This window comes from Rhinolophus sinicus, linkage group LG15 (genome assembly GCF_036562045.2).
Source record: "Rhinolophus sinicus isolate RSC01 linkage group LG15, ASM3656204v1, whole genome shotgun sequence".
In the NCBI taxonomy this organism is placed as follows: Eukaryota; Metazoa; Chordata; class Mammalia; order Chiroptera; family Rhinolophidae; genus Rhinolophus; species Rhinolophus sinicus.
Genome location: NC_133764.1, coordinates 2,623,926 through 2,768,104, shown reverse-complemented (window position 1 = coordinate 2,768,104; position 144,179 = coordinate 2,623,926). Strand labels below are relative to the sequence as shown.

General features: G+C 43.9%; 3 protein-coding genes, 2 long non-coding RNA genes and 1 pseudogene across 13 annotated transcripts; 3 read left to right on the top strand and 3 right to left on the bottom strand.

Moving 5' to 3' along the window:
* The first annotated feature begins 21,049 nt into the window (after positions 1-21,049).
* ALDH3A1 (aldehyde dehydrogenase 3 family member A1) lies at positions 21,050-30,547 on the top strand. The gene is given in 12 exon segments (XM_019757385.2): positions 21,050-21,201; positions 23,875-23,929; positions 23,931-24,041; positions 25,648-25,879; positions 26,374-26,459; positions 26,708-26,916; positions 27,553-27,670; positions 28,166-28,307; positions 28,971-29,137; positions 29,585-29,684; positions 30,111-30,241; positions 30,338-30,547. Coding segments are annotated over 12 exon segments (1,431 nt in total). The 5' UTR covers positions 21,050-21,136; the 3' UTR covers positions 30,353-30,547.
* Positions 27,610-37,640, bottom strand: LOC141568901 (uncharacterized). Its single transcript, XR_012492196.1, has 4 exons — positions 37,503-37,640; positions 32,797-32,971; positions 31,393-31,555; positions 27,610-28,170 (listed from the first exon to the last, which is right to left on the bottom strand). It is a non-coding gene; the product is annotated as an uncharacterized LOC141568901 (long non-coding RNA).
* A 22,776-nt stretch (positions 37,641-60,416) lies between these two features.
* SLC47A2 (solute carrier family 47 member 2) lies at positions 60,417-84,904 on the top strand. Of its 6 annotated transcripts, XM_019757430.2 has the most exons (17): positions 60,417-60,634; positions 61,585-61,686; positions 61,949-62,017; positions 63,051-63,199; positions 64,581-64,623; positions 67,351-67,395; positions 67,648-67,745; positions 68,174-68,271; positions 69,367-69,480; positions 70,279-70,346; positions 71,314-71,422; positions 72,310-72,385; positions 72,797-72,866; positions 82,022-82,154; positions 82,233-82,327; positions 83,477-83,570; positions 84,627-84,904. In XM_019757430.2, exons 1-17 carry the CDS (start codon positions 60,512-60,514, stop codon positions 84,845-84,847), a joined length of 1,707 nt encoding a protein of 568 aa, XP_019612989.2. In that variant the 5' UTR covers positions 60,417-60,511; the 3' UTR covers positions 84,848-84,904. The 6 variants fall into 6 exon arrangements, with proteins under 6 accessions (XP_019612989.2, XP_019612992.2, XP_019612990.2 ...); XM_019757433.2 differs by lacking the exon at positions 61,949-62,017; XM_019757431.2 differs by lacking the exon at positions 67,351-67,395.
* Positions 84,905-87,720: 2,816 nt separating this feature from the next.
* ALDH3A2 (aldehyde dehydrogenase 3 family member A2) lies at positions 87,721-107,478 on the bottom strand. Of its 3 annotated transcripts, XM_019757402.2 has the most exons (11): positions 107,351-107,478; positions 107,042-107,202; positions 105,370-105,601; positions 104,541-104,626; positions 102,540-102,748; positions 101,247-101,364; positions 98,714-98,855; positions 96,969-97,135; positions 95,294-95,393; positions 91,998-92,233; positions 87,721-88,945 (listed from the first exon to the last, which is right to left on the bottom strand). In XM_019757402.2, the coding sequence occupies exons 2-11, from the start codon at positions 107,192-107,194 to the stop codon at positions 88,931-88,933; spliced, it is 1,458 nt and encodes a 485-aa protein (XP_019612961.2). In that variant the 5' UTR covers positions 107,195-107,202; positions 107,351-107,478; the 3' UTR covers positions 87,721-88,930. The 3 variants fall into 3 exon arrangements, with proteins under 3 accessions (XP_019612961.2, XP_074176294.1, XP_074176295.1); XM_074320194.1 differs by lacking the exon at positions 87,721-88,945 and adding an exon at positions 90,883-91,186 and having other exon boundaries at positions 91,999-92,233; positions 107,042-107,403; XM_074320193.1 differs by lacking the exon at positions 105,370-105,601 and having other exon boundaries at positions 107,042-107,399.
* Positions 107,479-107,872: 394 nt separating this feature from the next.
* LOC141568924 (uncharacterized) lies at positions 107,873-119,088 on the top strand. 2 transcript variants are annotated; one of them, XR_012492252.1, is made up of 4 exons: positions 107,873-108,011; positions 116,379-116,457; positions 117,198-117,292; positions 118,673-119,088. It is a non-coding gene; the product is annotated as an uncharacterized LOC141568924 (long non-coding RNA). The 2 variants fall into 2 exon arrangements; XR_012492253.1 differs by lacking the exon at positions 116,379-116,457 and having other exon boundaries at positions 107,875-108,011.
* Positions 119,089-120,477: 1,389 nt separating this feature from the next.
* LOC141568961 (sorting nexin-24 pseudogene) lies at positions 120,478-121,148 on the bottom strand (annotated as a pseudogene).
* Positions 121,149-144,179: the final 23,031 nt, after the last annotated feature.

Genomic DNA, 144,179 nt, shown 5'->3' with positions numbered 1-144,179 from the left:
CATTTCCAGATTTCTATCTTTGATGTCACTGATTCTTTCCTCCATCTGGTCAACTCTATTACGTAAGCTGGCTATTTTCATTCTTCATTTCTTTTATTGAGTTCTTAATCTCCAGAAATTCTACTTGGCTCTTTTTTAAAATTTCAATCTTTTTGGTAAAATGTTCATTTTGTTCTTTGATTGTGTTTCTGAGTTCATCAAACTGCCTGTCTGTGTTTTCTTGCACCTTGTTGAGTTTTTTCAGAACTGCAATCTTGAATTCTCTGTCATTTAAGTCACATATTTCCATGTTTTTTAGTTCATTTTCTGGAGACTTTTCATTTTTTTCCTGAGCTGTCTTGTTACCTTGGTTATTCATGGCAATTAATGATTTATTATTTCTCTTCCTAGACATTTACAGGAATGGGTCCTGTAACAGGTTGATAGAAATAAGTCTTTCTTTTGCTTTCCAGTAGGTGCTTGTAGAATGTTTTATTTTCTCTCCAACTGCAGCCTTTTATTCTCACTCACACTGTAGAGTTATATTTTCTCTGCACTATTCCGGCTTCTCACACAATGGGGGGATCCCCTGGAAGGCGGACTTCTCCTCTGTGAACAGTTCACCTGGGTCTCAGGGCACCGCCTCCGTGGGGGGATGTGGAGAGCTTCTGAAGTTCCAAAGCTCTTCCTGTACCAGATTCAGAGCCCCTGTGTTTCAGCAGCTCTGTTTACTCCTGCAGGGATCCGCCCAGATAGGTGGGGACAGGGGTGGGGTGGGTTGTGAGAGGTGGCACAGAGCAATGGCAGCAGCCACCATCATAGCCAGTCTGCTTCCACAGCTCCCTCCCCTTTGCTGGAACTAGTTGGGCTGCAAGTCTATGTCTGCGGACCATAGTTCTCAGAACTGCAAATGTTCTGTTCTTTTGATCTGATACTGCTACTGTTCCGTTTCTAGCACCGGGCATGTGGGGGCGGGCCTGGCTCTGGGATAGGGAGTGGGTGGCTAGTCTCAGTGCCTAAGGCTTCCGTTCTCTGCTCGGCAGTGAGCGCTTAAACCATTGTTTTCAGCCTTCTTCCCTCAGTCTTTGCTCCGAGGTCTCTGCCGTGAGTGTTGGGTTCAGCCGTGTTATATGCTGCCCCCTCAGCCCTGTGGGCCATAAGCGGAGCCCTAGCAGTCCGAGTTCTTCCCTCTCCCGCAGCTGCAGTAGATCCGGGATGCAGCGAGCTCGGAGCACTGAGCTATGTCTGCGTCCTGCACCCGCACATCCCCATTTCTGCACTTCTTCCTTCCCTCCTCCCCCACTTGTGCAATTTGCCTGCCTTTAGATGATTTCAGTAGGGCGCCTCTTAGTCTTGCCTGTCTGCTGTGCAGGGAGTCCTTTGTGGAGTTACAGTTGTTCAATTTCTTGTAAATTCCAGGGGAGATTTCAAGTGGCTCACTGTGGGGACAGAGTTCCAGAGAGTGGTTTCCAGGCTCTCGGCCTCACGTGGAAAGGTTCTGGCTCAGGTGGTAGATGGCCATCAGCTGTGACTAGTTAGCCATCAACTGTTACGGTTAGCCATTAGCCACTGATATAACTGCCGTGGCTACGTTGGTTGATTGGTTGGTTGGCAGAGAAGTGGATGGCAGATTGTGCGTCATGTGGAGCCTGCTTCCTGTTTCTCCAATCCAGCAGCCAGTGAGGCTATAGTGGTATGACTCCCCATCCATGGCTCTATGGGTGTTCCTTTTTGGCCTTGCCATATCCTGCATTCTTATGCAGGGAGTGGGACCAGAGACCCTGCAAGACAAGCAAGTCCAGGTTCTTGGCATCTCGAGCAAAGAGTTGAACAAGATACCTAGTGTCATGCAGGGTGTCATGCGGGGTCTCTTGTCCCGTTCCCCACATAAGAACGCAGGATAGGGTGAGGCCAAAAAGGAACTCCCACGGAGCCATAGGTAGGGGAGTCATACCACTATAGTCTTGTTGGCAGCTGGGTTGGAGACACAGGAAGCAGGAGCCACACTGTCTGCAACCTGCTGTCCACTTCTCTCTGCCAACCAACCTCACTTGCTAACTGCAATCTGCCGCTTGCTAGCTCAGCCTCCATCTTCTTGCTAGCCCCCATTTGCTGCTAGTGTAGCCACAGCAGTTATATTAGTGGCCAATGGCTCACTGATTACAGCTGACGGCCAACTAGCCACAGCTGATGGCCATCCAACCATGGTTGATGGCCATTTACTACCCAAGTGAGCACCTTTCCACATGAGGGCTAGAGCCTGGTTCCTGGCTCTGTCCCCACACCGAGATAAAGCAGTGAAAAAGCAGTTTGTTAGAAGAAAAAGTACACTTCAAAGAGGTAAAAATGGGCCCGAACAGAAAGCAGTGGCTCAAGGCCATTATTAGAAGAGAAAGTACACTCCAAAGGGTTTGGAGCTCCCTGAACAAAGACAAGGTTTGGAAAGGCATTGCTCGCAGGAGCCTGGGGGTCTTATCTGGGATGGGCTGTTCCTCTCCAGGTGTGGGACCACTTGATTGACACCTGTGATTGACAAGGGGCTATTACTTTATCTCTTCAGACTGCCACATGTTCTCTGCAGTTTGAAATTGTTAATTACAAGCTGATTGACCCTTCCCCCCTACACCTGAGCTGATAGTTTTGGCAGGCTCTGCAGCTTGAATCTATTTTGTTAGCTATTAAAGTTATTTCCTCTGGCTTTGTTTATGCTCTCCGCCTTAATCCCCTCCACTGTGGCCATATCCCTGACTGCCTATGGTTTTTCTATCTCAGTTTGGTCTAAATACTAGTTTAGAATTAAAATACTAGTCTCCAAGGGGGTGGGGAGGAACTCTAAGGGGAGAGGAAATACCACAGGGTACAGAGGCTGGGGAGGGCAAAAGTAAGACCAACCTAATATAACAACCAAGGCCTGGGGGTAGGGACAGGAAGGAGGAAGGTAAAGCATCTTAAAGCTCCTCTCTTAGGGCAGGAAAGGGCAGCTCACAGCGAATCAGTTGGTATTTTGCTTTTAAATAATTGTGAAAGAATGTGTGACTAGTTCTGGGAGCCGGGAGTGGGAAGGGGGCGGATGAAAGCCACGGGAAGGTAGAGAGAGCTTACAGAGTAACACGGAAAGGGGAAGAAGTCAGAACCATTTGAGAGGAAGAACAAGGTAAATAGTAACCATAAAGGAACAGAAATAATAATATCAAGTATTTCAGTCATTATACTAAACAAGAGAGACTGTCAGGTAGTAAGTATTAATAAAACAAAGCCCAGCTGTATGTTACCGACAAGAATGCATGCAGAGCAGCATGATCAATAAGGGCTGGAAATAATTAGGTGTGCTGACAGATGTAAACAAAAATAAGGCATGACAGGCAGTGTTAATACCTGATAAGGTGCAGTTTAAGGTTAAAACGTGATGTGAAGAAGAAAAACAGAAATTACAAAGATCAGTCCTAAACCTGTATGAATGAAGCAAAATGGTGGTTAAATACATGTAGGAAAGATGTGGAAAAAAATTGACCTTCATTGGTTGATGTGAGCTTTTGTCTATTAGCTTTTATCTGTTCCTGCATGTGAGGTGATTTCTGTGCTGTGATCAGGGGTTGAGTAAATTCCCCCTTTGGTCTCATCCTCCTGAGCAGGGAAGATATGAGATGATGTTGCTTTCTGGGTCTCATTCTCCCGAACAGGGGAGACATGGGACGAGGTTGCTCTCTGTCTGTTTCGCCCACATCAGCAGATGAAGTGAAGAAGTAGCTAAGTTATGTCAGGATGACGTGACAGGGACGTTGCCAAGCTTTGGAAGGCCTTGGGCCGATGGTCCCTGGCAAAAACAGCAGGTATTATTGTCATCAGCTGGATGTGCAAGGTTCTTGTCATTAACTGCCGAACACTCCCGGAGCTGGCTATTCCTTGAGGGGAGGCAGGAACACACACTTGGCTCTGGGGTGCATCTAAAGAGATATATAAGACAGACCTCAGGGGGCATATTGATACTGATTGATTGCTGTTTCAAGAGATTGCTATTCAAAAGATTTGCTGTTTCAGAATTGCTTTTCAGGATTGGACTGTTTCAGAGTAAGAGATCGGAACTTGCCTCATTGGACAGTAGAGACTTCTTTTGTTGGTGAATTGTCATCATTCTGACATCTTTGGGAACTTGAATGCAGCTTTCAGTATCAGAAGACTTCCTAACTTCCAACAACAACAACAGTAGCCAACAACGCCAACAGCAGCAGCATTCTTGGGAACTAGCAAGCAGCGGTGTGGGAGACGCCTGAGTTTCTCTCAGCTACAGACCTGGCAAGGTTTGGATTTATGACTTTTCCAGAGCTGTTCTCCCTGGTACGTGGTTTGGTGAGCTTTTGGCATCTACTGTAATAATTACTATCCTATAAAGCTTATTACTGCTTTTGGCTACTGCTTACTGATGTTATTTGTGTATTTAGCCAAGTGATTTTTGATCAATAGTAAACATGTGTTAGGATCTCTTACACTTGTACATATGTATGTATACTCCTTTGACATGACATTGTTATCAATGTATATAGTTTAGTCTTAACCACCTTTACTTTCTGTCATTAGCACATTCTATTAATTGCGTTTGTCTTTTGTTATTGCATATTGCTAAATAAATTGATTAGATATTGCTAAATAAATAAATTCATTAGCCCCACTCTAGCTTGTGTCCCTCCCCTTTCTTTCCTGTGCTCGTCATTACAATACACAAGGCAAAAGTACCGTGTTTCCCCAAAAATAAGACCTAGCCGGACAATCAGCTCTAATGCGTCTTTTGGAGCAAAAATTAATATAAGACCTGGTCTTATTTTAGTATAAGACCAGCTTATACTAAAATAAGACCAGATTAATATAATATAATATAATATAATATAATATAATATAATATAATACCGTGTCTTATTTTAATATAATATAGGACGCAGTCTAATATAATATAATATAATACAATATAGTATGGTATAATATAATATATTATAAGAATATAAGAATATAATATAAGATTATTATATAATATAAGACTGGGCCTTATATTAATTTTTGCTCCAAAAGACACATAAGAGCTGATTGTCTGGCTAGGTCTTATTTTCGGGGAAACACGGTAGTAGAATTGTAAGGAGAGATTTCAAGACACATCTCTCAGAATTAGACAGACCAAGTAAATAAAAAGGAATAATAGAGAGGAATAATCAGTAAATTTGATTTAATAGGTGGAGATTCTTACATTTATAAACAGAAAATATACATCTTATTATTCATATGTCCCTGGAATGTCTACAAAAATTAATGATATATTTAGCCACAAAGAAACCCTGAACCATGACGGAAAAGTAGAGAAAAAGGCCATATTTTTATCATAATCTGATCAAATTGGTAATAAATCATAAAGGTGTGGCTATTAACTACTTGGACATTAGGAAACACTTCTAGAAAACACTTAGGTTAAAGAGGACATCAAGAGGAAAATTAAATTAAGAACGATTCAGAAAGCAAAGAAAATAAGAATACTTCCTTACCAAACCTGTGGGACATAGCAAAACCGCAATCAGTGGAAAATGAAATGCCTTCAGTATTAAAATAGGAAGACAAAAATAAAAAGACCTACATACTCAGTTTAAAGACCAAAACAAAGTAGGAAGAAGGAATTGATAAAGACAACAGAAATTAATGAACTAGAAAGCCAAACCTACATTTACCTGCGTATTTACATTAGAAAGGGTAAGGAGGTCCTTGCAAACAACCACAAACAGGAAAACCTGAGCTCATCATGACTTGCACTTTCCTCGATAAAGGCAAAATGAGATATGGTAGTAAAAATATACAGGATTAGGAAAGAGAAAGGAGACATAATTTGAAATTCAGGAGAGATTAAAATAATTTTGAGGAAACTATATTCAACACTATGGCAACAAGTTTGAAACCCCGGAAGAAATGGATGAGGCAGAAAGGTATGAGCTTCCGAAAGGGGACACTGAAGTTAGATGCCCTGGGAGAAATCTGGCTCTATCATTGACTAGCCCTGTGAACTTGGGCCAATTCCTTAGCCTCTTCGTGCTTCAGTTTCCTCCTTTATAACATGGAGAGAATAATAGTTTCTTCCTTGAGGGTGGTTGTGAGGATTAAATGAGTTAATAAATGGAAATTGCACATGGTACAGTCTCAGTAAGTACAGGCTCAGTAAGTGCTGTTGTTGGTGTTTTTATTTTTTAATTTTTATTTATTTATTTATTTTTATTGGGGAATACTGGGAATAGTGTGTTTCTCCAGGGCCCATCAGCTCCAAGTCGTTGTCCTTCAATCTACTTGTGGAGAGCACAGCTCAGCTCCAAGTCCAGTCGCCATTTTCAATCTTAGTTGCAGGGGGCACAGCCCACCATCACATGCAGGAATGCAACCAGCAACCTTGTGTTGGGAGCTCGTGCTCTAACCAACTGAGCCATCCTGCTGCCCTGGTGTTTTTATTAAATGGTGTTGGGACAACAGGCTGTCCATCAGAAAGAAAGTAACCATGGACTTCCCTCTTATTTCATATGTAAAATAATTTCTGTATGGACTCAGAGTAAATAATAAAACAACAAAAATCTTACAAGAACATCTTAGAGAATTAGATGAATAACCTAGAATCAGGAACCTATTAATAGAAATAAAATCACCTGTAAGTGCCAGGAAGTTTGTGGAGCCTTTGTCAAAACGTAGACGGAGTCCCATCAACAAGGACTATTCTGGCCACATGCATATAAACTTTATTTATATTAAACAGCCACAAGAGTGACTACAATGGATTCACCTGTTCCCGCTGCCTTGGAGGGACCGTGTGCACACCCACTATCGAATGGGAACAGAAATGCAGAAACATGTTTGACAAGACCCTATTTTTAAAAACAATGACAACCCCTAATATGTCATGTACATTTTAACTTTACTGGGTATTAGATAAGCATTGAGAAAAACAAAGGGAAAACATACTAGAATTTGTATGGATGCTGATATTGAGGCAGAGGCAAGCTGAGCGTGAAAGAAAAGATTGCTCTAAAAATATTCATCACATTTATGCATGTTTGTGGAATTATATTTGTGTGTTATTGTGCAGAAATAAAACGGATTCTTGTCATTTTTGGAGTAAATAGTATACTTCATGTGTGATGGGGTGCGCTCAGTATGTTTGCTGTGATCCAGGATGAGGCTCCCCAAACCCGGTCAGGACTGGAATGCGGAGGCGGCGTCTGCGGGGGGGGGGGGGGGGGGGGGGGGAAGGAGGGGAAGGCGTGTCCTCCTCTGTGCCCAGCTGGCTTCCTTCCTGGAGGTGGGGTGCCCGAGGCGGGCTTTCGAGGGGAGCTCTGGGTTGCTGCCAGGCTGCCGGTGCCTAGCTCACCATGACTTGCACTTTGCTGCTGCCCTTTGTCCTGACTCAGGCCCTGGCTTCCTGGGTGTTTCCTGAGAGCCTGCATGACAGGACTGAAGGTCGAGGGATCAGGGTGAGAGCAGGGGACCTCTGCAGCATTCTGGGGAAAGTTTCCCTCTGCTTCCCACTGACTCCCCCAGCTGCAGACCTGCAGCTTCTCCGACCCCAAGCACTGTGACCAGCCGCAGAGACATGAAGAGAGCCCTGGAGCCCTTTCCTGCATTCCTCCTCCAGAAGGTGCAGCAGCAGCTGGGGAAGGCTCAGGAGCAGGGCCACTCTGCTCACGCATTCCCCTCTAAAGAGAGGTTCTGTAAACAGTACTTGACAGGCGGATTTTAAACAATGGTGTCAGTTTGTGGTTCATTGGTGGGCATTTAAGAGTTTTTGGCCAGGACCCCGCCTGCCAGCTGCAAGGATTGGAGGGGACCCAGGAGGGAGAAACCCGAGGTCAGAAATGATGTGCAGCTGGGTGAAGCCAAGATCAGCTTGCCCCACTGCATCCCTCCTCGTCCTCCCTCTACCCTCATCCTCCCTCTACCCTCATCATTCTCACCCCAGCCAAGCCCTGGCAGTCAGCCCTCTAGGTTAGCAAGCCCCACTATTGGTGCTTCATCCAGAAGTTTATACTATGTAAAGGACCCTCACCCAGTCGGAGGGCGCCACAGCTGGATCTCAGTGGGGCGGTGACATCTGTGAGTGCAAGGAGGGCATACTCCAGGCAATTGGAAGAGCAGATTGCAGAGGGAGCCATTGCAGGTAATAGAGGGAAGGCAGTGTGTGTGTGGATAGCACGGAAGAAAGAAATGCTGCTACCTGGAAGCTGAAGGGTCTATACATACGTAGGTCGCCAGAGGTACAGACCAATTCATATATATTAAATTAGGGAAGTAAGCATGTTTGGAGAATAAAATGTCTGCATGAGTAAATTTTGTAGTTAACCAAAGCTTACCTCTTTCAGTGGACTATTTTGGAGGGAATTTCACTTACCAATGTTGTTTAATACAAGTTGCCTCATTAGGATCTTACAACTGCTTGAGATTGTGGCACGACTATTTTAACTGATGGGGAAATCAGATCCAGAGAAGGTATCTTTCCCAGGTCACACAGCTAAAGAGCCATGAAGCTATAATTCATTTCACCCTACAAACTGCCTCCAAATGAGTTTTTAAAATAAACTTCTTACTTAAGAATTGTTTTAGATTTGCAGAAAAGTTGTAAAGATAGCCTACACTCGGATTCCCCTGTTGGTAATACCTTACATTAATATCTCAGTCTCCTCTTGGCTCAAACTTTCCTAGTTTTTGATGACCTTTTAGTTTTGAAGAGTTCTGGTATTTTGTAGACTGTCACTTAGTTTGGGTTTGTTTGATGTTTTTCTTATGATTAGACTGGGGTTATGGGTTTTGGGGAGTAAGACCACAGAGGTAAAGTGCCCTTTTCATCACATCACTTCCAGGAAACATGCTGTCACCATGACTTATGGCTAATGATGTTGACCTTGATCTCCTGGTGAGATTGTGTTCAGCAGGTTTCTCCACTATAGAGTGACTCCCTAACCTGTCCACACTGTCCTCTTTGGAAGGAAGTCACAGTACTCATCCCACATTTAAAGAGAGGCGTTATGTTCCACTTTCTTCCGGGGGGCATTACATCAATTACAGTGGTACCTCAGCTCTCGAACGTCTCTGTTGACGAACATTTCGGTTTACGAATGCCATAAATTTTATGGATCTATGGTATCATTAGATAGTAAATTTCATGCTAAATTTTCAGTTTTAGGGGTTGATTTTAAAAGTCTGGAACGAATTAATCCATTTTACATTACTTTCTATGGAGAAACCACGCCTCAGTTTTCGAACGTTTCAGAACTCGAGCGGTCTTCTGGAATGGATTATGTTAGAAAACTGAGGTACCACTGTATTTTGAATTCTTCTGTAAGGGAGATTTCAAGAGGATTTTCAATTCATTTTCCTATTTTCTTAGAGTGACAATACTAAATATAATATAAATATTTTAATAGTTTTATTGAGATATAATTCAACACTGTATTATTCACCTATTTAAGTGTATAGTTCAGTGTTTTAGTTCTTTTGTGCAACCATCACCACAATCTAATCATGAACATTTTTGGTCCCCCTGAAAGAAACCCTGTACCCATTAGCAGTCAGTCCCCACTCCCCCACCTCCAATCCCCTTCCTCAGCCCTAGGCTGCCCCTAATCTACTTTATGTCTATAAATTTACCTTTCCTAGATATTTCACATGAATGGAAGCATATAGTATGTAGCATTGTGTGATTAGATTTTTTTTACCTTAGCATACTGCTTATAAAATGTATTCATGTTGTAGTGTGTATCAGAACTTCATTCCTTTTTATGGCTGAACACTATTCCATTGTGTGGATATATCTCATTTTGTTTATCTGTTCATCAGTTGGTGGACATTTAGGGTGCTTCCAATTTTTGGCTGTTATGAATAATGCTGCTATAAATATTCACATGTAAAATTTGTATGGACGTCTGTTTTCATTTTTCTTGGTTAATATACCTAGAAGTAGAATTACTGAGTCATATGGGACCTCTATGTTTAACTCTTTGAGGAACTGCCAGGCTGTTTTCCAAAACAGCAACACTATTTTATATTCCCACCAGCAATGTAGGAAGGTTTCAATTTCTCAACATTTGTTATTGTCTGTCTTTAAAAAAAATATATATAGCCAAGGCCAGCCCAGTGGCTCAGGCGGTTGGAGCTCCATGCTCCTAACTCCGAAGGCTGCCGGTTCGATTCCCACATGGGCCAGTGGGCTCTCAACCACAAGGTTGCCGGTTTGATTCCTCGACTCCCGCAAGGGATGGTGGGCTCCACCCCCTGCAACTAAGATTGAACACGGCACCTTGAGCTGAGCTGCCACTGAGATGGCTCAGTTGGTTGGAGCGTGTCCTGTCTCAACCACAAGGTTGCCGGTTCGACTCCCGCAAGGGATGGTGGGCTGCACCCCCTGCAATTAGCAACGGCAACTGGACTTGGAGCTGAGCTGCGCCCTCCACAACTAAGATCAAAAGGACAACAACTTGACTTGGAAAAAAGTCCTGGAAGTACACACTATTCCCCAATAAAGTCCTGTTCCCCTTCCCCAATAATATATATATATATATAGCCAACCTAGTGGGTGTGAAGTGGTATTTTATTGTAGTTTTATTTTGTGTTTCCCTAACGACTAATGATGGCAAGCATCTTTTCATGTGTTTATTGGTTATTTGTTTATCTTCTTTGGAGGAATGTCTGTTCAAATCCTTTGCAATTTCTAAATGGAGTTATTTGTTTTTTTATTATTGAGTTATAATAATGTTTTATATATTTTGATACAAGTCCCTTATTAGATATATGATTTGCAAATACAGTCTTCCATTTTGTGTGTTTTCATTTCACTTTCTTGATGGTATAATTTGCAGCACAGAAGTTTTAATTTTGATGTAGTCCAATTATCTATCTTTTTCTTTTGTCATTTATGCTTTTGGTGTTGTATCTAAGAAATCAAGAACCTAATCCAAGAACATGAAGATTTACTCCTGTATTTTCGTGTAAAAGTTTTATAGTTTTAGCTCTTACATTTAAGCTGACAATCCATTTTGAGGTAATTTTGTATATAGTGTGAGGTAAGGGTCCAACTTCATTCTTTTGCATGTAGATATTCAGTCATTCCAGTACCATTTGTTGAAAAGATTATTGTTTCTTCATTGAATTATCTTGGCATTCTTGTCAAAAATCAATTGACCATAAATGTAAGGGTTTATTTCTGGAGTCTCAGTTCTATTCCATACATCTTATGTCTGTCTTTATGCCAGCATCACAGTCTTAATGATTGTAACTTTGTTGTAAGTTTTGAAAGTGAGCACTCCAGCTTTGTTTTTCTTTTCAAGATTGCTTTGGCTATCTGGGTCCCATGAATTTACATATGAATTTTAAGATCAGTTTTTCTATTCCTGCAAAAAAGCCTGGAATTGTAATAGGAATTGCATGAAATCTATAAATCAATTTGAGGGGTGTTAGAATCTTAACACTATTACATCTTCCAGTCCATGAATATGGGATCTCTTTCCATTTACTTAGATCTTTAATTTTTTCAACAATGTGTTGCAGTTTTCAGTGTACAAGTCTTGCTCTCCTTTTGTTAAACTTTGTTAAATTTATATTTAAATTTATTTCTTCTTTTCGATGTTATTGTAAATTAGATTGTTTCTTCTGATCAGCATCACTCCTCACTGCTCTTCACAGCAGGTCCACTCCCTCATCCTTCTTTTTTTCATTTACAGTGTCTAATCTGCCCAGGCCAGAGGTTCCCCAGGTTGGTTAGAACCATCTGGGTAATGAGATTCAGTACATTCAAAGGAGGGCTGAAGGGGCTCCACTCTGAGGAACAGGCATGGACTGTGCTGCTTCCTCTTGGATTGCTTTGGGATGCATCTTACTTCTCAGGGAGATAACATGAATTGGATAAGTGAGCCTGCACTTGGTGCCCATCAAGCACGGGTTCAAGTCCTGGTTTTGCCACCGATAAGCTGTGAGGGCCTGGAAAAAAGTTCTTAGGAGCCTTTCTTCCCCTTCTACAAAATGGGGTTAAAAACACTTGTAGAATTATGATCAAAGGTACCATGTCTTCAGTTACGGCATACAGTAAGTGTTCAATAAGTGGTGGCCATGATTATAAAGAGCCCCAGGCCTGACATGACACTTGCCATTATCTGATAACTTCATATTTGCCACTAAAACATTTTATTTGCCCCTTAGAACAATTTATTAGAAGGTTTTTTGCTGTCACCCTAGCTTCTTGGCTATTTGAAAAATGTGAACTGAATTCTGTGCCACGTACCAATATAAAATCTTACATTCACATCATTATCATGAATCTACCCTGCTTTATTTAATTACAAAATATAATTTTGTAAATTGGGTTGAATATTGAATTAGGTTTCTGGACCCAATCAACATGGTGGTGATGGTGGGGGGTGCACTCACATCAACAAACAACTCTCAGATATCAGCAGGGCATCCAAGATTCTAACACTGTCTACCTGGAGACAGCATCAGATCCCACAGGTTAAGGGTTCAGTCCTACCAGACTGCCCCTCCTTCCTACCCACACACACTTCAGATGCCAGAAGCAAACCCTGGCTCTTACCTGTGCTTCTGACCAGCCAGCTATAGATTGGAGGTTCCAATGATCCCCTCCAACTCAGAATGTAAGGTGTTACCTGTATTTCTGACTGACTGGCTATAAATCGGAGGTTCTCCCAACCCCCTCCTTTCGTTTGATTAATTTGCTAGAATGGCGCACAAAACTCAAGGAAACATATTACTTACTAGAAGACTGGTTTATTGTAAATGGACATAACTCAGGAACAGCCAGGTGAAAGAGATGCATTGGGCACAGCATGTGGTAAGGGGTGCGGAGCTTTCATGCCCTCTCCAGGCTCCATTCTCCCCACATCTCCATGTGCTCACCCACCCAGAAGGTCTCCGGAAAAGGCCGAAGAGCTGTCCCCCTGGGGTTTTATGGTGTTTTCATTACTTACTCATGATTGACTAAGCCACTGGCCATTGGTGATTGAACTCAACCTCCAGCCCCTCTCCTTTCCCCGGAGGTCAGGGGGTGGGAATGAAAGTTCCAACTCTCTAATCACATGGTTGGTTCTCCAGCAACCAGCCCCCATCCTTGGTTGGGGTCCAAAAGTCACCTCATTGACATAACAAAAGACAACTTTATGACTCTCAACATTTAGGAAATTCCAAGAATTTTAGGTGCTGTGAGCTAGGAACTGTGGATGAAGGCCAGATGTCTTATAAATCACAATATATTTACAAATGTATAACATGTAGCAGATGTTAAAGAGTAAATAACATGATTTTCTTACAGCAATTTCTTAAAGGAATAAAGACACAGATCAAACGGAACCCCTCCCAGTGAACTGTTATTAGTAACTGCTTACATCAGTGGTTCTCAAACTTCACCAGGACGCGTCAGAATCACCTGGAGGACTTGCTACAACACCGTTTGCTGGGCCTCATCCCAGAGATTCTGATTCAGAACAGGTGAGGCCTGGAAATCTACATCTCTAATAGATTTCTAGGTGATGCTGATACTGCTGGTCTGCAGGCCACATGTTGAGAACCACTGACTTAGTCTTATACTTTTTAAATAGGTGATGTTAAGGCCTGGGGTCATCAGATAGGTTCCCGTGAAGTGGCGTTTATCTTGATCATTTCACTGTGGTTTAGGGTCTGGTCCTCACAGGCTTTGTGGGCGCAGAAATTTGCCTGCATGGGCAGGATGAGAGCTGAGCTATTGTTTGGGACGGGGTAGACGTTTTCTGAGCTCGTAGAGATAAACCAACAATTTGTCAGTTTACAATAATGAGAATAACTGCTGAGTCAACCAAACCAGAGCCACTCTCCCTGTTTGCAAATGGCCGGGGAGGCCAGGGTATTGGAAGGTAGCTTGGTGGGTAAGGGGTGGGAACCAAGGCATGCTGTCAATGTGCACAAGCCTTGGCACCTCACCTGCAGTGGGGTGGGGGCCTTGCCAGGCTGTACCCTGCTTAGCCGGGACTCAGCTCTCCAGACCCGGGCTGTGAGGAGCTATAATGCAGGGTCTCTGGTACTGCTCCCCACACACGAATGCAGGATAGGGTGAGGCCAAAAAGGAACACCCACGGAGGCATAGATAGGGGAGTCATACCACTATATTCTCGCTGGTAGCTGGGTTGGAGACACAGGAAGCAGGAGCCACACGATCTGCAACCTGCCGTCCACTTCTCTGCCAACCAACCAACCAACCCCTAGTGTAGCCACAGCAGTTATATTAGTTAGTGGCTGTCATGCAGGGGACCCAGCTCGCTGCACCATCTGTCGTGCCGGAGACCCTGCTCGCTGCGCCATCTGCCGTGCAGGGAGGCCTGCGGGGTCTCTGCTCCCGCTCCCCATACAAGAACGCAGGATATGGTGAGGCCAAAAAGGAACACCCACGGAGCCATAGGTAGGGGAGTCATACCACTATATTCTCTCTGGCGGCACTATACTCTCACTGGAGGCTGGATTCACACTGTCCGCAACCAGCCATCCTAACTGCAATCCGCTCTTGCCAGCCCAGCCGCCATCTTCTTGCCAGCCCCCATTTTTCTCTTCTCCTCCTCTGCTAGCGTAGCCACAGCAGTTATATTGTGGCCAATGGCTCACTGGTTACAGCTGACGGCCAACTAGCCACAGCTGATGGCCATGCAATCACAGTTGGCCATTTACTACCTGAGCCAGCACCTGTCTATGTGAGGCCGAGAGCCTGGAAACTACTTTCTGGGGCTCTGCCCCCACAGTGGCTAATGGCTCTAATGGGTGAGTGGATGGTGGACTCGGTGTCAGATGTCCACAACTCTAGGAGCCCATGGCAGCAGCGGACCACCAAAAATGAAGGTGACTCCTGCCACGGCCAACAGGGTGGCATGCCATCCAGAGGCTCGAGAGGACCACCAATTCACTGAGGGGTCACTGTCGTGCGGGAGACCCTGCTTGCTGCGCCATTTGTCATGCAGGGAGGCCTGCGGGGTCTCTGCTCCCACTCCCCATACAAGAACGCAGGATATGGTGAGGCCAAAAAGGAACACCCACGGAGCCATAGGTAGGGGAGTCATACCACTATATTCTCTCTGGCGGCACTATACTCTCAATGGAGGCTAGATTCACACTGTCTGCAAACCGCCATCCACACTTGCCAGCCCAGCCACCATCTTCTTGCTAGCCCCCATTCTTTCTCTCATCTCTCCCTCTCTCTGCTAGCGTAGCCACAGCAGTTATATTAGTGGCCAATGGCTCACTGGTTACAGCTGATGGCCAACTAGCCACAGCTGATGGCCATGCAATCACAGTTGATGGCCATTTACTACCTGAGCCAGCACCTGTCTATGTGAGGCCGAGAGCCTGGAAACTACTTTCTGGGGCTCTGCCCCCACAGTCACATTTCTCCTAAGCAGATCGTGCCTCCTATTCCCAGCGCCTCTCCTCACGGGCTTCCCGAAACTGAGCGCTCATATGCACAAGCTGTTCCACCACCTTTCGGAGAGTGTCGGCCTGGGAATGACCCTGCTCGCTGCGCCATGTGTAATGCAGGGACTAGGCTCCTGCTCCTGGCAGGTGAACGCAGGAGATGTGGAGGCTGAAAAGGAGCAACCACCATACCCTGCTCACTGCAACTGCACCATGTGTCATGCAGGGTCTCTGCTCCCGCTCCCCGCACAAGAACGCAGGATATGGTGAGGCCAAAAAGGAACAACAACGGAGCCATAGATAGGGGAGTCACACCACTATATTCTCGATGGCGGCTTGTCGAGACACAAAAGCAAACATCTTCCAGTACCCCAACAAGAGGTCTTACTGCACCCCAGTCTCACTGGCCACTGGGCGAGACACAGGATCCCCACGATCTGCTATCTGCCATCCACGTTTGCTAACCCCACTTGCTAGCCACCATCTGCTTGCTAACCGCTCTTGCTAGCTGCAATCTGCCATCTGCTTCTCTGCCAACCAACCCAAAAACCCCCTTGCCAGTGTAGCCACGGCACTTACATTCGTGGCCAATGGCTCACTGGTTACAGCTGATGGCCAACTAGTCACAGCTGATGGCCATCCAATCACAGTTGATGGCCATCTACTACCCAAGCCAGCACTTTTCCACGTGAGGTCAAGAGCCTGGAAACTGCTCTCTGGGACTCTGTCCCCACAGGGGCTCTGCGAATGTTGGCCTCTGGAATGCTCCTTGTCCCGGCCCACAGCCCCTTCTGGTTATGTGGTCCTCCACAGAAGTGCTTCATTAAGTTTCCATGTATTAGGATAGCCTGCCAGGCCTGTACCCAGAGAGAATTCCATGTTGGTTGGAGGTTTGGTTGTTCCTGAATGTTCCATCACATGCTTACGGTCTGGTCCTTGTACCCTCACAAGAGATACTTTGTTTGAGTTTATGTGTTCAACTTGCAGTTTGAAGTTTCTGGAGGGCATCTTAGGATCTTGTCATAGGCTTTATTTCAAGATTCTAATTCCAAGTGGCTTTTTACATCACCACGAAGGACATCTCTGATCCTTGGATATGCAGCCTCAGCCCAGTGAGGTATCAAAGCCCCCTTCTGAGGGTTTGTTCACATCCTACCGGTGACTTCAGCTTCATGTCAGACCACCTGGACTGTCCAGCCCTGGCTGCCTCAGCTCAGAAAAAAGGTCAGAACCATCTCCTCCACAGTCTTTGCACAAAGTGTTCCTGTATGTCCCGTATGTCCAAGCCTCTCCTTCGTCCCTCTCTCTAACAGAAAGGAGAGAAATAATCCCACAGACTTACTGCTTCATTTTTTCCCTTCTGCTCTTTAAAAGAAAGTGGTTTACCTTTCCCAGCATCTATTTCTAACCTAAGCATTCCTTGAAATTTAAGCAAAGTAATTTTTAAGCCAATTTTTTCATTCATTCAAAATTTTTTTGTTAGTTTTAGGTGAATTTGCTGAAAATCATTTTACTAAATGATTGATAATTTCTCTCAGTCTTAGCTTAGACCCTGCCCAGCCCCATCTGTGGGATGAGTTGGTATGCTGACCTGTTTCCATTATCTTCTGAGGTCTTCTTATGTGCCAGGCACTGTGCTAAGTGCTGGGATTTTGTGTATTGAACAATACATGAAAATTCCAGTCTGCAGGGGGACAAGAAGCAAAGAAAAATAATCAACAAATAAGCACACAAACAAATACATGATTGCAATTTGTGACTGGTCCCCGGAAATAAAGAAGGTATTATTGGGAGGATGGGCTCAGAGAAGCTGACATTAAAACAGGAATAAGAGTTAACATGGTGCAGAGTAGATGGGGAAGTGTTCCAGGGAAGGAAGAGTATGTACAAAGGCCCTGCAGTAGGAAATCGCCTGGTACATTCAAGGGATGCCAGTAAATTGGAATGCAGTGAAAATGTTGGGTGATGAAGCGATCAGGAGTCAGACCACGCAGGGTCTTTAAGACCATGGGAGGTTTTTTCTTAAGAGCAGTAGGAAGACACTGAAGGATGTTAATGGGGGAGAGATAGGCTCAGGTCTTCATTGCCCAGTGGTCCCTCTGGCAGCTTTTTGGAGAAGGTGTCATGAGGAGGTGAACATAGACTGAGAGAGAGCAGACAGTCAGCAATGACAGGAGCCCCAGAGAGAGAGGTGATAACCAGGGGTAGGATGAAACATTGGGGATGGAATGCTAGGGCTTGCAAAGATTAAAATCTAAAAAGCATGTATCTGCAACAGTTTCCATAACAATTCAAACTGTGTCAGAACTGAAACTGAACCAAAATCATCATCATCATCATCATCATCATCACCTAAAGATTTTGTACTCCATAGACATAAACAAGTTGCAAGGCCCCTTGCTCCACACTACCAGGACTTAAAAGCTGCTACTTGTAGCAATAGCAAAAACCCAACATTTACACAAAGCTTTCTGTATGACAGACACTGTTCTAATGGCTTTACATAGCCATTGCTGCCTGTGTTTGTTTTCTCCAGTTGCTTCCACGGTTCTCCTCAGGGAGGTCAGCTTCATGCTGAAAGATGAAGGAAGAAATGAGATGGATGAAGGTGCCTTAGCAGCAGTGAAAACTGCAGAGGAGTCTCATGGAAAGGAAAGGGGTTGGAGCCAAGGACCAGAGGAGCTCAGGGGGCTAGTTTTTCAACTTCTTTGCACTATAGCATTTTTCAGATGAGGAAGCTGAGATCCAGAGAAATTAAATAACTTGTCTAAGAACACACAGCTGGTTGTGTTCAGCAGTTGAGTGAAGATCTCCAGGGAATTGAAGAGGGAGCTGAAAATCAGACCTGGGCAGGGTTGGGGCCAGGGCAGTTAGGCGCCAGCAAGCTCCTGAGAGGCCCATCTCTCCAGAGTGCTGCTGTCGTGATGAATCATCTCCTTCAGCCTGGGACTTGCATCCTGCCTTCTACGCAGCCAAGAAATTCCCAGCAGAGTCTGGGTGGCCTAACGGGGGCCCATGCTCACCCTGGCTAGTCTGCAGCACAGCGCCCTGTTCACCACCTCACTGAGCCTACAAGCAGAGGGGAAGGGTCATCTCCAAAGATAATCAGGTGACACGGATGTAGGATTCTGATGTCTGGTGACCGGGGTTTGTGACCTCAGGCACCAAAGAATAAGAATGAGGACCCGGAGAGGTAAATTGAAGTAGTATATAGTTTTATTGAGAAGCGAAATGCACAAGAGTATAGCTCTCTGAGGGGAGATACTAGAGAAAGGGGGGATCTGAGCGGAATGCCCCCCAGACTAAGCTAAGCCGGAGGCTATATGTCTTTGGGTCTGTAATCTCTAAGTTATTTACCAGGAGCCGGTGGGCTCCTTCCCATTCCCCTTTCTTCACCTGGGCTGGTATCTTGGCTGACTCTGCAGTCTGATGCGATAGCCCCTCCCATCTAGTTCCCTTTTTTACATTTTTTTTTCTGTGAGTTACTATTCGCTTTGGCCTTGCAGCCTTCCTCCGTGCGTCCCTGACTGCCCACGATTTTCCCATCTAACTTTGAGATTGTCTGGGCCTTGGTGCCCTCCACTGCGGTCCTGTCCCTAACTCTCCTATGACTTTCTTATCTCACTATCACCAGAAAAGCTGGGGGTCAGGTGTTCCAGGTTGACACAAGAGGCCTGGTCCACCCACCTTCTCCTCCCCATCTCAGAGGATGCCCCAGATTCTGCCCACCACCCAGCCCAGGCACCCCAGGTACCATATCCTGCCAATGTTGTCTCCTGCTATTCTGGTATGTTTCCCACTCTGTTGGCCTAGATTGGGGTCTTGTAATTTCTTTCCTCCATTACTGGAAGCTGCAGATTTCAGAGTGGACCTTATTAAGACTGTGCCCTATTAAGAGGGATTCCTGGGGAAAAAAACATCTCAGACATATGATAAACTCCTTCATGCTCCCCCACACCCACACCCTGGCCCAACCCACGGGCATCCATGAGCCCCACCCATCCATCTTCCGGAGTCTCATCCATCCCCTCATCTCCTGCTGCAATAATGTACATGTCACAACTTACTAATCACTGTGGTGAACGCATGACTTTGTTCTCTGCCTCTGTGCCTTTGTTTTTGCTATTCCAAGCCCTCCTTCTGTTCCTTGTCTAAATACCTCTCATTACAAATGAGAAACAGAAACTCATAGACACAGACAATAGTTTAGTGGTTACCAGCGGGTGAGGGGTGGGTGGGAGATGAGGGTAAGGGGGATCAAATATATGGTGATGGAAGGAGAACTGACTCTGGGTGGTGAACACACAATGGGATTTATAGATGATGTAATACAGAATTGTACACCTGAAATCTATGTAATTTTACTAACAATTGTCACCCCAATAAATTTTAAAAATAAATTAAAAATAAATAAATAAATACCTCTCATCCAGCTCAGATGCTGTTTTCCTCCCGTGGGACCCTTATCTGAGTCCCTGTAGCATCTTGTGCATATTCCAATCACTACAGTTTTCATATTATTTTGAAAATTTCTGTTTATTCCATCATTAAACAAATACTTATTGAGCACCTACTATGTGCCAGACACTGTTCCGGATGCTAAGGCTTACAGCGGGGACAAATCAAATTTTAGTTGGGTTGGGAGGGACAGGTAACAGACAAAATAAGTAGACAAACAGCATGTCAGAGGGTGATAACTGCTCTGAAGGAAGAGGACACAGAATGATGTTGAGAGGTTGGTGCTATTTACCTCAGATTTGAGTAGAGCTACATGGGTGGATATATGGGGAAGGGCATTCCAGCTGGAGGGAGGGGGAGGACAAGAACACATCTTCAGGAGCCTGTAGGCCATCATGGAGAACTTGTGTTTCCCTCCTAGTAAAATGGGAAGTTAAGAGCATCCAAATGCTGACTACAGAACAGCCTGCAGTGGGTGAAGGAGGAAGAGACCAAGAGCCCATGATAGCGGGGGAGGTGTGAGACGTGACAGACTGTGTTTTTTCACATCTGCCTTCACCCCCACTGCATGGCACAAATCAGATGCCCAGCAAACATCTGGTAATAGCAGAAGGAGGGACTTCCAGATTAATTCCTCCCCTAGCATGTCTGGTTTCCTGGGTGACCACACAGAGGGAGATCCCTGCCAGTTATTACTGGTTCTTGGCCTTCTTCTCTGCTATCCAACAAGACAGCAGATCCGAGTATCAGTGGAGAAAGCCCCGTGGCCTGCAGCTCCCAGGGTTGAAGTTCTCTGCCTCAGTGGGGACCTGGCACCGGTGCACATGGCAGAGAGGTGAGAACATACCAGTGCAGTGGTGCATATTCAGGAAGCTGCGTGCACACTCACCATAACTTGTACCTCACCCTGCCAATCTTATGTAACTGGAAAAATCGTGAGAACAGCATCTGGCAATTGCACTTTGGAAATCTGGAAGAAGTCCACACCAGCCTGACTCAATCAGCAGCCCCTACGCCCAGGATAAACACATGCATGAACTCTTTTTGAAGATTGGATGTGAGCCCCACCCAGGCCTCAAAGATACATTGTTGTATTTTAGAAGAGAACAAAATCAGACAACCCCAGGCCTAATCCCCAAAGCTGGCGCTCATAGGGAGGAGCTGCACCCCACATCTGAATACTGTTTTGGTCTTGTTATACAATCTTCCTGGGCAGGACTGCCAGGTCTGACTGGGTGGGGAGAAGGGTCCTTAAATGCATTCCCTCTCAGCTGATATTCATTCCAGGAGCCCCAGTCGCAAGAATAAGCTGAATCAAAGGTAATCCTCTTCCTCCCAGTTCTTTTTTCTCTTAGGTCAGAATATCTAGCTGGAGCCTACACGATGAGTGGGGCCCATCTCTGTGGCTGGTCCTCTCCACCCCCCACTTGCAGTGTTTTCTGAGACTCTTCGGGTTGGGTGTCCTGAGTGTCCAAAGCCCACGTCTGGCAGCTCTGCCACCCCCAGCATTGGGAGATGGAATTCCTGGGGATCAGAGCAGCAGGGGGTGGCAAGGAAATGTGTGAGAAACCCTAATTCACTCCCACAGAAGGCAGCAGAACCCAGTAGTTAAAAGTGTGAGCAGAGGACAGTGGGTTCAAATCCTGACTTTTCCACTTGCTAACTGTGAGACCAAAGACAGCATTTAATGTCTCTTGGCCTCACTTTCCTCATTTATAAAGTGTGTACTCCTAACGGTTCCTTCTTACGGAGGTTTTGAGAATCAAAGGGGATATTGAAGGGGGAACCGTCCACAGAGAAGCCTGGTGGCAAAGTCTGCACAGGTGAGGCGGTCAGGACCCAGGGAGACAGGAAGGTGGACTTCAGCTGCCCCACTGGGGTGCCAGGTGCATTATTAGATGATTTCCGGCTCCACTAATGTTTGTAATAACTGTGAGGTAGCACTATTATAAATGCTGTCCATAGAGGAGGCCCAGGGAGGCTCCTTCTCAGAGACCATGAGTGCTGGAGTTGGGGTGCCAGCCCACCCCATCTCACTCACACCAGACTCTTCTACCATCAGCGTTGGGTGGCAGATGGCCAGAGGTGCTGCCCTGGTTTGACCACACAAGGCTAGGGAGGGATGCAGGACCTTCCTGAAGGACTGTGCGGCTGGGGTCATGATCAGCAGGAGCACATGATCCATGGAAGGCTGGGCCAGGGCTCCCAGTGAGAAGGGTCCCTCCAGCCCACTGGCAACTCTGGGGAGGGGTGCATGGCACCTCCAGGATAGGGGCACCCTGCATGCCAGCAGGGACCCCCTCCTTGTGCAAAAAGCCTTGGGTGGGGGTCAGTACTGTGGAGTGGAGAGGCAGTGGAAGGAATCAAACCATCAGTGTAATTTTAATAGTTTTTCATTTCTTAAAATATGTATGCATTTTTTGGCATGCACTGTATGTGCACATATATATGTATATACACACGGCTATTTCCATTTTTTAAAAAAATTGTATATACCATATACAATAATATATACCATGTATTATATATACCATATATACATATATTTACATACATATATAATATATACCATATATGTAATATATGGTGTATAGGTATACATATATTATATATGGTATATATAATTTCTTGCAAAATGGAAATAGCCTTATTGTGGTGGGTTGTTTTTTTTTTTTTCGTCCTTGTCTTCTGATGCTAGAAGTTATGCAATGTCTGAAAGTGGGTGGACTATCTCTGGGAGGACAGTAAGGAATTGCTGAGGGAGATTAGAGGCTTTTCTCTGTACTCCCTTTTTTAAAATCTTTTACATTTTTTACCATGAGTATGTATTACCTATTACTGATTACTTTTAGTCAAAAAGTTAGCAAATATCTTAAAAAGATACAAGCTCATTGCACAAAAGTCAAAACTACAGAAGATGAAAACAATGATCACCACTAATTCCACCCTACAATCGTTACCATGTGGGGCTGCCCATCTGGCCCTTTCTTGCACGTGCATACACACATACACAGCTGGCACAGAGAGAGTGCCCTTTCTAAAGGTGCTGAAACACTTGCTCTGTCTCTCTCCTAAATACTGCACATTCACCCACCACATAGTTGCAGAGTAGTTTATTTAAATTGTCTCCTGCTGATCAACGTTTAGGATGTTTCCAGTATTTCTCTGTTATAAACAAAATTGATGAACTTTCTTATTCATGAATGTTTAGAAATGTTGTAATTTCTGTAAGCTCCTGAATGTGGACCTACAATGTCAGAGTAACATGTTTTAAAGGATTTTTTGCTAAATGTAGCCAAATGACTCCCAGGAAGAGCCATCCCAATCTGCCAGTATGGTTTCTTGGAATCCCCTCCCACTTTTGTGTGGGTATCTGAAGCTCTGTGAAACCGTTGCTGGCATTTGCACTGTGTCTCACAGGTGTTGCAGGCACACACTGGTTTAAAGACCAAGCCTAGTTCCGTCTGCCAAGCAACCAGTGCTTCTGAGAATAATTGCTTAGTCAGAAGGTGGTGCGGATTATTTTTACACTGGGTTTTCTTTAATCAGCTTGGGCGTGGGATCACAATATAATCTGGGAAGTGGACTGGCTGGGTGTGCACAGCCCCTGGAGTGTTTGCCTGGAAGTGTAACCAGCTTTGCAAGCAAATAGAGGCAGGATAGCCCCAGCGCACTGCCAAGAACCCACCCTCAGCAACTATACTTAGGGTCGCCTGTCACTGCTTCCTAGCCCTCACTGCAGATGAGTTTGTCATCCACTCAGGGAGTTATCCAGAGGGCCAGAGGGTCCAGACATCTGGGTTAGGGAGCTGAGAAGCCAAAAGAATGCCATTTTCCAAGCGCTCCCGGGGATATCTTCCTCTTCCTATAAAATGAAGCTTTGAAGGAGCAGTGAAGATGCTGTCCCCTCGACCCCCAGGTCCCAGTGATAGGACGGGGAGCCAGAGCACAGCCCGTCCTCCTTCCCTGCTCCAAGGTACTGTCTCTTCCCAGGCACCATGAGCAAAATCAGCGAAATCGTGCAGCGGGCCAGAGCCGCCTTCAACTCAGGCAGGACTCGCTCCCTGCAGTTCCGGATCCAGCAGCTGGAGGGGCTGCGGCGCATGATCAAGGAGCGCGAGAAGGACATCGCGGGCGCGCTGGCAGCGGACCTCCACAGGGTGCGATTCCACACACACACACACACACACACAGACACACACACACACAGACACACACAGACACACACACACACAGACACACACACACACAGACACACACACAGCACAACACACACACACACACACACACCTTAAGGGGCAGCACTGCCCTCCCAGCTAGGAGCCACCGCTGCCCGTGGACAGAGCGCGGGAGGTGGGGGGCAAGGATGGGACAGGAATAGGAACAGTCGCTACTTGCCTGTAGCACATCTGCTGTGCCCCTGAAGCTCTGTGCCCAGCTCTTTACAGGGAACTGCACTTAGTCTTCAAAACCCTCTGCAAATGTCAGGACCCTTTTGTAGAGGAGGAAAGTGCGGCTCAAACCATCAGATGCTGAGATGAGGCAGACTGGCCTCTCTTTCCGCCCCATTCGGAGCCCCAGGTCTCCGTCCTCCATGGCAGGAACCCGCAGCTCCTTTCCTCCATCTTTCTGCCATTCCCTCCTGGCTTCACTTGCTTCTCCTTCCGGCCTGGAGCATAATGTCACCCGTTTCAACCATCTTCTGCGGACACGACTTACCGAACTTCCGGTCTCATTCCTCCAGCCCTCGGCCCCACCCAGGGCCACCTGGTTCTCTATACCAGGGAATAGCACAGCTTGACGCCCCACAGGACACCTGCTCTGCATGGCATCTTTCTTCCCGCCCCCCCTCCATCCCTTACCCTAAGCAAAATCAGACATCTCCAAATTTTCAAGCCCTTTACGTTGATGCCCCCAAGACATCAGGGACCTGCTTCCACTTTTCCATCTCACCTTGGAGCAGGGCAGAGGGCCCTTTGCTGCTGTATTTTTTAATCTCTCAAGATTTCTCATATTAAAACAATAAACTAAGACAATGAGAAAACACACTGTTGATTTCAAAATTGTTTGGCTCTTCACAATCAAATTTCATGGAAGAGCTGTATATTCTGCTGTCTGCACTGCCTCCCCACCCCTCCAAGAGGATCCCAGCACCTACTCCCTCCCTTCCCTGGCTGAATTTCTCCTGGGTTTTCTCCTAACTCTTTGGCAGCCTCTTTCTTGTATCCACTTCTTGAAGGTGGTCTTAGGGCTCTTTCAAGGATTCAAGTGTCATTTTAATCTGTAAGTGTTCCGGGCACTCACTGGATTGACTCCCCTCCACTCATCAATGACCTTCAAATCACTGCCCAGGTCTGAGATACCTGTAGGCACTTTAAACTCAACACCTTCAAACCTGCCTGGATCGCCAGTACTGCAGAAAGGGGCCCTAGCAGACCCACTACCCCAATGGCTGCTCCTCAGCTCTGTACTCCATGTGTCTTCTCTGGCCCTGCCCCCTGGGAGCCCATGGTGAATGTCTCCTGTTACCCTGGCAGCTGAACATGCCCAGCTCTGTTCAACATGCCCACCCAACAGCCCTAGGAGGTACAGATTATGCTCCTATTTTGCAGACTGGAAGACTGAGGTTAGGAAAGGGTAGGCAGGTTCATTCAGGGTCACAAAGCTAGGGAGCAGTAAGCCAAGACCCACACACACGGCCAGCCCCGGTGATTCCTTGCTCATAGCTCTGGGACCGGTAAGCTCACAGGAGCCCTCTCACCATAGAACGAATGGAATGCGTACCAAGAGGAGATAGTGTACAGCCTGGAGGAGGTTGAGTATGCGATCAAGAATCTTCCGGAGTGGATTTTGGATGAGCCCACAGAGAAGACTGCCCAGACCCAGCAGGATGAATGCTACATCCACTCAGAGCCCCTGGGTGTAGCCCTTATCATTGGCACCTGGAACTACCCCTTCACCCTCACCATCCAGCCCATGGTGGGAGCCATTGCTGCAGGTACCATGGGCCCCCTTCTGGGAGGAGAATCACGAAGGATCACAGTGCCCTACTGGGGAGTGAGGCCAGGGGAGCTCGGGCCTTTGAGAAAGTAGGTCCTGGGGTCAAGTAGTGGTCTGTCTTTCACAGGAGACTGCAGGAACTAAACTATTTAGCAAGGCTTCCTGGGGCCCGAGGCTGAGCCAGGCTCAGATGTCTATGTAGCGCCCCTCCCTGGCCATGTGTGGGGGCTGGACAGCCCTCAGCTAAGATGTGTCAGGGTTTTCTTGCCAGTCAGTCCGCTCTGCTTGGGCCCAGAATGTTTCTCTCCCCTTCTCCTTCTCTCTCCTCCCTCATTTCATCAACTGCATGGGGCAGGTGGTGTGGCTCCTGTGGCATGTGCCCATAGCTCTTCTGTCCACTCTTCGGAGGACACAGAAGATGGAGGGAGCCTCCAGGCTTGGTCACTGGGAGCGCAGAGCATTGGGCACACCCTGACTTCCTGTGCTCTGCAGGGAATGCAGTGGTTGTCAAGCCCTCGGAGGTGAGCGAGAACATGGCAAACTTGCTGGCCACCATCATCCCTCAGTACCTGGACAAGGTGAGCTGCTCTCCACGGCACAAGGAGAACTGTGTTGGGGCCAGGTCTCTGGGGTTGAGAGACAGTGATTTCTTGCAGCACGGGGCCAAGGCATGGGTGGAGGTGAGGACAGATGGCCTCTCCCACTGGGGTGAACAGATCCCTTGAGTCATGGTCAAGAGAGGGGGTCTACTTGGTGGTGGCTGCCCAGACATGGTGAGGAGGGTCTGTGGTATTTTCTGAGCTTTTCCTCTCTCCTCACATGGAAGGATCTGTACCCAGTGATTAATGGGGGTGTCTCCGAGACCACGGAACTGCTCAAGGAAAGATTTGACTACATCCTGTACACCGGGAGCACTGGTGTTGGGAAGATTATAATGACTGCCGCGGCCAAGCACCTGACCCCCGTCACACTGGAGCTGGGGGGAAAGAGCCCTTGCTATGTGGACAAAGACTGTGATCTGGACATTGCTTGCAGGTGAGGAGGCTTGGTGTTCCTGCGCTGGAGTGGTCCACTAGCTGCCTTCCAACTCATGTGGACCGCAGTTCCACTCTGAGTGACATAGACACTGTCCCTGTCCTCATAGTGCCTGAAGTCCTGGGCAGGAGTTTCAGGGAGGGGGTGGAGTAGGGGGTACCATGTTCACAGAAGAGGTATGGGCAGTCCAGGAAGGCTTCCTGCAGAGGAGAGGTCAAGCCAGAGCTCTCCCCAACTTCCATATCTCATGTGCATGGCCTTCTGGGGTGTGGGGACCCCCAGCAGTGGTGACACCTGGCTGTGCAGGACTCAAGGGCATGAATGGAGGGCACAAAGGCTACCCACCCCAGCAACTCCCTACCAGTCAGTGATGAGGTGTAGGTGTGTGGTGCCACAGGCCCCTGTGAACATGTTCAGGGACACAGGACTGCTCAGTCTGTTATCTAGAAGCCAGTGGGCCACTTAGGGAGCCCGCTGGAAAGCTCACAACCTCTGGTTTCTGCTGACCAGAGAGAGAGCTCTCCTCCAGCACTCAGCCCCTTGTGCCTTGATCTTGAGCTGATGGAAAAAGGTGCTTCTTTTAGGGAGCCTCCCATGTCTTGAAGAATGCTAGAGTCTAATCTGGGATTTTCACAGACGCATCGCCTGGGGGAAATTCATGAACTCTGGCCAGACCTGCGTGGCCCCCGACTATATCCTCTGTGATCCCTCCATCCAGAACCAAATTGTGGAGAAGCTCAAAAAGTCCGTGAAAGTGAGTGTTGGCCCACGGTGGGTGAGTGAAAGGCTGCAATGTAGAGAGATGGGTGTGGACTTGAGAAAACACTGGACTTTTTTTTCTGATCATGGAAGTCATTCACACTCACTGTAAATAATTTGGAAAAGATTAAAAAGCATAAAGAAGGAAAAATGCTCCACCCAGAATCCCACCACCCAAAGACAGTCACTGCTAGCTTGTTGGTATGTTCCCTTCCACTTTCTGTGAACATACACAGTTGTTCCTGATGTGATGTCCAGACATCTGTGCAAATATTTCTTTCAAGCATAGCTGTCTCACAGCACTTCATATGCCATGAAAATTGTGGAGCGCCTCAGATGTTTTGGCAGCCAAGTAGTTCTTGGTGTCACTGTGCCATCATCCACTGCACTGGCTGGGTGGAGCCCATGTGCTGTCCCAGGCCAGGGTCGCCGGTGACCTCGAAGCTTTTGGCTGTGTCCTTACCTAAAGGCTGTCACCTCTTCTCCACAGGAGTTCTATGGGGAAGATGTCAAGAAGTCTCGTGACTATGGAAGAATCGTTAGCTCCCGCCACTTCCAGAGGGTGATGGGCCTGATAGAGGGCCAGAAAGTCGCCTATGGAGGAACTGGGGACGCGGCCACCCGATACATAGGTGTGTGTGCTCACCCTTTGGAAAAGCACCACCTGCCCACCTGCTGGGTAACCAGGTCCCCAAAAGTTGGCTGCAAGTGAGCACAGATACTTGAAGAGCAGACAACCCTGTGGAGGGTAGAAATTGCTTTCACCAGTGGGCCTGGGGTGGGCTTTGGGGCTCTCAGTGGGCAGGGGCTGGGCACAGCTCCTGGGAAGCCCCACCCGAGCCCAGAAGCTCCTCTCCCCACAAGGCCCAGAGAGCAGCTTCATTGCCCCACCCCTGCAGTGTCAGCAGGGAATTCAGACAGCAGAGGCCACAAGAGCTCCAGGTGTGCAGAGCTGGAGGGGTTCCCCATGCCTAGGCTTGAGGGTCACTAGATGGGGCCCAACTTGCCCTCCAACTTGCCAGGAGACTAAAGGGCTCTGGCAGGGGCTCAGGTAGCCAGACGGGTGCAGTGCCTGCCCCCTTGAGGTGTAGACCCAGGGCACCTTCCCATACAACTTAGTCTATCGTTCTCCCCAAAGTCTTCCAGGATGAAGCTCGGGCAGGTGGGGGCTTCATCCCTGCCCCTCTCTAAGCCTCGGCAGGCTTATCCAAAAAGGAGTTGAAGGAGGAAGCCTAGACTTGCCAGGCAGGCAGAGGTCTCAGTGCAGGCTGACTCTGACTTGTTTCTTGCCTCAGCGCCCACCATCCTCACAGACGTGGACCCCGAGTCCCAGGTGATGCAGGAGGAGATCTTTGGGCCCATAATGCCCATTGTGTGTGTGCGCAGCCTGGAGGAGGCCATCCAGTTCATCAACCAGCGTGAGAAGCCCCTGGCTCTCTACGTGTTCTCCCAAAATGACAAGGTGGGCCTGGGGTGCCCTCTTCCCAGGGTTCTGGAGCTCCTGGGCACTCATGCAAATAGGACCCTAGGGTCCACAGACCTCATCTCAAATCCCAGCCTTCTCACTCATTGCTGTGTGACCTTGGACCAGTCACTTAACCTTTCTGAGCCCCTTTCTTCTCAGCTCTGAAATCAGGACAGTAGCATCCATCCCAGAGCATTGAATGAGATGATCATTGACATAGTGCCTTGTGTGCAGTCATGGGAACTGTTGCTATTACTGTTTCCCCACCTAATACTTGATATGTGGAGAGAGTGGGAGACCCCAATAGAGGCTTGGGGGGAGCAAACCATGACTGGGGCTCTGCCTCTACCAGCTCACATCCTTGAGGCCTCCAGATGCACCCAGAGGAGGGCTTGGGATGTCCTGGGGCAGGAGACTGAGGCCGGGGAATGGGTGCTGTTGCAGGTGATTAAGAAGATGATTGCAGAGACCTCAAGTGGTGGGGTGACAGCCAATGATGTCATAATCCATTTGTCCGTGCACTCTCTGCCCTTTGGGGGCGTAGGTGAGTCTGGGGCAGAGCTCACTGCCTACCTGCTCCCTGCAGGTGTCCTTTCTACCCCTGGACTGGGAATTCAGGAGGGGCCAGAACAACCCTAGGCCTCAGGCTCCCACTAACCTCTCCTGTGTGGGCCTCTGGCCTCTGCCAGCACATCTATCAGCCACACTAAACCTTGAGACCCTGGAGGACCCTGGTGTCCTGGGCCTGTTTCATGGAGGCCCTGAGAGAGGCAATACCAGCTAGAGTCCACACAGCTGTCTAATAGCATAGCTGGGATTAAACTTGTCTTGGGCACTTTCTCTGTTGTCCCCAGAATGGACACCAGGGGAGGGGGATGACCTAGGGATCGGCCAACCCTGGGAGGGTCAGTTGTAGGCATGGTCTGGGGGTCGCAGGGCCCCCTGGACCTGAGCGTCTCCTCCCCCACAGGAAACAGCGGCATGGGAAGCTACCATGGCAAACACAGCTTCCACACCTTCTCCCACCGCCGCGCTTGCCTGGTGAGGTCTCTGCTGAAGGAGGACCCCCTCAAAGGCAGATACCCACCAAGCATGGCTAAGGTGAGATGTGGTAGGGGTGCTGTTAGGAAGACCAGGCTGCTGGGAGACTGGTCCTGCACAGGACAAGGTACTCACTGCCCTGTGTTTTCCTCACAGATGATGCGTCACTAAAGCTGCTGCACCTGGCCTCCTTGTGCTCTGCCCTCGCTCTGCTCTCCAGTCCCTTGGAGAATTGCTCCTAAAGCCCCCCTTTTGCTACTCTGTGGATCAGTGCACACCTCCACACCCATTTGTCCCTAGGCCTCACTTCCCCAAATCCCGACCCCCTTACTGGACATGGAAGACAAATAAAATTTTCCAAGTGAATGAATGAGTACGCGTGCATGCTTCTTTTGCAGCCCTGCACCCACCCATCTTCTCCAGTTCTAGCCCATGCCCCCACGCCCATTGTTCTGACAAGCAGTGAAGAGCTACTCAAAGACACACCTTAGCCCCCACCCCCTGACCCAGGCCTCTTGGCAAGAGGCACTGGTGTCCAGGAGGTGTTTGTGTTCCATCTAGACTTTGGGACGGCAGCTCCGTTTTGGGTACTGCTCCTGGGGCAGAAGGACAGGAAGCCAGGTTAACCTCAGGATCCACAGTGCCCAAAAGCTTTTTGCCAGGCAGCATCTGGGTCCAGGAGTCTGGCCTTAGGAATCTGAGGAACTGGGACAGGGTCCATTGATGACAGTCTGAAGTAGGACTTTGGTCAGAGCAGGAGCCAAAAATCAGCCCAACCTGGCCAACAGGTGAGTGGGGACAGGTGGGGAGAGGCCTGCTAAAGCTGGCAGGCCTGCCAAGTCCATCAGCAGAAACTCCTTCCCCACAGCTGATATGACAACTATGGCTGGCCAATCTTTGGAATGAGTGTGATGGCACTCACAGGAGATTTCACTGTGAAGCACAGCTGACCCCATGCTGCCATCACAAGGTGTGCCAGGCCCTGCCTCAGGACCCTAGCCATCCATTCCTCCCACAACTGCACCAAGTGTCCATGCTCACAGCAAAGGCCAACCCTCCACTTGGCCAGGACCCCTGCCTCTCTCAGAGAGGGGAAAGGGGGGGGGAGAAGAGGAGGAAAAGGGAGGGGGGGGAACGGAGGCGGAAGAAGGGGAAAAATAATAAAATAAAGGAAAGGATCTTTCTCCCCTCCTTTTACTTAGAGCACTTACTTTAGAAAATTTTCATTGCACGTTCTTCCTCGGTCTCTTCCAAATCTTGTTAGAAGCTAAATAAGCCTCTAGCCAGCTTTAAAAGACAGGAATGTCTTTCTCAGGGACCTGGGAGCCATCTCTTTGACAGGCAAACATCAAGGCAGACAGGGACTCCTATTGCCTATGGGAGGGTAGGACCAGTTGGTGATGCCTTTTTGTAGAATTAGTTCCTTTGGTAAAGTTATAAGCTTGTTTTTCCTCTGGATAATGCCCATTAGCTAACACAGATAGTCTCCCTGATTACCAGGTAAAGTTAGGATGAACTATGTGTGACCAACGGTGTTGTCCTCTTACTGGAGGAATAGTTAGCATTTATCGTGAGAACATGCGTACTGCCTGGCTGTATATACAGGGGTGAAATTTCTTTCTGTCTTTGTAATCTCTTAGCAGATTGCCTCTGATGTACACCACATTCTGTTTGCATGCCTAGTCAGCAATAAAAGTATTTTCTTTCTCTACTCTTTGATAGAGAGGTTTTCTGGTTTGGAAGATTTGAGTTTTAATTATATTCCCCCAACACTACCCTCTGTGGCCTGCCACTGCACGTAGAAGAAATCCTCAAGTCCACAAATTGCCCTGCAAGGCACTGTATGATCTGAGCTCTGCCTTATTCTCTGACATCAGCTGGTACCTCAAAGCCCCCACTCAACACATATAGCCACCCACAAGCCTTTCCCTTCCTCGGGGTTTGGAACCCTCTCCTAGATTTTTTCATCACAACTTCTCATCACACCTGTCTCAGCTCAAACCCTGTCTGCCCAATCCTTTCCCCATTCACTGTGTATCACTTACCTGCTTTGTTTGCTCCAAAAGGCTTATTATAATCTGTCCTTATCTTGTTGATTTGTTTATGTTTATTGCCTCTCCCCATGAAAATACAAGCACTGACTTTTGTCTGATGTATTCACTCTTAACCCTTAGAGGCTAGAACCATGACTAGCACATAGTAGGTGCTCAACAGACATTTAAGTAAATGAATGTAAGTGGCATCATTGGTGTTTTGTTGCTCTGAATCTCCCCCAGCCCCATTCTGCCATCTTTTTATCTGAAATAACCTTATTTTAGATGAATACAAGCTCACAGAGGCAGGGCCAATTGTGGGGTAAAGCAGCCCAGAAGTTTAAACCATAGTAACAACAAAGACAATATCCTGATCAAAGACAGCATGTCCACAGTCATCGCTCTGATCAATGAAAGCAGAGCCACCCCCAGGCCAGAAGTGAAAGGAAGAAGAAAGCACTGGCTGGCCCCCACCTCCTTCTCTCCTTCACCCCGACCTGCCAGCAACCCTGTAGTAAGGGTTGTAAACCCATTTACAGATTAGAAAACTGAAGTTCGGGAAGTAATGTCACTTGGACTCACTGTGCCAGGTACAGGTGCTGAGTCTCTGGAGCATCTCTGTCTTCCTGACACCACAGATCATGACACTTCCAGTAACATTTGAGTGGCTCCTCAAAACCTTTGCGTGAGGAGCTGTTGAGAGAACTGGAAATCCTCACTTGTAGAAGAGCTGGCTCAGGGTTTCCAAAGACCTGATCTGAGTTTTTCCAGAAGGAAAAATTAGAGCACAGGGGTAAAAATCATACTCATCTCTCTTTTTCCTTCCCCTTCCTTTTCGTTGCATCCTTCTCCTCTTCCTTCTTCTCCTTTTTCTATTTACAATGATTATAACACAATCTACAATATAACCTGTTTTATTCATACTGTCCCAAAGCTGGCCTGTTCCGGACTAATACTATTTCCAAACTAGATTTGAACTCAAAAGAAAACAATTGAAAAAACAACTTGATCTTGCCCCAACACAGCACTGTCATTCAATCTCCTGTTTTTCCTTTCTATTTTTTTAATTTGATAAAGGAATGGGCTGAAAAAAATTTGCACAATTATGAGTCAAATTTTCTAAACAATTGCTATTGTCCAAAACATAAATGGCCAAGACTCGTCAAAGTCACGTGTTACCAAGAGAAAGCAGGTGACATTTCTGAGTTGCTCATCCATCCACATCTGAACAGAGTACATGAAAGGGCACTGGATGACCCAGTAGCTACAACCTTAGTAAATCATTGTTCGGTTGCATTTTCCAGTTCTTTCTAGAGTTTAGATTCTCAGATAAAAACAACAACCACAAAAAAAAAAAGAAACAAAAAACAATAAAGAAAAACCCAACACAATCTGCTGTAGTCAGTCTTTTCCAAATTATAAACTTTGGTTGTTGCTATAAAACAGAAGGGAAGATTTTTCAACTCATTTGTTCATTCAACAAATATTTATTGAGTGGGCTGTTCCAGATACTGGGGATGATGGTGGAAGAAACAGCAGGCCTTGGGTGTCCACCTTAGCAGAGGAAAGGAGGGCTGGAGGTTACACAGCAGATCACTTTCACTCACATCCCATTGGCCAGGACTACTCACAGTTAAAAGGCTGCTGGGAAATGTGGAAGAACATTGTGACTTTTTGAGCAGCAAATGTCGCTGTCACATGGACAGAGACAGAAAATAAACATATCGTATGAATAAACAGACAAAAACCTACCTGAAAAAAGGGCAGGGTAAGCAGATAGTGAAGAAGCTACTGGCATTTAGAGATGACCAGTTGAGAAGTTGACTGAGGGAAAGGTTCATCATGCAAGTCCTGCTACAGGCCTTCGACAGCTAACTTGGACCTGCAGTGACTCTTGTCCCTCTGTCCCCCAGGCTGGGCCTGCTGCCATTCCAGGCCTCCTCTGACCATCTCCAGAGCCCTGCACACCACCATCAGGATTCCACTCTTGATCCCTGGTCATCTCTAAAGGTAAGATGATGGGAAATCCACCATCTCACACTCCAGAAGTATGGACAGAGGGCAGAGGCTAGCTGTGGACTCCCAACCCCAGCTCTGCCTCTGCGGTTCTCTTGGCTCTGCCTCTTCTTGAGGGCATGCATTGCCTTCAGGCCAACAGCAGGATGGCCCATTTTCCGACTCTCCTACTTTCCCAGAATTTCTCTGGAGTCACCTTGACTTGCTTGAACTGACCACATGGATTTGGTGAGTGTGGCAGTGGCATTATTGCCCAAGCAGAGTTCACCCCTCCTTCCTTGCTAACAGATTCCCCATTTTGTTTGAACACTCACCTCCAGGAAAGGTGACTTTGTCCCCAGCTCAGAGATAAGTCCCAAATAGTCTAAATCAATAGGTCCTTAACTCTGGTGACACCCTAGAATATTATAATAATTTTGGGAACTTAAAAAAACACTAATGCCCAGGATATTGAGCTTAACATTTAAAAAAAATAGATTTTATTTCTTATGACAGTTTTAGGTTCAAAATTGAGTTGAAAGTACAGAGATTTACCAAATACCTCCTACCCCACCCTGCACATGCACAGCCCCCCCCCCCACTATCCACATCCCTCCTCAGAGTGGGATATTTGTCACAATCGATGAACTTACATTGATACATCATCATGATAGCATAAATATACATCATAAATCCTGAGTTTTTGACTCTATGTTCCAAGGTGGAGCCTGGACATTAATCACTTTTTTTAAAGTTCTCCAAGTGATTTTAATATACTGTGAGGGTTGAGAGCCCCTGACATAAGCCAATAATGCAGTGTGTTTTCCTGACCAACGATTAGTTAAGGATGAGCGTGTGACCTAGTTGTGGGCAATAGAGTCTGAGGGGAAGTCTACTCAGGAACTCTGAGAAAGGTTTCTTCCAGATGAAAACAGAAGCACAAGAAGGGATGACTCCTCTTCTTAGAGGACAGTGTGTCTAGACGTGACACTTGGCATAGTGCAGACACCTTGTGACCACAAGGACAGCCCGCCTGAGGATAAGCAGTCCTACTGAGGACAGTACGGCAGAAAGATGCAACTTGGCTCCTCGAAGATGTGACTAAGCTACTGGAGCTACCCTATCTTTGGACTCTGTTATATGTGAAAATAAATTGTACCCCCTTCCACCTTTTTAAAAACCATTTTGAAGTGTTTTCAGTTATTTACATTTGAACGCATCCTAATAGATGGAGGGCATCAACCATTTTTCCCAGGACAGACTCAATCTCCTCCCCTTCCCTCAGCTGGTATCTGTCTCTCCTCCTCTTGCCTCTTGGTCCACTCCTGTTCCAGGGTCTTCCAAGCAGGGCCGGTTTGTTCCCTTACCTGAGACACTGCTCATGCTTCCCAGCAGTTATTCCACTCTGGTGTCCCCTCCCTAGTCCCGCAAGCAAATGTCAGCTAGGCCTCCTGATTCTAAACACCCATGTACATCGATGTGCTCATGCCTGAGTACTCTGAATCAATGGGAAACGGCAGAGGCAGGAGCCTCTGGTGTTGGCCCAGCTTTGCCTTTTGTTTGCTCTAGGACTGTATCAGCCAGGTCAGAACAGGAAATGAAAACCACTGTAGATATTTCCAACAGAAAGAGAATCACAAAGGGAATTAGGTCTCTACAAAATCAGGGAAGGGCTGAGCATCCAAGAATGACTCCCAGGATGAATGATAACTGCCTACCAGGAGAGTTACCCCACCCCCCAGCCCCTTTTGCTTGAGGAATCAAAGCCCACCTCTGTTACTCACTGTCGTGGACTGCGAAGTGAAACTGCCACAGTGACTACCACTTGACCCTGACAAAAGTGGTGACTAGACACATGATGTCTGGTGCAGAAAGCTCTACGTGTCCATGCCCTTATTTATCAACCCAACCAGTCAAATCTTAACAAGTGTGTCTAACAGACAGAACTTAATGCTCACCTAGAACCTTGGCTGCAAATCTTAGAAATCTAGTTTTTAGCTTTCTGGCCACTGCTACATAGAAAGCTACTACTGTGTTTCCCCCCAAAAAAGACCTAGCTGGACAATCAGCTCTAATGCATCTTTTGGAGCAAAAATTAATATAAGACCTGGTATTGTATTGTATTGTATTGTATTGTATTGTATTGTATTGTATTGCATTGCATTGCATTGCATTGCATTGCATTGCATTGCATTGCATTGCATTGCATTGCATTACATTATATTATATAAGACCCAGTCTTATAGTATAGTAAAATAAGACAGGGTCTTACATTAATTTTTGCTCCAAAAAACGCGTTAGAGCTGACAGTCCAGCTAGGTCTTATTTTGGGGGAAACACATTATCAGGGAGTGGGAATGAATGCTGAGCCAGTTGACCTCAGGCAACACTGTGAACTTAGGGCTAATTGCTCAGCCTCTTTGAGCCTTTCTTTGATCACTCAATAGTTACAGTATCAACGCATACCTCCCAGGATTAGTGTGAGGATTAAATGAGATAATGCACATAAAGCACTTGGCATAGCGATTTATCAAGGGCTAATTAATGATACTTCCTTCTAGCTCTTTGATTCTCTAAGCCTGAGTTAGATCTCTTACTCTGAAATAAGTCCCAGAGATCACTTGTTTGGTGGAGAGTTTGCAGAAAGTTTAGAGCGAATGGCCTTGAGAGGGTAGCCCACTTATGGCCACCGACAACCCACGCCCTCTCTCAGCTCCAGCCTCCCTGGCCATGCTGTCCTCTGGGCTCCTTGTGGGCTGTTCAGCCATGCCAGCAACTGTTTGACTCTCCAGCCAGGGTGTTTGTTATATAAGCTGAATCTTTTACTTTGTTTATACAAAATTTTGAAAACAGCAACTGGGTGTGGCCATGCTGCATAACTCCTAAAGACAACAGAGATTGTTTGGGCAGGCAAAGCAGCCACAGGCAGAGCAGCTGCGTAGGCTCACAGTCAGGTCTAGCAGGGCAGGAAGCCACTGGCAGTCTCTCGGGCAGCGCACTCCAGAACCCCGAGTGCCTGGAGGAAGCCACGTACTCTGGGATGTACAGCTTCCAACCATGCTCACTACAGGACTGGGCCCTCTGCCTCTGCTTCCCTGCCTGACAGTGAAGTTCTCTGCTGTTCTCTGATGGCAGCACTTCACTCTGCCAGACACTGAGTGAGCTGGGAGCTTACTCTAGGCTTCTGTCAACACTTTGGACAGGCCTCAGCCTCTTAGCAAAACAGGAAGAGAGGGAGGCACAGCAGGCTGGGAGGGCAGGGAGGGCAGGGGTCTGTCGGAAGCTGTTCTCACCTGTGTGGCTTGACCCAGGCTTCTAAATCAAGAGATGGGGAGCAAATTCATATCCTTTGTTCCCTCACATGAGAATGGTGCCTTGTAGTTGCCAAGCTTCCAAAATACCTGCCTTGCCCGTCCTGGGAACGCTGCTCAGTCCTGGTCACAGAGAACTGCAATCACAGAACATCTTCCCTTTGAACCAGGGCCAGACGTGAGCACATAAGTCCTCATGTGACTTTCTGGGAAATAAATGTTTGTGCTAGTAACTATTGTGCTTGAGAAAGACAATGGCCCTTTGTTCCCAAAAGCCTGTCTGCCTGGGAGGAGTTTACAGGGTTGGGAACTGGTAGAAACATGAATAACACCTTTTCTATCTTGGGAAGGTAAAGGGGTGAGACCAGAGACCTAGTCCCCGCTAGATGCCCTGGCGGGAGGAGTGACTGAGCCTTCTTGAGCATTCCAATGCTGAGTTTTTTTTTCAGAGAACAGTTGCTAGACAGAGAGAAAAAAAGTTTTCTTATTTCTGCTCCAAACCTGTGCTCAGTATGATGTATGTTGGAGAGACAACTGCAGAGCACACATGCTATTACTCCTCTATCCCACGCCCACGCAGACATTGGGAGTTGATCACAGCACTCTTTTCTGCTGAATGGTCTGAGGTTCACAGTACAGCAGTGCAAGGAAACACACCCAATGGTGCAGAACGTACAGGCTGGAGAAAAGCTCTTTGCCACCCCAGATGTAGTAGAAAGAACATGTAGTTTGGAGGTGATACAAACCAGCCTCATATTATTTGGGCAAGAACTTTATTTCTCTGATTTGGTTCTCTCATTTGTAAAATGGAGATTAGCATATCTACCTACCTGAAAAGATCCGTACTAGAGCTAATGAGATAATGTGTCTAATGCTGCTGATCCAGTTAGCACATAATGGACAGACACCTCTACCTACATATACCATTACATCAACACATACACTCCACACAAACATATTCTACAGAAAATCTGCAGGGATCAAAATGCCACAAGCCAAGCTCAAGTTTTCTTGAGTCGTGTTCTTCTACTCATATTCCTTCTCTTTCTTCTCCTTCAAAAAGATTTGTTATGCAACAAAATTTGTTATGCAGATTATTTAACTTACTTAAGAAAAGAAATGCAAGAATTTTGCAGTGTTCATTAACATAAAGGTAAAGTCTGGGTGATTTATAAATTAGTTTCATCTAGTTTATATCTCTAAAACATCAGGAGTAAAGGACCAGAATTTAAGGAAGGAAGAAAGAGAAGAAACCCTAACATCTGTTAAGTGTTTTCTGTGTTCCTTGTACTTCCATATATGTTAATTCATTTATTTCTGTATCAATACTTTCTGTGAGGTTTTATTATTATTTTTTATTTTAATTGTGGTAAAATACACATAATATAAAATTAATCATCTTAAACATTTTAAAGCTCAGTAGTGTTAATTACGAGTATATTCACATTGTTACGCAATCAATCTCCAGAACTCTTTTATGTTGCAAAACTGAAATTCTGTGTTCATTAAACAACTCCCCATACCCCCTCTCCCTAGCTGTTTACAACCATCATTCTACTTTCTGTCTCTATGAATTTGACTACTGTAGGGCCCTCATACAAGTGAGATCATACAGTGTTTGTCTTTTTCTGATGGCTTCTTTCATTTAACATAATGTTTTCAATGTTCAGAATGTTCACATGTTGTGTGGTACATGTCAGAATTTCCTTCTTTTTAAGGATGAATACTACATTCACTGGATGTACAATTAAGTTCGCAAACTTGTTGCAATGATGTTGCTAAACTTTTTTGATATCAGAGGGATTATTCATTATGAATTTGTACCAACTGGACAAACAGTTCACCAAGTTTACTATTTGGAAGTGCTGAAAAGGCTGCGTGAAAAAGTTAGACGACCTGAACTTTTTGCCAACAATTCATGGCTCTTGCATCACGACAATGCACCAGCTCCCACAGCACTGTCTGTGAGGGAGTTTTCAGCCAGTAAACAAATAACTGTATTGGAACACCCTCCCTACTCACCTGATCTGGCCCCCAATGGCTTCTTTCTTTATCAGAAGATAAAGGAAATATTGAAAGGAAGACATTTGGTTGCTATTCAGGACATCAAGGGTAATACGATGACAGCTCTGATGGCCATTCCAGAAAGAGTTTCAAAATTGCTTTGAAAGGTGAACTAAGTGCTGGTGTCAGTGCATAGCTTCCCAAGGGGAGTACTTTGAAGGTGACCACAGTGATATTCAGCAATGAGGTATGTAGCACTTTTTCTAGCATGAGTTCATGAACTTAATTATCAGGCCTCGTATATACCATATTTTGTTTATCCTTTCATCCACCAATGGACACTTGGGTTGCTTCCACCTTTTGGCTATTGTGAGTAATGCTGCTATCAACATTGTGTACAAATATCTGTTTGAGTCCCTGTTTTCAACTCTTTTGGGTATATATGCAGAAATGGAATTGCTGGGTCATATCCTATCTATGTCACATTTCATTACAAAGGAAGAACAAGCTAAAGAAAGTAAGTGACTTGCCCCAAGGTCAACATAGTAAGAAAGTGGCAGAATCAGAATGTAACCCAAATTTAGTTTAACTGAGCTTAAATGACATATTCCCTTTCTCCTGTTAAAAGGTATATTAAGAATTAATTATCATAGTTTATTTGAGCAAAAGTCTATTCAAATCAGGCAGTACCAAACCAGAAGTGATAGGAGCACTCCACTGACAGGAGCTAGAAGAAAGACTTATAGAGAAGAGGCAGAAGCAAAGGAAGGAAATTATTTGATTGACTATAGCTTAAGCCTTTGCCTTATTTGGAAGTATCTCATTGGCTGTTTTAATTGGTGTTCTCAGGTTTTTATTTCTTAACCTTAAGACATTAATAGGTTTAGGTTTTGGTTTGCTTCAGTAGGCTGCTAAGGTATTAGAACCACCTCAGTCTAATGGCCTCCTTGTTTAATCAATTTAACACTCCCTTGAGCAAACGCTGTGTTCAACAAACTGCCTTATGAAAGGTGTCCATGTAGGCCAGCACGGTGGCTCAGGTGGTTGGAGCGCCGTGTTTCCTAACGCTGAGGTCGCCGGTTTGATTCCCACATGGGTCAGTGAGCTGCGCCCTCTACAGCTAAGATTGTGAACAACAGCTCTCCTTGGTGACCAACAGCCTCAGCGAGGGGGAACACAAGGCTCAAAATACCAGCATGGGCCAGGGAGCTGTGTCCTACACAACTAGACTGAGAAACAACGGCTTGAACCAGAGTGGGGTGGGGAGGCAGAAGAAGGTGGGGAAAAGGGGGTTACACGTATGAGGAATAGTGGGGATGTCCTCTCTTCTCCCAGGCTGGCAAAGGGTCTTGCTAGGGGTCTGGAAGCATTCTTCACCCTTCATGTTAGGCAGCCTCTCTCCTTAGCAAACAAGACCCATGTGCTTAGCAAGACCCATGTGAAGAACAGTAGGGCCAGGGTTTGCTCACTGCAGTAATATGAAGACACAGAGACTGGGGGTAGGGAGAGAGCTGGAAGTATAGACCACCTAACAGGCCACATAGTCAGGGGTCATGAGGTTGCAAGGAACAGACCTCCACTCAGATCATCTCAAGTAAAAAATGAAGATGTAAGGATATAGCATCATCTCATAGGAAAAAGGAAGTAGTGCTAGGCCACATAATGACAAGAAATGGAAAGACGATGAAAAAAGCAATAACTGAATGAATGATACCGTGGCCCTTCTCTCAGGGGGCTATAGGGTCTCCCATCTCTGCCTCTCACTGGGGTCTGCCCTTCTCTTTTCTCCTTCCAAATTGGCTGCCTCTGATATCTCATTTCTCCTGTTCCTGTTTAGTTTGGGATTTCATACAGTTTTGCCTAGGCCTGGCATGCTCCAGGTTCCCCAAGTCTACAAGAAACTATAGTCTCCATCCCCGCCTGCCTTCTTCTCACTGACCTCTGTCCTAAGCCCACACGCGAAGTGCGGGTAGAGAGAATCTGATTGGTTTAGCCAGTGATGGAGAGGTGATCACGAGGCACACAGGACCACCTTTTCTGCGTGCTGTGGATGGGGCCTGCCCGGCCTTCTGGTCCTGACCCTGGTCAGCTCCTCAAGGCGGGGTTCAAGGGGAGTGGGACGGGTCCACGTATTACCCCTAGCTGGCCACCCCAACCAGGCTGGTGGCTCCAGGAAGCGTGTCTAACCCATCCGGGCACCCCTGGGCCTCAGTAATCCAGGCCATCTATGCACAAGTTTGGTCTGAATTATGGTTTGTTTTAAAATAAAGGTGGGTGAATTCCTATCCTGCAGGCATCTGGAGCTAGGGCTCTGGCTTCCTGTTTGCCTGAGCACCTAAGTCAGGTACACGGGTTCAGCCTTGCCTTGACCTCAGAAAGCCCGTTGTTTCAGGCCAGGCACTCCCCACCTGCTGATGGACAATGATTCTCAGCCTTGGGCGCCCAAACCCTCAGCCCCTGCTCCCTGGATGGCACCTATGGGTGGCTAGACAGACCCTGTTTATCAAGGCTGAGGAAGTTCCCGAGGGCTGCCCCTAGAGGCATTAGCAGGTGCCTCCTGTCCGTGAGCTCCCCCAGGATAGCCTTCAAGGATGCTAGGATCTCCCAGCCCACCATGTGCCTTCCAAATCCTCCAATGGGGAGGGGGGCTGGCAAAGTTGGGGCTGGGCAGGCTATAGTCCTGACAAGCCCCTGAAGCTTGGAAGGGCCATCTCAGGGAAAATATGGTCAGTAGGGAGAACCAACAGTAGGTCAGGCTCAGGAGGCCCCTGCCATATGGGAGAGGACTAGGAGAGGCTGAGTCTGGACATGCATCTATTAATTTAAGAAGTAACCGTTGAGCATGATGCCATTGAACACTTCACCTTTGCCAAGAGAACTAATTCGGGTTGGCTATGGCAGCAATATATATTCACCCAGCCCCCAGGGTGAATGTGTCCAGGCCAGTGGTTCTCAATCCCAGCTGCACTTGGGGAAATTTCCTGGGGAGGTCTAAAAGAATCCTGTGGTGCTAAAACTCAAGATAGTTGTTATCTTTCGTGGGAGATAGTGAGCGGGAGAAGACACCGGGGGACTTAGAGGAGGCTAGTAAAATTCTATTTCTTGACCTAGCTGCTGGTTATTTAGATGCATTTAATTCATTAAAATTCATGGAGTTGTACACTTATATGTGTGCTTTTCTGTATGAGTATTGTACTTCAATAAGAAGTTAAAGCAATAGCTGTCTGGGCCCACCCCAGATTAATTAAATCAGAACATCTCGGGTGGGACCTGTGTAGTGAGTTTTTTTTTTTGAAAGCTTTCTAGGTGAGTATAAAGTGAAGTCAAGTTACAACTGCTGGTTCAACCTACATTTAGTAATCCCATCCCTCCAGAGATGGACTTAAGCACGGGTGTGTCTGATATTAGAGGAAGTTGGCTGAGGAACTTCTGGGAAAGTTATCTTGTTCCTGAAAGGGGTCCAGACAGAGATTTAAGTATGGATGTTGTCATGGGGGGATGAGATGCTCAGGGCTGCTGCAGCCATCTTGTAGTCCTGAAGGAAAAGCCCAGGGAGCAGAGATGGCTGACTGACCCAGAGCCCAGACATTGTTGAGCTGCTAAGTTCCCAATACTGGTTGATCATTAGAAATACCCAGGGAATGCTTTAAAAATGTAGATGACCAGGCCATACTCCAGAAATTAAAAACAAAAAAAATCTTCCCAGATGATTCTCATATGCAGCCTACTTTATTGAGGTAGAATCATCCTAGGCGTGAATCTCTGATTTTCTGCACCAGTATAATATATAAAGCCTACATTTCCCAGTATATTCTGTTACTTGGATTTTGATTCTGTCCCCACCTACACTGCATATTTTTATGGAGGGCATACCTCCCACAACAATTGCACACTGTGGTCCCCCTCCCACTTCCTGCCCAGGACTCCCTTGGCAATCAAGTCCTTGAATACAGGCCAAATGGGCTGATAACATAACTCAGGGTGCGTCATGGGAGGGAAGGCTGCCCAGACTCTGGTCATCACAAGCTTTGGGCAATGAAGGTTTTCCTCCCCTTTTCCTAGACTCTTTTAAAGTGTAGGTTTTGTTATTATTCAGGTATGGCAAGGCAAATAGATCAGGAGACGACTGCCATTGAAAAGACAATTTCTTACACAAAGTTTCCAAGAAAAGGGAACACACCATACTGATATAGAATATTTTCTTTGTGCTGGGATCATGTCGCGTGAAATCGAAGAACGGAAACACGGACCAAGGAAAGGCAAAGAATTGTAAAAGAGGATAGTTTATTAAAAGAGTAAAGAGTCACAGCTCTCAGAACGAGAGGGGTCCCGACCGGGTTGCCCAGTGACTGAGGCAAAAGTTCTTATTTTTATACCTTCCCTTGCCTGCTTCGGGAAGGGGGTTGGCTCCTTCTAATGGAATTCTATCAGGTTTGTCCTGTTTGCCCACCCTAAAGGGATTAAGGAACGCATCCCTATCTATCAGATCGGCTGCTTTGTCTGGCCAAAGGGATTTATGAGATAATTTATTAACCTCAAGGCTCATTCTCATATCTTTGTCTTGGAGACATTCCCGAACCTGAAGTTTCGGGATATGGCTGCCTTTTGTTTATTTCACCAGGGACTTCCCTGTTTACCTAACAACATGCTAACTAACCTGTCTCAATCCCCCCTCTGGAGACATAACTCTAACTGCCAGTAGGGAAGAGTGACACAAGTTAGTTCTAAGATATTATGTAGAGGAACTACAGCATATCCAGCCTTTTATGTCGTTTTCTAGAAAAGAGCTCTCATCAGTGAAGAGCATCCAATCTGTGTTGTCTAGGGCTGTTTCTTGTAGATCTGCTCTAGCAGTGTAGGTTTGCATTAAAACTCGTTGGCAGTTAATTCTTCCTTTGTCTCTGGGAGGAATGTGGCAGGATTAAGGGTGGAACAGGTTCGTATTTAGATTGCAGGACCTTTTAATAAGAGGGCCTGATACCACAGGAGGCGACCATCAGAGAGCTAGCGACTATTATCAACATTTAAAAGCCCTTGAATGTGGTATGGGGCAAAAATGGTTAAGTCTTGCCCCATTGTGAGCTTGGTGGCTTTAGGAACTAGGAGAGCAGCTGCAGCTACGGCCTGGAGGCAAGCTGGCCAGCCACGTGCTACAAGGTCCAGTTCCTTACTTAGATAGCCTACTGGTTGTTGTGAGGGTCCCCTGGGTTATGTTAGGACTCCCAAAACCATTTCCTTTCTCTCTGTTATATATAAATGAAAGGATTTTCCTGCAGGAAGGCTTAAGGCTGGGGCACTTAACAGTGCTCGTTTTAAAACAAGCCTTTTAAAAGGCTAAAAGCTTGTTCTGCCTCTGAGCTCCAAAGTAACAGATGAGTATTTGCGGTTTGAGTATCTTTAATTAATTGTAGAGGGGACTGGCCATTTGTCTGTATCCCGGGATCCAAAGGTGGCAGTAATCGATACGGTAAGGCCTAGGAAGCCCCTTGTTTCAGGGTCTTAGGGGATATGTGGAGATGGGACAAAATTCTGTCTTCCCCTAGATCCCTAGTTCCTTCAGAGATAATTAGCCCAAGGTATTTGACAGAAGTCTGACACCTTTGGGTCTTGGCCTTGGAAACCTTGTAACCCTTAGAGGCTAGAAAATTTCAAAGGGCAGTAGTGCCTTGGCTGATGAGCTCTTCAGATGGAGCACACAATAAAAGATCATCAACATATTATAAAAGAGTACAGCTATTATAGGAAAAATCTAACAGGTCCTTAGAGAGGGCCTGTCCAAAGAGGTGCAGGCTATCTCTAAATGCCTGAGGGAGGACCGTCCAGGAGAGCTGTGAAATCTGGCTTTCAGGGTCCTCAAAGGCAAAGTCATATTGTAAGTCAGGGTGCACAGGTATACAGAAAAAGGCATCCTTTAAATCTAACACCATGAACCATTTAGCTATTTCAGGTATTTGGGCTAGGAGTGTGTAAGGATTTGGAACTATCGGGTATATAGGAATAACTGCCTCATTGATGACCCGGAGGTCTTGAACCAATCTCCATTCTCCATTTGGTTTGGGAACACCTAAGATGGGGGTGTTGTGAGGACTATTGCATTCTCTAAGGATTCCTTGTCGTTTGAGACTCTTAATGATAGGGATTAGTCCTTTCCGTGCCTCAGGTTTTAGAGGGTATTGTTTCTAGCAAGGAAATAGAGTGGGGTCCTTCAGATGAATGAGGGCTGGAGTGGCCATTAAGGTGCGGCCAATTGTCCCTTGTGATGTCCAAACACCACAGGGTTGATGTTGGTTTCTATTACTGGGAGGCAGCTAGAAATACTTCCAAGGCCTAGGAGAACAATAATTCCCACCACTGTCACAATGTCTCTTCCTAATAGTGGAGTAGGGCTTTCTGACATAATTAAGAATGAATGGGAGAACATTAGGTAGCCTGATGTGCAATAATTGGATTGTCCGTGACTCCATAGGACAGTCAACATGTTGATTGGAGAGAGTTCCTTATATTTTTGAAGTGACTGTTGAACTTCTTAAGTTAACATAAGAAATAACAGAATTGAGGTTAGAATCTAAAGCAATGGGCAGCAGTTAAGGCCAGGGCTTTGAGGTCTTTTGATAAAACTTTTCTAGAGTCCTTTTTTAGTTTAATTTGTTTATTTTACATTTTCTTTAAGGTATAGACCAATGATAAGGAACAGGCTTATTAAAATGAGACCAAATCTGGGGGCTGTCTTTATCTTTACAACCAAGCAGTTTTCAGAGGAAAAAGGTCCAGAGTGAGCAGTTGAGACAGAATAAATGGCTTCTAAATCAATTAGGAAATTAATAGCCTTACCTGTCACGTGAGGGTCACCCCTAGTTTCACCCGTGATGAAAATAACTTGGGAGCTCCAGGGAACTTCAGGCCCAACAGTCATCTCAGCTATTTGTGGGGAAGGAGTTGGTCCCTGTTCCCTTCAGAACAAGGGGGCAACCCCTCCTCCAGTGCCCTTTAGTTTGTACAGGGGGCATGGCTGCTTTGGAGGACTAGGACATTTCTTATTCCAGTGGTCTGGGCTTCCACATCCAAAGCAAGCTACTTTATCTGGCATTTTCTCTCGGGGCTTTTGGGGAGACTTGAGGTGGCTTCAACCCTGGGTTGTCTATAACTGTGGCTAAAAGTCTGGCCTGTCTCATCCTCTGGTCTTACTGTTTCCTTATTCCTCCTTTTCCTGTCTTGGTTGTTAAAGATATTTAAACAAATTCCTGGCCTTCTCTAGGATCTAAGCCTCTTAATCAGGGAAGCAACAGGGGGCTAGAACCATTAGAATTCCTCGCTAGTTCGGAGAAAACATCAGGCTAAGCTTCCTTATATTGGCCTATACCTGATACCGAGGAAGGCACATGCACTCTAACAGTTCTAAAATATAGACGTTTACTTATATATTATCAAAATTTAATTTTTGAGTAACCAAGGACCTGACTGAGAAAATATAAAACATAGAAAATTATTTTGGTGATGTATATAATCTTTGCTTTTTTTTTTTCCTTTAGGCAGGAAACTTTCATATCAGTAGCAGACCAATAGTCGAACTTTATCTTAGTAGAGAGAGAAAACAACTCTTATTTTGTACCAGCTTACTTTTGAGATTTAAATTTACTTAATTACATTTAGCTTAATTATATATAAAACTCTCAAAACTTCTCACAAACCTTTTACAACATTTCCAGTCCCTCTTAGTTGTCTCTTTTCCCGCATTCAGAAATAACCATTTTTAGGACAAAAACTTTCTTTCAGTACCTTCAAAAATGCATTCCTATACCTATACCTTCTTTGAAAACACATACCATTTTTTTCCATATTAGAATCCATAACCTTCAGAACCTTAATTTTTACTGACAACTAAAAGCAAGCAATTAGCACTTCCACTGGCAAATCCAGGAATATATTTGGCAACCTTCAAAAGCATAGGCTTTTGTCATAAAATATAAGATATATTTAACAGATCTTAATTTCTCTTAACATTCCTGTGACAAGAAGCCAGAAATAGATTGTCGTGCGGGGCCCTCCGCACTGAGCCACTTGTCACGCGGGGGACCCTGCTTGGTCTCTGGTCCCGCTCCCCACATAAGAACGCAGGACATGGTGAGGCCAAAAAGGAACACCCACGGAGCCATAGGTAGGGGAGTCATACTACTATATTCTCACTGGCGGCATCCGCCTCTCTGCACTCCGCCACTTGCTAGCTCAGCCACCGTCTTCTTGCTAGCCCCTATTTTCTGCTAGCGTAGCCACAGCAGTTATATTAGTGGCCAATGGCTCACTGGTTACAGCTGACAGCCCACTAGCCACAGCTGATGGCCATCCAATCACAGTTGATGGCTATTTACTACCTGAGCCAGCACCTTTCTATGTGAGGCCGAGAGCCTGGAAACTTTCTGGGGCTCTGTCCCCACAGTGTGTCATGCAGATGACCCTGCTCGCTGTGCCATTTGTCGTGCGGGGTGGCCTGCGGGGTCTCTGGTCCCGCTCCCCACATAAGAACGCAGGATATGGTGAGGCCAAAAAGGAACACCCACGGAACCATCGGTAGGGGAGTCTGTGGGGGCGGAGCCCCAGAGAGTAGTTTCCAGGCTCTCAGCCTCACATAGACAGGTGCTGGCTCAGGTGGTAAATGGCCAATTGTGATTGCATGGCCATCAGCTGTGGCTAGTTGGCCGTCAGCTGTAACCAGTGAGCCATTGGCCACTAATATAACTGCTGTGGCTACGAGGGGGAGAAGGGAGAGGAAAGAGAAGAATGGGGGCTAGCAAGAAGATGGTGGCTGGGCTGGCAAGCGTGGATGGCGGTTTGCGGACAGTGTGGATCCAGCCTCCAGTGAGAGTATAGTGCCGCCAGAGAGAATATAGTGGTATGACTCCCCTACCTATGGCTCCGTGGGTGTTCCTTTTTGGCCTCACCATATCCTGCGTTCTTGTGTGGGGAGTGGGAGCAGAGACCCTGCCTGTCACCCCGCACGACAAATGGTGCAGCGAGCAGGGTCTCCCGCACGACAGAGTCATACCACTATATTCTCACTGGAGGCTGGAGTCACATGACCTGCAACCTCTTAGTTTCTCTCTTAGTTTGTCCCTCTTAGTTTGTCTCTTTTCAGTCCGCTTCTCTGCCTGCCAACCAACCGACTCACCCTCTACTCCCAACTCCCCAACCAGTGCAGCCACTACAGTCATATCAGTGGCTAATTGGCTAACCTGTTACAGCTAATAGTCAATTAGCCACAGCTGACGGCCATCTACTACCCGAGCCAGCACCTTTCTATGTGAGGCGGAGAGCCTGGAAGCTACTCTCTGGGACTCTGTCCCCACAGGGTGGTCCCTGCAGGACTTAGAACCAGAGCAGCAGAGTAAGGGGAAAGGGTCTGGCTTGAGAATTAGCTGCTTGGATTTTAAAAGTGCCACTTTTTTCATTCAGTTACCTCAGCTTCAGGCATTCTTGTTTATAAGTGGATTAGGAGATGGGTGGAGCTCCTTTTTTTTCCTGAACTATCTATTTAGTTCCTTTTTTTTATGTCCCCAATGAGGGTTTCTAGAAACCTGGCACATCTGGCCATCCCTTTTACAAAATAAATCTAACTGTAAGATAGTTTTATAGTTGTTACTTCCCTCAGGAGACCAGGTTTTCCTATCTTCTGAGATTTGAGGCCAAATCTCAGAACAAAAAACCAGGTGCCAGTTTTTCAGTCTGAAGTTCAAATTTATCCCAATGTTTCAAGATGCAATTCAGGGGGGTCAAGGCGCGTGAGGGCTGATTGCCCATGTGGAAGGGAGCCATAACAGAAAGGTGTCCCTTCACTATTCATCTCCTACAACTTGGTCTAGGGCGTCCCCTAGAAATGTGGGCCACGGACATCTCACGACCAATTCTGGGGTGAGTGGGGAGACACGACATGCCAGGGTTAGTCATGCTTACCTGAGCAGCCTGGCTGGTGGGCGCTTACCCAAATCTGTGTATGTCCCCGCCTGAAGGTCTGGCATCGGCCCACAGGCCGATAAAGGCTGTGGCCGATAATGAGGTGCTTTAAAGTGGAGGGATATGTGGCTTGACTTTGGGCATCCTGAAAATTGATGGCACGATCTAAGTAATGGTGGCCTTCTAAATAAAGGTAGTAAAGGAGAGAGTACATACTTAAAGCTTGTAGGGAAGGCATCCAGCCTAGGTAAGAGGGAGTGGAAGGAGGCCCTGAAGCCAAACATGTGAAGGAGGACAGAAAGAGATATCTAACTCCCCAAAAGGCTTCTGACAAAGCTGCTTCCTTAAAGAAAAGCAAGTCTGGAATATGTCGGTCCTCCTTAAAAACTTTGCCTGGTGGTGGCCAGGCTGCGGGCTGCGGCCTGGTGTTCCGGAGCCCTGCTCTTGAGGTCTCTCCCCCTCAGCTACAGCTCTGAGCTGGGGGTAGAGGCAGGCAGCAAAGAAGTGCAGGCTGAGATCCCCAGAGGAGTACTATGAGATCGTGGAAGAAAAGAGGGGATGAAAAATCAAGTCTCAAGAGACATTATGCTGTACAAACACAGACCTCACTGGTGCTTGGATTTGTCTTGAGCCCGGCAGGTCCTAAATGACCTGTTCCAACCGGGTTATCCTGTCACAGGAGTTTTTAAGCGGCGGACACCCTAATGGTCAATTTAACTGTCCAACTTGTGCCTGCAAAGGATGGCAAGAAAAAGAGGTATAGGAAAGTGAGTGAGAGATTTTAGGGTCCCCTAAAAGGGGCTTACCTCCTGGCTGGCTTGTCAAAATAAGTTACCGGAGAGTGTTGAGGAGATCTCACAGGAAGGGGACCCCGGATTAACGTCTCAAGAGCTGGGGAGAGATAGTGACAGGATGGAAAGAGCAGCATGGTTGGAGGAGACATCCCACTGGCACCTTATGGGTGGTCAGGCTGGGAAGGGACCAGAGAGTCCTTTGGGACCCACCACAGAGTGGCCACCAACAGGGTCCCTTAGTTGTCTGCAAAGGCCCACAGTCCTGGCCACGCACCAGCATTCAGCTTCCTCTCAGAAAGGGAAAAAGGCAGCAGAGGAATAGGAGAAAGTAGCAGAGAGGGAGCGGGAGAGCCTCCAAACGGCACCCTTCCGGGCAGTTGGGCTGGAGAAAGACCCAGGGAGCCTTTGGAAACTTGCCGTAGAGTAGCCATGGCCAAAGTTCCTCAGTTGCTATCTAGGGTAATTCATGCCAACCTCGCTCCATTCTCAGCCTCCCCTCCTTACAAGAGAAAATGGTCAGACTGGGGACAACATTCCCCCAGCTCACTGCCAGAGGGGATTGACCAGAGCCCTTCCACGAAGCCTTTACCTCTGTGGCTTAAGGTCGGCAGCTGTGCTACTCGCTTTTAAATGGCTGATGGAGGCCCAATATTTGTGTGACAGGAGAAAGAGACAAAAAACGACGAAGGCCCATAAGCAGGCAATTAGAAAGGCACAGATAATATTTACCTCATCTTCAACCCTGTGACGAGCCTCCAAGTGATGTAGAATATTTTCTTTGTGCTGGGATCGTGTCCCGTGAAACCAAAGAATGGAAGCACGGACCAAGGAGAGGTGAGGAGTTGTAAAAGAGGATAATGTATTAAAAGTAAAAAGTCGCAGCTCTCAGAACAAGAGGGGTCCCGACCGGGTTGCCCAGTGACTGAGGCAAAAGTTTTTACTTTTATACCTTCCCTTGCCTGCTTCGGGAAGGGTGTTGGCACCTTTTAATGGAATTCTATCAGGTTTGTCCTGTTTGCCCCCCTAAAGGGATTAACGAACCCATCCTTATCTATCAGGTCTGCTCCTTTGTCTGGCCAAAGGGGATTTATGAGATATTTATTAACCTTAAGGCTCATTCTCATATCTCTGTCCTAGAGTAAAGGAGACATTCCAGAACATGGAGTTTCAGGATAGGGCCGCCTTTTGTTTATTTCACCAGGGACTTCCCTGTTTACCTAAGAACATACTAACTAACCTGTCTCAATACCACGGAGCAGCCACATGGGGAAGCACCAGGGTCGGCCAGGCGGAGAAATGTGGGCAAGAAGCTTTACTGTACTTTCCAGAGAAGGAACAGATGAGGCAGGTTAATCAGGTTTAAGATTGAACCCTGGGTGGTTGGTTTACATATGAAAGGTGCAGAGTTGTTCTCTATTATTTGCAGGCAGAATTGTTTGTATCTCTAGAAATTAGCTAGTCTTGGGAGCGGCAGTCCTTTCAGAGTCAGCAAGGCCCCCAAATGTCAAAGTGTCAAAAATACAGAATAAAATGACAAAATTAATACTGACTGCCTCTCTTTCATAAAGTGAAGAATGGGTTGGAATGACACCAGTCTGGGAGAGGGGAGGCCAGAGACACAGAGGCCCTGTGTGAAGAGGCAGCAATGGGGACGGAAGGTCAGGATGAAGGGGAGGAGGTTTCTAAGGTCAGAGTCACTATTTTCTGATCTCGCAGCACATTTTCTCATGTTGAAATCCAGAAATCAGCAGGCTTGCTCTCTCTCTCTCTCTCTCTCTCTCTCTCTCTCTCTCTCTCTCTTCTCTTAAGTTGTAGTACTTTCTGGCAACTTGCAACCTTTACCCCCCAACACTTAGGGCAAAGCTGAGGAACTTTGCCTTCTAGCTAAGGAGTGAATCATTTCTTTTGTCATCTGAGATCTGACAGTTAAATTCCCGAACTTGTTGCAACAATGTTGCTAAACTATTTTGATATCAGAGGGATTATTCATTATAAATGTGTACCAACTGGACAAACAGTTAACCCAGTTTGCTATTTGGAAGTGCTGGAAAGGCTGCATGAAAAAGTTAGATGACCTGAAGTTTTCGCCAACAATGCATGCCTCTTGCATCACGACAATGCACCAGCTCACACAGCACTGTCTGTGAGGGTGTTTTTAGCCAGTAAACAAATAAGTGTATTGGAACACCCTCCCCACTCACCTGATCTGGCCCCAATCACCTGATTCTTTACCCAAAGATGAAGGAAACATTGAAAAGAAGACATTTGGATGACATTCAGGACATCAAGGGTACTGTGTTTCCCAGAAAATAAGACCTAGCCGGACAATCAGCTCTAATGCATCTTTTGGAGCAAAAATTAATATAAGACCAGTCTTATTTTACTATATACCAGGTATATAATATAATATAATATAATATAATATAATGTAATATAGTGTAATATAGTGTAATATAGTGTAATATAGTGTAATATAGTGTAATATAGTGTAATATAGTATAATATAATATAATATAATATAATATAATATAATATAATATAATATAATATAATATAAATATAATACTGGGTCTTATATTAATTTTTGCTCCAAAAGGCACATTAGAGCTGGTTGTCCGACTAGGTCTTATTTTCGGGGAAGCGGTAATACGAAGACAGCTCTGATGGCCATTCCAGAAAAAGAGTTCCAAAATTGCTTTGAAGGATGGACTAAGCACTGGCGTGGGTGCATAGCTTTCCAAGAGGAGTACTTAGAAGGTGACTATAGTGATATTCAGCAATGAGGTATGTAGCACTTTTTCTAGAATGAGTTTGCGAACTTAACTGTCAGACCTCGTGATGTGAAAATCCCTACATTGCCTTGTGGCTGGAATGGTTATGTGGAAGAATGCCTTGGAAGCCCTGCTCCTGACTGTGGCCCAGGCCTGCGCAGAGCTGGTGCTCAGAGAGTTCTGGCTTCAGTGCCATCTCCTCATGGGAATCCAGAGGAAGCTGATGCTGGTATCGCCCTTTCCCTCCCTCCCGTTCTGGTGCCTTGGTACACCTCCGGGTGTGGGTGCTGGAGTCAGCCCTGGCTTCTATACATCCTTGAAATTTGCATCGAAGGGGGATAGAGGAGACAGGCCCTGGTGGGAAGACACATGGTGGGGAGCCAGAGGGAGGTCTGGGGACTTGAGCACCCTGCCACCACCTCCACCACAGCCTCCTGGCTGTCCCCCTTCAGGTCCCTCAGGATACCAAAGGTTTGATGACCCTTCTTCCATCAGAGGGCGTGCTCCCCACCAACCTCCTCCTCCCCCTTCTTCAGAACACAGGGTCCTGTCCTCAGGAAGATGCCTTCTCTTCACCCAACACAGCTTCTCAGAACAGTCCCTTCTATGTAGGAGGTGTTACCAGTCCAAAGCTGTATGCCTGATGCTTTGAAAGGCCAAAACTCAAAACATCAGTTTGGAGTAAGGAAAAGTTTATTGATCAAGAAGGCACCAGCTGAGAAGATGGGAGTGGTGCCTCAAATTCATCTTAAGAAAGTACAGAGTTTAGGCTTCTTTTATGTCAAGGGGAAGGGGAAATGGGAGGGGCGAGGGGTGATTGACAACTGAAGACATCTGGGTGCCAGCAGGGGTCCGAGGAAGATTGTGCTGTCTGTTGACCCTAATTGATATGAGTCCTGTCATGAGGTTCCAGCAAATCTTTGATAAACAGTATGCTTCCCTTATCTCCTCAGGAGAGGTACTTTCTGGTAAGGGGCTGTTCAAGCTGCAAGCAGAATTCCTCTAATGATTAACATGTCCATATGCAAGAAGCTATTAACCCGAAGACCATAGGAACAGACTTGAATAAGATGGAGTCAGAAAGGCAGAGCATTTCACTCTGTTCTGGAGGTACTCAAGAAAAAAATGTGCTTGTCAATGAATGTAGGTTCACAGGACACCTTGTGGGGCTTGTCTCACCAAGGCAGGAAAAAACCCAACTCCCCAGTCTGTTTGGTTACATTAAAAAATGATGGAGATTTTTAAACAAAGAGGATACAGGTGAGTAAGAGGCAAAGGAGAAACCTGGATTCACCACCACCGCCGCCACAACTGAGGACTGCAATACTGGGGAAGGAAGGGGTGAGCCTGTCCTGGGGGAAGGGAAATGAAAGGCCCTCTTTACACTCCTTTCCTTCTTTCCTGCTTGCCTCCTGGAAGCCCAGTGCCAACCCAGGGCTGGTCTCTCCCCTCAATCCTCTCCCTCCAAGGAATTGCTTGCGTTGGCAGTCAGAGGACTCCAGGCTCCACGCTCAGAATCCCACAGTGGCACCCCAGTGGCAGGAGCATCCAAACACCTGGGCTGGCTTTCTGGGTGCCTCCTGCCAGGGCAGTGCCTCCCTCCTTGCGACATCACCCTGTGTTCTCTCCTGGTCCTTGGTTCTCGGTTAGCTGGCCTGCCATACCCCATCCACTTTCTCTCCATCCTTCAGGGCTCCCAGCACACCTGCTGGTCCCGGGGGCATCAAGAAGACCTGGGTTTGAATCAAATTCAGAGTTGCTGGAAATCACTAATCTACCTTCTGTCTTTATGGGTTTTCCTATTCTGGACATTTCATATAAGTAGAATCATATAATATGTGGCCTTTTGTGACTGACTCCTTTCACTTAGCGTAATATTTTCAATACTTCATTCCTCTTTGTGTTCTAATAAGATTCCATTGTTGAATATATCACACTTTGTTCATCTTTTTATCAGTTGATGGACACTTTGGTTGTCTCCACTCTTTGGTTCCTGTGAATAATGCTGTCTCTCCAATCTTAAACTGAATGTGCAAGAGGGAGGAGATTTTTCTTAAAAACCTCAAGAAATGCTACTCATCATTATAATGTTGTCTGCTATTTTTAATAGACTTTATTTTTTAGAGTAGTTTTTAGTTTATAGAAAAATTATACAGAAAGTATAGAGAGTTCCCATATACCTCCTTACTCCCCACTCCCTTGATTCCCCTGTTATTAACCTCTTGCATGAGGGTGGTACATGTGTTATAATGGATGAACTAATATTGATACATATTACTAACTAATGTCCATCCTGTACATTTGGGTTCACTCTGGTGTTGTACATTCTATAGGTTTTGACAAATGTATAATGACATGTATCTACCCTTGTAGAACCATGGGAGTAATTTCATTGCCTTAAAGATCCTCCGTGCTCCACCAACTCATCCCTTCGTCCCCCTAAATCTCTGACAACTACTGATCTTTTTGCTGCCTCCAAAGTTTTGCCTTTTCCAGAAGGTCATACAGTTGGAACCATGTAGTATTAGCCTTTTCAAATTGGGTTCTTTCATTTAGCAAACTAAATTTTAGGCTCCTCCATGTCTTTTTATGGCTTCATAGTTCATTTTTTTTAGTGCTGAATAATATTCATTTCTAATTCTTATGAACTTTTCCCCCAGCCAGAAATGGCCCCACCATCTTCTGGACTTTAGGAGCTCTTGCACTTGGCAGGTACCACTGCTGAGGCTTTGCAAACTGGCACTATCCCTCCCCACTCTGCAGGGCTGGGGTGCCTTGATATCCTGTCAGGATTGAGCCCCAGGAATTTCTGTGGGGAAGGTGCCCAGTGAAGCCTTGCAAGGAGGGAGTGAGGAAAGCAGGAATGGGTGAGGGATGGAGGGAAGAGGCATTGGGGTGGAGACAGAGTGGGAAGCAGTTGCCAAATCTAAAAGGCAGTAGTTGGGGGGTGGAGGTGCAGGGTGATCGAAGGCATTTTGCTGATGTCGGTCATTGCTCAGCAGAAGGTCTTGGGCCAGGCAAGAGGCAGACAGCTTGGTCCTGCCCAGCTGTCTTTTGCCCCAAAGATGTATGTAGAGCTGGGGGACCAGAAGGCCAGAGTCCTCATCCTCCCCAGTGGAAAAGGAAGAGTCAGAAACAGGGACATTGGCCTCCTGGCCTTGGGGTGCATGGCTCAGGGAGGTCAAAGGGAAAATACAATGGCTTCAGGCTAATGAAGTGTAACAGATGAAGTATACAGAGTTAACATATTAATAAGTACAGGTTAACAGAGTTCCCCCCACCCCGCACCCCAACAGTGCCTGGCCGGACCACAGGCAATCAGTTACCTGAGGGCAGGGCCCAAGGACCACTCCCACCCCCCACTGGGACTTGTCCTAGTGCTGCAGGACTTGCAACTGGAGACTACATCTTCTTGGGTTGGCTCTGTGCTAGCACTGGCTGCAGCTGCTCTGTGGCAAGTGGGAAGTCTGAGGTACCCTTGAGATTGCTGGGCCACTGAATTTGCCTAGGCCAGTGGCTTCTGGCCCAGTTCCCTGTTTCTTTACCCCACATTTACTGAGCTCTGCCACGTGCTTCAAATGCCTCGTAGCACAGTGAGGCTGACAGGTGTGGAGAACCAGCTACCCAGGGAGACTCCCGCTTTTTGGTTGGAAACCTCCTTAATCCCAGGGTGTGTTGGGGCACTTGCAATGACTCTCTGCTCCCCTTCCCCCCGTACCCTTCCTCTTACTTTTCCCAGGACTTTGTAGCTTTGGGTCCTTCTTCCCTGGGAGGGTCTTCGGCAAGCTTCAGCCCCCTGCCACTAGGGCGAGAGACTTTATCTGTCATTCCTTTGTTCAGAGCCAAGGCATGGGGTGTGGGGTGGACAGGAAAGAGAATGGAGGTGGGGAAGAAGTAGGGAAAGCCAGTGCGTCTGTGGTGGGCCGTAGAAACTATTCCTCCCAGCACGAATGGGAGCTGTGTCCTCTCTTGTGAAACCTGGGCCAGCCTGAGGTTACCAACAGAAGGAGGCAGAAGTGCTCTCTAACTTTCCAGGCTGGGTCTGGACATGGACGTAGAATTCACTTGTGCTCCTGGAATGTTTCCTTTTCAGGCCAACGCCACACTAGGAGAAGTCCAAGTTGCACAGAGAGGTCCTATGGAAGGAGATTTAAGTGTACCATGTGACAGTCTCAGCGGAGCACCCAGCTGACAGCAGGCACCCACTGGCAGCCATCACAGACCAATCAGCTGAACCTCCAGGTGCCCTCACTGCATACCTGCCATGTGGGAGAAGTGGGTTTCCCATGACAGAGAACACTGAGGCTCAGGTCCCCAGAGTGAAGGAAGGTCTTTGGTCACCCTTTCGGAAGAGAAAGCCAAACCTGCTGAGAACTGGCCACCGACGAGAAGGACACGGAAAAAGGCATTGGAGGAGTGACATCATAAATTCTGGCAATGACCTTGTAACTAGAGTGTTGTAGCTTTTAATCTGTATTCCTCCCTTTCTATGTCATATACTGTGAGAAAGATGTTAGGAAAATTTGCCTTCATTGGCTGATGTTAGCTTTGGTCTGATAGCTTTTTGTTCCCTCACATGAGAGACTACATGTGAGGTGGTGGTTAGCTTTTGGTTTGCTTTTTGTTCCTTCCCATGAGGAACTGCTTGTGAGGTGATGATTAGCTTTTGGTTAAGAAAATTCTCCCTCATCTCATTCCCGGCAGGGGAGATATGAGGTGATGAAGAGTCTTTCTGTCTGTTTTGCCTGCATCAGCAGATGAGGTAGAGAAGTAACTAAGTTACATCAGAATGACATGACAGGTAAGTTGTCAGGCTTTGGAAGGCCTTGGGCCGATGGTCCCAGGCAAGAACAGTAGAGATTGTTTGTCCAAATAAACTGGTCCTCCAGCCAGATAAAAATATTTCTATCATAGTAACTGCTGAACCCTCCCGGAACTAGCCATTCCCTGAGGGGGACGCAGGAACAAGGAGCTTGGCTCGAAGGTATACCTGAAAAAATATATATGACAGACCTCAGTTGGCAGTGCAATTTCGTCATTTGTCATTGGTGATTCTTCATCATTCTAACATTTTGGAAACTTGTACACAACATGCATCTTACAACATCAGGAGATGCCCTGACTTCCAGGCGCGGACCTGGTGAGGTCTGGCTGGTTCCCAACCTCTCCAGTGTTGTTCCCCGTGGTTAGCCTTAATGAGAACTTGTTGGCATTTTGGAGACTTATATACAGCTTGTAGCATCAGGAGACACCCTAACTTCCAGCAAAAACAACAGCAGCAACAACGGCAACAGTAACAGCATTCTTGAGAACTTGTTAGCATTTTAAAATCTTGTATGCAGCTTGCAATATCAGGAGATGCCCTAACTTCCAGCAACAACAACAACAACAACAATGGCAACAGCAGCAGTATTCTTGGGAACTTGTTAGCATTTTGGAAACTTGTATGCAGTTTGGAGCTTGCAGCATCAGGAGACACCACAGTTTTCCAGCCACAGATCTGTCAAGGTTTTGATTCCTGACCTTTCCACTGTTGTTTTCTTTTCCCCACAGTTTGGTGAGCTTTTGGCATCTACTGTAATAGTTGCTATCCTATAAAATTTATTACTGCTTTTAGATATTCCCTATTGATGTCATTTGTGTATTTAGCCAAGTGATTTTTGATCAATAGTAAACATATGTTGAGATCTCTTAAACTTGTATGTATATATACTCCTTTGACATGACATTGTTATTAATGTATATAATTTATTCTTAACCGCCTTTACTTTCTGTCATTAACATATTCTTTTAAGTGCCTTTGTCTTTTGCTATTGTATATTGCTAAATAAATTGGTTGGATATTGCTGAATAAATTAATTAGTCCCTCTCTAGCGTATGCTCCTCTTTCTTTCCCCCCACTCATCATTACATATCCTAATAATAATTACAGTGGTAATAAAATGTCTTCTCTTTCCTCTTTGTTAGTGGTAAATTGGCTATTTAGTGCACAGGTTGTAGGATATTCCAATAAGCGCTCGACAGAATGAGGGAATATACATCACCCAGATAACCCAGATGGTAAAACCAGTGAAGCATTTTGGAATTCCCTGTAAAGAAAGGAGGTTGTATGTGAATGTGGGGAGGGGCATGTATGCAAGGCAACCACAGGATGGGTTGGAGGGCATATCTCCTGTTTGTTTTTGTCCTGAACCCTCCCTTCCTGCAGCTCTGGGGGCTGTACCTTGGGATCTGCTGGCCACTCTCTTACTGCAGAGGTGGGTGTGGGAACCCAGCTGTGCATTTGGCAGGGACTAGGGCCCAGCGCTCCCATGGCCAGATGTCCTGTCTGCAAATCCTGCTGGCCCCCTTCTTCTCGTGGCTGCACCCGTACTTCAAAGCCTGATGCAGGACTGGGCCAAGTGAGGTAGTAGTTATGAGCTTCCCATGGTTTGCCCTGCCTTGCCTGTCCTTGGTGGGTCACAGGCCACTCCTGTGTGGAAGAAAAAAGAGGGTAGACCAGATGCGACAGAGAGGAACCTGGTGGGATGCCCAGTAACAGCTCTGCTGGGCAAAATAGATGGCAAGAAGGGTGGGCTGCTTGCCCAAGCGGGGCCACCTGGCTCTAAGGGATGCTACTGAAAGGGATGGTGGGCAAAGGGAGGGCTAGGAGACTCTTCTCAGGCATCCTACCCTGTTTCCCCAAAAATAAGACCTAGCCAGACAATCAGCTCTAATGTGTCTTTTGGAGCAAAAATTAATATGAGACCTGGCATTATATTATATTATATTAATTATATTATATTATATTATATTATATTATATTATATTATATTATATTATATTATTATATTATATTATTATTGTATTATATACCAAATCTTATAGTAAAATAAGACCAGGTGGTCTTATATTAATTTTTGCTCCAAAAGACACATTAGAGCTGATTGTTCAGCTAGGTCTTATTTTCGGGGAAACATGGTAAGTCCTGACCCCAGCCTCTGTCCCCTCCCACCTCACCCCTCCCAGCACAGGGTTCTGGAGGCAGCCCACCTACATGGAACCCAGGCTCTGCTGCCTGGCTCTATGAGTCTCCATTTCTTCATCTGTGAAGTGAGAGTCATCTGGGCACAATCATCCCAAGGTGTAAGATACCCAGCACCCCAGCAGCCCCATCCCTTGGCCTAGCACACCTTCTCACTGCCCCTAACCTTCTCTTCCTGGGGTTTCACTGCTGACGCTTGGGGAGAACAGACACGAGGCACCCACAAGGCTCAGCCTGGGTGACTCGTAGGTGTCTAAGGCTCTGTTTTGTCCTTCCCTGGGGCCAGGGCCAGTAGGCTGGCCAGGGAAACAGGGCACATCCCACAGGTTGCTGAGGCGGACACTCCTCCCTCTCCTTACTCATTAGTCAGGCTGCAAGGTGACTTCAGGCTGGCGGGTCAAGGCTGGGAGTGCTCAGGCGTGTAAGGTAGTCAGCAAGTGCTCTGGGCTTGGAATGGACAGCCTCCAGGACACATTTTCCCTGAACCAAAGGGGCTGCTGCCCTGCCCTCCGCAGGCTGGTCCCCGTTGGCTTTAGGGCTGAGGCGTGGAAGCTCTTTGTCCTGTCAGGACCCCTGGTAAGGAGGTGGGGGGGGGCAGTGAGTCTGGGAGCTAAATGCTATTCAGGTGTGACACGGGGTTTGCCAGGGTCTGCTCACAACCTTCCCCAGGAACTGCCCGTGTTGACCATTGACCATGTCCAGGCTGCACCAGAGGCTGCCGACCAGAGCAGGTGACAGCAGGATGGCTGTCCCTGGACAGTGCCAGGGTGCAGTGGGGCCTGGCCCTGCTCAGCCGGGACGAGTGTGTCCTCCTTCAGAAACCAGGGGAATGCTGTGTTAAAAGATCCCACAATGACAAGTGAGATTCATTGATCCAGGAGCCTGCAGGTCTCCCCAAAGAGGCGTTTACAGGGGAAGAAGGGGCCCTCTGCCCATTTTATTTCTAGTGCGAAAATGGCTTTAGATAAATTTTTTCTGACCATAAAAACTAACAAATATGCACTCCCTGTAAAAGTTTCAGACAAAACGGAAAGTTATAAAGAAGAAAGAAATGCATCTCTAATCCCATCCCCTAGACATAGCGATTACTAAGATATTGGTGGACTTTATTCCACCTCTGTTTTGTTTGGATATGGCCTTACCAAGTGATTATAATAACAACATCAACAGCAATATCGAATGCTCTCCTGTGTTAAGCTCTGAGAGGTCTGTGCTAGATGCCTCTCGTGCACTTCTGCACTTTCAGGCAAGGAAACCGGAATGAGGGTCAGTGAAGCTGCTGACGGCACAATAGGAGTAGCACTCAGGTCTCCTGACTTCCAGCCCTGGCTGCTATGTCAGCCTTAGACACATGCTTGTTTCTCCGCATGTGGGCAATTGGCCCCATGACTGTGAATGTTTTTTTTGCAGGTCGCTGTTGTGCATGTAGGACTGGGCTGTCATGGGTGGGAGCTTCGGGGTTGATGGGGGCTGGCAGGCTGAGGCAGGGCTGAGTGACGCCCCTGACCCTGGCCGCCACCCTTCAGGTCCTGTTCCAGGCGCTATCCTTCATGATCTATGTCGTGAGCTCAGTGTTCTGTGGGCATCTGGGCAAAGTGGAGCTGGCATCGGTGACCCTATCGGTGGCCGTGAGTATAGCAGGGACTGTGCCGGGATGGTCTCTCTTGGGCTTCTCCCCCAGGCTTTCAAGGAGAAGACATAACATGACAGCTACATTCACAGCTGTGACCTGATGGGACACAGCACATGCGGGCCGGGCCCAGCCTAGAGGGGGGTCTGTGGCTCAGCTGCACATCACAGCTGTTGCTGGGTGGTGTTACCCCAGAGGCAGGGTCCCCTCCTAGGTCCCCACCTGACAAGCCTCATGTTTTCTCCTGTGTGTGACCCCAGTTTGTCAATGTCTGTGGAGTTTCTGTAGGAGTCGGCTTTTCCTCAGCATGTGACACCTTGATGTCCCAGGTAGGTGGGCCTCCTGGAGCTGGGCAGGGGCAGAGCTGATCCCTCAGCTGCTGCAGAAATGGTAGGGGGTGGAGGCCCCCCAAAGACGCCTCAGTGCCCCCTGGAGCTGGGAGCCTGTCAGGCAGACATTGGGGGAGGGGGCACATGCCCCCTCTTCCCTGATGTTTCCTAGGACCTTGTGCTGTCAGGGAATGAGACACTCCCTTTGAGTGTGGGCAGAAGCCAAGAGAGCCATGGAGAGAAATGGGTGGAGTTAGTTCCCTGCCCTGGAGTGTCAAGTGTTGAGGGTGCACAGATGGGAGCCCCCTGCCTTCACAGCCCAGTGGGGACTCAGGTGCCCCTGGAGTTTGGGATTCATGGTGGACCTAGGAACCTGGGCTCAGACCTGGCTGCCACTTACCAGCAGGGTGACTTGACAAATGCTCTCAGAGCTCCCTTGCCTCAGCTGTGATGTAGGGACATGATGCTTTCCTCATTAGACACTTTTGAAGAACTGGGGACAATGGGTAGACAGAGGCTTGTGCTGGGTACATTGCTGCTATTATAATTTTGTGAGCAGGTTGAGCCCCTGCAGAGTGAGCTGCCCCAGGCTATACCTAGGGCTGCCAAATGTCCCTTTCCTATCTAGTTGTTTAAAGTGCATTCAAACACCAGAGGCCATTTTTGGATTCAATTGGTCTTTCAGATTATTTTTGTGGTGTGGTTAGCTTTACAGTGCATTTTGTAACTATCTCCTAAATAGGAAGGACAAAGAAGCAGAAGGTAAGTAATAGCTACTTCCACATGTAAAAAAAAAAAAAAAAAAGTGATGATCTACTCTTTATAATGTGAACCAAAGACATTACCTCACTTGATTTCCATTGGTGATTTTAATCACATTAGTATGATACCAAAGCATACCAAAGTTATTCTGAGGCACTGGCTGGTGCCCATTGCCATCCCACAGCACTAGCACCGCTAGCAGGTTGATGCACTGGATGAGCTCACCTAGCAGACAGGGATGGTGCTGAGCATAGTTGTTGCTGTTTTGCAGAGCTTTGGCAGCTGCAACAAGAAGCACATGGGGGTCATCCTGCAGAGGGGGACGCTCATACTGCTTCTCTGCTGCTTCCCCTGCTGGGCGCTCTTCCTCAACACTCAGCAGATCCTGCTGCTCTTCAGGCAGGACCCGGATGTTGCCAGGTAGCACTTGGCTCCTGCTGGGAAGCCTGGGAGGGAACCCCCAAAGAAGCCCCGCCCCAGGCCCCATGCTTCTCTGGATCACAAGAGCAGCTTCTCCAGGGATGGTTCTGGGTTAGCTATTGGAATTCTCTGGCACAATGTGCTGCTCCAGTTGTGACCAGCAGGGAGCAGACAAAATGGCCAGTTTTGATTTACATAGGAGGAAAGAAAAATAGGGATTTGCATGTTATTTGCATTTGTGTCCCTGCACTAGTTGGAGCTTCACAGATACTTTTTTTTTTTTTTATTGGGAAGGGGAACAGGATTTTATTGGGGAACAGTGTGTACTTCCAGGACTTTTTCCCAAGTCAAGTTGTTGTCCCTTCAATCTTAGTTGTGGAAAGTGCTGTTCAGCTTCAAGTTGTTGTCCTTTCAGTCTTAGCTGTGGAGGGCTCAGGCAGCTCAGCTCCATGTCCAGTTGCCGTTGCTAGTTGCAGGGGGCATAGCCCACCATCCCTTGCGGGAGTCGAACTGGCAACCTTGTGGTTGAGAGGATGCGCTCCAACCAACTGAGCCATCCGGGAGCTCAGCAGCAGCTCAGCTCAAGGTGCCATGTTCAATCTTAGTTGCAGGGGCCGGAGCCCACCATCCCTTGTGGGACTCGAGGAGTTGAACCGGCAACCTTGTGGTTGAGAATCGGCACCTTCGGAGTTAGGAGCATGGAGCTCTAACCGCCTGAGCCATCGGGCCGGCCTCCTTCACAGATACTTTTGAAGAAATGAAATGTGCACTACCCCACATTCCAAAAAGGAGGAAGAGGACTGAACTAATTTCTGATGAATTGCAGTTCATTATTTTTAGAAACATCCCCTCAGGGGAATACCGTGTTCATTTTATATTATGATTTTATATTATGTGCACTTCATTTTGTTATTTCTTTTTTTTTTTTTTTTTTTTTTAAGTGTATTTTTCTGGGACCCATCAGATTCAAGTCAAGTAGTTGTTTCAATCTAGTTGTGGAGGGCGCAGCTCACAGCGGCCCATGTGGAGATCGAACCAGCAACCTTGTTGTTAAGAGCACTGCGCTCTAATCAACCAAGCTAACCGGCTGCCCCCATTTTGTTATTTCTTGATAAGATAGAACTTTTCTCCTCCTTGCAAACCACATGTTACTCCGAATTTAAGTTCCCTAGTCATGAGACTAGTGGTTGGGTCCTTGGGCTCCTCCTGGCATATTTCCGGCATGTGGTGGCAGCACCACCCTCGATTGCTAAAGTTTTACTTGTCTTGATGGAGATTTGCAGGGCCTGGGAAAGCCTCTCCTCAAACTCGGGGTGCCCAGGATGTCCCCAGTCGAGAAAGCATAGGTTGGTCAGCTCCAGAGCTTCTGGTTTTCTTGCAGGCTAACCCAGGAATACGTGCTGATTTTCATGCCAGCACTTCCGGTAAGTCCCACTGTCTGCTGAGCCCAGAGGAGGGTGGAGTTCCACTTTCCCAAATTCTGGCTTTTTGCCTTTCCATGTTTCTGCTGTGAAGTCCATCAGCTCGCAGTGGCTTCCCGCTGTGCCACGAGGATGGCTGACAGGCAGGAGAGGATGACCCTTCCAGTCAGTGCAGATTGAATTTCTAAAAATTAACAGAACATATTTTGTGAGTAGAAAACCACTTATTGAAGAAATTATAGAATCCGGGGGAAGAAAAATTTCAAATCACTTATAATCCTACCACCCAGAAAGAACATAGGTTAATATCTCTTTTCAGGATTATTTCTATTCATGGGTGTGTGATTTCAAACATACACCTACATACATATGGTTTGAAATGAGGCCAATGTATGTATATTGTATTATAATCTGCTTTTTCCTTTTCAAATGTGTCATTAATTTCTTGATATGATTAAATAGCAATTTCCATTTTCCCATTTCCGCAATACCCATTTCAAAGGCTATATAGTATCCCAGAGTGTCATAATTTATTAACCAAGTCCTATATGTTATGTGTTTAGGTTGTTTCCAATATTCACTATTATAAACAAGATTTGATTAACATTCTTACAGAAAAACTTTGTGAACATCTGTAATGATTTCCTTAAAATGGATTATTGTAATTGGAGTTACTCCTCAATGGTTTTTGATACCAATTTGTACTGATTCTAATCCCACTGGCAACACTCATCAGCACAGAGTAGTATTATCAATTTTTTTCCTGTTAGAAAGAAATTGTTTTAACATGCATTTTATTGCCAATGAAGTTGAATATTTTTTCATGTATTTACTGATCATTTGTTTTGCTTCTGTGAATTGTTTATACCCTTTGCTTATTTTAGTGAGTTAATCTTTTTCTAATTATAGTAACTCTTGTTACTATAGTATCTTGATACTATACTATACTAATAGTAGCTTTATCCTTTGTCATATATGTTGCAAACATGTTTTTCAGTTTGTCACTTTCTTTTTCTTATTTTGATATTTTTTACTTAAATAATTTTTAATGTATACATAACAGATCCATAAATCTTATCCTTTATGATATCTGTCTTTGCTGAGCTTAAAAACACTTAACCCACATCAAGATTGTATAAACGTTCGCCTATATTTTCTTTGAACCCTTTTATGGTTTCCATTTTTACATGTAAAATTTTAATCTAACAAACTTTTTCTAAGATGCATCATTGACTATTCCCTTCTTTCTTTTCTCCATGAATTTACTAAGTACTAAATAAGCAGTGTGTCCAGTCTGGTCAGTTTCTGAGATTTCTGGCCTGACCCAGCAGTCTGTATGTCTACTCTGGAATCCACTGCTACACTATTTGATTTGTTGAAGCTTAGTGACACGTGTTACTTATTCCCTGGCAGTTCTGTATCAGGGATGGCCTTGCCAGCTGGAGTCTATCCTCCTATCTCTGGCATGCAGCACCACTTTACCCTCCAGCTACCAGGGGGCGAAGTTCTTGAGAAGGGAGCTGGGAAGGGGATGAGTCGGCGAATTCAGGGTGCCTTAAAGCGTGCCGAAGTCTGGCAGGCCACACACTGAAAGGCCAGTACCATGACCTCTTTGGGGCCCTGCCAGCACCAGATTTCTTCTGTATCATGGAAAGTACCTGAAAAGGCTGGTGTTCTCCCGAGTGCCCATGCTTTAGCTCTTTAGACCAAGGTGATGCTATCTTGTCAAACAGGGCCGTTAGGGCTGGGTCAGGGGAAAACATCCTATAAAGTTATCACTGTGGTAACTCCTTATCAAATAAAGCAAGTCCCTCCCACAAAATGCACTTGCAAGATTTCATTACCAATGAAATAATAATAATGCTTATATAATGCTTACTTAACACTTGGAATGTTTAAATGCACCAAATACTGTTTTGTAAGCACTTTGTATACATATGTGTATATAAAGTATACACATATTATTATCCCCATTATAGATGAGGAAACAGGAAAGAGAGGTTATGTAGATTGCTCAAAATCACACACCACAAGAGGCAGAACCAATATTTGAACCCAGGCAGTGTAGTTCCAGTTTCATGCTCTTAGTAATCACTACACTGCACTACGTGGAGAGCTAATGGAAAGGATAGGGCAGGAAGGCACAGGCCCTGGGCCAGCCTTTGACAGAGGACAGAAGGAGCAGGGGCAGTGCCCCCAATACACACACACACACACACACACACACACACACACACACACACACAGTGACATGCATGGCCCTGTCCTCCAGAGACAGGGAAGGCCCTGCCCCCCTCCGTGGGGCCTTAAACTTGATCAGCAGAGGCTGCTGGTGGCCAGCATTGCTCAGTTGCCACCACTCCCTCAGTCCAAGGCCACTCCTTCCAGATTCTTTAGAAGCCAGAACCAAGCCCTGGAGTAGTTGCAAACTGTGGATTTGGGCTCTGGTGTATCCTCTGTGCACAAGTCCCTGAGTGGCCTTCCTAGGCTGGTGGCAGCCAGAAGACTTGCCAGGCACTCTGCCTCTTTCACAAGCCTGCTGAAGCGTGCTCTCCCTCAGAGCCCACCTGTAGGGTTCCAGACATACTTTGGTGAAATTGATTGCCCCAAACTCATATATCTAAGAAACCTTGTTAATGTTTGGTGTTTTTGTTTGTTTGTTTGTTTTTATTTTTTGGGTTTTTTTTTATAGTTGTTTATTTGTATGTATATGTGTTTTATTTTATACAGGTGATTTTTTTTTACAGCCTGCTGGCAAAATATTTGCAAAATCAGGTACAGGTCCCTGGCTAGAGGGGTGGTCCCTCCCCCAGCACACTGTCCTATTCCAGTGGGAAGAGGCACCTGGGCCTTTTTCCCGCTCTGCACCATCTGTGAACCTGCCGAGCCATGTCCTGCTCTCTGGTACAGGGCACAGTGAGGAGCTGCATGTCCCAGCCTCCTTCCAACCCCTAGATGTGCCCAGGCTTGTTCACACCCCTTTGGTCTTGCCCACCCCATAGCAAGGCCAGTTTTCATTTATTTCAGGAAATCATCTGGCCTCAAGTCCTCAGTGGCGTCGTGGGCAACTGTGTCAATGGCTTGGCCAACTACATCCTGGTTTCTGTGCTGAACCTGGGGGTCAGGTGAGGCTGGTGGGCTTTGGAGGTCTGATTAGGGAGCACTGCCCACCAAGTGCCCCACCCCTGACTGGGGCAGTCATCATCCCTGCCTCACCCATGAAAAAATTTGTGGAGGCTGCCTGTGTCGTCCAGAAGGGGCTTCATGGGGATTTTGTGGGAACTCCCCACCAACAAGACAAGGAATGGAGCCACTCCCCACCGCTGCCCTTGCCTGCCAGGAGAGGCTGAGAGTGAGGACCTGGCAGGATAGTGTAGTAATGGTGCCAGCGGCACAGGTGGCTCCTGGCTGAGGAGGCCAATTCTAGGTTGGGGATGCTGGGTGAGCCATGCCTATGCCTCCTCCGCCCTGTGCTGGCTTCAGCAGGGGAGACCCTCCTCCCCAGGGTCAGAGGTAGCCATCGGCCCCATTCCTGCTCTCTCTCTTTTCCCAGGGGCTCTGCTTACGCCAACACCATCTCCCAGTTCGTGCAGACCATCTTCCTCTTTTTCTACATTGTGCTGAAGAAGCTGCACCTGGAGACATGGGCAGGTGGGGAGGGCTGCCCTGCCTTTAGGGGCTGAGCGTGCGAGCAGCAGGCAGGCCCCAGCATGGGCATAGGGTGTTCCTTTGGAAGGCAGAGGGCCTAGTTGGAGCCCCATTGGAGGAGCTCCATCCTGGTCCTGCTTCCATTTCCCTTCAGGGCCCTCCTCCCCCTGCCCCATCCCTCAGCACCCTCACCCCCAAAGGCCCCAGGTTCCCCTATGCCATGTGTCACAGTGCAGAGCTCTGCTGGGGACTGGCCCAGGGAGCTTTCTGTGGGTTCCTTGATCTCAGGACAGTGATTACAGTAATAATAGTAACACAGGTAAATCCTAGGTTTCAGGAGTGAGCCAGCCGAGTGCTAGACATTCCTGACCTCAAACTGCACAGCGCCTTATTGTTCCCACTTTATTTACATGGAGGAAATTAAGACAGACAGAGATTAAGTAATTTTCCCAAAATGCCCAGGGTGATACATGGTGGAAGCTGGACTGAAACCTCCGCCTGTCAACTCCCAGGCTTTGGGTTCTGAGCTTTTCTGCCTCCTAAAACCTAACTCGGTAGCCTGGGGGCTCCATTTCCAGGTGGTTCAGAAACATCTCTGGGGGCCCAGCGCCTCATTTTGGGGGCAGGGGAGTGCTGTGTGGCTGTACACCCCTCCAAGTCTGCATAGCCATATCTGCCTTGCAAATCCTTTTGCATCATTGATCTCATGCCATCTTCCCAACAACCATTCTGGGGAGGAAGGACAAAGATAAGGATTCAAATTTTCACTTGAGGAAACAGAGCCCAGAAAGGGGAGGGTAGTTGCCCAAGATCCTGTAGTGTCACAGGCAGAGTGGGAACACCTGCCCGTGCCTGAGGCTCCTATCCTGAGCTGCTCCATGGTGCTGGCCAAGTGAGCTGGTGCTCTGTCCGTGCATCACCCTCCCACCCCCCCACCAGCACTGGACCAGCTGGCATGCCCTGTGCAAAATGTCAAGTGCCTGGACCTGCTCAGCTGAGCCCAGGAGTCGGCAGAGCCAAAGACCATCAGGGGCCCCTGGCAGTGGGCAGGCACACACAGGTGGGCCACTGCTCAGCTCTCAGTGCTTCTGTTCCTAGGCTGGTCCAGCCAGTGCCTGCAGGATTGGGGCTCCTTCTTCCAGCTGGCCATCCCCAGCATGCTCATGATATGCATTGAGTGGTGGGCCTATGAGATCTGGAGTTTCCTCTCGGGTACGTGGAAGAGCAGGGTGGGGGAAACATGTCAGTTGCTCACCCAGTTCAGAAGCCCCCTCCCCAAATGGATAGTTCACCAGCCTGGCCCAGGCTAGGTCAGTTGCTCACTCATCTCCCCACCAGGCTGTGAGCTCTCTGAAGGCAGGCCTAGGCCTTTTGTGTCTGGATCTCAGTACTGCCCAGCATAGGCCTGGCACTGCATGGTCACCCTGGTGGAGGTGATTGAGTCAGTGAAGAACTGAGAGGTTGAGTGGGTTGGTGCATGAGTGTGAGCAGGCATGGCAGGTGTGAGGCTCTCACCTGACATAGTGTGTGCTCATCGGAGCACTCAGTGCAGAGCCCAAACAGCCTGAGAATCAGAAGGTCAGTGCTGGAGTTGCCCTGAGGGACCTAGTCCAGTTTCTGCCCCCCTCCCATCTACAGATAGGAAAATCAAGGCCCAAGAATAAGAGAGACTATCCAGAGTCACACCATGGCAGAGCTAAGACCTGAACTTGGGTTTCCTGATCTTGGTCCAGTCTCTTTTACCTCCCTCACCATGCCTCATACTCCGAGGAGTTCAACTTGAAAGACAGACCATACTGGGTAACAGCCTGCAGGAAATTCCAAATTCTAAAATAACAATTGAGCAGGATTTTCCTGGAAAGCTGAAGGCCAAGTAAGAACATTTTTTTGCTGTGAATCTGCCCTTTGAAATTATTTACTCCTTGGCCTCCAAAGCAGAGAGGCATTCTGTTAGCCCAGGGTCCCCTAGCTGACCCCAGGGCAGGGCGCTCACTGTGTGCTCTCCCATAGGCCTGATCAGCATGCTGGACCTCTCTGCCCAAGCCATCATCTACGAGGTGGCCACCGTCACCTACTTGGTGAGGCTTCTCTGGGGTGCCTTTATCACACCCTCCATCCCTGCCCTGCTCCCCTGTTGGCCTGGGGGTGTTGTAGGAGAGGGGAATGCTATCACCTCAAAAGCCATCTCTGTCTCCTGAGGGCCACTCCCAGACTTCCCATGCCCAGCAGGTTCAGGCCCTGCCAGACTCACACACAGGTAGCCCACAGACACTCCACTGGGAGTAATATTGAACTCACATGATGTTAGAATTTTTTCTGAATTGACACCATAAAAATTGGGAGATTTCACATCATAATCTGGATTTTTGCATTTTTTTGAAAAATGGGACATTCCATTTAGCAGTGGGCCCATGTTCCTGCACACCCCAGTAGGAGAAAGCTGGGTGAAAGCATACCCTGGTGGAGGGGCATATTGCTCTCCTCCAACATGGTCCCCAGTGCCCTCCTCTCCTCTGAGACATGGGTTGTCCCCTGTCACTCATGTGCCAGGCTCCTGGGGGCATGCAGTCTGTGATCCCAGGTTTAAGCAAAAGATTCACAAAAACCTACACTTATAGAACTAATTTATAAGGTGATTCGTAGTTTTACAAATGGTTTCCACTGAATATCTTTTTCTTACAGGGAGCTTTGCTGGTATTCTTAGGCCACATTCACCTCTATAAAATTGATTTACTCATGAGTTTTTGGGAACACAGTGATTTTGGTTGCAAGGCCAGTCTGCCAGTTATGTTGGATGGAGTGGTGGGGGCAGGACTGGTGGCTCCATCTCCCAACCTCAGATGTCACTGCCTATTGTCAGCAACCGTGAAATGCCCTCTCTCCTCCTGCTCCCTCCCTGGGATCCATCCTATTTTTTTGCTCTCCCCCATCCTGGCCCAGGTTGGAGGGTTGGAGTGCTGCTCCTCTGCTTCTTCCTGGCTCAGCAGCCACCCCATCCCAGGGGCAGGAGGGTGTCTCCAATGACCATCTTATCACTGATCCCAGATTCCCATGGGGCTCAGTATCGCGGTCTGTGTCCGAGTGGGGACAGCCCTGGGAGCTTCAGATACTGTTCAAGCTAAGCGATCGGCCATGTCCGGCGTGCTCTGCACAGGTGGGTGGAGTCCTCTCCTGTGGGAGTGGGAACTTGGAAAGCAGGAAGTCAAGGGCCTGGGCCAGGGAAAGTCCTGGCACTTTGGAGGGAGGGTTGGCCTTGGGAGTGGACAGATTTACCTCCCAAACCTGTTATACCTGCCATCTGGCCCAGAGCAGCCCCTGCTGATGAGTTAATGGGGGCCCCCTACTTTCCTCCTCCCCCCAGCAGCAAACATCTCTCTTGCCTGCCATGCCCCTTCTCCACTCCTTCCCTGCTGCTGGGGTTCCTGGGCCCTTCCAGGAACAGCTCAGCGGTTTCCATTACTCACCTTTGTGTGACCCTGTGAAGGCCTTTCCTCCCCAGGTTTCTCCCTCCAGCCGTCCAGGTCCTCTGTAAGCTCGCCCTCCCAGCATCCCCAGGAGCTTGGGACCTGCCCATCCCACTCCTCAGAAAGAACACTCTTGTGTCCTCTGTCATGGTTCTACTTTCTGAGGCGAACAGATTCAGATCAGTGCCTCTGTGGAAAGCAATGGTTCATAGGCTTCAGACTGCATTGGAATCCTCTGGAGGCCGTGTCAAAACACAGATTGCTGGGCCTCACCAGGCAGAGTTTCTGATTCAGTAGGTCGGAGATGGGCATCTAAGAATCTGCATTTCTAACAAGTTGCCAGGTGATGTCAATGCTGCTGGCCCAGGAACCCCACTTTGAGAAACTTAGGAGGAAGGACGTTTTATATGTTGTCATTCCTACTGGACTGCAAAAGGGTGTCTTAATCCAAATGAATGGCTCTAATGCAGGGGACTTTAGCCTCCTGGGTGAAGGGGCTGCACTGACTTGTGCTGGCCTAAGCTGGGCTCCTCTATGGATTGGGTCCAGCCAAATGCTCTTCCTTTTTCTCTTCCAGTTGGCATCTCAATGGTTATGAGCACCCTGTTGAGCATCCTGAAAAATAAATTGGGGCATATTTTTACCAATGATGAGTAGGTAACCAGTTTTCCTTCCTGACTTCTGGGAAATGTTCAGAGTGGCTTGTAGTTGGTCCTCAGAGATGTGGCTCAGTGCTGGGTCCAAAGGGAGCAGGACTAGCCCCGGCTTTGCCCTCACTGAGAGGCCAACATCTATGCTTGCTCCCCAGGTTGTGGCCTCCTTGCTTTTTCAGAGACAAGATGCTAATCAAAGGGCAGTTCAAAATTGGGAGCTCTTCTGGAATTTAAGAAGACCTATAGCCACGTAGAAACTCAGGGCAGGGGTGTCAGGTTCATGTGGCTCATGTATGTTAGGTTCCCAACATTTTGGGGAGGTGCTGTAATAGAAGGCATATAACTGGGTCTCTAAGAATATAGTCATGTCTTGGTGCTCCAAACAAATGTTCTTTCCTGTTTCTTCTGCAGAGACGTCATTGCCCTGGTGAACAAGGTCTTGCCGATTTACGTTGTCTTTCATCTGTTTGAGGCCATGTGTGTGAGTACCACTGATAGGCCTGTGCTACCTGAGGCCTCATAGGGCTGTGAGGATGAACTCATCAGTACATGGAAAGGGCTAACTGTACAGTAAATGTCCAAAGTATTTGCTCATATCAGTTCTATTATTATTATTCAAAACAATGACTCCCCTTGCCTTCTGTAATTCCAATGTGCCAAAAGATGAATGCAGATTAGCCAAAAGCTGAAAAATCACACCAAGTGTGAACTCACAAATCCTTTTCCTTCCTTGTTGCTTATGAGCTAGGGCCACAGGCATGGGCCCATGCCCCTGACTGGCCAGGAACTCAACAGTAACTACACCGTGTCGCCAGTGCAAAGGGACATTCTGAAAGGGAGTGAATCAACCCCACTCCCTGAATTTTCTGCTCCTTTAACCACTAAAGGACAGGTCCCCTTCAGTGCAGGTTTGAATTGCCATATTTTGCCGTTGTATAGTGCATACTTTTTTGCCCAAATTTGTGAGGGAAAAATAAGGGTGTGCATTATACGTGGGTAGTGCTAATTCTGTGTCTATATAAATGTTTTTAATTATTTTATTTATGCTTATGAGTTAAAAGTGTAATAATAAATAGATAGATAGATAGATAGATAGATGCTAAAATTGCTTTATAATAAAAAAATAAGTACCTAAATATAAACAGATAAAAATTTGAACTAAAAAATTGAAACGAAAGGTTTTTCTCCCCTGAAAGTTTGGGCCAAAAACATGGATGTGCATTATACACTGCAAAATACATTACGTAAATTTTAAAAAGTATGACATAAAAAAATAAAACACTAAAGTCTTGTTTTATAGACTTGAAAGAATTTGAAATCTTGTTTTCTCCTTTACATCTGGAGGGAGTTAAGTGAGTTCTTCAGGAATGCATCCCTTGCATAAAATCCAACAGCTCTGCCTAGGAGTATGTGTGCATGATTGGCCACACACAACACCTCCACTCTAGGCTGTTCCTTGCCTGGGGAAAAACCCCTGCACAATAATTATCAATGCATGGAAAAAAAAAAAAGAAGAACCCATTGAGAGAAATTATACTTATGTAATTATATTTATGGAGGATTTTCCCAAAGAACTATCCAGTTCGCTACATATTCTAGGATTTACCTTTGAATCTAGTTGGACATTCAGAAAGCAACATACTTGGAGCATGTGCTCTTAGCCTCAGCACAACTGCCTCCTCTGGGTTGTGTTTTGTCATCATATACAAAGCTTTTATTATGGAACATTAAAATAGATTATCTTATGGAATCTATTACTGTTTTTGTCCCAGGATATTGTTAGGACACTATTCATATTTTTCTTCTGACTACTGACACTAGTTGGGAATAGCTGTTCTCAAAGAATTAAACATGCCTCCCCTCCAATGGGCAGGACTTCTCTGCTCACTTTGGCTACCAAAGAACTTGGAAGCAAATTGACAACTAGCAATTGTAAGGGACCTTATAGCTTGTGTATCTGCCTTCTGACATCTTTCCTCCTGGCTACATTTGTATTATTCTTAATATATGTTTTCCATGGACCTTGTTTTTTAATACTTTTATTAAGTTATAATTTACGTACCATAAAATTCATGCATTTTAAGTGCATAATCTAATCATTTCCAATAAATTTAGAGTTGTGCAACTGTCACTGCAATCTAGTTTTAGAATCTTTCCATCACCCCCCAAAATTTTCTGGAGCCTGTTTCGCAGTCAATCTCTGCTCCCATAGTCAGCCCCAGGTAATCCACTGATTTGCTTTCTGTCTGTGTGAACTTTGCCTTTTCTGAATATTTTGTATACATGGAATCATATGTAGTCTTTTGTGACTTAGGATGTTTTTGAGGTTCATCCATGTTGTACCATTTTTCAGGACTTCATTTCTTTTTATGGCCAAATAATATTCCATTGTGTGGATATAACACATTTTATTTATCCATTCATCAGTTGATGGACATTTGGGTTGTTTCTGATTTTGGCTATTATGACTAAGGCTGCTAGGAACATTCTTGCACCAGTCTTTGTGTGGATGTATGTTTTCATTTCCCTTGGTAGAGGCCTAGGTGTTGAATTGTTGGGCTGAATGATAAGTTTATATTTAACTTTCTAAGAAGCTGCCAAATTGTTTCCCAAAGTGGTTGTACCATTTTGCATTCCCACCACCAGTGCATGAGGATTCCAGTTTCTCTACTTCCTTGCCAATTCTTGGCATTGTTTGTCTTTAAAAAAAAGTTAGTCAACTTTTTAAAAAATTGAACAGAAAATAGAGTTCCTATTGTTAAAAAAAAAAAATTTAACTGAGTAAATTTGAAGATCTAATTGGCTTTATTAAGTGATTCATGAATTGAGCCGCATCCCATCTGACAACTAGAAGGGCGCTCTGAAGATTTGTACAAAATGGAAGGTTTTTATAGGAAACAGAGTGGGGCAAGGGAGCTAGGAACGAAAGAAAAGACAGTTATTTCTGGGCCCCGACATCTTTTCTTTGGGAGAAGAGACCTGGAAGTGTTCTTATCACGCAGATTGCCTCTTCTTTCTATGGGGGATAGAGAGGGCCCATGTGACTGATTACCTTACTTGTGCTTGACCAGAAAATTCCAAATTGGTTGATTAAAAGTAGGCTTCTGGAAGAGATTGAAACTGAAATTAGGTCATATGTTAAATCTAGGTTTGGTATCATGGGCACGAGTGATGCCATTTTGGGCCTGTGATATTCTCTTTAAGTCCATAACCCTCTCCCTCCTCTTAATTTCCTTTACTATTTACATTTTGTATTAGTGTGGCATATTTGTTAAATTAATGAAATAATACGGACACATTATTATTAACCAAAATCCACAGTTCATATTAGCGTTCACTCTTGGTGTTGTATATTCTATGGGTTTTGACAAATGTATGACACGTATCCAACATTATATATATGAATAATTTCACGGTCATAAAAATCCTCTGTGTACCACCTGTTCATTCCTTCCCTTCTCCTTGTGTACCTCCTCCCCCAACCCCTGGCAATCACTGATCTTTTTATTGTCTCTATAGTTTTGCCTCTTCCAGATGTCATATAGTTGAAATTATACAGTATGTAGCCTTTTCAGATTGGCTTCTTTCACTTAGTAATAATCATTTAAAGCTCCTCCTTGCCTTTTCAGAGCTTGACGGCTCATTTCTTTTTAGCATTAATACTTCATTGTCTAGATGTACCACAGTTTATCCACTCATCTACTGAAGGACATCTCAGTTGCTTCCAGGCTTTGGCAATTATAAAGCTATAAACATTCTTGTGCAGGTTTTTGTGTAGACATAGTTTTCAACTCTTTCTGTAAATACCTGGGAGGATGATTGCTGTGTAGTATGCTACTATTATGTTTAGCTGTGTAAGAAATTGCCCAGCCGTCTTTCAAAGTGTCTGTACCATTTTGCATTCCCATCAGCAGTGAGAGTTCTTATTGTTCCACATCCTCATCAGAGTTTGAGACTTTAGCTCTTCTAATAGGTGTGTAGAGGTATCTCACTGATTAATTCGCAAATCCCTGAGGACAAATGATGTAAAGCATCTTTTCGTATACTTATTTGTCATCAATATATCTTCTCTGATGAGGTGTCTATTCAGATCTTTTGTCCATTTTAAAATTGGGTTGTTTTTTAAATTATTGTTTTAAGAGTTTTTGTGTATTTTGGATACCAGTCCTTTATCAGATATGTGTTTCTCAAATATTTTTCACAGTCTATGGCCTGTCTTTTCATTTTCCTAACCATGTCTTTCACAGAGCAAATGTTTTTAATTTTAATGAAGTCCAACTTACCAAGTTTTTGTTGTTTTCTTTCATGGATCATGCTTTTGGTATCACATCTAAAAAGTCATCACCAAATCTAAAGTGACCAAAATTTTTCTCCTATATTATCTACTGGGAGTGTTACAGTTTTTCATTTTACATTTAGGTGTATGACCCATTTTACTTTTTGTGAAAGGTGTAAGATCTATGTCTATACAGACGGTCCCTAAGTTACGATGGTTCAACTTAATGATTTTTTAATTTTACAATGGTGTGAAAGCCATCTGCACAATAAATTGCATGAGCTATCCAACACTTTATTATAAAATAGGCTTTGTGTTAGGTGATTTTGCCCAGTTCTAGGTTAATGTAAGTGTTCTGAGGATGTTTAAGGGAGGCTAGGCTAAGCTATAACGTTTGGTAGGTTAGGTGTATTAAGTGCATTTTTGACTTTTGATATTTTTAATGTGTGATGAGTTTATTGAGACATAACCCCATCATAAGTCAAGGGGCATCTGTATTTATTCCTTTTTGTTTTTCAATTGGGGAATATTAGGAAACAGTGTGTTTTCCCAGGATGTCAAGTCGTTTTTCAGTCTAGTTGTGGAGGGTGCAGCTCAGCTCCAAGTCAAGACGTTGTTTTCAATCTAGTTGTGGAAGGCGCAGCTCACTGGCCCATATGGGACTTGAATCAGTAACCTTGGTGTTACAAGCACCTCACTTCAACCTCTGAGCCAACCTACCGTGCATCAGGGGCTCAACTCCAAGCTCCAGCCATTGTTTCCAATCTAGTTTTGGAGAGTGAAGTTCACTGGCCCACGTGGGAATTGAACCGGCAACCTTGTTGTTAAGAGATCACGCTCTAACCAACTGAGCCATCCAGCCGCCCCTGTATTTAATCTTTATGCATGCAGATGTCTAGTTGTCCCAGCACAATTTCTAGAAAAAAACTTCTTTCTTTATTGAATTTCCTTTGCTCCTTTGTCAAAGATCAGTTGACTATTTGTGTGGGTCTATTTGTGAGCTCTCTATTCTGTTCCATTGATCTATTTTTCTATTCTTTCACCAATATAACATTGTCTTGATTACTGTAGCTTTATAATTAAGTCTTGAAGTTGGATAGTGTCAGTCTTCTGATATTATTCTCCTTTAATATTGTGTTGGCTATTTTGGGTCTTTTGCCTTTCCACACTAACTTTAGAATCAGTTTGTCAATATCCACAAAATAACTTTCTGGGATTGTTTCTCATTTTTATTATAGCCATTCTAGTGGGTCTGTGCTGATATCTCATTGTGGTTTAGAGCGCATTTCTCTATGACTAATGACTAATGTTGAGCCCCTTTTTGTGTGTTTATTATCAATTTGTACATCTTCTTCAGTGAAATGTCTATTCAAGACTTTAGGCCATTTGAAAAATTGGGTTGTTTGTTGTATTAGCTTGCTAAGACTGCTGTAACAAAGTACCAAAAACTGAATGACATAAAAATAATGTAATTTGTTGTCTCACAGTTCTGGAGATCAGAAGTCCCAAGTCAAGGCATCAGATGGATGGTGCTTCCTCTGAAGGCACTAGGGAAGGATCTGTTCCAGGCCTGTCTCCTGGCTTTTGGTATCCTCAGGAGTTCTTTGACTTGTATATGGCTATCTTCTCCCTGCGTGTCTTTACATTGTCTTCCTTCTGTATATGTTTGTTTCTGTGTTCAAATTTCCCCTTTTTATAAGGACACCAGTTATTCTGGGTTAGGGCCCACCCTGATGATTTCATTTCAACTTGATCAATCTGCAAAGACCCTATTTTCAATTAAGGTCACATTCACAGGTACTGGGAACTGGGACTTTAACATCTTTTTGGGGACACAGTGTAACCCTTACCTTCTTATTACTGAGTTGCAAGAATTCTTTATATGTTCAACATACAAGTCCTTTATCAGATACATAATTTGCAAGCCCAGCCTGTGACTTGCAATGAAAACATTTTCTTACTGATATCTTCTGAGCTGCAAAAGTTTGCACTTGTAATGTAGTCCAGCTTCTCAATTTCTTTTCTTTTATGGCTCACACTTTCCCCCCCCCCTTTTTTTTTAAAAAAGATTTTATTGGGGAAGGGGAACAGGACTTTATTGGGGAACAGTGTGTACTTCCAGGACTTTTTTCCAAGTCAAGTTGTTGTCCTTTCAATCTTAGTTGTGGAGGGCGCAGCTCAGCTCCAGGACCAGTTGCCTTTGCTAGTTTCAGGGGGCGCAGCCCACCATCCCTTGCGGAAGTCCAACTGGCAACCTTGTGGTTGAGAGCCCGCACTCCAACCAACTGAGCCATCAGGGAGCTCAGTGGCAGCTCAGCTCAAGGTGCTGTGTTCAATCTTAGTTGCAGGGGGCGCTGCCCACCATGCCTTGTGGGACTCCAGGAGTTGAACCACAACCTTGTGGTTAAGAGCCCATTGGTCCATGTGGGAATCGAACTGTCAGCCTTCGGAGTTAGGAGCACGGAGCTCCAACCGCCTAAGCCACCGGGCCGGCCCTTTTTTCCCTTTTAATTAATTCAGTTTATTTCCTTGTTACAGGTCTATTCACCTTCTATTTCTTATTGAGTTAATTTTACTAGTTTGTATCTTTCTAGGAGTTTATTCATTTCAACTGTCTAAAATTCTTTATCATGAAGTTGCTCATAATATTCCCTTATAATTCTTTTCTTTATGGTCAGTAGTAATATCCCTTATTTTATTCTTGATTTTGGTAATTTGTGTCTTCACTTTCCTATTTTCTTGGTCTTATTTTACCACTGTCAAATCTTTGGTGAGTGTTTGTTAGATTTATGGATCTTATCAAAGAACTAGAATTTTTGGTTTCAATGATTTTCTCTGTTGTTTTTCTCTTGTCCATTTCAATGATTTCTACTCTAATTATCATTATTCTCATCCTTCAGCTTTATTTATTAATAGGTATAGTTTCTCTTCTTTACTAGTTTCTTAGAATAGAATATTAGGCTATTGATTTGAAACTTTCTTCTTTTCTGATCTAGGCATTTAAAACTATACATTTCCTTCTAAGTACTTACAGCTTTAGCTGCATCTAATACATTTTATATGTTGTTTTTCTTTTCATTCAGATTCAAAATATTTAAAAATTTTTCTTGTGAACTATTCTTTGACCAATGGATTTAGAAGTGTGTTGTTTAATTTCCAAATATTTAGGGTGTTCCCAGATTTCCTTCTGCTAGACATCTCTAATTTAATTCTGTTCTTGTCAGAGAACATAATTTGTATAAATTCAATCTTTTTAAATGCATTGAGACCTGTTTTGTGGCCTAGCATAAGTTCCATCCTGGAGAATGTTGTGTGTGATCTTTCCTAAGCACTGTTGTTTTGTTTAGTAACTTGCCTGGACTATTTCTGTGAATCCGGACTCCTCCACAACCTACAGCTGCTATCTCTGCTTAGTCTTGTTTTTCGTTTGTCTGTTTTCTTGTTTATTTTTAAGCTTAGCTTCTTAGGGGGTTACTCCTATGTCTGCATAGCTCTGTGTTCAGCCAAATATTGGTTAGAGATTGTGTTCAGATACCTCTGACCTTTGGTAAGGCTTCCATTTTCTGCTGAAGGATCTGAGTATGGGCTGGGGGCACATTCAAAGTTCAGGTCGGCCCAGTTTTTACTTCCTTTTGGGTCCTCTTGTGTCTCTTCTGTCCATGCACATGTTCTACTGTCCAGGATGTGTGGGGTGACTTGGGCCTGCTCCAGTCTCTGCTATACATATGCACAGCCTTCCATCACTTGGGATATATGGAGAACTTACCAAGCCCTCCCAACCTCCCCTGGCTGTGTCACCTCATGGTGCTCTCTGTTGAGTCCCTATCTAGTCCACCAGTCCACTGCTTCTTTCAAACAGGCCGACAACTTCAGGTTAGTTGGGTTATTGGCCCTTCCTATGTGCCTGCTGCTGAAATTATCACTGTGACTCACCGTGCTCTAAAGGGCCTCTCAATCTTATCACTACTGACATTTGGGACAGGACAATTCTTTGTTGTAGGAGGGCTGTCCTGTGCATTGTAGGGTCTTCAGCAGCATTCCTGGCCTCTACCCACTAGATGCCAGTAGCATCCCCCAGTTTTGACCACCAAAACCATCTCCAAACGTTGCTAAATGCCCACTGAGGACAAAGCTGCCCCCGGGTTGAGAAATACTGGTCCAGAGTGAAATACTTGTCCACATCACTCATAATTTGGAAGAAGTCTCTTTTTAACCAAAAAAGATCATTGTCTATCTCATGATATATGAGAAATGTGTGCACCATATTTCAAAGTTCAAGAGACTCACATCTCCTATCTCTAGTGCATCACCTCTTTGCTCAAATGAATAAAAACAAACCACAAAATACTCCACATCCTTCACCTTAACAAAATAAAAATAACTAAAAATCTGTTTATCAACAGTGTGGACCAAGCATGAGCTGTGCCTGTGGTTCTTTAGTTCATTACATCTGGGATCAAGTTGGGAGGATGAGACTAGTAACATAAAGCAAAGCATTAGTACTTTCTCCAGACGGGGCAAGGACTGCCTGTCTCACATGGAACAAGACAACACCTTTGCTTGCCAAGTGTGGTAGGCAGAATAATGGCCCCCAAACATATCACATCCTAATCCCAGACCTGTGAATGATATGTGGCAAAAAGGGGATTTTGCAGAGGTGATTAAGGATCTTGAGTTGGGGAGACGATCCTGGGTTATCCAGATGGCCCAATATAATCACAAGGGTCCTTATGAGTGAGAGAGGAAGGCAGAGAGTCAGAGAAGATGTGATGACAGAAACAGAGGTTGGAGTGGTGCCATCATCGTCTGGGGGTTGGGAGCCAAGGAATGCAGGCAGCTTCCAGAAGCTGGAAAAGGAAAGGGGACAGATTCTCCTCTGGGGCCTCCAAACGGAACCAGCACTAACATTAGTGCAATGAGACCCATTTTGGACTTCTAATCTCCAGAACTATAAAATAATAAATGTGTCTTGTTTTAAGCCCCTAAATTTGCGGTAATAGGAGCAATAGGAAACCAACACATCACATCTCCATACAAAGTTAGTCCAATCTCCCAGACCCGCTGGTGGTTAGTCACAATTTTACCCGTACTTTCTAGTGAGGCAATAATGGGGTAGAGGTGATAGCTGGGGCTCTGGAGTCATGTTCGAAATGCAGCTCCCTTTGTGCAACACTGGGCAAGTGACTTCACCTCTTCAGCTCAGTCTCTTCACGGAAGAAAGGGGGATAAGAGCACCATCCTCTTGTTGTGAGAGTTCAGTGAGGCTGTGCGATGTAAATGCTTAGAAAAGGGGATGTTGCGTGAGGCCCACCATCAGTCTCTTCATAACTAAGCTCCCACCCCTTCTGCCTCCCTCCCAGTGTGTCTATGGTGGAGTCCTGAGAGGAACCGGCCGGCAAGCCTTTGGAGCCATTGTGAATGCAATCATGTATTATGTCATCGGCTTGCCACTGGGCATTGTTCTGACCTTCGTGGTCAGAATGAGAATCATGGGTATGTGGTGTGAGGAAGAGTCGAAAGAGGCCTGAGTGGTCCTTGGACACTTGCCCCATTGTCACTTGTCTCCTGCAGGCCTCTGGCTGAGCATGCTAGTCTGTGCCATGCTGGCAGCTGCTGCCTTTATTGCTTACACCTCCCAGATAAACTGGAAGCTGGCTGCAGAGGAGGTGAGTGAATCAGCCACCCCTGCCCTGGGACACTGTCACTTGCCCAACTAGGTGGAGTGACTGCTCACCAGAAATGCCCAGAGCACATCAGGCCTCAGCAGCAATGACCTGTGGGGTCACAGAGAGGCCACCTCAGCCTCAACATCAGCTCCTGTCATTGTAATTAGACCCCAGATAGTACCAGTAAAAGCAGCACACTCTCTAATTACAAAGATGAACACACACCAAAAACCTTCCTGAGCCAGCCCCAGCTGCTGAAAACCAAAGAAAACAAAGAGCTCAGTCAAACTAGTCTGAACCCACATAAGCTCCCAAGTGTGTGTCGTGACTTTGGAAGAGATAATAAATTACTCTGTTCACCATGCTCTTGGAAAACTCTTTAAGCAGGGCAGGCCAGCATCTGCTTCTCAGACACAGAGGCACAGCTCAACCTGAAGGTAGAGAACAGAAGGGGGTGTTGTTCTCTTAATGACCCGGATTCCTCGCAGGGTATGGTTTTGCCCTCACATGGAGAGCAAGACATCTTGGCACCTAAGACAATGGATAAATACAGATTTAAAACAATACCACTTTAAAGCTCCTTCCTCCCTGCCCCCTCCTGCCTCCCCCTCCACCCGCTCCACCCAGAGTATGAGTATATGAATGTGTACTGCTTTAGCTTGCAATATTTTAAAGGCAGGCCATGGATGAGGCCTGTTGCATCACAACCTCTTGTCAGGGAGCTTCCCAGGTGTAATCTGAACTGCACCCCCTCCCCACCCCTCAGTAGTTAGAGGGCAGGGAGAGACCAAAAGAAGAGCAAGGGAACTTACTTATGAGGTGGCTGCAAGACGGGTAGATCTCCACACCCGCCCGCCAGAATCTTAAAAGTTTATTTAGAGGCCTTAACTGGGGTCAGTCACATACACGGTCTAGAGGATCTCATCACCACATTTCTCTCTCAAGGCCATGTCCTTGGGCAGCTTCTAGAGCAGGGAAGCCAAGCGGAACACACATTTCAAGCACAGGGGAAGGAATAGGCGCCTCCCATTTCGGGTCCAGCTCCTGGGTCAAACCAGCAGTCACACATCTTTTTGGTGACCTTCCCCACCAAGGCCAGTGGTGAACGGGAGGGCTGGCAGGCTGACACAAGTGAACTCTGTTCTTTAGGCTCAGAAACAGGCGGGGCTGCCGCAGCAGAGCACTGAGAGCCCAGCAAGCATGGCCCCCAGACCCAGCCCTGAGAAAGCAGTTGTATCTTCAGGTAACGCTGTCAAGGTGCTTCTGCTGCATCCACACAAATGCCAGGGCACATCGCTCCTGGCTGCCCTGTGCACCTCTGGCGATCTGGAACCATGCAAGCCCAAAGTGCCTTTCTTCCTCTCAGCATGAAAACGTCCTTAGCGCAAGGAAGACATGAATATACTTCATGTCCTTGGCCCTGTGAGGCAGCAAGCTGTAGCCCCATTCTAAGATGAGGAAGCAAGGCTGAGAGCTAGGTCTCTTCTCCACTGTCCTAGGACTGGAAAAGGCAAGAGATAAGATCCAAGCATGGACCCATCAGACTGTAGAGTGCGTTCTCACCACCTAACTCCAGACTAGGGCAGAAAGCCACATCCTGCCCACAGCTATTGGTCCAGGAAGGTCTGGCTGGCTTGACTAACTGGCATGGCCGGGTGGTAGTGGTCGGGGGGAGGTGGAAAATGAACCCCCTCTACCTACCTCTCTGCACCCCATCAGACAGACAGGCACCTCTGGCTTACATCCAATATCTATGTGATGAAGTGATAGCCCCACTTCAAGGCACAGGTGCCCTCCTGCCCCACGGCCAGTGTTGAGTGCTAGGCATGCCATATATGGCCCAAACCGCTTAGTTATCTCAGTGACTCCTTCTCGTACTGGGAGGCTATGATCAGTGCAATAGTGAGCCAGCTAACTGAAACTCTGGGAGCTTAATTTGTCACGCAGCTAAGGCATGATCAACTAACCATTAATATGCTCCCTGAAACCATATGTGAAAGTTACATTTGATGTGTCATGACAAAGACAGAAACATGCCTCATCTGATTTTAGTAGTAAACTTTATCTGTAAAGTTCAGTTTGAAATGCTTTCCCATATAATTTCCTCCGATCCTGCTGCAAAAGAGGTAATGCATGCATTTTACTATTGCACAGGCATTTTCCATTGTAAGGCACAGTGGTCAATTCTCTAGTCCTACAGCAGAACAAATGCAGCCAGGCCGTTAACCTAGGTTTCCTGACTCCAAGGCTCTTCCCCCACCCCCAGTACTGCTGAATTTGCTCCCTTTTGCCTCTGCAGTGGCTACGGGCCTCTCCCCTGGCATTACCCTGACACTGTATTCAAGGTCCGAGTGCCAGATGGACATCTTCAGGACTTCAGAAGCAGCCCACACCCCTCCAGCTCCTTCCAGCAGACTGTCAGGGAAACAGCTGGCCATCCGTCGTGGGGCTGCTCTGGGGGTGGCATCAGCCACACTGACAGCGGGGTTCATCATCAGGGTCCTGACCACCAGGCACTAGCAAAGCAACTTGGAGAAAGGAAGCCGAGAGTGGCCGCCCCCACCATACACCCACACCCACGGGGCCACTCTACAAAAGCATCCATGGAATCCGGTGCAGGTGGATACTTTGGAGCACTCCTCAAAAAACGACCTTCAGCCGGTACCTCGTGTGACAGCGGGATCTTAATTGTGCAGACTGACAATTCTGTCATGGTCAAACTGCTTTTTCTTCTCTGACCCGGATTGCTCTTTAGAAGATATCGGCTGACTGGAAGAGTGAGGATGCTGGGGTCGCCACTATTGTTCAATAATGTAAACGGCTTCAAATTGGACATTTCAAATAAAAAATAAATCACCATTACATTAAAAATTACACATTTCCTAGCCAGTCTTCTGCCCAGGTCTGTTCCCAAAGCCTTTGTGAAGCTCTGAAAAAGGGGCCAGTGGGTCTCAACCCCCATTTGCTCCCTACCCCCACACCCCTGCTGTGAGACTCCACACACTAGGGCAGGGAGGCTGTCCACACACCCTTCACCTTTCCTCCAACTCGTTTATTCCATTGGCATTTTCACTTATCACAGACCTTGAGAAACACTTGATCTTACAGCAGTGTTAATAAAAACATGGGCAGCAAAACCCAGATCATTTTGCCACATAGCCTCAGGATGGATTCAATGTTGATCTAAATTCTAGTATGCTTTGAGGACTGGGACTGGTGAACATTTTCCGGCTCCTTGCTGTATCACATCTCACACGGCCATCAAAGGTGGAGGTCAGCCTGGCCTCCACTGCCAGTCCCTTTAGTATCAATAGTTATAAATACAATCACAAACAAAACGGATTTATTGACTAGACAATAGAAAAATGGATGCATTCACCTGACACTAAAATATTGAATGTCAACAATAATTGGAAAAAAAAGAAAAATGAACGCATAGTGTAATTGTTTTGAAGTATCAATCAACATGCTATAAATTCAGTTTCACGGTGTTTTGTGTCCAAAGAGAAATCCCAGGCCTACTCACAGGAAGGCAAAGCCTATATCCTACCTAGTCTGTGACACAAATACCTTAGTGAGTTTCTAGCACCCAAACAAAACTAGATACAGTGATAAAGACTAACTGGAACTTGAAGCAAACGTACCAATCAGGAGGGTCTATGGGAGGAGCTGGGGCTTATGGAAGTTCTCACACTCTATGTGATTGCGAGAACCCCACAGGAAGAACTCTATAATAAAGCTCTATGGGTCTAACTTCCATTTTCCCCTCTATAAATACCCCTCCATTTTGGCACACAGGCCAAAGTGTGCACGGGGCTTGCCATGTCTGCATGCACTGGGTCGCAACCCTTTCTTTTTCCCAAATAAATCCGTTTAGCGATGAAATACCTCGTTGATAGTATTTTTCAGTCAACAAAAGTATAGCAAAGCAATGTCATTATTTCTCCAAGTTTGATCTAAAGTTAACAAGTACTGAGGAAAAAAAGTTCTATCATCAAGTGAGTTTTGGAAACACACTAGCACTTCAAAGGTTCTATAGAACTTGGATCCTTTAATATGCTGGTATGCTTTACAAATCTGTAGCAGACAGGATTGGTGGTAGGACTGTTTTTGTGTAAAATCTTGTCCTATGGATGCACTTACAGAAACACTTGTTTTAGATCAGGAAATGGGGATGAGGGTAAGATTCTGACACCAGTTCTGATGTGTGGGGTTTTTCCCCACACCAATAAGCAATTCTCTGACACCAGCTGAAGTGTCCCACAAGTCAACTCAATTCTGACACAATCTACCCAGAGATAACATCAGATACCAAAGGATAAGGACTCAGTCACAAGACTACCACCCCATCCCACTCCTACCCCCCACGTATGACTTCAGGCACCAATCACAAGTCCAGGTTGTCACCTGTGCTTCTGACCAACCAGCTATAGTGTGGAGGTTCCAATGACCTCTTCCTTGGGTTAATTTACTACAGTGGCTAACAGAACTCAGAGAAGTATTTTACTTACTAGATTACCAGTTTATTATAAAAGTACGTAAGTCAGGAAGAGATGCAGAGAGGAAGGTGTGGGGAAAGGGCCATGGAGCGTCCACGCTTCCTGAATCTCCACGTGTTTGCCGACCCTACTCTTAAAACACTGTCCTTCTGGGTTTTTATGGAGGCTTCATTACCCAGCCATGATTGGTCAAATCATTGATCACTGGTGATTTAAGTCAACCTCCAGCCCCTTTCCCCTCCTCGGAGGTCTAGGGTGTGTGACTGAAAGTTCTAACCTGCTAATCACAAGGCTGGTTTCCTTGGCAACCGCCCCCATCCTAGGTGCAGTGCTAGTCATATCATTAACACAACAAAGACATCTTTCTCACTCTCATCACTTAGGAAATTCCAAGGGTTTTAGGAAATACTGAGTCCAAAAAAATGTATACACAGTTTAAGAAAGGAAAAAACTATTAAAATTACGTTGATGGTAACTCCTTTGAGCACCTCTTGTAATTGCAGAAGTCGCATGTGACTTGTATTCATCTTTTGTTATCAGTATATATTATTACAATTTTAATAGTTTTTCCTTTCTTAAAACGTGTATTTTTTTGGCACCCTCTGTATATATTTATTATAAATTACATAGCACAGAGGATGTAGTTGGAAAAAAACCCTATTTACTACATAGCTACTTTAAAAAAACAAAACCAGACACACAAATGTCAGACAGTAAAGCTTATAAAAATCTTGGCTAAGAATTTAAAATGAGAAAAGATGACTTAAAGAAAATTGACAAATATCACCTTCAATCAAGAAAAAATGTGATTTATAGTTGGAGAAAATTTATGATAAAATAATTATCAACAGGTCATATCTAAGGTTCACACTAAGAATATTAAAATCATGCCCATTTTATCAAATATAATGCATTTATTTTGAAGTAGAATATACAAATCAGTAAATTTAACTAGAAATTAGAATGTACAATATACTAAATGAAAATGCCATATTGAAATTTTGTCTAAGACATTTAAGATTGATTATAGTTTAAGCAGCTTTTTCCTAGTCTAGTGATTAATTCTTGACACCTCATCCTGTGATAAAGACATACTTCAGACAGCTTTAATGGAACAAATTCAGTCAACAAAGCCGATGATACATTCTATAAAGTGAATTATATTCTCTCGTTCAGTGGGCCAAGTATGTTTTCAAATGGGAGGGAGGATTGGCCGCCAGTCAGCGCACTGCTGAGCAGGGAGGCCACATTCCACTGTGCTCTCCTTTGGCACGTGCCCACTAGCTAGAGGACCTGAGGTCTTGGCCATGCCCAGGAGATCTTCTTCCTGTATCCTCCATCCCCTTCAACATGGCCAACTGAAATGGTTGAGAGTTCTTCTGCAGATTTCTCCAAATGATCCACCATCCGTCCCCTGAGGCTCTCAAGCTCCAAAATCCTGAATATCCAAAGCCTCTTATCCATGACACACAGGAAATGGTTTCCCCATGTTAAGTTTTGTAGGTTGAATTTATTCCGAAAGGGATCTCTTTGAAGTTTAAAACAGTGAAATTTACTTGCATTGTGGCACAGAAACAAAAAACTTAAAGATTTATCCTTGGAGATCCACTAACTTTCAACTTTAGGATCCTGAGAGAGGATACGTATTGTTATAAGTGCAGTACTTTTATTACATTTTAAAAACACCAGTCAGGTTTTATAAGATGCAGAATTCTACAACTGCTACATCATAAGAATGACAGATGACACTTGGTGTTCTACGTCCCATGAACTGTAGTGAGGAAGTCACTGAGCAGGCTGAGACTCCTTTACATCTCCCAGGGTATGAGGGTTTAGCCTGCGACCTTCTTTTCCCCTAGCCCAAAGCTCTGAAATCTGGGTAACACAATCAAGAACAGGTTCTCTGAGTATCCTCATTATTGGGCAATGTTGGGATTTGGCTGAAATGACAAGTTTTATTAAAGGTGCCTGCCAGTGACTTTTAGGGTTAATTCTGGTGCATATTTTACTATTTTTGGTAGGACAGTAAAATCACTGGTTCCTTAACTATTTAATAGAGGAATAATTCAGTAGAGGCAATTAGGAGGTTGAACTGGATCATTCTTCAGTAGTATCCAGCCTGTAGAGAGGAGAAAGGGATCCAGGTTACTCTGCTAGTTTAAAAACCTATCCATCCAGCCCTGGAACATGAGGTGAGTACTGGGACTGGAACAAACACATCTGTCTTTAGAGACTCTAAAAGCATTGCGTATAAAAGGCCCACGTATCCCTAAGAAGTCTAAGTGTGGTTTAAGCTGAGGACAAAAGATTATGCCCACCCCACCCCCCCAGAACAGCTTTTATAATAAGACAGGTGGTGATGGAGGTGGTAATCTGTCCAGTATCAATGGGACAATACTAGAGACAGGAGCTGAAAATGCTCATTTACTGTCCTCACATTGTGAGTAGGAAGCTGAAGTCTCCACGTGAAATCGAAAACAGAAATAGCTTCAGAACTACTAAAAATGCCAAATACTGAATCGAATCCATATCTATTGAGGTGAATTGAATCCATATCTACCGAGGCTGAAGAAGTGCTGCCACCACCTCACAGTTCAAGTCATGTTTAATTTTCAAAAGCTTAATGACATTTATCAATTCTAACTTTTTAATTTGTCATCCTTTTAAAACCCATACCCCCTACAATGCTTTCCGTAGCTTATATTAAGTTTTATTAGAACTTTACTTTGTGTTCACATATATATGCATACAATATATATAATGTATATTACGTATATGAATATAATATATATAAATGTATATATAATGTGTATATATTAAATGTATACAGAAAACTGCCCTCCACTGAGATTCTGACATGCTCCCTTTAAGACGATAATCACTGCTTTCAATTTCCCACTTAAAAACATTCCAAATCCATTCTAATTCTAGCAAAGTGAATTAATAAAATTGCATCCATACATAAACAAAATAACTAGTGCAGAAAAGCAACTTCAGAAAAACGTTTGCAGTTACAATAAACAAAGATTCCTCAAGTAAATGCCCAATGTGGGCTCAGTCATTTATTTAAAATAAAAGCTAATTTGATTTAAAAAAAGGAAAAAGGATAAAAGCTCAGAGAGAAGAGCAGAGAAGCAGAAAAGAGGAGAACACAATCTTTACCTAGTTTCACACTGAATCCAAAACAGCTGAACAACTAGTACATCAGCTTAAGTAATGAGAACTGACACTGAGCTGAAAGGGACCTGGGAACTCACTGTTGCCTCCTCCCTCACTCTACAAATGAGTAAGCTGAGGCCTAAGAATGGGCTCAGAAAAGGCCTTGCCCAAAGCCATAATTAAGTTGACCTCAGAACCAGGAACCAAAGCCACATTTGCTTGCTCCCAGCTAAATGTTTTCGGACATTGCTGCTTCTCTAGACCCCAGTAGAGAAAGACTGGTCTGCCAAACCCTTTGGGAAACTTTGGGTAGAGGCTACCTGGCCTGTTGCAGCCTGTCTGCACTATGGTGCATTGCCCTATGGCAAGCCTGGGGGGCACAGTCAGCCTGGGCCTCCAAATCTTCCTGAAGGCTAAGGATTTCCATCCCAGCCAAGAAGATACCTATCAGGCTAGGGACTGATGTCCTGGGCAAAGAGCAAAATAGGCCGACAAGGACCAGAGACCCAGCGCCGCTCGCGCCTCAGATGATGCGGAAGAACAGACTATAAAGCCCCTACACCGTACACTATGTTTTGATTCACTGTTTGCTGCCACAAATTCTAAAGTCACATTTTTAAAAACCAAAACAACTCCAAACAAAAAGTGACTCCGAGATTTTTAAAAGATTATTCTCAAATTATGAAACAAAAGAGTTCACTGTCTAAATGGTGACTATCAGTCTGAGTTGGCCAGTTGGCACTTCCTCCAGGAGAGCTGAGTGGATGGGGGAGGAAGGAGGCGCACACGTGACCATCCTATCTGTACGAATGGTGTATGCTTCATCCACACCCAGCTAAGCTGGTCCCTCTCCACATTTTTTTTTAAGATTCCAGCAACCTCACCCTTTTACAATTGTGGAAAAGTGAAGTTTTAACACTGTGATTCTCTGTGCCAAGGTCCAAAATGCCTACAGACAAATAAGCTAAACGTTTTTTCAATAACCCCTAAGCCACTAGCTGTATAAAAACAAACAACTAAAAGAACACATACCCCAATGTGGCCCACTTTACACAGAAAAAGAAAATGAGGAGTTCCTACCTCACTCTTAACAGAACTGGGTTCTGAAATCTCCTGCTCATCACTGCTTATGGGACAATGCAGCCTGTGAACTGCCAGAAAAATCAACAGCCCCTTTCTCCTCAGCGCAGCTTGGTAATTTGGAGAAAACCCAAGTGATTTCAAATGCAACTGGCATCCCCAATTCCATCAACGCTGTGGATACTGTAAGATGAGCCAGCCCCCTTTCAAATGTTAGACAAAATACAGATATAAACACTGCTATTTCCATACATGTGTGAATCCTGCCTCTCTTTCAAGCCTATTCTTCATGAATGTTGTCAATCTTTTCGATGCATCTCCTCAGTTGGCTGGCTGAGAGTTCCGAGAACACAAATACCTTTCCCCACTCCATCCTCACTCTCATTATCTCGATTTTCTTCTTCACCCCAAGGATACACAAAGTGCCTTGGGAAGCCAGCTGTCACCGGGCCTGTTAGCAAGCCCGTGTCTATAACTTATCACTAAAGATAAACTTTATGTGGTAGTCAACTTTGGAGGAAACACATTCAAACTTCCATCACCAAAGCCACTTTACCACCATTATCGTCTACCACAGAATTCTGTCTTCCATCTCCACATCGCTCTCCACATCGCATGAGACTTTCATGCATATTCAAGAAAAAACATAAAACAAAGACACCAAGAGCAAAAGGATCAGAGGGTTAGATAGCTCAGAATTCTACAGTGTTTGAAACGCTTAGACCAGAGGTCAGAAATTATTACCTGTAATAATTTAGGCTCTGCTGCAACCACTCAGCACAAAAGCAGCAGAGATACTAAGTAACAAGGGTGTGTGTGTGTGTGTGTGAGAGAGAGAGAGAGAGAGAGAGAGAGAGAGAGAGAGAGAGAGAGAGAGAGAGAGATCAGGCAGGATCATCAGGACTGGCACCTCGAGAGTCACAGGGACTTACCTTGACAAGCACAGCAGCCACAATGCCTAGCAAAGCGAGGAACAGGAGACTAAATTTTCCTTTGCTGAACCGTTTCAAGAGAAAAAATTTTGTCCAATCCACCTTTGACTGGCTGTTGGGAGGGTATCTCAGTTTGTTAGCACCTTCTCTCTTTAAACTTTTTAATAAACAGGGACGTTGATGAGAAAAAGTATCAAAACTATATTTTCCGTGGTAAGCTCCCATCCCACTCGAACCTGAAATAAAGGGAACAGACAAAACAGGCTCCACTGTAGGTGACACCAGCAACTTGTGTCTAAACACCGACAGAGGAAACCTACAGTATGCCCTGCTGCCTGGGACAGCCCTGTTCAACTTCATGGCCAGCACAAGTGATTCTTTTCAGGAAATTCTCCCCAGCATTCCCCAGCAAGGTGAATCTCCCTGTCAAACAGGAGGCTTTCCAAGAGTAGGGCAAGGGTTTACAGCTCTCAGGGGTGGTGGCAGGACCACGCTCAGCTCCACGTCCTGGCTCTGCCTCCCTACGCCCACCCCACCACATAAAGTATTACCACCCACAATTCCAGGGAGGGCGGGAGCCTAGCAGGGTTAGGTACCTGCCCAAGGTGAAAAATGCAGAGGCAGAATGTGAACCCAGATTGGCCTGGCTTTAAGTGCTGTGTGTGCTCTTTTTCCACCATTACACGTGGCTTTATTTACCCATAGCCCTACAACTAGGGTTTCCAGGTGGTAATTCCCGCCCGTTCTCAGGAAATTTTTCTGCTTTCCCATTCCTGAAGCCCCAGATAAAAACTGTTTTCTGTTCTCCACGATGAATCATTTCCACAAAGTGACAGCTGATACTACCAACCACCTGGGTTCAAGGAATTGATTTTCCCAATTTCCTGACCAACTTTTCTCGGGATTCAGGAACAGAAAAGTGAAAAAAATTCCCAAAAACAGGTGGGAATTCCCGCCTGGAAACCCTACCTACAACCCAGTGGCGTCCTTTAAGCTCCTAGAAAATAACAAAGACCAGGATGACAGGTTTCGCAGCTGGGTGATAGTAAGTGCAAATCTCTGCCCTCTCAAAAAGCCATGTTCTGTGCCAGTTTTCATTTCTGTATCCATCATGTGTGCCAGGCAGACACATATGTATGGTACAGGGGCATAAGGCACCGGTGAATGGAGGCCAGGAAGCTATTTACTGGGGCTGGGCTGCTGGGGCGTCATTTAGATGACGGCCGAAGCTGTAGGGAAATCTGTCAACATGTATCAAAAGATACGCACTTTTAAAGGAAAATCTAAACTCTACGCCAAATAGTAATGTTTATGCCTGGGAGGTTATTACACATTTCCTTGTAACTTTCTGTAGTGTTTTTTTCTTGCCCTTTCCCCTAAAAAAAGCCTTTATTACTTTTAGAATTAAAAGAAAAAAGCATTTCATTTTCAAAAAAAATACATAAGCACTTTTAACACAGCAATTATACATGTAGACATTTTTCCTAAGGAAATAATCAGACATAGCAGAAAAATATATATTAGAATCATAATGCCAAGAAATTGAAATCACGAAAACCTAATATCAGAAATTAGTTAAATATGCTGCATTTATATGATAAAACAGTATGCAGTTACTAAAATCATGACATGCAAGCATACTGACAAGGGAAAATGTCACACTATATCGTCACATATGAGGCAAAAAGCAATACAATAGAATACCATTTTTCAATAAAGTAGCCATGCATTTATGTGTGTGTATGTGCATATATATGCAAGGAAAAGAATTTTAAGGACACCAGAGGTTATCTTTAAATAGTGGGGGCATGGGTAATCTAAATTTTCTTTGGTCTCTTCTATCTTTTCCAAGTTTTCTTTAAATGCCTGTATTCCTTCTGCATTTGGCAGGGGAGGGGGAGGGTTGTGTTGTTATAAGGAAGAGAGTATGGTCAATGATCCCAAATGCTATCTAAGAGTCAAGGAAGAGAGGGACAGAGCCCAGGTCACCAGATTTGCTCTCAGAAGTTGCCTGTGACCTCATGTGGAGCAACAAGTCTTTGGTTGCCAGTGTAGTTGGGAGCGAAGATCCTATGGGGTGCAGAAGAACTAGAGACAACAGAGTCAACCCAATTCCCCAAGAATCTGGGCAGTGAAATTACAGTAACTCCAGCCCAAATCCCCCGAACCATCCTCTTTCACCCACCATCTCTCCCCACACTCAAACACATTCAATCCATTAATAAATCATGTCGCTTAAGCCTCCAAAATAACCACTCTCTTTCCATTAGCTCCCGACACCAACCTAGTCCAAACCACCACCAGCTCCAGTCCGGATCTGACAATACTGACCCGGTCTCTCCTCACCTGTCCCGCACATATGCCAGGCACTGTGCTTGGTGCTGGCAATATGTTTATGTCCTAAAAAGGGACCTGTAGCAATCATGGGAAGCAGGCCAGGGTTTCTTGGGACAAGCTTGTCTTAAATAGGAACAGGTGGTTAACAGATGAAACTGGGCCATTTCATTCCCATGGAGTAGTTTATGCTATTAGACGAAGAGAATAAAGCAGGAACTTTTAAGACAGTGGTTTTATTGTCTGGTTTTTGCTATGAGAATTTTTTATGCATTTCTCATTTGTAATATCTCTAATAGATAATAGAGAAGCCTACCACCTAGATCCTGAAGGAAAAAATAAAAAGTTGAGTCAATCATCCCAGGTGTAAAAGAGGGAGTCAGGTCACAGCCCTAAGGGAGCAGTAGGGACCAGGCTGTGTCCACAGAGCTTCACCAAGAATGAATTTCTTTCTGCCCCTCCTCTCTAGAACACAGGGATTCTCTTGCTCTTCTCAAATCATGAAACAATTCAAGTAGAGGCCGATCCCTGGACACCCTTAACGCTACTCTGAGCAGAAGCACAGGGATTTTGGACTGCTGACTACTCCTGGCATCCGGAACCTGCTGTGCACTGCCTCCCTTAAAACAAAGACAAGAGGGACCTTACTAATTAATTTAAGATCTGATTGTTGGCCAAAAAATTCCCCTAAATCTGAGAGAAGGACAATACACAAGTAAGTCAACGAAAAGGAATAAAATAATGAGTTTGGTAACTGCTACTAAGGATAAAAGGTGGGTGACAGGACAGAGATTAACCCCTCAGCAGAGTGCCTGGACAGGTGGCAGGAAGGGGACCTTCACCTGGGTGGTCAGGGAAGGTCTCTCTCAGGACAGGACAATCAAACAGAGACCTGCAGAAGCAGCAACTATTCCAGAAATATTTTGAAATATTTGCTGTGAACAGCAGAGAGGAATACTCACCCACTCCTCCAAACGGCAAAGAACTAAGCATGAAGTGCATGATAACGTCGTTGACGGTGACACCACCGCTGGATGTGCTATCAATCATCTGTTTGATGAGCTGAGAAGAGAACAAAGGTTCCCAGGTCAGCAGCGGCCGCAGTGGGCTGTGTGCTGTAACACACATCCTGGCTTCATGTGTCCACACAACTACTCAAGGTTTTTGGGGACACTGTGCCAAGCACGTCAACAATCTAGTGTCTAAAGACCTTTACCGAGAATGAATTTCTTTCAGCTCGTCCTATCTAGTCTCTTGCTTTTCCCAAATCATGAAACAATTCAAGGAGAGGCTTATCCCTGGACAGAGGACAGGCAGCAAATGTGATGACTATCTAACTTCTCAGATGCACATCAGGTGCTTCAAGGGAGGCAGCACCGAGCTGGGACTGTTCAGTCACCACCTGGAGTTGGCCTACCCAAAACAGCAGCAAAAAGCCTTTTTTTAAAATAAGGGACAATCAGACTGCGTTCTGGTTTTTAAAAATTGTTAGTATTTATCTCTGCTCTAAATTATAGCATATGATCAATAGATGTCATTTAGTTTTTATTAAATTCAACGAATATTTAAGATTTAGCATCCAGTTTTTGAAGAAATAAATGGTTGACCTAAGACTGGAATAGGCACAATGACACTTGACTGGTAAATGTCATTTTACTGGGTACCAACAAGCCCTTGAGAGTTCCTCATAGGGAATCTGGTAGGGGACTGTGGTTACCACAGGCCACCCAACTGCTGGGAAGCACTCCCCACTGACCTGAACCCCGGGCAGTAGATTTTAGACTTCAGGGTCCTGTCCACCGCATTATCTATGGTCATTTAAAATGTCAGGTCACTGCCTGTCAATAACCCATTCTTTTTCCAGAAGACACATTTGGTCTCACTTAACCTATCTGTAGAGATCTGCATCTCAATAGCATCGCAAGCTCTTGACGCTGCCACATGACTGCCTGTATGTTAACATCAGAGGCTCTCACAACGCATGTGATTTGTGAACTCTTGACCGCTCACTCTTTCCCTTTTCTTCAGAGGGCTCTTGAGCCTACGTGCCCACCTTGAGGCCATTGTCCCTTAGCAGCAGCCAGTCTCCTTGTGATGCAAATGCATGAGATAAGCAGCAAGTAGCCAGGCTACTCATGCTCATGTCGTATGTATGAAACGCGTGCCTGCCTGGTATGGTTCCATCCCTCTAACAACAAAGTAACGTAACTGGAGAAACTCAAGTCCAAGATATAACAACCATTTCTGTGATAATTGCAGAGGTTTCTGTCTCATACAGCCCCACCGGAGTGGCTGTGAACGCCATTTCGGGAAGGGGGGAAAGGCTCCTACACAGGAATGACCTGTGGAGTAACGTCAGCAAACCTTCTAACGCTGGTAGATGAGTCTTCCAATTATCTAGGAGGTGTTTGGGGGTCAGAAAACTTGTGACATTCACCTCAGATCTAACTCCAGAGAACATGGGAAAGATTACAGCGATAACCCCAAGGCCTCATTACCCGAGATAGCAATTTAGGAGTATTGCCTCACTTGGTGGACTCTGGCACTACACAATATAAACCATTTGCTTTACAGCAAAGAGGGAATATGATTTATAATAGTAGTTTATGATGGAGTGCTGTTTTCTGTAACGTTTACCTTATTGTTATTAGAAAACACATATATAGCCAAGGGCTTTTCACGTTCATTTATGAATTTGATAGCTTCATCTGCATTCTTTACAGGCACTATTGGAAGAATTGGTCCAAAAATTTCTTCTTGCATCACCTTGGTTTCAGGATCAACATCAGTAAGTACTGTTGGGGCTGAAAAGGATACAACAAAATGAAAATCCTACAGAAGACAGAAATGCAAAACTCTCATTTTACATTTGTTTCATACCGTCACCTATCCATCCCTTCCAGTCCCACCCAAATAGTATCTATTGAAAAAAAAAGTTCTGAGTATATAGATGAACTGTGCAAAGTCAATAACTATTTCCAAGCACATGCATCAGGGGCTCCTCATGCAAACCGGGGGAAAGATATATACCTGGGCATATCCTACTCATATTTAACCCTGTTCATAGCCATATTCATATCCACATTCATAATAGGAGGTTACGTTTACAGCTTTCTGGGAGCGTAGGCAGCCCCTGCGGATCAAATCAACACCACTTAATTGAAGTGCTTTCTTGCATATTATCTCACTGACCTTTATTTTCACTCTGTTAGACTAAGAAAACATATTTAAATGGTCCAGGGGGCCAAACGGGGAAAGGGCACAAGAAAGGAGAGCAACGTGGACGTTGAAGAAATTTTGCACTATGTCCCACCATTCATGCCAAATAAGTCACCAGGTAGCAATACTCAGAAAGACCCTGTAAACAAGCCAGATCACCAACTAAAAGGGAAGACACCTGACAATAACAAGTTTTCTCTTTTTCTTTACCCCTTGTTTCCTACTAGGTTCTCCTGGCAATGTGGTGGGAAGCTCTTGCCAGCACACTCCAGAGGTATATAAGCTGCTACCCAAACCTGCCGCTTCCCTGGGTCAGAGAACCGATTTGGTTTGGGTGTCCACCCTCCTCTGCACAGCCATGTGCTCAGGTAAGGGGACCCTGACTCCAGGTCAGGGAAATGTTCCTAAACAGTGTGAGCTAATCATGACAGACCTTTCTTCTCGTCACTGACTGGCCTAGAAGTCAACATGCTGAGGATGGGTGAACAGAAAGAGCAAAGAATGAGGTTTTGAGGGTGTTACTAAACCACTGCACTAACAGGGTGGGAGCACCCCAGAGCTGTTCATTACCAGAGAACATATTTTCATTGTTGTTTAAGTCCTTTAAGTAATTGTTAAGTGGGGTGCTTCGGTAATGTGCAGCATCCTAGCCAATCAGAGATAAGTAAAGCTAGTTGGGGCAGCTTTTCGCCAACTTAATGTGTAATTCTTCTGTTATCATGTATGTTACTTTAGAAAAATATGTTTAAAATTCAAACGTAATACATATTCATGGCAAAAAATAAAAAACAAAACATTATTTCTGCAATAGCACTGCGAGTTGTAGAATTATGGTTAAGCTATTTCCTTCTTTGTGCTATTTTTCCAGCCATACACTGAAAATAGTTACGTAGAACTCTATTCTGCTGCTCAGGGTAGTTAAGAAGAAAAAAAATAGATAAAATATGTGTGAATACAAAAAAACTAGCGCAACACAGGTAGTATTATTCAATGTGTGTACATACATGACCATCTTTAAACACTTTATAACAAAAACAGTCTAACAGACAGCAGTATTTACCAGTTTATTAAACACTACTCATCTGTTTAGTTAGTGCCAGTAACATATCAATGAAAGCTGTCAAATTGCCATCTCCCCATAAGAAAAGGTGAACTTCCATTACCTATGTAGCGGGTGGTCTCATCAGTCTCCCCACCAAAAGCTATCTTTTGTCCTTCAAGCAAACTTAGTATTCTCTTAAAATGACGAAGATTGATGATCCTTTCATAATCTGGGGATTCTTTTACATTTTCTCCGTAAAATTCCTATTTAAAACAATAGTTTTTGTCACAAAAGGCCCATATTTCAATTGCTTTCCTAAGTACAAAATCCACTCATGCTTACAAATTGATCTGGTTTTATATCATCACATCCCACCCCACCAAGTACTTTAGTAGTACAGACTATTCCCGACTTAGGAGGAGTCAACTTACGTTTTTTTGACTTTACAACGGTGCCAAAGCAATACACATTCAGGAGAAACCGTACCTTGAATTTCCATTTTTTTCCTGGGCTAGCAATATGTGCTTCAATACTACTCTTGTGAAGCTGGGCAGCAGCAGCAAGATGATTTGGCACAACTGTAGGCTAATGTAAGTGTTCTGGGCACGATTAAGGTAGAGTAGACTAAGCTATGATATGCCATACATTAGGCATAGAAAATAAATTTGACTTACGATATTTTCAACTTACAATGGAGCTTATCAGGATGTAACCCCATTGTAAGTTGAGGAGAATCTGCTGTGTTAACAGTAGTAAGTTTAAGGCTTTTGGCAGGTTCAAAGACAAGAATTAAAGCATGCACACAGATCTATCATTTTCTGTGGTTTCAGGGGTTCATATGGACCTCCTGAAGTCTACCCACGGGCCCTTTTCGGGGGAAATGCAGGAGCAGGTGTAGGGGGAGCTCTTGCTGTGTTAAGGCCACACTTGTTTACCTATCAAGCAAGAGCTGTGGCTGCTCTCCTCCTGCAATGAGTTGTGTAGTTGCAGCAGAGACCCTATGGCTGGCAAGGCCTAAAATATGTATTAATACTACCTAGCCCTTTACAGAAACGGTTTGCTGAGCTTTGTGCTCTTTCATTGTTTTGTATCTTCTTTGGACTGGTATTTCCACCAGTCACAGATGACAGGGAAAACAACTCAAAAGATTAAAATACAGTTTTGGTAAATTAAACAAGGTAAAAGAACCTTAAAAACCATAATATTATGTAAAACAAACATAAAATTACTGAATTGCTCCATCACTTCAAAGTCTTGTGAAAGCTCTCAACTTACTTAATCTCAAATTAAAATGAGTATTACTCACCCACCCTAAATAGCCTCAAGTCTGGGTGGCGAGAATCATCCAGGCAGCTTACTGAAATGCATGTTTCTGGGCCCCAACTGTGGAGCCACCAACCAGGGTTTCCAATGCTAGTTGCACCTTACAATCATCTGGAGACCCCAGGTCAACTGAATCACCAGCTGGAGAGTAAGAGCTGGGAACTTTTCTTAAATGGCTCCCTAGTGAACCTCGGCTGACAACCACTGTGTTAAGAGTATAAACACCTCAAAGCAAGGTGATGGGAAGAAAAAAAGGGAGGAAAGGAAAAGGAAAGGGGAAAGGAAGGAATGAAGGAAGGAAAAACTAAAAAAATAAAAATTAAAAAAAGGCAATGGGGCTCTTATTCCTTTGAAACTGAGTTAAACACCATATTCAACTGAGCACGTTTTCTCCAATTCCCAAGTATTTTCCGTCTCACTGGGATCTTGAACCCCTCTGCTGTTCCACATTCCCTGAGTCTGGCCAATCTTCCTCTCATGTTCTCCTTGTCTGGCTCCACCCTCAGTCCCATCACTTATGCCCAAGACCCTCGGAAGCTCAGGCCCCGAGTTACCCTGCCTGGAGCCCTGTACTTCCCTAAAATTCCTGGTATAGTTTCCATTCTCTGATCATAATCATTACTCTTTGGTGTTCTTGATCCTTCTTTCTGTGCTCAATTAGCAACTGTTAGGTGAACAATGATTGTTCTAATAATTTCCTCCACCCTGGGAGCTTAACGACTTCCTCCCACTGGAGAACTCAGTCACACTGGCTCATCCCGTTCCTTTCTTCCAATCTAAATCATCCATTTCTGCAAGGCTTAGCTCAGGACACTACCATACAGCCTTCCTTGACTCCCTCGCTAGAGATCTTGAAACACCCTGGAAGACTGAAAACCATGTCAGGAGTATACTATGTGTAAGTATGTATCTAACTCACTCACTCCTCCAAACTATTGGCTTTCCTAAACCCTCAACATACACAAGAACTGATAACCTTAACTTGCAATGCCAATATGGCCAGGGGCCTCTGACGGGACTTCAGAGGACTGGCAACATTCTCTCAAAACCACAAAATGTTTATTTTAAAGCATGTGCCATAACTAACCAGTTGTTTCATCAACAAACCAACTACAGAGTTTAAGTGGGTTTAACTCCAACCTAACCTTGCTCCCAGCAGACGTTCTACGAAAGGTGCAGACAGCACTTTTAATTAGCCAGTAACTACTTTGGTCACATATACTACTGGAGTTTTCCTGGGGAAAGGAGGGAATAAGGATGCTGCCTGCAAACAGTTGATTTCACTCCTTATCTTAATGAAACCAATGGAATCAGATGTGTTCAACACAAACCTTCACAGTTTCCTTAATCTTCTGTACGATTTGATTCTGGAGAGATGGTTCACAGAGAACGTAGTCGGGAGCAATGCAGGTTTGACCGCAGTTCAGGTACTTCCCCCAGGTTATGCGTCTATGGGGCAAAAACCCAGAATAGCCACAGAATTCCGTCTACTATTTTCTTGTCACATACGTACTTTTGTGTTGTTTGAATGTTTTGCAACTAGCAAGTATTCATAGATTTACTTGGTAATCTTTATAGAAAATAGAAACTCATGTTTTAAAAACTCATCTCTAAATCAGGTGGCTGGGACTTAGAATGCTTTCCAACTGATGTAGAATACTCTAAGGAGCAGGGAAATTCTCACACCAGCTCATGGGAAACAGTACTTTGTAAGCAATGAAGCCCTTCCCTGCTACAGCAAAAGAGAGAAACAACCTCCCAACACCCTCTTCCTCTTCCCATTCCAGCTAAGAGGACATCCGGGATGGCAGGACTTCCATACAGACTCTACCTCTCCTGGTTGTGGCTTCAGATCCTGCTGGCAAGATGTCTGGGTAGAAACAGGTCATGAACCCCTCCCCATTTTGAAAAGCCGTGCCCATGTGCGCATCCAAGTCCACAACTGGAACATTCACTAACTAAGAGTCCCATATTCTGGCAAGTAGGCTTCTACTTATGAAGCCAACTGAGACCCTCGCCTAACTCCCTGTACCTCCTCCTTGCTCCCCCATCTCTGAAGGGGAGTGAAAGCCATACCACCCTGAGCACAGTTAGTTCTGGGTTTGGGCACTTCCTGGTAGCTAAACCTGATTTAGCAGAGAGAATTTGACACCTTTTATTTTCTAGTTCCCAGATGCAAGATGCTATTCTAAGTTAAGAGAATACTGGCTTTGTCAACAAAGGAACTCAGTGAAGAGATCAACATAATACCTTTTCTGTTGGGGATTTAAAGATTTTATTAGGCACACACAATACTTTGGATTACCTACTTCTGGGATCATTAACCAGCAAAACAGTAAAATTTCTTGCCAGATTTATAATCTCGAGAACAGAAAGAACCTTTTCCTTAACTCATCAGAACCACCATGTGATGTCAAGACCAACTGCTCATCTCCTCTGGCAGTGGCACCGAGAGACAGTGTGTGAGAGTTCTGTTACCCTTGAGGACATCAACCACCAAAACTTAATTATGTCTCTTGGAGCCAGGAGGCAGAGTGTTCCCGTGCAAAGAGGGCACATCAACCTGTTAGGAAAAGTCTCCACTGTGCTGGGAAAGCGCCAGATAACCAGAGAGCTGGTCTCACCTGCAGGCGATGTCCAGGTCACAGTCTTTGTCAATGTAACACGGACTCTTTCCTCCCAGTTCAAGAGTCACAGGGGTCAGATGCTTGGCAGCAGCTGTCATAACAATTTTTCCAACTGCAGTGCTTCCCGTATAGAGAATGTAATCAAATCGCTGCTTCAGAAGCTCCGTGGTTTCCTCCACACCACCATTAACAACAACATACAGGTCCTTAAAGAAACAAACAAATAAATACTTGCACTGCCAAATTAACCCAATTATCTAACATGAGCAGTTTCTTCAACATAAACATGTAACATTCAGTAAAACCAAGAAAAGATGGAGACTGACCCTTGTGAGGATAGAGGAGGAGCTGACGGAGAATAAGGGAAGGACAGTATGACAGCATCTGAGAACCATGAACCTACAGTGGGACTGACCGGAGAGTCCAGTATTTTCTACATGAGCTCAGCCATGAAGACACAAAAGAGAAGAAAGCAAACGTTTGGATTTGACCAGGGAAATGTATGAGGTGGGGGCTGCGTAAGTTGAGGATTTGGGTGAGAAAGCGGCTGCTGTGAATGACCACAGGACAGACCCAACTTAATGTCTTAACCTGAACATTCTCTCTACATAACACCGCATAGGGCTTAGCCCAGGGTAGGAACCAAGTAAATATCTGCTGAATGAACAGGTACGCAAAACAGAGTACACAAGAACACTCTCTTCTGAAGTCAGATCTGGACTGACTCTGTCGCTTACTAGCTTATGTGACCTTTGCCAAGCTACTGAACATCTCTGAGCCTCAGTTTCCTCACCTGTTATGGGGGAGAAGTCACATACCTTAGGACTGGTCCCTTATACACACTGTGCTTTTATTAGCAGCTATTATGAGAGAGAACATTTTGAATAACATGAAAAGCAATGACAGAGAACAGATGGCAAGGAAGACAGAGGGAGGTATGTTCAAAAGATTCTGAGGTGCAGGCATGAAGTAAAAGTTGGCGTGTGGACCTCGTGCTTCCTCACTTGGTCTGCTGCTAACTAGTCCTCAATCATTTCATAGTTCGACTGCCCAAATGTTTCAAGTTTTAACATGCATATGGCTTAATCTCCAGAGCACATGTGGTTGGTGGGCCAACAAGTTAAGTGAAGCAGGGTAGGCACTATTATCCCCATCCGGACACAGTCAGATAGTAAAGAATTAACCCCTGGTGAGGGGCAAAGTGCGACTATCAACCTCTGTCTTCTGTCTGGTTCTAAATCCTGCTCAATCCATGACATCTCACAGTCGTCATCATCCTTCGGCGCTAGATAACCACACTGTTAGAACAAAATTTTCTGTGGGCTGCGCACCAGTGATAAAGACAACAAAGAACAGTATTATCCCGAGGGCTGGAGCTGGTCTCTAGATTATTATAAATTGACATGTATTTTAAAGGTGACTTTCAATGAGTGAAATGAGAACTCCTTCCTGCAGCTTCCATATAGAACCAGGCAGTCCCAATTCCACGGTGGCATCATAAACTTCCTCCAAGGAGGGTGTGTGAACAACTGATTTGGACAGAGATGAACCACCCTGTGGTTTAGGAGGCCATTTTCTTTCTGTGGTTCCCATGCCACAAACATGCTTGTTTTAGAAGTGTTCTTATATAGTCATGCCATTAAGACAAAAGAGATTATCAGAACTCAGCACAGTACCAGTTCCTCATTAAGTAATTCACTAAATGAACATACCTAAAATCATATTAAATCAAAGGTTAAAGGTTAATCCAAAATGCCAAATGGCAGAAGAGGATCTGTAAGTAGCCCCGGGTGTCTATGAAGCTATGGGCCCAAATGTATTGAGAAACCACAATCGCTGAGCTATTCCACAGTTTATTTTGGAACTTAACTTCTTTTAGTAAGCCAGTTGCTGAAGGCTTAAGAGATCCCCAGCCATCAAGGCATGTACTAGTAGGAGAGTAAAGTGTTTGTTCACCACAATAAACAGTCGTGTTGAAGATGGACAAGACGTTCTTACCTGATCTAAATACTGGGGGAGGAGCTTAGCCAAGATCTTGGCTGTATTTTCACTTAGTTCAGAAGGCTTCAGAATCACAGCATTTCCTAAACAAAGCAAAAAGCAGGACAGTATTGTCTAACGCTTGAGTAAACTTTAATAGCTACCCAAATAGTGCTCACGTGGGGAGTACAGACTAAACATTCCCATTGCTTCTGCGGCAATTCCTCATAAGGAAGACAAGAGCTTGTCTCATGTTCTCTTTCTCAAATGCTAACTCCTTAGTTATTACTTTTAGGTAACCAACAGGCTCCATCTGCCTCCCCCACTCCATCTTTCTATCACTTTTCTCCCACTTCCACCCGACTCTCCTCTCTGCCATGGAATTACTCAGCAAACAGTCAACAGAACGCTGTTGATCTGGACCCTGCACAAATGAGACATTAATTTCTTAGCATTTGCTACACACTACCCAAGTAGCATTATTTCCACAGTCCTTATCTGAATGAAGAAGCTGGTCAGGCAGAATCAAATGGTTCATCCAAGGCCAGAGCTCACAACTGAAACTACATTGGGATATGAATGCCTGACTCTTAACTCCTGAGCGTGTCAACTCATGCCTTTATATCCTCACAGGTTCATTTCCTGGGTGCTGTAAAAAATGGTCACTATGCAAATCTCCTCTGGAGCCCATTTAAAAATATATTTATGAATTCTCAATACATTGCTGGTGTAAACCATGGCAAACCATCAATGCAAATGTATTTCATTAGCCATCATCTTAATTTACAACCACTATGACAGAATAAGACCCCCTAAAAGGGTACAGAGACATAAGCTGACACCAGACCTGCAGCAATGGCTCCTATCAGCGGCTGAATGGTGAGAACCAAGGGGTAGTTCCAAGCTCCTATGATCAGTACAACTCCCAGGGGCTCTGGTTGAACATAGGCCTCATCTAGCATGGTGAGCAGGTTCCTCTTGGCTGGTTCAGCAGTAACCCATTCAGGAAGCTTCTCCAGCACGAGATCAATTTCCCCAAGAATGGTAACAACTTCCTGACTGTATGCATTAAATTCACTCTGTTATAAGAGAACCACAGTTAACCTTGCATGAGTATGACACACTCAGCCCTGAATGTCAAGAACTACAGGCCAGGTATACATGTAGTGACAACTGGCATTATCAGACTAGATGGTTTGCCATTCTGATTCCTTTTGAGTCCTCCAAGCCCTCAATAAAGACTTGCTAACTCCCTCTGTAATATATTCAATTCCTCTAAATCCTTCTTTAAAGATCCAAGTCATTTAAAAACACGCTTAAATGTTACCTCTTTCATGATGACTTGCCTGATTAATAATGGCCTGCTTTGATCACACTTTATAAACTATAGCAATTATGCTTTTGACCTGTATCTTAGTATTTTACCCTTAATACAATGATTTAAAGCTATACTCACATTTCATCTGTGTTATGTTTTGTTTCCCAACTGAATTTAAAACTCTCGGGGCAAGGAACTTATTGTATTTCTTTAGTAATTCTATATGTGCACATATTCACACAAACATCTGATGCTTGTAGAATGAATGATTCAGACATTTTGAAATCTTTATTAACCCATTTTGTTTATTTGATATCACAACCCCTCTCCACCTAAAATACTATAAAGGAAATTTTATAGTTGCCATTGTTACTACTACTACTGATGTTACTACCCTTCAAAATAATCTTGGATTGGGAGGAAGTGAGGAGGGAGACTCACAAAGCCAGAGTAAGGTCTTGTTACCCCTGGAATAAACAGTAAAAACAAAATAATAATATTATTAGAAAATATAGGGGAATATATTTATACCCTAAAAACTACCCAAAACCTTGTTACTCTAAGTTTGGTTCCAAAACAGGCAGCGTAGTATCACCTGGGAGCTCATTACAAACTTAGACTCTCAGAGTGCCCCACCAGACCTACTGAACCATAATTTACATTTTTAACAACATCCCCAGGTGATTCGCCAGTGCACTGGAGTTTGAGCAGCAGTGACCTAAAACGAAGTCATGGAGGAAAATTTAAGTGCAACGACAACCAAAGAACCTCTGTACAAAAGAAACCATAAACAAAGTTAAAAGACAAGGAAAAGACTCTGAGAAAAGTATCTGCATTATGTTACGCTGACAAATGACTAACATCCAAAATATACGAAGAATTCCTACGGGAAAAGGGTCATAAATGCAACAGAAAAACAGGCAAAAATACAAAAGGCAATTCACAAGAGTAATTATTACAAAAATCAGAAAACGCATTTCTATGTGTCTGCAAACTTGCGTAACGGGCTTGCTCTAAACAAGGTGGGAGGATTAGCAAAGTCAAGGCACAGTTTGCTTTATCTGTACTGCTGGAGATAACAGTCCCACAGTGCTTGTGTAATCAAAAATAAAGAAAAAAATGGCAAAAGCTCAGGCGGAATGCGCTCCCTAAGTAGGGCAGCGGGAGACGGGTGTCCCGGCTGCTCCCGTCGCGCGCATACCTTGCACAAGTCGGAGGCGATGGCCGCTAAGATGTCCTTTTCGCGCTCCAGCAGCATCCTGCGCAGGGCCTCCAGCTGCTGCAGCCGGAACCTCAGAGGTCGCGACCGGCCGGACAGGAATGCGCTGCGAACCCGCTGGACTTCGTGCTCCATGGCCTTGTCTTAGGGAGAAAGGGGAAGTCGGGGCGGGGGGGGGGGGGGCTCCGCGGTAGCGGGGCCACGCCGGACGCCGGTGTCAGCGGGCGCTGCCTCCTTCCCTTCCCCTCCCCTCCCGCGGGGTGGACGCCCACGGCAGGCCCAGAACCACACCTCGCTCACGGACCGGAACGCCCGAAACGACCCCTGCACGCGCGGACTCCGACTGCCCGAGAGCAGCTCAGCGCGGCCGGGCTCGATCCCGAGCTGCGCGCCTATTGGTCGGAGCGGGACGCGTGACCTCTAGGACGCCGACCCCGCCCAGTCCGTGGATCGCAACACTGGGTGGGGTGCGGGGGATGTGCCAGGGTGGTGAGGGGAGCCCAGGGGTGGCTCCAGCCCCGGGAACGAGGAGTCCGCGTGAAGTGGGTTGAGGCGCGGTGGGCGGGCAGCCGAGACGCTGAAGCAAAAGCGGGTGCAAGGCAGTTAGCGCCCCGCCACCGGGACGCGAAGCGGCCCACGCAAACGAGCTCTCGAGAGGGGTTCTTCCTGCCTCCTCCATTTCGTGGCTGTCATGTGACCCAGTGGACACAGGCAGGAGGCCTAGCGTCTCCAAACTCACCGGGCGTCGTTGGCTGGGCCTCTGCGTCTGTGGAGAGTGGTTGCCGTCACCCAGCGCCTCATCAGCGCCCCGGACCCCGAAGCCCGCGAGGCGAAGATGATGTGCCCACCGCCCTCCTCCTTGTCTCCAGCCACTGCAGCTCCAACACCTTCTCTCACTGTTAGCTGCCTTGGCTTTAAGCAGCCAGAACGGATTTCAAGAATCCCCTCTAAGGTTAGTCCCCAGAGAGCAGGGAGCCAGGGCTTCATTCCTGCTGTGCTAGTGTGGCCATCCTTTCCCGCAATGTGCGAACGTCAGCACTGCCCAGCTCTACAAAACGTTCTCCCGGGGCTGCATGTCACCCGCTAGCTACCGTCCCATTTTCTGCTCCCCTTTAGAGTAGAAGTCCTCCGAAGAGGGAACTCGCTCCACTCAGATTTCTCTCTCTCTTTCCTAGTTGCCAAATTCTCGGAGGTAATTCTCAGTTCTCTCATTTTACTCTGCTCAGCAACAGTTGGCACCACAATCATTGATTGCTGTGTGCTGGAGATAATTCCTTCACTTGTTTTTCATCACCCTGCACACTTCTGATTTTCTTTATACCTCCCCGAGTCCTCTGGGTTTTCCTTTGCTGAACCGTCCTCCCCTTCCAGACCTCTTAGTGTGCAGGTGCCATAGGGGTCAGTCCTTGGACCTCTTTTCTTGTCATAGTCACTCCCTCATCTAATCCCATGGTTTTAAATTCAACCTCTAGTCCCATCCTTTCCTCTGAATTCCAAGGGTTGTATGTTCAACTACATCTTATTCACCATCTTAAATTTAACGTTAGATAGAACTTTTGATGTATTCTCATCCACCAAACAAATACAATGTACACCTCCGCCCGTGTTCCCAATCTCAATAAATGGTACCATCCTTTATTGTGTTTATTCAGGCCAAAAGTCCTTGGAGTCATCCTTAACTCTTCTCTTTGGCCCTATCTTCAAAATAATAATAATAATAATAATAATAGATTAAATCCAACCACTTCTACCCTGGCCCAAGCCATAGTCATTTTCACCTACACTACATAAAGCACTAGCATCCTACTGGTTTCCCTGCTTCTACTCCTGATCCTGGAGGTTATCAGTTCTACATTTGCTATTTTATACTCTGTACTACAGAGGCCCAGAGTGTATAAACAACTTGTCCAAAGTTCTCATGCCACCTGGCTTCCAATAAAGTTCTGCCAGTAGGAGGCATGAGCAAGAAATCTGAAGGCCGGAAAGTAACCTTTGCCTCTGGATTCAACAGTGTGGCAATTGCTGGCCATTTCTATAATGAAAGTGGAGGTAGGATAATTCCTAACTCTAGCAGTTCCTTCCTTGGTCGAGGTGGCACCTCTAAACAGCTAATGACAGTGACATCATCTCCAAATTGCACCGGAGCAGGTGTAGCTCCTGTGGGTTCCAGCCAGGGGTATTTTTAGTAGCTTTGAATATTCCATATCACCCCATTCTTCCCCTTCACATCTATTACTCTTAAAATTCCTTCTACCTGAAATAACTAGAGTGGTTTCTCTTTTCATGGCTGGATCCTGACTAGTACAACTCGCTATACAGCCTTTTCTGAACCTGGCTGTCAGTAATTCTTGCAGAAGATACCTCGAGCATGTTACTTCCCTGCTCAAAACTTTCCAATGGCATACTCTGACAATTAGAATAAAATCCCAAACCCACACCATATTCTCCAAGCCCTGTATGTTCTGGCCTCCAGCTTCTTCTTCATCCTTATTTTGTATTATTCTCTCACTTAGTTGAATTGGTTTCTTTGCTGTTCACTGAACACTAACTACATTCCACTTCAGGCCTTTTGCACTCTGCTGTTTTCTTTGCCAAAGTTCTAACATTCTCACATAGTTTCATTTCTGCTTAAATGTTACCTCCTTAAGGAAGCCTTCACTGACCACCATGTCTAAAGTATGTAGCAGGCTCTGCTACTCTGTTCCTTACCCTGTTTTAGTTTATTTGTTTATGTCTGTCTTCCCCATTGGAATGTCTTAAAAGTCAGGGACTTTTTCACGTTCACTGTAAAACCAGTGCTTATTATAGAACCTGGCCAATAGTAAGTACTCAGTAAGTATTTGTTGGAAGAATGAATGGTAAACTTTCAAATACCTTAGTCTCAGTGTCTTGGCGCTGTCCTCTTTTGTGGCTTTCTCAATAGCATGTAAAATTTGAGGCTTATTTAAAGAGATTCTTGGTGAAAAACAGAAGTTGGCGTGACCATCAAACTCTTCTTTGCCTCTACTTCTCCCTTGCATTCTTTTGGGGAAAAAAACAACACAAACAAGCAAAACCCAAAAACATTTGGAGATGCCATGATTAAAGGGGACTACATTCTCCCAGCTTTTGAATGATACACTCATTGACAAGTAGCTGTGGGCCACGGATATCACCAATACAGCATATAGTACTCTCGGGTGAGTGCTCACAAGCTATTTCTTTCAGGAAATGTGGTAGACTGCAGTAATTTTTGTATGCCTGCCCACAATATTTTTCCTAATCCCCTCTTTTTTTTTGTTGGTAAAGGAAGTTTCTTTATTGTGGATGATCCACTCCATGACCCCTCCCCATTACAACCTCAAGGTTTCTGTATGACCTACGCCTGTAGTCAAGAGTGTCAAATCTTCCAACTAAAGTAATTGATTCAGGAATGTGTGGGCGAGGCAAACCTGCCTATTCAGCCCTCCCTAGAATTTTTGGTAGAACTATCATGAAAGAGACATGCTTTTCTCCATGGGCCCACTGGCTATGTGGATGGTGTAATCCTGAAGCCCCCTGAAGCTAATTTGTTGGCACTCAGCGAGAAATGACTTACTGAGAATACAGCAGAGATCAGAGGCGGTGTCTTCATAAGGTTATTTGTATCCAGTTAAGGCTTGAAGCTAAAAGTACATCTGTGAAGTACACCTTCACAGTTCCATAAGCCAATAAATTTCCAAATATTAGGGACTCAAGGCTTGAATTGAATTTTCGCCACTTGGTACCAAGAGACTTGATTATTATAGAGACTTGCCACATTTCCCTTAATTCTGTTGTCCAGGTCCTCAGATTAATTCCACTATGGGGTAAAAGAAATTAAAAGATCGTAAAACTGTGAAAACATGTAAGCAGTCACTATACTCCTTGCACGGGAGCATGAGTTATAAGCAAGTCATTCAACTTTCTAGGAAACTAAATTAAGGCCAGAAGGAAGATAGAAGTCCCAGGAATACACTCACTTTAGTCCCCCTGAGGTGGTGAGAAATAAGCGTGTCTGTTTCACCCTTGCCTTTAAGAAAGCCCTCCCTGCTGACAACTGTGGAAATCAAATGTCCAAACCTTACAGATAGGCTACCATTTTTATTTTTGGTAATATTACGTTTTTACTGGATATGAAACTAATACAAAACAGCGCATAAATTATAAATATAACAATACATTATTACAAAGTTAACCCATCTATGTATGTCATCCAGAACATTACCAGCATCCCTCTTATATTCCTACCCAATCACTACTCCAGAATTTCTGGATGAAAGTAAATAAATGTTTAACATGTTTAGTAGGCAAATAATTTTCCAACATACTTGAATCAATTTATATTATCCACTAATAATATATGACACCCTAAAAGCCCTCAGCCTCTCCAATGCTTGATAACGTCAGTTTTTAAAACTTAACCATTCTGGTGGATGTCTAATGTTTTCTCATTGTGATTTTAATTTGCAATTCTCTGATGACTAATGACGGTGGTCACCTTTTCCTATGTTTATTGGCTATTTACATATATTTTCATTTCAGGGAATAACATTTTGTGAAAGGTGTTTAAGACAAGAAATCTGAATTAAAGCCTCGGACTGCACTGGACACCTGTCCTCTTACCACATCCTTCTTCGGCAAATACCTGCCTAATACAACTGTTTGTGTCCACAAATCAGTAATAGTCAGAATAGAACAAACATAGGACCCATGCATAGATACCACACGCATAGCTACATGTACCATTAAGGAAGAGGAGATAAAAAAGCACCCAGATGTATAATTCTCAACAATCTATAGATATTGAAACATAATCTTTGGGGAAAAAAAGAGAAAAAGCCCAAAGAAATGCTGTAAGAGATTAAAGAATAAATGATTAGATAATAGAGGACAAACGAATAATTAAAACTCAGGAAAGAAATGGAAGAGAAAAAGAATACTTTAACAGAGATGAAAGAATTATTAGGTTGGTGCAAAAGTAATTGCTGTTTAAAAGGTTTAAAACAATTGCAAAAACTGCAGTTACTTTTGCACCAACCTAATAGAAATAACAAAAGGTAGAGTAAAAAAGAGATATAAAAAGGAGTTTGACAAAATCACATAAAATGAATGGAGACAAATACTGCATGATTCCACTTACATGAGGTACCTATGTTAGAACAAGTTCTGGGCGGTTCTTACTAAATACTATTCTTGCTAAATGTTAAAACGTAACATTTTGCAGATGCAGCTGTAAACAGAATGAGCTTGACAGGAACTCAAGAGGATACATGTAGCCAACTGCAAGGGAGATACCAACCTGTAATTACCAAATGTGTATATAAGCAATGGCTAAGTCTCCCTTTTGGGGAGACAGAGCTTTGGATGTGAATCCCGTCTCCTTTGCTTGCTGCAAGTAAATAAAACGACCTAAGGACAACCATGTCTTGTTCTTGAATAAAGTACCCCAAACAGTGAACTCCTTGAGTTCCCTAACACCTAGAGTGGTCAAATTCATAAAAACAGAAATAGAATGGTGGCTACCAAGTACTGAAGGAGGATGGTGGTAAATGGAAAGTTACTGTTTAATGTGTACACAATTTCCATTTGGAATTATGAAAAAGTTCTAGTGATAGATGCTGGTGAATGCACTTAATGCCACTGAATTGTGCACTTTAAGTAGTAAATTTATGTACATTTTACCACAATTTAAAAAATGAAATGGGAGGGGAAAAGATATAAAAGTGATTCAAAAAAGATGAAAGATGCTTTAACATGATAAAGTCCATATATAAAAAACTGATAGCTAACGTCATACTCAATGGTGAAAAAGAGTTTCCTTTAAGATGAAGTACAAGGCAAGTATGTCTACTTTTGTTACTTCTGTTCAATACAGTATTGGAAGTTGAAGACAGAGCAATTAAGCAAGAAAAAGAAATAAAAGGCATTCAAATTGGAAGGGAAGAGTAAAATTTTCTTTGTTATTATCTTGGTCCAAGACCTGGGGGCCATCTGTGTTTTCATAAAATGGGTGCTTCTCAGCTTTTATATTAAATTATCTGATGAACATTTTGGAAATGCTAGCTTCTGCTCAGGCATGCATTTATCATTTTCCTTGTAAAGCTTTTATATATTTCTTATTAAGTTTATTCCCAGACATTTGATCCTTTTGTTGCCAATGTAAATGAGGTCTTTCTTTTTATTATATAATCTAAGTGGCTGTGGTTGTATGTAGGAGGGCTGTTAATTACTATATGTGAATTTTGTATCTTGTTACAATTCTGACTTCATCTTATTGTTTGCATTAGTTTTCAGTTGATTTTCATTTCAGTTGAGTCGATAATCATCTAAAAATAATCTTAATTTTATATTCTCCTTTACAGATTTTATACCACAGATTTCTTTTTCCTGCCTAATGCCTCTCATGGTATAATGAACTGATGTGGTATTAGTGGAATTGGTATTGTGGTATTGGTATTAGTGTGCTTGTCTTGTGTCTTGTTCAGGACTTTAGACGTAATGCTTCCAAGATTATCTCTACCAAATATTATGCTGGGTTTGGGGCTTACACATAAATAAGTTTGTGTATGTATGTTTGTTAAATCATGTTCAGGAAGTATTCATGAACTCTATTTTATTGAATGTTTCTAACAAGAATGGTTGAGCCTTTTGTCAAATGACTTTTTATTGCCTGGAGGGATGATCTGATAATTTTTCTCCTTATATCAATTATAATGATAGATGATATTAATTGGTTTCCTCATGTTGACCAATCCTGATTATTATGTACTATTCTTTTATTGAACTGCTGGATTTTCTTAATATGTTATTCAAGAATTTTGCAAAGATATTTATAAGTAAGATTGGTCTGTAGTTTTATTTTTGTGTAATCTTCTTAGGGTTTGATATTAATGATATTAATGTTACACTCACTTGATAAAAATAATTAAAATGTACATAGTATAGGAATGATTTATAAAGATTTGGTGTAGTTCTTCTATGAAGCTGTCATGACCTGGTGTTTTGGAGAAATTTATCCTTACAGTTTTCACAGTTTCTTCTCTGAAAATCAGTGTTTAGCTTTTCTATCTTTTGTTGGGTAAACTTTGGCAAATTATATATTTTTAGAAAATAATGTATTTATCAAGATTCTAAATGTATATATTTGTCCAAAATAATCTATTATGTGCTTTGGGGGTAAGTTGTTATATACTGTATGTGTTCTGCATATATATTGACATCTGTATTTTCTATAGACTTCTTTCAGTAATGTCACCCTTAAAAATAAAACAACCAGTTGTTTTACTAGAAAAATGGATTTACTTGGGATTGACAGAAGAATTGCAATTTGGGACATGCAGCCTATGGCAAAACTATAGGCAAGTTCGGAGATCAAAAGGGAGGAACCTTACTTTCTAGAGAAAAGGAGGGTGTTGGAAGGGGCTGTTAATAAACAAATGTCTGTTGGAGGAAACCTGGAGTTCCAAGTATAGTGACTTCCCATTTGCTGAGTCACAGGGGAGTTTAATTGGAGAAAATAATAGCCTAATTCGCAGACAAAACACTGTAGAATGTATTAAAATAGCACCTTTTGTTCTGTATCCTACAAGTACATTTTTGCTATTTAAAAAATTTTGAATCTGTCCCCATTTCTCTGTGAAATTTTAACGTTGCAGCTGTTACAAGAACATTCTTGCACCCACACAAACAAGTTGCTTAGTTTCTTATCTTGACTGTTTTGAAATGTCATTTGATGGCTTAATAAGTAACTGTCCTCATTGTCATCTCTCTTTTTAATGACCATTACAGGCTGGGAGCCAGTGGGGTATTTGATTAATGTCAAACTGGACTTTGTCATTCTCTTTTTGGTACATAGAACTGCCACGTATTTATTACTGTGTCATCTCTACCAAGCATTGTTCTAGACACCAGAGAAATACATTTAGCCAAATAGCAAGATCCCCTGCCCTAATGAACTTCTGAGGTTTCACAATTTAACTTTATTTAAAAAAAAACACAAAAATGTAAAACCTCTCCCGTATAAGCACCTTAAGAATAACGATACTTCAGATTTCCCACTTTGTCCACAAAAGTTCTTCTTGCTATGGTACATGGTAGGTGCTCAGATTTGTTAAATACACTTTAAAATTTTAAAGTTATACACTAACATGGAAATTTTTTGAAAATACATAAAAATATCAAGCAGAAATTAAATTTACATATAATGTCACTTCTCAGATACAAAAGCTCAAGCATTAACGTATTTTATTCCAGTGTTTTAAAATTATTTTTATGCCAGTAATTTTTCTGTTATTCACAAATGTGGAATTATAGTGAATATGCAATTTCCCCTTATCCCATGGTGAAGAGATGGGATTTAGTAACTATGTAATATTTCCTTATATCATTTATTTAATACTTTCCTAATAGTGGACATTTAAATTGTTCCTCTTTATAAATAACATTGTGATGAGCATCCTAGTTATATGAAATATTAATGACATTCCTGAATCTTTCCTTAGGATGGATTCCGAGGAATGGATTCACTCAATCAAAGGGTGTAAACTGTCAGTCCATCTAATTCTCAACTGGAGAGGTTATTCCAGTTTTGCGTAATTGTGAGAAATCTATGGGAGGCCCAGCCTCAGTATTTCTTTGCCAGGCATGGAATGAATGAGTTAGTGCACACCAAATTCCATCTCGAGCCAAAATGGCTTGCTGGGCAGTGAAATGTTTGATATATGGGTTTATATAAGTAAGAAATAAAAGTATATATTTTATATATGCTTTGATATATAATTGATATGTTAGTGGTTTAAATGGTTTCTTGTCATAAGTAGTTAGGCATTTTTACATTTTGTGATGGGGCCCTTTGTAGTCTCAATAACCTTTTCCACACAGCAATTGGAGAGATGGTTTTCAAAGTGGGCTTCTGAAAACACCTGGTCTCCTAAATGTAAATGCACACATCAGTCTAAAACCCTTCAGTAGCTTCCCATCAGCTGGATCCTCAGGACTTGATGCCCACCCTGTGTGTCCTGCTTCCCTGAAATCCTCCTGCATTCCACTGCTCGCCTGCCCCTCCTAACTGGCCTTTCTGCTCCTGTGACATGCAAACCAGTTCCTCTGGGCCTGGGCTTGCTCTTCTCTCTGCTTGTAGGGCCTTTCCCGGAGCTGTCACAGCCGACTCCTCACCATTCCTCTTTCCCACTCAGAGAGACACCTGACCATCTTCCTAACTCAGTGCAGGTCATTGTTACAGGCTCTATCCCAGGTCTTTCACGGGACTTACAACTCTTAAAATTAACCAGTTTCCTTGCTTATTGTTTGTTTCCCACAGAATAGAAGCTCCATGAGGCCACTGAACTTTGTTCAGTTCTGTGTTTCTAGCACTTAAAACAATACTTGGCACAAAGCCGGTAAATATTTGTTAAATCAACATAGAAAGGAGCAAACAGTTTGCGGGGGAGGGTGTTTAATCGTATTATTATTATTATTTTTTAACTGTCTCAACTTTTTTTTTTTTAAGATTTTATTGGAGAAGGAGAACAGGACTTTATTGGGGAACAGTGTGTACTTCCAGGCCTTTTTTCCAAGTCAAGTTGTTGCCCTTTCAGTCTTAGTTGTGGAGGGCGCAGCTCCGCTCCAGGTCCAGTTGCCATTTTCTAGTTGCAGGGGGCACAGCCCACCATCCCTTGTGGGAGTCGAACCGGCAACCTTGTGGTTGAGAGGACACGCTCTAACCAACTGAGCCATTCAGGAGGCAGCTCAGCTCAAGATGCCGTATTCAATCTTAGTTGCAGGGGGCGCTGCCCACCATCCCTTGCGGGACTCAAGGAATCGAACTGGCAACCTTGTGGTTGAGAGCCCACTGGCCCATGTGGGACTCCAACGGCAGCCTTCGGAGTTAGGAGCATGGAGCTCTAACCGCCTGAGCCACCGGGCCGGCCCTAATTGTATTATTGATTGATCAATTGATTACCATTGATAGGTCCATGGTAAGCTTAAGTCTACTCCTTGTCCATAAATACCTAAAATTTTAGGGAAGTTACTTCAGCTGAAATTTATTCTGCAGATACACTAGTTGGGGAAGAATTTTATTGATGAAGGGTACAGAACTGAAGAAAATCTAAACCATGATATTCATTTACATCCATAGGTGTCTGACCTGGATTGACGATTTGTGTCTTCTTTCAAGGTGTTTTCTATCTGGTGAACATCTGGAGGATAAACTGGAATACAGTCGCAGAGCAGGTAACAGACAGGTTGTCCATTTAGAAATGTGGCTCTACTTGATCCCAGGGGATGGTAAGGAATCTTTTAGGGTCAAAATAGTAAGAATGCCACCAGCAGCATGAGTCACTTTGAATCATGAAATGCATCTACTGTGGGGTTGGGGGCAGAAGAATGTCAAGTTTCAGCATTTTCCTCTTAATATGACCTCATGTAATATCTACCAACTGGGGATCAACCAAAAAAAAAATTATCGTGGAAAATATTTTGGTATAATACTCTTAGAAAACTAGGAATTTGTTTCCTACTTCTACTGACTTGCTGTCTATTTTTAGGCCTCTGTTAAAAATCTTTTTGTCCGTGGTGTCCTCAAACACAATATACTAAGTCCCTGTAACCAGTAGGAAGTACATGGGACAGACCGAACTGATGAGGACAGGATGGGTCGTGACCATATGGGCATCTCTGTAGTGACTGTGGACCCTGTTCATGGAGTTGAGGCCTCAGATGAGATGTACGGGAGGTTGGCTTTGGGGAGGTGTTAGTGACAAGGAGACATGAAGGATGGCTTTAGGTGCACAGACTGTCACAGTCTAAGTTTTGACCACCCTCTAAGTTTCATATCCCTTTTGGTTTTTTAAATTGTGATGTATTATGTCTTTCCTATCTTCAGTTTGATTATTGGAGGGAATAAAGTGTACAGGACATGAAGTTGGACCATGAACTACCCATGAGACCACAGTGCCATTTATCTTTAGACTTTATTCCTTTTATTGTTGTTCAGTAACACTAAAGAGCACAAGTGCAGAAAACATGTTAGATTTGCAGCTATAGCAACCAGTAGCATTTTATATAACCATTGTGAGCTGAGTGTCAGGGAGAAGAATAGTAGTTGTCTAGTGATAAGTTTTATCGGTATTGTCATTTTCAGGACCAAAAACCACTGTCCTAGATGTTGCAATCCTTTAGCAGTAGTTTCAGCAGTAGCTGAAATGAAGTTTTAACAAAAGACTACTAGTCTAACTTGGCATACATTTCATTTACTTCTGTGACACCTGTTTTTAGGCACAGTTTCGTGCTAGGATGAAAGGGATTCAGAAGACCCCACTTACCTCCACAGGTAACAGAAGACCTCCTCTGGTGTACTCTGTTTCTGTTTTACAAGATGAAACGTGAAGCCACACTTGTTTGGTTCATGAGATCCTGCTCTTTTGCTCAATAAAACTTGTATCTGCCCTGATAATTGGGGAGATCAACTCTGTGTTCTTCTATGAAATGTTTTCAATGTGATTTCACATATACCGACCAACGATTGGTGGTCATTGTTTACAGTGTATTTTGTGTCACATCGTGTACTTAGTCAGGCACATAAGTTAGTACTACACTGTTCTCTGCCAACAGATGGCTCTGGCCTGGAAAAAGAAGACATGAATGGAGTTTTACCGGATGTCATCAGACCAGAGAATCAGGCTATCCAACTGATGGTAATGGAAGAAAACAACCAGCATACAATATTCACGGTTAGGGATATTTTGACAGTGAGACAGTTGATTTTCTATTGTGGAATAGCTTTAGTTGTTGCTGTGGCTGTTCTATTAATAGGCATTTTAATAAGAGTTTTCAATGACTGTGGCTAAAATAGAAGGATTATCATCAGCCCACCCACTGGATATGATCATTATGTTCCATACAGGTGTATCTCACTTTGATGTGCTTCGCTTTATTGCGCTTCACAGGTGTTAAGTTTTTTTCTTGTTCTTTGCTTTTATTTAACTCAAAATAGCTTATAACAAAAAAAATTTTTTAAATATCTTCAATACTTGACTGTTCAATTATTTTTGGTTGATGATATTTGATTATTTAGTTCTTGCTTATTTCCAACGTATAGTAACATATCTTCGCGTATATCTCTCTGAAAGTTTACAGCAGGCTTTTAAATTTGTACATTTATATTCTAACCAAACAACATGATTCAGTAGTTTTAAATATAAGTATTCTTCTTCCACACAGATACCTACTGAAACTAATAACCATAAATAGGCTAGTTATTCATTAGTTTTCAATGAAATATCCCAATACAGCCCACATATACAGGTTGCATAAATGCTTGTATCCTTACTACTTAAAATATGGATGTCTGTAAGATGTCCAGTGGAGTCATGTCATAAACACATTTAATTAGATTAATTGAATATGTGAGGTCAGTGAAAAGGAAATGATAAGGAAAATAACAGTAAAAATCCCAGGGCAATGCCACCTCTTCAATGACTGGATGCCCATGAGTAAACCAGGTTGAGTGTCGTCAATGTGGGGTTCCCTCAGTCACTGTCAGTTCATAGTCTGTCTCTGAGAGGGCAAGCATCTTGCAGGGGCAAGTGTTATTCTAGTGTCTAAAGATCTGTGTTTTTTATACCAAATAGCCTCTAGAGAAGCACCAATACCTTCTGTTGCTCTTCAACCGAAACAACAGTCATTTCTTCCAACACTGGAAGAACAGGCTGTGGTAGATGGACAGATTTCTAACGTGGCACCTTTCCAAAGGGCTTTCAAGGATCATCTTAACACCCCATTTTATCTTATGCACTGACATTAGAAGCTAACCCCTAGGCAGGATGCATCATCACTGTAATGTAAATTAAAATGCCATGATTTAAAAGTGCCCTAATATTGTCAGCATAATTTAATTTCCAGTTTAGCTCCTCCCTCACATTTAGCGGTGTGTGTTTCTGTGACACTCTCCTGATGTCAGCACTGCAGAATGGATCTATCACTGGCTGAGAAAATCTCATAATGAAAAGATTAGTGTGTCACAAAATCTGAACAAAAAAGCCACCAAAGTTGATCAGTCTCAGTACGATTCAGAATTAGATTTTCAATTAGCCAATGGTGGGAGTGAAGCAGTGAGTCACTTTGTTTTGTCACACTCCATGCTCCTGGGAACATCTGTAGCCTCCTTTTCATGGATTTCTAAACTGGCAGCTACCTTCTACTTTATAAACACGTGGCTTTAATCTCAGCACCGCCCTGGGGTGCATTTTAAAAGCACCATTGGAATGGAAATTCCCTGCCCTGAATTAAACTGCGACTGTGAATTTTACCACTAGCTCCAGCTGTGATGTCACAGAATTTAGGTTAATTTGGTAGATACAATTTTCTTGACTGCAGCTTCCAAACTTGCTTCAGCCTCTTCTGGCCACGTGGGACTTCTAGGCGGGCTGGAGGTGAGGGTAAGAAGCCCCACAGAACTCCAGTAACCACATTTGGAAAATCGCTGTTTGCGGGCAAGATGTGGATCCCGGAGGTAGCAGCACCGGCTGGTGGGACAGTTTGCTGACAGCCTCTTCAGATTCTGTCTCATCAAAAGACCCACAACTCTCCTTGGTAGAGATGGCCAGTGTCACACATTCAGGAAATCAGGAAACAGTTTGGGAAGTTCCTCATCTTCTAAAAGACAGACTTTAAATACGTTTCCAAACCTATTGTCATTGTTCCAAGAATTTTGGGACCCAGTTCTCACACGTTTCGATGGAATTTCTGGAGTTTTAATACATATCTTAAGTTTGTTGTGCAAGGCATAAAATTCACTGCATGTTTTCTCAACAAAATGTTTTCTTCCATTCATTAACACTTCTACCTTAAACACCAGGTATCCTGCTCCAGGTCACTCTCTTCCTAGGAAAGGATGAGATGTAGACCTCCAAGGCCACGTCAGCCAGCCAGGGGAAGGTGACTGAGCAAGGTGGGGTGGGAAGTGGGCACAGCTCTTGCTCTGCCCGGAGCTGGGCAGGGGGCCTGGTTTCTCTGTGCCCCAGGGACCCACAGGCTGGGCATGCCCCACCCAGTTCCGCTGCAGGCCCCGCCGCCCACGATGCTCCATGTACAGTTGGCCTGGACCAGAGGGTGGAGTAGAGGTTTTAAAAGTTTTATGAGAGAGACGACCAAGATGGCACAGTAGGTAAATGCTGTGCTTATGTTCTCTCACAACCACATCAAAATTACAACTAATCTATAAAACAGCCATTACTGAGAGTCACCTAAAATCAAGCTGAACTGAAGTCCTTTCTAAGTATGCACAGAAGAAGCCATCTCCAGACTGGTAGGAAGGGCAGAGACTCAGGACAGTCTGGTCCCACTCCCACTTGTGACCGTGAAAGGTTGGGCGGGTAATTTCAGCTGTGGGGGTCCACCCATCCCCTAGAAGAGAAAGAGATCCCAGCCCAGGGTTCCAGTGCCTGGGAGAGAAGTCCCCCTAATTTCTGGTTGTGAAAACCAGCGGAGATTGTGACTGAATGAGATAGTGTGGTTACAGTCCCAGGCACTCCTGGGACTTACCCACCAACAGAATCACTCACTCTATGCTCCAGCACTGGGGCAGCAGCTGAAAAGGCAGCAGGTGGGGAACTGAGTTGTCTGGCTGGGACAGGGGTTGGAGAGGAGGCTTTCTCTTAGACAGGGGAGCTGGTGGAGATTGTTTCTTTGCTGAGCCCTCCCTCTTCCCTGTGTGTGAACACAGGCGGCCGCCATTTCTAAGTCTCCACCATTTGTTCGCCATGCCCTGGCGATTTGAGACCTGGCCCTACCCAACTTTTGGGCATACCCAGGTGCTTCTAGTAGCTTTTTCATGCAAATCACCTGCCTTGGTTCAAGCTGCAGACTTTCCTAGGGTCTCTCAAAGGTTGGAGGAACTCAGAGAAGCATCATCTGGCTTGAGCATGTCCTGTGCCTCTGGCTGAGCAGCCCTAAGTGTGTCACTAGTGGCAGCCTGTCTTGATTTGCAGTTTGGCCTCTCAAAGCACCTCCAAGCACAGCACGGGTGGCAGACATCTGTAGATTTCTTTGTGGCTCCCTCTGGGTGGCCCTAGGTGGTGCACAGGCTGTTACTGAACTTGACCCATAGCAGATCTCCTCCAAGGTTGTCCTAGGGCTGGTACTCCCAGTGGCCAGCTTCAAAATCAGGTGGAGCATTACCTAGATGCCTCCAACTACGACACACCCAAGGGGTGGAGTGGGCAGGCATCAGAACCCTGCTGAGGCAGATCCTGCTCGGTAGGATCAGCCCCTGCACAACAACTATTCCATTGTAGTCAAGGCCAGTCCTTACAGTGAGCCCAAGTGCCACTTCCTCCCATTGATGTGCAAGTATCAACCAAGGCTCAACTACAAAAGAAGAGCACAAACAACCCACACAGGAACACACCTGGAGTGCATGGCTCAGATGACCAGAAAGAGTGTGACACTGAACCCCACAGCACACCTACTACATAAGGCCACTCTACTAAGACTGGAAGACATGGCAGCCCTACCTAATACATAGAAACAAACACGGGGTGGGAGGCGGCCAAAATGGGGAGACAAAGAAACATGTCCCAAATAAAAGAACAGAACAAAGCTCCAGAAAGGGACTTAAGTGAAATGGAGATAAGCAATATATCAGATGCAGAGTTCTAAACACTGGTTTTAAGAATGCTCGGTGATCTCAGGGAGAACTTCAACAGAGAGTTAGGAAGCATAAAAATGGAGATGGAAATCATGAAAAAGAACCAGTCAGAAATAAAGGATACAAAGAAGAATGAAATCTTATCATTTGCAACAATATGGATGGCCCTAGAGAACATTATGCTAAGTGAAATAAGTCAGACAGAGAAAGACAAATACTATATGATCTCACTTATATGTGGAATCTAAAGAAAATAATAAATGAACAAACTAATCAGAAACAGTCTCAGAGACATAGAGGAAAAACTGAGGTTTGCTAGATGGGGGGAAGGATGAGGGGGAAGGTGAGGGGATTAGAAAACACAATCGGTAACCACAAGATTGCCACAGGGATATGAAAGTCAATTTGGGGAATGTAATCAATAATGTAAAGATTTTGTAGGATATTCGATGGACACTTGTCTCATTAGGGAGACCACCTCAGGGATGATGTAGATGCCTGATCACTGCACTGTACACCTGAAGCTAAAGCTGAAGAATAATGAATGTCAACTATAATTATATATATACACACACACACACACACACACACACACACACACACACACACACAAGAAGTGGAGTACAGCTTTAGGAAGAGAGACAGTGGAAATGTAACGGCTGTATGCGATGTCAGAGGGGTAGTAAATGGGGGAGGGTGTTATCACTGTGTGAGGGATATAAATGATAAATGTCTAATGATTACATTGTTTTGTACACATGAAACTAATTCAAAAAATCTTTTATTACAAATAAAAAATAAAATCAACCCCTAAAACTGCAAAAAGAAAGAAAGGATACAGTAATAGAAATGAAGAATATATTACAGGGAATCAACAGTAGATTAGATGAAGCAGAGGATGCAACCAGTGATGTAGAAGACAAGGTAGCAGAAAACACCCAACCAGAACAGCAAAAAGAAAAAGGAATCCAAAAAATTGAGGAGAGTTTAAGGGGCCTCAGGGACAATATCAAACATACCAACATTCACATTATAGGGGTACCAGAAGGAGAAGAGAGAGAGCAAGGAATTGAAAACCTATTTGAAGAAGTAATGATAGAAAACTTCCCTATCCTGGTGAAGGAAATAGACATACAAACCTAGATAGCACAGAGTCCTAAACAAGATAAACTCAAAGAGACCAACACCAAGACACATCATAATTAAAGTGCCAAAGGTTAAAGACAAAGAGAGAATCTTAAAAAGTAGCAAGAGAAAAGCAGTTAGTTACCTACAAGGGAGCCCCCATGAGACTGTCAGCTGATTTCTCAACAGAAAGTTTGCAGGCCAGATGGGAGTGGCAGGAAGTATTCCAAGTGATGAAAAGCAATGACATACAACCAAGATTACTCTACCCAGCAAAGTTATCACCTAGAATTGAAGGACAAATAAGGAGCTTCCTAGACAAGAAAAAGGTGAAAGAGTTCATCACCACCAAACCAATATTACAAGGAATTTTAGAGGGACTTTTTTAAGATGGGCAGGGGGTTAAGGATGGGTGAAAGGGGAAGGGATATGGGGATGCAGGTTATAGCATAAGGAATGTGCTCAATAATATTGTAATAACTATGTTTGGTGCCAGATAGGTACTAGATCTATCAGGGTGATAGATGGGAATGGGGTTGGGGGCAGGGTGAAAGGTGAAGGCATTAAGAAATACAAATTGACAGTTAATACAGTATGGGGAATATAATCAACAATGTTGTAAAGATCATGTAAGGTACCAGATGGGCACTGGACTTTCCAGGGGGATCAACCCCATGGTTATAGATTCTAGCCCTGTTCATTTTCGTTGAGGTTTTGTTACCTACCTGTAAGCTGGGCTGGATCCTGAATTGTTTTAATTTCCTCCAAAATCTAGCTACAATTGTCCAAACTAACATTTCCAATTTTTCTCCCACTCTGCTGACTTGGAATCACTGAAAATTAAAACTCTTTTTCTCAAAGCCCTACAAGCAAAAGCTGGATGACTTGATGTAAACTTCAGAGAAGTCACCACAATAGATCTAGAAATCTCCTTAAATGGTTGCATTCTGGACTCAGAAACTAGGTTTTCAACTGTTATCTTTGGTTTTCTTTCCCTTCCATAGAAATTCCCCTCATTAAATGCCTGATTGCTCACACCATATAGAGACCTAACTTAGGTAGACACACACTCCCATATATACCAATACGAAGACAAAACTCTTTAACTGAATTGACATATCCCAAAGACTAAAAGACTAGTTCAATGAGCTATGGAAAAAATTATCAACTCAGTTTCTGGACTGAGTTGATCAATTGAAACTTCTTGGAGAATTTTCAAAAAGTGGGGAATGAAGGGTAGCATATTATGTCACACCAAAACATGCCACTTTGGCATAAGAATTATCTTGAGATAAAGGCACTTGAAAAACAGCAGATATTGAAAAATTGTTAGAAAGACATTGAAAAATTATTCTACTCTCTACCTTTTTTCCTAAAACAGGAGATAAAAACTCACATTTGAAAGGAAAAAAGAAACATTAATTGACAGGGAGTCAAAACTGAGAGAATTCTATACAAACAGACCGTGTAAAAATAATTGTTATTTTCCTCCAGCCTCCTCACATAGTTACTTTTCCACAACTGACTCTCCTTGTTCAACCTAATATAAAAGCATGTAGATTTTACCATTTCATTGTATCTTCATGTCCTTATGAGGGCTTGTGTATCACATAAAAATCATGTAAATTTATGTTTTTTTCCTGTTAATTTGTCCTATGTCAGTTTAATTCTCAGGCCCAGCTGAAAAATGCTAAGAGGTGAAAGGTAAAATATTGCCTCTCCTACAGAGATGACTTCAGAGCTACTTACATATTAGACTGAAAACTCAAACCTTCATTTAGTTGTTAATTTCTTCTGTAATATTTTTAGATTCCAACAACACTTAATTTTTTCTTTTGATGATTTGGTAATAGATTCTTAAATATGGCACCAAGGAACAAGCAACAAAAGAAAAAATAAATAAAGTGGACTTCATCAAAATTACAAACTTTGTGCAACAGAGGACATTAGAAAGAAAGTGAAAAGACAACCAACTAAATGGGAGAAAACATTTGCAAACCATACAACTCATAAGGGTCTGGTAGTTTATATATATATATATATATATGAGTGTGTGTGTGTGTGTGTATATATATATATATATGAGTGTGTGTGTGTGTATATATATATATATATATATATATATATATATATATATATATATATATACACACACACCTTACAACTAAACAACAGAAAGTCAAACAACTCAATTTAAAAATGGGCAAAGGACAGACATTTTTCTTGAATAGACATTTCTCCAAAAAAAGACATACAGATGGCCCAACAAACCTATGAAAAGATGCTCTGCATCATTCGTTTGCATAGAGTACAAATTAAAACCACAATGAGACACTTCACTCCTACTAAGATGGTATAATAATTTAAAAAACAACATCGCAAAATCACAAGTATACTAAATGTAAAAGTCATTGAATTGTGTGACGGGCCAGCCGTCACGAGTCGATGGGTTCCCGAATGGGGGAGTGGGAATGAATAAAAGACACTCTCACATATGATGGCGATCGCGGGACTTCAGTGATCCTGAAGACACTAAGTTTATTTTACTGCACCCATATAAGCAGTTTGAGCACGTGCAAGTATGTATTAACATAACAAATGTAAATTCTTTAGCTTTCACATAGAGGATACAAAATTCACCGAAACTCACAAGTAATTATCTTATCAATTGCCCTGATAGGCATCAGCCTTCTGTGTCTGGAAACTGGCCCCTCCCACCAAATTCCTCAGCAGCTTACAAGCTCAAGATCCCCTCAGGTGCAGGCAGAGACAATTGCCTCAGGGGGAGGAAACAGGTAGCATAAACTGAGCCATTCTGCAAAGCTCAGAGTTTCCTGTAACCATGGCTCCCCACAGAATTGTACACTTGAAATTTTATGTTATGTAGGTTTTACCTCAATTTGTTTTTCTGAATATTTTATTCTATAGTATCTTATTCAGTATCATGGTTGCAATATTTGGCATTCTCCCTTTCAGGATATATGTTTTCTTCTCCCTATAAAGTCTGTTTCTTTGTAGTTGCTTTCTTGTATGATTCATTTTTCACAGTTACCTGATCATCCTAGGCTTTCTCACATTTCAGAGAGGGAGATGAAAAGTGAACGGGAACACTGGTGTCACTTGGTGGGCTTTGAACTGTGAGTTATATGCCAGGTCATCTGTGGGCTTTGTGCTGGGGAATCCCCGATATTAGCAATGCTTTTAGAATTTTCTATTTGGTTTGGTCAAATTCTCTATAAAAAGCTCCATAACACTCCTGCCTGGAGGGTGCAGCCATAGCTGCCAGCATTCTAACAGCTGAGCAGCAGATGAAATATAGATATATTTTTAAAATTAATATGAAAGTTGGCACATAAATTTGTTAAAAGGCAAAACACTCGAAGTTATCAATTACATAGATTTTATAGTCCCAAATATGATCCATACACATTTAAAATTTTAAGGTGTTCATTTTATAAAAGCTTATATAGCAACACCTGAGATAGGACTTGAACAGGTTGACAAGATTAAGTACATTAACAGAGAAATATAAACAAACTAGACGAGCAATTAATTTTAGAAAACAATGAACTGCTTTCCTGGAAAAAGAAAGATATTCAATTTAAGAAAGAATAAAGGAAACTTACAGCAGGGAAAGTCACATTCACGGATTTAAAAACCATGATAAGTTCACATTTGGGAGAAAAGTTCACTTAAAATTATAACTCCTTTCATTTTATTTTTTTATAACTGCTTTCTTGATCTCCAAAAGGATAGTGCAGATTCTCGGAAGAACTAAGAATGCATCACTAATGTCCTTTCCACCCAGTTGAGAGCCAAACCACTTTCCAAATGACAAGGTCACTTCCCATGCTTCATATTACAGGCATACCTCACAGATATTGCAAATACCACAGCAATAAAGCGAGTGTCGCAACAAAGCGAGTCCTAATCTTTGCTAGCAGAGGGTGTTGCTATCAGTTCATAAACCTTTTTTAAAATATTTTTTTATTAGTTTCAGGTGTACAAAACAACATAATCATTAGACATTAAAACCCCTCATAAAGTGATAACGCACCCCCCAAGCTACTTCCCCTCTTACATCCTACATAGCTGTTACAATACCATTGACTATCTTCCCTATGTTGTACTCCACATCCTGTGACTATATATACATATATATTTAGTTATAGTTGACATTCAATATTATTCTACTTCACCTTCAGGTGTATAGCACATTGGACATAGTCTATGGCTAGATGATGTGGTATTTCTGTGTTTTACTTTTGAGGAACTGCCAAACTGTTTTCTATAGTGGTTGCACCAAGGACGTCATAGGAATGGCGGCAGCGGGGCGCACTTTTTGAGTTCTCCGTCCGATCTTATCAGAAACGGGAAGCTTATAACCCATCAAAGGACTCTCTGCTCATCACGCAGAACAGCGAAGAGACTCGCGCAGGGATTTCTTGCAGGTGGGGAAAAATTGGGCGAGCAGGGGAAGAAGGAAGGGAGCGGAGTGGAGACACGCCGCACCTGCGGCGGCGGAGGGGACGCGGGTTGGAATCGTGGTCCACACCTGTGGCTGTAGAAATTCGGCCCCCACCCTTGGGTTGTGGAAATCTGCTCTGCACCTGTGCCTGTGAAAATCCAGCCCACACCCACAGCTACAGATACGCAGGATATCCCAGGACGGAGGGGAGCGCGGAAGCCAGGAGGTGGGCATTTTGCCCTGCATCCCACAGCGGACCTCTCCCGCTGCAGGGGCAGCATATCCAGCATTTGAGGCAATAACTCCAGATACATCCAATAAGTCTTAGGCCGGACAAAGGACACAAACTCCATACCTGGGCCCCTCCCCCCGCTCTTCCGACCCTACCCCCGCCTTTCTAGAGACCTGATCTAGCCCCTGCACTAAGGAGCAGCGGTAGATTACAGAGGCGCCTTGGAGCCCGGGCTCCGGGAAGACAGGCGGGTGGCTCTGACCCAGGGAGGAGGCTAGGAGCTGGGCTGGGAGAGGGGGGAATCTTCCGTCCCCAGCCACCACCTTTTCTGGCCTGCGGGAAGAGTGTAAGACAGCGGGGCTGGGAAAGAGAAGACCCCTCCTTCCATCCCCAGCCCCCACCCTTTCTGGCCAGCCTAGGGTGGGGCAACCACATCCCCAGCTGCAGAGACGCAGGGGTTCCCAGGACAAAAGAGAGAACACAAAAGCCAGGTAGCGGACTCTACTCTGCGTCCCACAGCAGACCTCTCCCCCCCGCAGAGGCAGGATATCTAGCATTTGAGGCAATTAACCTCAGCGGGACAAAGGACACAAACTCCATACCTGGGCCCTTCCCCCCGCTCTTCCAATCCTACCCCCAACCTTCCAGAGACTTGAACTGGCTCCTGATCTGAAGAGCAATGTCAGATTACAGAGGAGCCTTGGGGTTTGGGCTATGGGAAGACTGGCCGCAGGCTCTGGCCCAGGGAAGAGGCTGAGAAGAGTGTGGTTTGCCCTGGCCTAGGAGACAGGAGACTCATCCATCCCCAGACAGCACTTTTTCTGGCCTGTGGGTGGGGTGTGACACAGCTGGGCTGGGAAAGAGAAGACCCCTCTTTCCATCCCCAGCCCCCACCCTTTCTGGCCTGCCTAGGGCGGGGCAATTACATCGGCGGAGGCACTCCCAGGGATCAGCAGTAAGTGGCAGATGCAGCTCTCAGCTTTCAGTAGCTGAGGAATCCCCCGCCTGCCACACACACACACAGGGAAGAGGTGCCCTAAGACTCAGGAGAACTGGACACAGGGCTGGTGGTGCTACTCTCAGTGCGCATATGTGCAGGCAAGGGCAGAATCTGCACTGGCTTTGTAAAACCTACTGTCCAGACCCCTCAGCCCCATGCATCTAAAGCTGCAGCCCCAGCGTCACTCTGGGCACCAGGTGACCGGCTCTACCTGCACAATATGCAGGGGACTCTGTGCTACAGCAGAGAACAACCTGGAGATTACTTGGTGGGCTTAAGCCACAACTGGCGCTGTATTTTTGTTCTGTTTTGATTTGTCTTTATATTTTTGACATCTTTGCCTGTGTCGAGTGGGGGTTGTCGATTGTTTTTTTACATGTGAATGTATTTGACTTTTTCCTTGTTGTTGTTGTTGTGCTTGGTGATTTGCTTTGTTCTGTAATTGCCCTACCAGTGCCTAGCTTAAGAGGCACAAGATTCAACATACCCAGCGGCCAACTCCAGACCAAGCCAGAGTACTACCGGGTTTGACCTACAAGTGACACACCCAGAGGGGATTCTTTACAGGCACATAGAGGCCAAAGGGCAAACCACATCTAAGCGGTCAACCCTCACGCAGCAGAATACCCTGTGTGGGCAGAGCCAAGTCTCACAACTAGTCAGCCTAGGAGTTAACCCCACCTACTCACAAGCGAAAAGCAATTAAGGATCTTTTTTAACAGGACAATATACACAACACAAGAGTCACTTTTAGAGCACATGCAGGGGAGAAGAACGAAGTAGTGCAAGTCAAATATAAAGGACATTTATTATATACTAATCCAGCAAGAACTAAGAACTCCAGGGCATCTACCTAATACATCGAAGCAAACACAGAGAGTCAGCCAGAATGAGGAAACAAAGAAACATATCCCAAATAAAAGAACAGAAGAAACCTCCAGAAATGGAACTAAATGAAGCAGAGGTAACCAAACTATCAGAGACAGAGTTCAGAATACTGATGATAAGAATGTTTAAGGAACTTAGAGAGGACATCAAGAAGGATGTAGAAATCATAACGAACAACCAGTTAGAACTAAAGAACACAGTTACCGAAATAAAGAACTCACTTGAAGGAATTAACAGCAGGTTAGATGAAGCAGAGGATCGAATCAGCGACTTAGAAGACAAGTTAGCAGAGATCACCCAAACAGAACAACAGAAAGAAAAAAGAATAAAAAACAATGAAGATGGTTTAAGAGACCTATGGGATAACATCAAGTGCAACAACATGCGCATCATAGGAATACCAGAAGGTGAAGAGAAGAAACAAGGGATTGAGAACATATTTGAAGTAATAATGTCTGAAAATTTCCCTAACCTGATGAAGGAAACCAACATACAAGTCCAGGAAGTGCAGAGAGTTCCAACCAGGATAAACCCAAACAGGTCCACTCCAAGACACATTATAGTTAAAATGGCAAAGATTAAAGACAAAGAGAGAATCCTAAAAGCAGCAAGAGAAAGACAGAGGGTTACATACAAGGTAACTCCCATAAGACTATCAAATGACTTTTCTGCAGAAACATTGAAGGCCAGGAGGGAGTGGCAGGAGATACTCAAAGTGATGGAAAACAAAGGCCTACAACCTAGGTTGCTTTATCCAGCAAGGCTATCATTTAAAATTGACGGGGAGATAAAGAGCTTCCCAGAAAAGAATAAGCTAAAGGAATTCATTACCACCAGGCCAGCATTGCAAGAAATACTAAAAGGACTTCTGTAAATAGAAGAAAGATGAAAACAATCTAACCACAAATTTAAAATGGCAATAACTATGTACTTATCAATAATCACTTTAAATGTAAATGGTTTAAATGCTCCAATCAAGAGACATAGGGTGGCTGAGTGGATAAGAAAGCAAGACCCTTGTATATGCTGTATACAAGAGACTCACCTCAGATCAAAAGACACACACAGGCTGAAAGTGAAGGGTTGGAGTAAGATATTCCATGCAAATGGAAATGAGAAAAAAGCTGGAGTTGCAATACTTATCTCTGACAAAATAGACTTTAAAATGAAGAAAATATTAAAAGACAAAGATGGACACTATATAATAATAAAGGGATCAATTCGACAAGAGGATATAACCCTAGTAAACATCTATGCACCCAACATAGGAGCACCTAAATATATAAAACAGATATTGACTGACATAAAGACGGAGATCAACAGTAACACTATCATAGTAGGGGACTTCAACACACCTCTGACAACAAGGGACAGGTCTTCCAGACAGAAAATCAATACGGAAACAACAGCCTTAAATGACACATTGGACCACTTGGATTTAACTGATATTTTCAGAGCATTCCACCCCAATGCTGCAGAATACACGTTCTTCTCAAGCGCACATGGAACATTCTCCAAGATAGACCATATGTTAGGCCACAAAGCAAGTCTTGATAAATTTAAGAAAATTGAAATCATACCAATTGTCTTCTCTGACCACAGTGCTATGAAATTAGAAACGAACTACAGGAAAAAGACTGGAAGACACACCAATTCATGGAGGCTGAATAATATGTTACTAAATAATGAATGGGTCAAACAGGAGATCAAGGAAGAAATCAAAAGATATCTCGAGACAAACGAAAATGAAAATACGACGACCCAAAATCTATGGGATGCCGTGAAAGCAGTCCTAAGAGGGAAGTTCATAGCACTGCAGGCCTACCTAAAGAAACAAGAAACATCACTAATCAACAGTTTATATTCACACTTAAGGGATCTGGAAAAGAACAACAAAATAAGCCCAAAGGGAGTAAAAGAAAGGAGATAATAAAGATCAGAGCGGAAATAAATGAAATAGAAACCAGAAAAACAATACAAAAGATCAATGAATCCAAGAGTTGGTTCTCAGAGAAGATAAACAAAATTGACAAACCTTTAGCCAGACTCATTAAAAAAAAGAGAGAGAGGACCCAAATTAATAAAATCAGTATGAAAGAGGAGAAGTGACAACAGACACCGCAGAGATACAAAAAATCCTAAGAAATTACTATGAGCAACTGTATGCCAACAAATTTGACAACATGGAAGAAATGGACAATTTCCTAGATGCATACAACCTTCCAAGGCTAACTCAAGAAGAGACAGAAAACCTGAATAGACTGATTACCACCAAGGAAATTGAATCAGTAATCAACAATCTCCCAACAAACAAAAGCCCTGGACCAGATGGCTTTACAGGTGAATTTTACAGAACATTCAAAAAAGAATTGTCACCTATTCTCCTCAAACTCTTCCAAAAAATCCAGAGGGAGGGAAGACTCCCAAACACTTTTTACGAAGCCACTATCACCCTGATCCCAAAATCAGACAAAGACACCACAAAAAAAGAAAACTACAGGCCGATATCGCTAATGAACATAGATGCAAAAATCCTCAACAAAATACTAGCGAACAGAATTCAGCAATACATTAAAAAGATCATACACCATGATCAAGTGGGATTCATCCCTGGTATGCAAGGGTGGTTCAACATCCGCAAATCAATTAATGTGATACACCACATTAACAAAATGAAAAATAAAAATCATATGATCATATCAATTGACGCAGAAAAGCATTTGATAAAATTCAGCAGCCATTCATGATAAAAACCCTTAAGAAAGTGGGAATAGAGGATCATATCTCAACATAATAAAGGCCATATATGATAGACCCACAGCTAACATCATACTCAATGGGGAAAAGCTAAAACCATTCCCTTAAAATCAGGAACAAGGCAAGGTTGCCCACTTTCTCCACTTCTATTCAACATAGTGCTGGAAGTTCTAGCCACAGCAATCAGACAAGAAAAAGAAATAAAAGGCATCCAAATCGGTAAGGAGGAAGTAAAACTGTCATTATATGCAGATGATATGATACTATATTTAGAGAACCCTAAAGACTCCACCAAGAAACTATTAGAGCTGATAGATGAATTTAGTAAAGTAGCAGGATACAAAATTAATATTCAGAAATCAGTTGCATTTGTATATACCAATAATAAAACATCAGAAGGAGAAATTAAGAAAGCAATTCCATTTACAATTGCTCCAAAGACTATAAAATACCTGGGAATAAATTTAACCAAAGAAGTAAAAGATCTGTACTCAGAAAATTATAAGACACTGAAGAAAGAAATGAAAGAAGATACAAATAGATGGAAACACATACCATGTTCATGGATAGGAAGAATTAATATAGTTAAAATGTCCATACTGCCTAAGGCAATATATATATTCAACGCAATTCCTATCAAACTACCAACGACATTTTTCACAGAAATAGAACATATAATCCTAAAATTTATATGGGATAACAAAAGACCCCGGATATCTTCAACAATCTTGAGAAATAAGAACAAAGTGGGAGGTATAACAATACCTGACTTCAAATTATACTACAAGGCTACAGTAATCAAAACAGCATGGTACTGGCATAAAAACAGACCCATAGATCAATGGAACAGAATAGAGAGTCCAGAAATAAATCCATGCCTATATGGCCATTTAATCTATGACAATGGAAGCAAGAATGTACGGTGGGGTAACGACAGTCTATTCAATAAATGGTGCTGGGAAACTTGGACAGACACATGCAAAACAATGAAGCTGGATCACCTCCTTACACCACATACAAAAATAAATTCAAAATGGCTTAAAGATTTAAATGTAAGATCTGAAACCATAAAATTCCTAGAAGAAAATATAGGCAGAAACTTCACAGACATTACCCGGAGTAAGATTTTTACTGATATATCCCCTCGCGCGAGGGAAGTAAGAGAAAAAATAAACATGTGGGATTACATCAAACTAAAAAGCTTTTTCACAGCAAAGGAAACCATCAATAAAACAAAAAGGGATCCTACTGATTGGGAAAAGATATTTGCCAATGATATATCTGATAAGGGGTTAATATCACAAATTTATAAAAAACTCACTCAACTCAACTCCAAAAAACAAACAACCCAATTGAAAAATGGGCAGAGGACATGAAGAGACATTTTTCTAAAAAGGACACACAGATGGCAAACAGACATATGAAGAAATGTTCAACCTCACTAACCATTAGAGAAATGCAAATAAAAACCACAATGAGATACCACCTCACCCCAGTCAGGATGGCTATCATCAATAAATCAACAAACAACAAGTGCTGGCATGGATGTGGAGAAAAGGGAACGCTGGTGCACTGTTGGTGGGAATGCAGATTGGTGCAGCCACTATGGAAAACAGTTTGGAGGTATCTCAAAAATCTGAAAATGGAACTACCTTATGATCCAGCAATCCCACTCCTAGGTATCTATCCGGAGAAATCCAAAACTCCAATTCAAAAATCTTTATGCACTCCTATGTTTATTGCAGCACTATACACAATAGCCAAGACCTGGAAACAACCGAAATGCCCATCAGTAGATGACTGGATTAAGAAACTGTGGTACATTTATACAATGGAGTATTACGCAGCCATAAAGAAAAAAGAAATCTTACCATTTGCAACAACATGGATGGACCTAGAGAACATTATGTTAAGTGAAATAAGTCAGAAAGAGAAAGACAAATACCTATAGTGGTTGCACCAGTTTACCTTCTTACCAGCAACACAGGGGCTGAAATTTCTCCACATCCTAACCAACACTTGTTATTTAAAAATTTACTTTTTGATAATAGCCCTTATAATAGCTGTGAAGTAGTGTCTCATTGTGATTTTAATTTGCATTTCCAAAATGATGAGTGATGTTGAGCATTTTTTCATGTGTTTATTGGTCATTTGTGGGTAGCCTGGGGACCCCACTTGTGGCTGGCATCTGAAGTAAGTCTAGCCTTGTTGGGGACATTATTCTTTAACTTGTGGAAATTCCAATTAGTTGGTGTCAGAACTGAATTGAATAGTAACACCAGTTGTCAGATAATAGGTATCAGAATAGTCCTACCTCCAAGTTCCCTGATTTTTTCTTCTGCGTGCTCCAATCTGATGCTAAGCCCCTTTATTGAAATTTTCATCTCAGTTATGGTATTATTCAGCTCCAGGATTTCTATTTGGTGCCCATACTTTCTATTTCTTTATCGGAGTTCTCTATTTGTTGAGACATTATACTCCTGGTTTCCTTTAGTTTTCTGTCCATTGGGCGTATTCAAGAACAGTTTCTATTAATCTTTCATTCATATTAATGGTCATGCATTTCTGATTCTTTGCATACATAGTAATTCTGTATTGAAAACTGGGCATTTTGAATATTATAATTCAACAACTATGGAAAACAAATTCTCCCCCACTCCCCAGGGTTTTTCACTGCTGATTAATAAGGATTGTTGTTTTTTGTTTGTTTAGTTATTTTTCTAAACTATTTTAGTTAAGACAGTATTCTTTATTGTGTGTTGCCACTGAGTCTCTGTTCCATTAGCTTAGCAGTCACCTAGTGATTTGATAAAGATTTCCTTAAATAGTTTTTGGCAATTTTGAATAGTGCTGCTAGGAACATTCAGAAGTTTCTGCATAGGCATGTTTTCAGTTCTCTTGGGGATATAGCTAAGAATACAATTGCTGGGTCATATGGTAACTGTCATGCAGGGACTCAAGCAGGGTCTCTGGTCCCACTCCTCACATAAGAACGCAGGATATGGGGAGGCCAAAAATGAACACCCATGGAGCCATAGATTGGGGAATCATACCATTATATTCTTGTTGGCGGCTGGGCGTGGCACACACAGTACGATCCACATGATCCACAGTCCGCCATTCACTTCTTTGCCTGACAACCAACCAACCAACCAATCAATGCAACCTGGCAGTTACATCAGTAGCCAATTGGTTAACTGGTTACAGCTGACGGCCAACCAATCACAGTCGATGGTCATTCACCACCGGAGTCAGCACCAACCCACGCGAAGAGTCTGGAAACTGCTCTCTGGGACTCTGTCCCCACAGTAACTCTACAAGTATGTTTAACTTTTTGAGGAACTGTGAAACTTTTCACAGTGGCTGCACCATCTTATATTTCTACCAGTAATGTATGAGAGTTTCAATTTCCTACATCCTTGTCAATACTTATTATTATCTATGTTTTTTATTATAGCCATCTAGTGCATGTATAGTGGTATCTCTTTGCAGTTTATTTTTTGCATTTGCCTAATGGCTAAGATGTTGAGCATCTTTTCATGTTTTTATTGGCTATTTGTATATCATCTTTGGAGAAATGCTGATGCAGATCCTTTACCCATTTAAAAAATAAAGTATTTTTTAGAGGCAGATTTACAGAAAAATTTCAGAGAAAGTACAGAGTCCCCATAAATGCTGTCCTCATATCCCACAGTTTCACCTATTATTAAAATAATCATGTATTCAAGTAATGAATTTGTTATAACTGATGAATGTATACACAATTATTAATAGTCTATAGTTTACAATGGAATTTACTCTTTTGTTGTCCAGTTCTATGGATTTTGACAAATGTGTAATATCATGTATGTACCATGACAGTATTACACAGAGTAGCTTCACTGTCCTAAAAATGCCCTTTGCTCCACATATTCATTTCTCCCCACCCCTGAGCTCCTGGTAGCCACTGATCTTTATGTCTGTATAACATTCTCCAGAATGTCATATAGTTGGATCATAGAATGTGTAGTATTTTTCAGAGTGGTTTCTTTCACTTAGCAATATGCACTTAAGTTTTCCTCCATGTTTTTCATGGCTTGATAGTTCATTTCTTTTTTTATTGACTAATACTGTATTGTATGGATGCAGCACAGTCCATTTTTTCTAATCACTGATTGAAGGACATCTTATTTGCTTCCAAGTTTTGGCAATTAATAATAAAGCTGCTTTTAACATTTATGTATAGGGGTATTTTTGTGTTGCTGTTAGTCTTCAACTTATTTGGGTATATACCTGGAATGTGATTATTGGACCTCAAGGTAAGTCTATGCTTAGTTTTGTAAGAAACTGCTAAGCTCTTCCAAAATGTCTATAGCATTTTGGGTTCCTACTAACAATGTATGAGAGTTACTTTTACTCCACATCTATGTCCATATTTGTTGTCTGTATTTTGGATTTTAATTCCAATAAGTGTGTAGTGATAATCTCATTGTTGTTTTGATTTCAATTCCCTAATGATATGTGATGTTGAACATCTTTTTATAATGCATTTTCCATCAATATATACTTTTCAGTTAGGTGTCTGTTCAAATCTTTAGCCCATTTTAAAATTGGGTTGTTTTTATGTTGTTGAGTTTTAAGCATTTTGTTTTGTATATTTTGGATACCAGTCCTTTATCTTTTCATTCTATTAATAGTATCTTTTCAGAGCAAAAGATTTTAATTAAGTTCAACTTATCAATATTTTTCTTTGTGAATTGTGCTTTTGGTTTGTATCTTAAAAGTCCATTAAATTGCTTTTGCTCCTTTGTCAAAGATTAGTTGACTAATTTAATGTGGAGTCACTTTTGGGCTTTTTATTGTTCCACTGATATTTTTGTGTATTCTTTCACTAAAACCCACTATCTTGTTTACTATGGCTTCATAGTGAATCTTAAAAGTGATTGGTGTCAGCCCTCCAACTTTGTCTTCCTTTAATATTGTATTGACTGTTCTGGATTTTTGTCTTTCCATGTGAGCTTTGAAATCAGTTTGTTGATATCCACAAAATAACTTGCTGGAATTTTGATTGGGGATATGTTGTAGCTGTAACTCAAGTTGGCAGGAACTAACATCTTGACAATACTGAATTTTCCTATCCATGAACATGGAATATCTTTTCATTTATTTAGATCTTCTTTGATTTCTTACATCAGAATTTATTGTTTTCCTCGTATAGATCTTGTACATGTTTTAAGTATTTTGGGATGCTAATGTAAATGTTATTGTTTTTTTATTTCAAATTGCAAGTATTTATTGCTGGTATGCAAGAAAGTAATGGGCTTTTGTGTAATAACCTTGCATCCTGAAAGCTTAGTATAATCACTTATTAGTTCCAGAAATTTTTTGTTGATTCTTTGGGATTTTATCCATAGACAATCAGGTCATCTGTAACAAAGGCAGCTTTATTTCTGATTTCCCAATCTCTATACATTTTACTTTTTTTCCTTGTCTTGCTGCATTAGCTAGAACTTCCATTACAATGTTAAATAAGAGAGGTGAGAGAGGACATCCTTGCACTGTTCCTGATATTAGCAGGAAGGCACATAGTTTCCATTAATATGCTATTAGGTATAGGGTTTTTGTAGATGCTCTTTATCAAATTGAAGAGAGTCACCTCCATTCCTAGTTTACTGAGTTTTTTTTTTTTTTTGAGGTTAAAATAGACATAACATAAAATTTACCATATTAACCATTTTCAAGTGTACAATTCAGTGACATTAAGTACATTCTAAATGTTGCATAACCATCACCACTATCCAGAACTTTCTCATCATTCCAAACAGAAACTCTATACCCATTAAACAATAGCTCCCACTTCCCCCTCTCTCAACCCTTTGATAATCTCTATGCTACTTTCTCTATGAATTTAACTATTCTAGGTACCTCATTGTGAAAAATTAGAAAATACGTAAGTTGGTTGCTGACCCCAGTTCTTGGCACAGAGCTCATAAAGCCCTAGTAATTTCCTAAGTAAAAAGAGCAGTAGGAACATCTTTTGTTCTAATATTTAATCTTTGGCCCCACCTCCCACTCCATAACAAGGGTAGAGGGGCTGAAGAATAAGTTAATGATCCATCATGCTTATGTAATGAAGCCTCCATAAAAATCCCCAGAGTATAGAGTTTGAAGAGCTTCTGGGTTACTTAACACATCTAGGTAACTGGGAGGGTGCTGCACCCGGAGAGGGTACTCTGTGGCCCTTCACTATATCTTGCCCTACACATCTCTTTCATCTGGAAGTTCATCTGTATTCTTTATCACATCCTTTTATAAAAAACCAGTAAAGCTGAGCAAGTGTTTCCCTGAATTCTCTGAGCCATTCTAGCAAATTATTGAACCCAAGGAGGGGTCTTGGGAACTCAGATTTATAACCAGTTGGTCAGAAGGACCAGTGGAAACCTGAGACTTGCAATTGGCATTTGAAGTAGGGACAGTCTTGTGGGACTGAGTCCTTAACTTGTGGGGGCTGATGCAAACTCCAGATAGATGGTGTCAGAACTAAATTGAACTGTAGGACACCAAGTTGGCATCACAGTTGATTGGTGTGAGAAAAAAATCCCACACATTTGATGTCAGAAGTATTGTGTGTGAGAATAAAGGAGAAACACAGGAGAGTTTCTCCTATAGTCATATAAATAGAATCAGGCAATATTTGTCTTTTTGCATATGAATTATTTCCCTTAGAATTATGTTATCAAGGTTCATTCAAGTTGTAACATACATCAGAATTTAATTCCTTTTTAAGGCTGAATACTATTCTATTGTGTGTATATACCACATTGTGTTTGTCGATTTACCTTTTGATAGTTATTTGGGTTGCTTCCACTTTGGGCTATTGTGAAAGATCAACATTGTGTACAAGTATTCGATTCTCTGCTTTCAATTCTTTTGGGTATATATCTAGAAATGGAATTGCTGCATTATATAGTAATTCTATATTTAATTGTTAAAGATCCCACATGTAGTCTTCCATAGTGGCTACAGTTGCTACACCATTTTACATTACCATAAGCAATGCACAAGATTTCCAATTAGTCTACATCCTCACCAACACTTACTTTCCATTTTCTTTTTAAATGGCCATTATAATAGATGTGAAGTCTAATGGTTTTATTTTCTATTAAAATTGTTGCAGTTTTAGCTCTTATGGTAAGGGTTTTATTTTTATCCATTTTGAGTTAATATTTGTATATGGAACAACTTCATTCTTTTTCATGTGGATTTCCAGTTTTTCCATCACTATTTGTTGAAAAGACTGTCCTTTCCCCATTGAATGATGTTGGAGGCCTTATTGAAAATCATTTGATCATATAGGCAAGAGTTTATTTCTGGGCTCTCAATTCTATCCATTGGTCTCTACGTATGTATCTTTATGCTACAACCACACTATTTTGATTACTGTAGCTTTGTAACATGTTTTGAAATCACGAAGTGTAACACCTCCAACTTTGTTTTTTTCAAGATGTTTTTGGCTATTTGGGTGCCTTGAGATTACATATGAATTTTAGGATGGGCTTTTCTATTTCTGCAAAATGTCTTTGGGATTTTGATAGAGATTGCATTGTATTGAGATATCACTTTGGATCCATAAATCCAAAGTGGAGGTCTTTCTATTTATTTATGTCTTCTTTAATTTTTTTCAGCAATATTTTATAGTTTGTAGTGCACAAGTTTCTTGCATCTTTGGTTAAATTTACTAAATATTTTATTCTATTTGATGTTACCATAAATGGGATTGTTTTCTTAATTTCCTTTTTGGATTATTCATTGATAGTGTATAGAAATGCAACTGATTTTGTGTGTTGATTTATATCCTTCAACTTTGCTGAATTTGTTTATTAGGCCTCATGGTTTTGTGGAATCTTTGGGGTTTTCAACATATAAGAGGTCATCTGTGTCATGTCATCTGTGAACATAGATAATTTTAGTTATTCCTTTGCAGTTTGGATGCCTTTTTATTTCTTTTTCTTGCCTGATGCTCTGGTGAAATTTTGTAGTACTGTGATGAAAGTGTTCATCCTTGTCCTTGATCTTAGGGGGAAACCTTTTATCATGTTGAGAAAGCTTCCTTCTATTCCTAGTTTAAATGTCCCTTCTAGTCCTAGTTTATTGAGTGTTTTTTGCTTTTTTGGTTTTGTTTCATGTTTGGGATTTTTTTTTTTTTTTTTTTTTTTTTTATCTAGACAGGGTGTGGATACTGAAATAGTGGAATCAATATCTATTTGTTACTTCTTTTTGCTGCCCCTGTTCTTTGTTGTTGTTTTTTTTTTTTCTCTTCTGTCTTTTGGCCTTCCCTGGTTTTAATTGCACATTTTATGATTCCATCTTCTTTCTTATCCTAGTGTATCAATTATACTTAAAGAACAACTCTGGTTACCTTAGAGTTTGCCATGTACATTTACAGCTAATCTAATTCCACTTTCAAATAACACTGTGCAGGTGACGTATAACAGGTTCCCAATTCTTCTCTCCCAACCTATATAACATTGCTTTCATTCATTTCAGTTATCCATAAGCTATAATAACCAAATACATTGTTGCTATTATTTTCAACAAACTTTTATCCACTAGATCAATTAAGAAAAAATATTTTATTTTACTTTCATTCCTTCTTTCTTTATGTATATCCAAGTTTCTGATGTATATCATTTTTCTTCTCTAAGGAACTTCTACCATTTCTTGCAAGGCAGTCTATCAGCAACAATGTTCCTCAATTTTTGTTTTTGTGAGAAAGACTTTATTTCCCTTTCACTTTTTTTTCCCCATTTTTACTGGGGAATATTGGGGAACTGTTTTTCGAGGACCCACCAGTTCCATATCAAGTCATTGTTTTCAATCTAGTTGTGGGGGGCGCAGCTCAGCTCCAAGTCAAGTCATTGTTTTTCAATCCAGTTGCGGAGGGCACAGCTCACTGGCCCATGTGGGAATCGAACCAGCAACCTTGGTGTTATAAGCACTGAACTCTAACCACTGAGCAAACCTGCTGCCCCTCCCTTCCACTTTTGAAGGATAATTTCCCTGGATACAGATTTCAAGGTTGATCTCTCTCTCTCTCTCTCTCTCTCTCTCTCTCTCTCTCTTTCCTTTCAATACTTCACTCTCTTCTTGATTGCATAGCTTCTGAAGAGATGTTTGATATAATTCTTTCTCTGGCTCCTTTATAGGAAAGTTTTGTCCCCCTCTGGTTTCTGTAAAGATTTTCTTTTATCTTAGATTTTCTGCATCTTGAATATAATATGCTTTGGTGCGAGTTTTGGGTATTTATCTTCCTTGGTGCTCTTTAAGTTTCCTGGATCTGTGAATTGGTGTTTGTCATTTTGGAAAATTCTCAGTCATTATTACTTCAAATGTCTTCTGTTCCTTTCTCTCTTTCTGGTAATTCCCAATTTCCAAAAAGTATGTTGCACCTTTTGTAATTGTCCCACAGTTCTTGAATATTCTGCTCTATTTTTTTCATTCTTTTTCTCTTTGAATTTCATTTGGGAATTACTATTGTCCTAATCCCAAATCTTCTTGATTCTTCCTTAGAATTTCCATCTCTGCTTTACATTACCCATCTGTTCTTGCATGTTGTACCCTTTTTCCATTAGACCCATAGCATATCAATCATAGTTATTTAAAATTCCTAATCTGATCATTCTAAGATCTCTTGCATAGCTCTAGTGTTGTTCTGATGTTAGCTTTGTCTCTTAAAACTGTGTTTTTGCCTTTCAGCATGCCTTGTAATTTCTTGATAAAATCCAAGCATGATGTACTGGGTAAAAGGAACTGAGGTCAATAGGTCTTTAATATGAAGTTTTATGTTTATCTGTCTGGGAGATGGACTATGTTTATTGTTTTTGTGGCTGTACATTTTAGAGGTTAAAATTTCCTCTGGTGTCTGTTGCTTTTGACTCTCCTGTTGTCTTGATGTTTCCCTAGAGACCTCTTAAGTATGGTCTAAAACACATAATTCTTTCAGTTGTAATCTCCCAGTATTATTCAGGAGCTCTACTGATGTGATGGTAAGGTGTGGAGGAGGGACGTGTTCTATAGTACAGTGATTAGGTTTGAGACTTGGATTGTTACCTTCGCACTGTTACTGAATGCTTCTCAGTTTCACCACATCCCCTAGGATGAGAGAGCAAGGGTAGAGGGGGTAGAGTTGTTTCTTCCTTGTGGAGGGCTGGTGGGACTGGAGTCTGGAATTTCCTATTCACCAGGTTAGGCTCTGATGAAACCCAAGGTGGTTAGACTCTAGTAAAATAGTTTCCCGTGAAGGTAGGCTCTGGTTAAAATGCACACAATGCTCTGGGCATATTTGAAAATGGTTCAATTTTTCCTACCCTCTGTGGGTGAATAAAAGGATTTTTCTCTGATCTACACCCTGAGAATTTGATGGGGCTCCCTGAAGATAAAATTCATGGAAGTGTGGGACCCACCTAAGACAAGACCTTGAAAATTTTAACTCTCAAGCTTGTCCACATCAAGTCTCCAGCAATATGTTAATTACAGTTTAAGTTTTCCTATCATAGCACTGGCTCCACTTGCCTCTGCTCTGGTAAGCTATACCTGCCTATCTGTCCCTCCAATTTGGAAAGCAGCAGTTACCTTTGTGACCTCAATGTTTTGATGGATCTAACTAGAGTGGATTATATTGTTTGTTCAGCTTTTTTCTTTGTGATATCCATGCCCAGAGTTCCTGATAATAGAGCTTATGAATCCCTTAGAATTTCCTTAAGGGGTGAGAGGAGCATCTTTGGTTATTCATGATGAGCCCCTTTCAACCATGCCTAGGTTTATGCTAATAAACTGACTCTTGGTGGGGGACCTAGATAACTTCATGATGGTAGTTGCTCAACAGAAAGATCAACATATGATTAGAGGGTTGGAACTTTCACCCCCAACTTCCAATGAGGAGAGAGGGGTTAGAGATGAGTTCAATCACCAATGGCCAACAATTTAATCAATATTACCTATGTTATGGAACATCCATAAAAA

Excerpts from the sequence above, each read along its gene's own strand:
- SLC47A2 (XM_019757430.2), top strand. The coding sequence starts at position 60,512 with ATGGACAGCCTCCAGGACACATTTTCCCTGAACCAAAGGGGCTGCTGC. Across the intron at positions 62,018-63,050 it reads GTGACACCTTGATGTCCCAG|AGCTTTGGCAGCTGCAACAA; the intron begins GTAGGTGGGCCT and ends GCTGTTTTGCAG. Across the intron at positions 82,328-83,476 it reads GGAAGCTGGCTGCAGAGGAG|GCTCAGAAACAGGCGGGGCT; the intron begins GTGAGTGAATCA and ends TCTGTTCTTTAG.
- ALDH3A2 (XM_074320194.1), bottom strand. The coding sequence starts at position 107,194 with ATGGAGCACGAAGTCCAGCGGGTTCGCAGCGCATTCCTGTCCGGCCGG. Across the intron at positions 104,627-105,369 it reads GATAGGAGCCATTGCTGCAG|GAAATGCTGTGATTCTGAAG; the intron begins GTCTGGTGTCAG and ends TGCTTTGTTTAG. Across the intron at positions 92,234-95,293 it reads TTTGCCGTTTGGAGGAGTGG|GTTCGAGTGGGATGGGAGCT; the intron begins GTGAGTATTCCT and ends CCTTTATTTCAG.